This window comes from Macaca fascicularis, chromosome 7, assembly GCF_037993035.2.
Source record: "Macaca fascicularis isolate 582-1 chromosome 7, T2T-MFA8v1.1".
Taxonomy (NCBI): Eukaryota; Metazoa; Chordata; class Mammalia; order Primates; family Cercopithecidae; genus Macaca; species Macaca fascicularis.
In genome coordinates this window covers 135,505,160-135,624,575 of record NC_088381.1, presented here as the reverse complement: position 1 = coordinate 135,624,575, position 119,416 = coordinate 135,505,160, and the positions used below count along the sequence as shown (strand labels likewise).

The 119,416-nt window shown below is 42.5% G+C and overlaps 3 protein-coding genes across 5 annotated transcripts; 2 read left to right on the top strand and 1 right to left on the bottom strand.

The window, feature by feature from the left end:
- Positions 1 to 23,194: 23,194 nt before the first annotated feature.
- RDH11 (retinol dehydrogenase 11) lies at positions 23,195 to 42,742 on the top strand. 2 transcript variants are annotated; one of them, XM_005561572.5, is made up of 7 exons: positions 23,195 to 23,300; positions 26,015 to 26,133; positions 26,471 to 26,626; positions 27,781 to 27,885; positions 28,563 to 28,772; positions 34,050 to 34,239; positions 40,354 to 42,742. In XM_005561572.5, exons 1-7 carry the CDS (start codon positions 23,227 to 23,229, stop codon positions 40,454 to 40,456), a joined length of 957 nt encoding a protein of 318 aa, XP_005561629.1. In that variant the 5' UTR covers positions 23,195 to 23,226; the 3' UTR covers positions 40,457 to 42,742. The 2 variants fall into 2 exon arrangements, with proteins under 2 accessions (XP_005561629.1, XP_005561631.1); XM_005561574.5 differs by lacking the exon at positions 28,563 to 28,772.
- Positions 42,743 to 44,885: 2,143 nt separating this feature from the next.
- VTI1B (vesicle transport through interaction with t-SNAREs 1B) lies at positions 44,886 to 68,068 on the top strand. Of its 2 annotated transcripts, XM_045397564.2 has the most exons (6): positions 44,886 to 45,154; positions 57,001 to 57,059; positions 59,557 to 59,748; positions 62,899 to 63,072; positions 65,657 to 65,718; positions 67,739 to 68,068. In XM_045397564.2, the coding sequence occupies exons 1-6, from the start codon at positions 45,040 to 45,042 to the stop codon at positions 67,833 to 67,835; spliced, it is 699 nt and encodes a 232-aa protein (XP_045253499.2). In that variant the 5' UTR covers positions 44,886 to 45,039; the 3' UTR covers positions 67,836 to 68,068. The 2 variants fall into 2 exon arrangements, with proteins under 2 accessions (XP_045253499.2, XP_005561627.2); XM_005561570.4 differs by lacking the exon at positions 65,657 to 65,718.
- Positions 67,512 to 102,144, bottom strand: ARG2 (arginase 2). Its single transcript, XM_045397563.2, has 8 exons — positions 101,976 to 102,144; positions 101,115 to 101,187; positions 77,184 to 77,361; positions 73,405 to 73,564; positions 72,443 to 72,537; positions 72,156 to 72,260; positions 71,040 to 71,176; positions 67,512 to 68,502 (listed from the first exon to the last, which is right to left on the bottom strand). Exons 1-8 carry the CDS (start codon positions 102,084 to 102,086, stop codon positions 68,297 to 68,299), a joined length of 1,065 nt encoding a protein of 354 aa, XP_045253498.1. The 5' UTR covers positions 102,087 to 102,144; the 3' UTR covers positions 67,512 to 68,296.
- Between the last annotated feature and the right edge of the window lie 17,272 nt (positions 102,145 to 119,416).

The following is a 119,416-nucleotide window of genomic DNA, read 5'->3' as shown; positions in this document are numbered from 1 at the left end:
CACCTTTGAGAAGGATCCTCCTCTAGTCTCACCATGAGTGAATCACAGGTCAAGTTCCCAGATCAGCCATCCTCCCAGGGCTGACACTGAGGCAGGGATGTGTGGAGATCACATGCTATGAAGCAGAGCTGGGAAGCTGCTTGCTGATTTGACCTTTGGTCATAAATCATCTAGCAGCTCATACTGTACTGGTCTCCTGGTTATCCCTGTCATGGATACTCTGCTAAGAATGGAGCCTTTTACAAACTAGAGTGAGAGGGCAAACTGTAAGCCTCTCTTTCTCTTCCTTCTTTCCTCCTTCTCCTTTTCCCTATTTTTCAAATCACATATTTTGGAAGCCAGATGAGACAGGTGGAAGATGACAGATTCCATCTTTCTACTGCAACCCCTGCCTGACTTCCCTAAGGAGCTTGTACAGCACCGCAGTTATTTCCATTTCCAGCCATGAGGAACTTGCTGCCTCTTCCCATGCCCTGACCCTAAACAGCAAACCAAAATGGAAGCACTTTTTTCTGTATATTTTTAAACCAATAATAATGGCTTATTGTTCCTTTTTCTTGATTTTAAAAGCTGAAATAAACACACTGTCTTTCTCAAAGAAAAATAATTTTTGCTGCTGGTATGTAACTTTCATTGATTTTTCCCCCTATGGATCAGCAACCCTTACTCTTAACTCACAGCACGCACTATTGATATTAAAAAATTATATATAGAGAGACACGGTCTCACTATGATGCCCATGCTGGTCTTGAACTCCTGGGCTCATGTGATCCTTCCACCTTGGTCTCTCAAAGTGCTGGGATTACAGGAAGGAACCACCATGCCCAGTCTATTGACATTTTGAGCCTGATAATTCTTTCCCGTGAGTGGCTGTTCTGTGTAAAGGAGGATGTTTAGCAGCATCCCTGGCCTTTACCCACTAAGATGCCTGGAGCACTACTATCCCCTTGTAACAATCAAAAATGTCTCCAGGCATTGCCAACTGTCCACTATGGGGCAAAATCACCCCCATTTGGGAACCACTGCCCTCCAGAATGTAAGCCTACAGGATAACCCTGTTGTATGTAGTATTGAAAAGGATTAGAGCACAGTAACGTTTTACTTAGTATCCCATGCCTTTCACTCAGCTGTAGCCAAGCTAACCTGCTTACTGTCCACAGCAAGTTATTAATATCCTCTCAGGGCCTGGGATGCTGGCCATCTACTAATCCTTTTGTCCTTCGAAACTTTACCTTCTCCCAGCTTAATTCTGTTTACCTCTAATCACTCCATTAGTCTACAATGCCTGGGATCTGCGTCCACATAGACTTCAAAAACACACCTCCACTGAGTGGCTTTCTGAGACGATGGAAATGTTCTATCTCTCAACAGGCGTTTGGGTTACATGAGTCTATGCCTTTGTCAAAACAGCAAATATATACCGAAGACTTGTGCAGCTCACTGTATATAAATTTTACATCCAAAGGAAAAAAAGCTAAATACATATTGAACTCTAGTTAATGAATAATATATACACATACTGAATTTCTTAAAGGGGAAGGGTACTGATGTCTGTAATTTACTTTGAAGTACAGTAATAAAATAGATTGATAGAAGGAAGTAAAGCAGGTGTTTCACTATATTTGTTTTATATATGTGATAAAACTGGTATAGTAAAATGTTAATGTAGAATCTGGATAATGGATATATGGATGTTTATTGTAAACTTCTTTTTTTTTTTTTTTTTTTTTTTTGAGATGGAGTCTCACTCTGTCACCAAGGCTGAGAGTGCAGTGGTGTGATATCTGCTCGCTGCAAACTCCGCCTCCCAGGCTCAAGCAATTCTCCTGCCTCAGCCTCCTGAATAGCTGGACCCACAGGTGCCCACCACTGCACCTGGCTACTTTTTGTATTTTCAGTAGAGATAGGGTTTCACCATGTTAACCAGGCTGGTCTTGAATTCCTGGCCTCAAGTGATACGCTGGCCTCAGCCTCCCAAAGTGCTGAGATTACAAGTGTGAGCCACCACGCTCAGCCTGTAAAATTCTTGAAACTATTATACATGTTTGAAAATGTTCAGATTAAAATGTAATGGAAGTACACATGCAGACACACACACAAACACATGTGTATGCACACGCTCCCTGTCATGGAAAATCAAGAAGCACAACATTTCAAAATGAAAATTTGTTATAAATTGCCATATTCACTTTTTTAAAAACTTTCTAACATAAATGGAATTTGTTTTCAGGTGAAGAAATCTTTTATTTTGTTTAAGGTCCAACTTAAATGTCTCCTCTCTGCAGCTTTCACCCATCCTAATCAATCATCCACTTTTCTTGCTCCCATACACTATATTTGCCTTTTCTGTACAGCAGTCACAATGGTTTGACTTATAACTTAGTTAGGCAACTTCTTTTTTCCTTTTTTTTTTTTTTTTTTTGAGACGGAGTCTCGCTCTGTCGCCCAGGCTAGAGTGCTGTGGCGTGATCTCGGCTCACTGCAAGCTCTGCCTCCCGGGTTCACGCCATTCTCCTGCCTCAGTCTCCAGAGCAGCTGGGACTACAGGCACCCACCACCACACCTGGCTAATTTTTTTTATATTTTTAGTAGAGACGAGGTTTCACTGTGTTAGCCAGGATGGTCTCGATCTCCTGACCTCGTGATCTGCCTGCCTGGCCTCCCTAAGTGCTGGGATTACAGGCGTAAGCCATTGCGCCTGGCCTCTAGGCAACTTCTTATCTCACCAGCTCAGGGACAGAAATAAGGTCTACATTTGTGTTCCCCCAGCACATGGAACCAAGGTTTGCACAAAGCAGATATGCAATAAATAGTGGTGAATATGGTTGAGTTTACAGTAATCTCTCCCTGGTTATGAGATTCTAAGATATCCTAATTTAATTATTTGCAACTTTGTGAATATTGCAAAATTTGGATTCCAATAGAAGTGAATGGTGAGTCACTCCTTCAGAAGATACTTAGAAAAAAAACAAACTGGCATTGGGAACTGAAATAAAGTAGAAATGAAGCTAAGGGACTTTTGCAATTAAACGTTGGGAAATTTTTTTAAATAAAAGAGGGCCGATAAGCCCAGGCCTTACACCTGCACTGTGGTGAGGTGCTCAGGATGGCAGAAGCAAAGCTGTGCAAAGCTTCTGCCAACTCAAGGGCTTACAGCAATCAGTGAAGTCATAGGCATCCAACATCAGGACCAGGACAGATAAAGAAAACAAAGCCTCTTAGACAAAATGTTTTACTAGCTTGTGTTTGGAGTAAACCAAATAATATAGAGAATCATTTAAAGAATACTCACCATGACTTACTGCCCAGCTTATGAAATAAAACATCATCAGAAGTAGATCTGGATATTGTAGGGCCTGAAGTCTATCCGATTTAGGGGGCTCTTTTCTTTAGTTGTTTTTTTGTTTTTTTGTTTTTACAGCTATTATGCTATGAATTCGCAGGGAACAGGTCCCAGCAACTTAGGCTTCTTTCCATTGGTTCTTACAAAGTGAGCTTCACAAAGTGGAGAAGGCTGGCACTTCAGGTACTTTTCTCTTTTGCTTCCTTCTTTTTCTGATCCTTTTCCTTTACATGTTTTGTGATACCCTACCTTGTTTTGACCTGAATTGACTCTCCCTTAACTAAGAGAGCCAGACAGACTGCATCTTGGTTCCTTCACTCGCAGCCCCTTGCCCACCCTTCTTCCTCTAGGACTTAATTTGTGCGAGCTGACTCCCAGCACATCCAAGAATGCAATTAACTGATAAGATACTGTGGCAAGCTATATCCGCAGTTCCCAGGAATTCGCCTGGTTGATAGTACCCTAAGCCCCCGCATTTGTGTCCGGTTGATAGCACCCAAAGCCCCGCATCTATCACCTTGTGATAGATTTAAAGCCACTGCACCTGGAACTGTTTGCTTACCTGTAACCATTTATCCTTTTAACTTTTTGCCCACTTTACTTCTGTAAGATCGTTTTAACTAGACTCCCCCCCTCCCCTTTCTAAACCAAAGTATAAAAGAAAATCTAGCCCCTTCTTCGGGGCTGAGAGAATTTTGAGCACTAGCCGTCTCTCGGTCGCCAGCTAATAAAGGACTCCTGAATTCGTCTCAGAGTGTGACATTTCTCTACAACTCGCTTGGTTACAACAGTTTCAGGAAGCTATCTTGGCTCTTAGACTGCTTAATATGCTCAATAAAACATTAATTCTCTCAGCAAGAATCTTGCCTTTAACTTGTTTGTGTCCAACAATGCCAACAGCATGCTGGGGAACACCGTTGATAGGCTCTTCCAGTTTTGCCTTGGTAACATGTGTGGGGCATTCAGTGAATGCCTTGAGTTGGCAGAAGCTTTGCACAGCTTTGCCCCTGCCATCCTGACCACCTCACCACAGTGTAGGTGTAAGGCCTGGGCTTATTGGCCCTCTTTTATTTAAAAAAAATTCCCTAAAATTTAATTTCAAAAATCCCTTAGCTTCTTTTCAACTTTATATCCTATTTCAGTCCCCAATGCCATGGTAACATGTGTGGGGCATTTTTGAACAGTTCCCATTCCCTTGATGTCTACAACATAACCTTTCTTGTAGATTTGCATGGATGTGGCCAAAGGAACAACTCCATGTTTTCTAAAAGGCCTAGAGACCATATATTGGTGTCCCTCCTCTTTCCCTGAGTGTTTGTTGTTTTGGAGAATTACCGAAGATGGCAGTTCCTTTTGAAAGGCTAGGGAGCTCTTTTTAATAAAAAGAATATAAAACTATGAATAAATATTAGGTACAAAAATAAAACAAGGCTGGGCACAGAGGCTCACACCTATAATCCCAGCATTTTGGGAGACCGAGGCAGGAGGACTGATTGAGGCAAAGAGTTTGAGACCAAGAGCAACATAATCAGATCTCGTCTCTACTAAAAAAAGTGGGAAAAAAATTAACTGGGCATGGTGTGCACTCCTACAGTCCCTGCTACTTGAGAGGCTGAGGCAGGAGGAGAGGTTGAGCTCTGAAGGTGGAGACTGCAGAGAGCTGTGATCACACCACTGCACTCCAGCCTGGGAGATGGAGCGAGATCCTGTTTCAAAGTAAAGCAAGAGGTTAATTACAAGAGAAAAGTAAATAGGAAATTATGATTTTTAAAAATCTAATAGTTGCTACTGTGAAAGGAAAACATTTGGGCTTCCCAAATCACCAAACTAAAGGGAAAATTCAAGCCAGGAACTGTTTAGGGCAAACCTGCTTCGCATTCTATTCAAAGTCATCCCTGGGCCGGGCGCGGTGGCTCAAGCCTGTAATCCCAGCACTTTGGGAGGCCGAGACGGGCGGATCACTAGGTCAGGAGATCGAGACCATCCTGGCGAACACGGTGAAACCCCGTCTCTACTAAAAAAATACAAAAAACTAGCCGGGCGAGGTGGCGGGCGCCTGTAGTCCCAGCTACTCGGGAGGCTGAGGCAGGAGAATGGCGTAAACCCGGGGGGCGGAGCTTGCAGTGAGCTGAGATCCGGCCACTGCACTCCAGCCCGGGTGCCAGACTCCGTCTCAAAAAAAAAAAACCAAAAAAAAACAAAGTCATTCCTCTGCTCACTAAGATAAATGCATATCTGATTGCCTCTTTGAAAAGGCTAGACAGAAACTCAAAATAATGCAGCTGATTTTCTCTCACCTACCTGTGACTTGGAAGCCCCCTCTCTGCTTTGAGTTGTCCCGGCTTTCCGGACCAAACCGATGTTCATTTTACATATATTGATTGATGTCTCATGTCTCCCTAGAATGTATAAAACCAAACTGTGCTCTGACCACCTTGGACACACGTCGTCAGGACCTCCCCAGGCTGTATCTTGGGTATGCACCCTCACCCTTGGCAAAATAAACTTTCCAAATTAACTGAAACCTTTCTCAAATTTTCTGGGTTTACATTTAGGTAACCACAAAGGGATTCTGAATGCAGATGCCCCTGACCTTTGACAAATGTCCTATGGGTGCCTGGTACCAGCACGAGCTAACTTTATGTCTCAAACCAACAGGACAATTTGCTGAGGTCTGGGAATATCCCCTCCAGAGAATCCCTCATGTCCCAAAATTTGGTCAAGATCTGAAGTTTATTTTGCTGTACAACTTCTCTTTTTTTTTTTTTTTGGAATTTTACTTGCTTTCAATAAGAAAGGCAAGTTTTTCTGCTTCCATGATGATGGAAGGCAGGTAACCCCTTCATGGGGTTTGAGCTCACTTCCAATAACGAAGAGGAGGTTGTTGTTGTTGTTTTTTCTGCTTCTAGGATGATAGACAGCCATCTTCAGCTTGAGACCCACCTCTAGGTAAGTAGCTGAATTGGGGTTTTGTCTTGGCTAAAGTTAACAATCAGCTGGTCTTAATTTCTCCTTACCATTAGAGTGCTCAGTAATCATATAAGTTGTGCGATCTTTTGTTTTGCTTAACTGGTTTTTGTTGTTTGTTTCTGTTTTTGTTGTTGTTTCAGTCTTTTTCCCCTTGGGTTTGATCAACTCTACCCAACTTGATCAAATCCAGAGGAAAGTTCCAAATTATGGGGAATAAGGCCTCTGAAGTGGTTAAATTCCCACACACAAAAAAAGGTGGTGTGGTTTGGGAGAAAAATGGCCAGCAAAAGAAAAAAAACAATAGAGAAGGGAACATTTTTTTATTTTGACTACTAAAGGGGCTTTATTTACATAACTAGGCCACCTTTTTGCTAGCCAGGCCAACTGAAAGCAATGGCTATCACCCCACCCTGAAGTTCAATAGCTAAAGTTTTGCCTTCTTTTTTCCCTACCACACAACAGCCTAAGTTTGGCTCCTAAATCAAACCCTTTCTGGTTTGATATTTGGTACGTCTGAAATAGCAGCAATTTGTCCTAGATGAAATATAGTAATGAGATTTTAAAAGATTTTTTAAAAGGAGCTCAATGGTTAAAAGTCAGCTTAATTAAAAGTTAACATCCAAGATGTGTTTGTATTTAAAAAGCCTTCATGTTTTTGTTTTTGTTTTCTTTTCTCTCCCAGGACTTTCTCCTTTTTTTTTTTTTTTTTTTTTTTTTTGCAAAAGTGTTCTTCTTCTCAGTTGACTGAATCTGTTTTCTTCATTAATAGCTATTGCAACAGAGGGCACTCTGGAATTTTTAAGGAAGACTGTAGTTTAGACACTTAGAAATGTCTTTATTAAAAAACAAAAACAAAGCAAACAAACAAACAAACAAAAAACCATTTTAAGTGCACTACAAAAGCATCACATGATTTAACCTCGAAATAATTCTCCCTTTTTGGAGACCCAGGATTCAGTGTGGGCTCCTCTCAGAGCTCAGAGATCCAGTTAAAAGACAGGTAGTCCCAGGCCAGGTGCGGTGGTTCATGCCTGTAATCCCAGCACTTTGGGAGGCCAAGGTGTGTGGACCACATGAGGTTAGGAGTTCAAAACCAGCCTGGCCAACATGATGAAACCCTGTCTCTACTAAAAATACAAAAATTAGCTGGGCATGGTGGCACATGTCTGTAATCCCAGCTACTCAGGAGGCTGAGGCATGACAATCACTTGAACCTGGGAGAAGGAGGTTGCAGTGAGCCTAGATTGCAGCATTGCACTCCAGCCTGAGCAACAAGAGCAAAACTCCATCTCAAAAAAAAAAAAAAAAAAAAAAAAAAAAAAAAAAAAAGATAGGTAGTCCTTATCTAAATAAAATTTATCTCTGTATATAATCTTATGATAGTTTTCTATATTTTTATGTTTGATTTGACATCCATCTTTAATATCCCTATAGCACCATCAGACTTTTTCTCTTTGTATCTAATGGTGTACATTTTGCTATTTGATTTTTCAGCTGAGTTGTTTCCTTTAATATGAAAATTTAAGGCTATTTAGCTGACAACTGCCTAGGGTTGTAAAACAGGTTATCAAGAATCTGAAAGTCTAAGACAGGAAAGAGAAAATGTCTTTATGAATCTATAAGATGTACTTCTATCGGCATGACTAATATGTCAATGCATTTATGTGTTGTGTACACAATGTTTCACTACTGAAAATATATAAAAGAGTTCTAATTAGCTGGCTTAAAGAAAAATAAAAGCACTTAAATAATCAAATACTTTATCAGAAAAAGGAAGACTAGTCAAAAGCTTTTTCAAGTTTATGTAACTTAAGTAAAATATTTAATATATAATCTAGCTTTAAAATTATTGGTAAAGTAATATTAGAAATGTCTTAAGAATTGCCAGCATACATTTTTGTTTGCATTTATTAATCAAGCAATTTCATACTTATCCCTGCCAAATACTATAAGATGTCAAACTTTGGCATAGGGATTACAAAACTATAAACCCAGACCAAAACAGAATGATCTCTGCTTGTGTAATCTTTAATAAATAAGACATTGATATTAGTTTAATAAAAATAGCTACATCTTAAATTTAGTAAGATTACCATAACTTTAATTTTGTGGCTTTAGGCAGTCTAGTCCACAGGAAGTAAGGTTTGTTATCATCTTTGTTTCAAAGCTAAACTATAAACTAAGTTCCTCCCAAAGTTTATTTGGCCTATGCCCAGGAATGAATAAGGACAGCTTGAAAGTTAAAAGCAAGATGGGGTCAGTTAAGTTAAATCTTTTTCACTGTCTCAGTTATAATTTTGCAATGGTGGTTCCATAACTTTAAATGATGACTATCACAGTTTTCATAAATAATCTAGGTAAACAATTAAAATAATTAGGTAAATGTAATAGAATAAATACTTGTAGACACATTCATCATAATTTAGAATCTAAAGTTATATTAAATTAAATAATAGATATTTCATTATTTGGGTATTTTCCAATCAAAATATATTTGTAGGAAAACATTCTTTCTAAAAAAAATTGTGTCCTTTAAAAAAAGTGAAGAATTTTTGTCTAATTCAAAGCTTATTTAAAGACCATGTATAAAACAAGGTAAAAGGAACCAGGAAATAAAAGAAATGTAAAGAAAGTTATAAAAATAAAGAGGTTTTTTTTTTTGGTAAGAAAGTTTAGAGAGAAATAATTTCATATGAAAAAGAATATTGTATGGTAAATTTAGTCCTAGAGTAAAATGACTGGTTATTTAAGAAGGAGTGATGTTCAGGACAAACTGGAAAGTCCAAGCATGTCACAAACGGTCTATGTAAGTCACCATAAGAGGATTTATAAAACAAACAAAACCAAAAACTTTTATATGATCAAGTTGTCATATTAAGTTTGGTTTGCTTAGAAAAAAGATTAAAACTTTTTTTTAATTAAGTTTATTACATCCGTGTATCTCTCTTGTGAACCCATAAAATCTCAGACAGGTCTCAGTTAATTTAGAAAGGTTATTTTGCCAAGGTTGAGGACACACCTGTGACACAGCCTTAGGAAGTCCTGATGACATGTGCCCAAAGTGGTCAGGGCATTGCTTGGTTTTATACATTTAGGGAGACATGAGACATCTATCAATATATGTAAGAAGTACATTGGTTCACTCTGGAAAGGTGGAACAACTTAAAACAAAGGCAGGAAGACTCAAAGTGGGGAGGGAGCATCCAGGTCACAAATAGGTGATAAACAAACTATTACATTCTTTTGAGTTTCTGATTAGCCTTTCCAAAGGAGGCAAATGTATCTGTCTCAGTGAGCAGAGGAGTGACTTTGAACAGAATGGAAGGCAGGTTTGCCCTAAGCAGTTTCCAGCTTGAGATTTCCTTAGTGATTTTGGGGGCCCAAGGTATTTTCCTTTCATACTCTTTATGCTCTTTTAAAGTACTTGTGACACTGAGTTACAGGGCTTTGACACCTTGGCCTAAAAAGGACCCCAAGTCCTGCTAATTTTTTAAACACTGACAGCCATTAAAGCCCAATCTTCGGGCCCGTTCGAAGATGCCAATCAAAATAAACTGCATTCCTGAAACACAGGACCAGAAATTAAAGCTATTAAACTCCTCAAGGCCCAGGGACTATCATGGAAGAGATGGGCATGTGAGATTGTGAGGGCCAATTTTAAGAGATAAAATAAGTTATGTTTCTCTACGTTAGTCATTAATGTCAAAGGCATACTGATGCAAGACCAGCATACAGGCCTCTATGTCAGATTAACAAGGTTTTCTTGAAGCATTAACCAACTCCTAAAGGTTATAAAGGTTATGAAAGGCTTATGAAAGTTATATCTTATGGTCAAGATTAGAATGTTATAGATTGTTTATAAAATTTTAAGAAATGAATTTAATTGACTTCATGCTGTTCTTATTAGGGCTTATTGTTTGGAAAATTAAGTCTCCTCTCTCAAAGAATGAAGGTTTTCACCTTTTTTTTTTTGGAAATCCTTGAGTTAAATGAATAACTTATTTCACAATGGCCTATTAATTCTATTTTGTTATTTCAAGTGTTTTAAACCTTTGATATTTGACAAACTTTCCAAAATCAAATGATAAATTATGTCTTTTTCTGACCTAATTAATCCTTTAAGATATTGTTGGACCTGGCACAGTGGCTCACGCCTGTAATCCCAGCACTTTGGGAGGCCAAAGCTGGGGGATCACGAGGTCAAAAGATTGAGACCATCCTGGCCAACATGGTGAAACCCAGTCTTTACTAAAAATACGAAAATTAGCTGGGTGTAGTGGCGTGTGCCTGTAGTCCCAGCTACTTGTGAGGCTGAGGCAGGAGAATCACTTGAACCCGAGGGGAAGAGGTTGCTGTGAGCCAAGATTGTGCCACTGCACTCCAGCCTGGTGATGGAATGAGATTCCACCTCAAAAAAAAAAAAAAAAAAAAAAAAAAAAAACCAAAAAAAAAAAAAAATATATATATATATATATATAAATATTATTAACAGGTTCCCTAGAGTCCAAAAATGACATATTTGGCTTATTTGGTATAAAAATTATACAGGAAGCAGAGTCAAATATGAAATGGTGTTTGGTTTTCTTTGGGCTGTATTTGTATAAATATGTTACTGGTGTGTGTTCCAAAATCATGGGAAACTCCTATAATTCTGATATGACTTAGTGTATATTATCAGTAATAATTATAACTGTCATGTTAAATTATCTTATGCCACAGAGATAACAAATTTCCTTGTCAATTGTTTCTTTATGGCTACCCTAAAACCTTTCATCATCCACAGACAACTGTCTTGTTTTGGTCCTCATTAGAAGGTGGTTTTATAATCAGCTATAGAACTCTAACAGGTGTTCTTAAATGCAGGTTTCTGATAACTTTGGAGATTGTGACCTTAGAATAGAGGAAAAAACTTTCAGGACTCTCATGGAGAGCTGAAGTGTTCAAAAATATCAAGCAGAACAGGAGTTAACTGTGTAAACTAAACTGATAGAAGACTAAAGTAATCTTTTTAACTTTTTGCTTAAAACGTTGCTGATGCTTTGTTTTTCAGAGTCAAGAAAACTTTTCTTTTAAGCTATTTACAGCTTTTAGCAATTGAGTAAAGTATACTCCCATGAACAAAACTTGGAGCATATTTGTTTCTCTCTGCATAATTTCCCCAGAATTTGGAAACTATTTGTGAGTATTTTTACTTATAACAATACAGTTATTTACATAAGTGCAGTCAGAATTTGTTTTCATTTGTAACAGGACAAAATTGGAGAAAACGGTTATTTTATTAAGACTTTGACTGGAATGGTGTGATTCCCTTGGAATCAAACTTGACTTAGGGAGCCAAGATAGCCCCTTGGAAAAACTGGCCTCTTCACCTTTATCTACACAGCCCCTGTACAGGGTTCCTGACCTGTGGTAGGTAAAGAACGTCATTTTCTGAAAGGCCCAGGAGCCCCAAGTTTACCTTGGAACCTCAAGAGGAGAGGTTAACTCAATTCATAGGTATTTGATGGCACAAATCAAGGGCTGGGCTCAGTTTTAAAGAAGTCTTATCTAAGATTCTTTCTACAGAACACAGTTTCATCAAAGCCAAATTTAAAAGCCTATGTAAAAAATAATTATTCTTACCAGCCTGGCCAACATGGTGAAATCCCATCTGTACTAAAAATACAGAAATTAGCTGGGTGTGAAAGCACATACCTGTAATCCCAGCTACTTGGGAGTCTGAGGCAGGAGAATCACTTGAACTCAGGAGGCAGAAGTTGCAGTGAGACGATATCACGCCACTGCAGTCCAGCCTGGGCATCAGAGTGAGGCTCCATCTCAAAAAAAAAAAAAAAAAGTATATATATATATATGTATATGTGTGTGTATATATATATATATATATGTGTGTGTGTGTGTGTGTGTGTATATATATTCTTGCTTCACTGTATACAAATAATTAGGCCAAGTATAATAAAGCAAAAAAGACATACCATAATTTGTCTTTAGTAAAGATGGGAAACTAGAGAGAGAAAAAATTGTTTCAAAAAGTATAGTACACCTATCGTTAGATTTTAGTCTTGCCTAATGTTTTGCAATTTTTATTGTTTTCTACAGTTTGGACTGAATTCTAATTTTTCTTGGCTACTAGTCTTCAAAATAATGTTTTCAATTTTTTTCCTTCTTTTTTCCCCATTTTTCCTATTTTGGAGTCACTAACAACTAAGTTGTGCTTTTGTAAAGCTCTGTAAACTGAAGCTAGACAACTTAAACTTCAGAAGAAAATAACAGCAACCTATTTACATACATAAACCACTTTCATACCTGACTACTGATGTATGGACTACAGAGTAATGGCCTATATCAATTTTCCAGGATTTTTCTTTTGTTTACTGTTGTTTTTATCCCTTCCTCCCCCTAATTTCTCTTCATAGGACATGAGACATCACAACCTTCTAAAAGTGAGCTTTCCTAATAACTTAGAACCTACCTGTCTAGGAAAAAAACATCCTAACCATGAGAGATCAGACAAAAGCTGGGACCAGAGACTCATTTTCTTCTAAAATGCTTTCTCCAGAAAATTTTTTTAAAGGATGGAGAAAATGTAAAAGGAAAAGGAAAAGATCTTGGTCCCCCAAAATCACTAAGCTAAAGGGAAATTCAAGCTAGGAACTGTTTAGGGCAAACATGCCTCGCATTCTGTTCAAAGTCGTCCCTCTGCTCACTGAGATAAATGCATATCTGATTGCCTCCTTTGAAAAGGCTAAACAGAAACTCAAAAGAATGCAGCTGTTTGTGTCTCACCTTCCTGCGACCTGGAAGCCTCCTCCCCACTTCAAGTTGTCCCGCCTTTCCAGACCAAACCGATGTTCATTTTACATATGTTGATTGATGTCTCATGTCTCCCTAGAATGTATAAAACCAAACTGTGCATGTGTAAAACCAAACTGTGCTCTGACCACCTTGGACATATGTTGTCAGGACCTCTGAAGGTTGTGTCATGGGGGCACATCCTCAACCTTGCCAAAATAAACTTTGTAAATTAACTGAGACCTGTCACAAATTTTCTGGGTTCACACTACAAATATCACAAAATTCAGAAAATGACATCATATTTTTATTTTATTTTTAAAATTAGAGACATGTATTGCTATGTTGCCCAGGCTGGAGTGCAGTGGTTGTTCATAGGCACTATCTTGCGACTGATCAGCACCTGTATTTTGACTTGCTCTGTTTCTGACCTGGGCCAGTTCTCTCCTCCTTAGGTAACCTGGTGGTCCCCTGCTCCCAGGAGGTCACTATATTGATACTGAACTTAATGTGAACAGCTGATTGGCACAACACACTACAAGCCCAGAGCGTCTAGGCTAAAGGGATCCTTCCACCTCATCCTCCCAAGTTACTGGAACTATAGGCACATGCCACTGCACCTGGCTATATCTTTATTAATTAACTGCTTGACACACTTAATGATATTTTTTCTTATATTTTTGGCTGCATAGTTTTTGAGGGCCTCTTCCTATAAAAATTATTTTTTAAATATAATTTTCTGTAGTGAAAATTAAAAAAGATAAAAAGATAATTCAGCCTTTCCTCTATCATGGCTGATCAAATGTGTTTTTTAAAACATCTTATTTTGAAACATTACAAAAAGCTGCAAAAATAATACAAAAAATTCCCGCATACTTTTCACTCAGCTTCTCCAAATGTCAACATTTTAAATAACCTTAGAACAATGATCAAAACCAGGAAATTAACATTGGTACAACACCACTAACTAAACTAATGGCTTTATTCTAATTTCACCAGTTTTCTCACTAATGTCCTATTTCTGGTCCAAGATTGAATTCAGGACCCCACATTGCATTTAACTGTGATAACCTGCAGGTCACGTTTGGCAGTCTTCCAAATTAGCCCACCTGGGGCAAGTCTTATGATTCATGGCTTACATCCCATTTCTGAGTAAAGAATCTTATGATGAGTCTCTCAAATCTTATTAAGAGTTCCTCAAACTGTTGATGTACACATTAATATGTAACCTATGGACACTGAAAAGGACACTTATTTGTTTCTGAATCATGAAGTGTTACTGATTGTCTTAAACATGGACATTTGAACTTGTATGTTGTCATCTGTAGCCAATGATTGTAACCTCTGTATTGTGCCCTTCAATGAAAAAGGGCAACTCCAGTATGAAGAGTCCCCCTCCCTTCTCCTAAACTTTCTTATAAAATCATTCCAACTTGTAACAACAAACTTTGGAATACACCCAGCTTTATTAGTGTGTCTTCCCACATTGATCCTCACATTTGGCTTCCAATAAACCTTTATCAATTTATTTCTGCCTCAGCAGCCTTAATTTCCATCAACAAAATGGCATAACTGACAGGATTTCAGAGTGACCTCGCTGGACTACCTAGACCTGCTTCCAACCTTCGTGCATGTGCCAGCACAAAATGCATTGTGTTGCTGGACTTCGACGCCCCTGCTGAGTGCTACAGATGACTTCCTCCTGAAATCAATGAAGTTCCTGTCTTAGTTGAAGTTCTGGTTTATTAAAGGTGGTTTCCTCCTTGGCTACGTGGTACAATGACTGTCTCAGAACAAGAGCTGCTGCTATGAATTCAAGATAAGGGTTTTTGTTAAATTCTAGGGCAGGGTAAAATAGAAGCTCTGTAAATTGTTTCCCTGGTGATTTGGGGTGAGATCTTTCCTTAGCTTTTTCCTCTTCCAGTCTCATGAGGGCACTCTTACTCCACTCCATAACTTGTCTCACACAAAGCTTAGATGGGAAGTGCCCTCTAAGACACCTGCTGAGTTTTATGTATAATACTTACCATCTTTCCACTTGCGAGTGCCTAGATAAGTAGTAGATCCACCTAATCCAGGATGGTTATAAGCCGCAGTAGCCAAAATGGAGCTGTTCTGAAAATGCCTAAGATAATTTGTTTGCACACACAATTGAAAAAAAGTTGGTTTTAGATCCAGACAAATTGAATGGAAGATTTACTTCCAATAACACCTACAAGCTTCTAAAAAAATTATTTTAAAAATGCCTCAATTCAAGAGGTAAAAAGATATGTGAAACGATTTGTGAATTTTAATGATTTAGGAGGCTTTCTCCTTCTTGCCTCCAGCTGCTCCTCCTCCTTCAACCGCTGTGATCTGAACTCAGCGCTTTCTGTTTGTTCTCCTGGCTCCCATACACCTCTTGGGCAGAGATTTTTAGAATTTCACAATACACATGTTTCCTTCCCTCAAAAGGCAGAAATATATTTAAATTTAAAACAAGGGGAACAACCAAAACAACTGCAGAATGAGAATAGAGCTACTGAGATCATAAAAATACGAATCCAACATTTTTTTTCTAAACCGAGAGATTAATATTTAAAAAATGAGATTCTCAAACATTAAGACATGCCAGGCCAAGCACGGTGGCTCACGCCTGTAATCCCAGCACTTTGGGATGCTGAGGTGGGAAAAACGCTTGAGTCTAGGAGTTCGAGACCAGCCTGGGCAACATGGCAAAACCCCATCTCTACCCAAAAAATGCAAAAATTAGCCAGGCACGGTGGTATGCACCTGTAGTCCCAGCTATTAGGGAGGCTCAGGTGGGAGGATCACTTGAGACCAGGAGGGAGAGGTTGCAATGAGCTGCGATCATGCCACTGCACTCCAGCCTGGGCAACAGGGTGAGACTCTGTCTCAGAAAAATAAAAAAAGACATACTGGGTTTTCTGAGACTCCAGCTAGATACATATTATGGCCCAATGTTGTGCACATCTTAAAATAATATACAGATTAGAACTCAAGTGGTCCACCCAGAACTATAGAGCTAACATGTAGGATCTTCTAAGTTCTCTGTCTACCTCTATATATTTTTTCTGCCTACTTTGAAACTACTGACTTTCCTACTTGTGTTGAGATAAAGCTCACTGTTTGTAGTATTACTAACTTAAGAAGACTTAGAAATTTTGTTTTTCTTATACAATTCAGCCAGTTCGAGCTAAAATGTTAATATTAAAAATCTAACTCTAAACGTATTTGAAACTGAATAAAAGGATAAAAGATTTTTAAAATAAAACTGCCATCACACTACCCAAAAACTTTGGCTTACAGCCTTCATTAGATTACCTATTGGGACAAATGAAATTTAGCCATGTGGACTAACAGGTTCCAATTTTTTCCAGAAATACTTCAGATCCAACCATCTTTTATAAACTGGTGAGTTTGTATTACTATCTCATGACTAAAATTCTAAAATGAAAGCTATAAGGGCCAGGTGAAGTGACTCATGCCAGCAGTCCCAGCACTTTGGGAGGCCAAGGTAGGAGGATCACTTGGGCCCAGGAGCTCAAGACCAGCCCTGGCAATACAGTGAGACTCTGACTCTACAAAAAAAAATTTTTTTTTAAGTTAGCTGGGCTTGGTGGCATGCATGTGTAGTCCCAGGCACTCAGGAGGCTGTGGTGGGAGGATCACTTGAGCCTGGGAGGTCAAGGCTGCAGTGAGCCATGGTCACACCACTGCTCTCTACCTTGGGCAACAGAGTGAGACCCTGTTTCAAAAAACAAATAAAAAAATAAGGTATAGGATTTCTATTTGTGCATATATATATGTGTGTTTAGATGTGTTTACATATATACATGTAGTATGTTATATGTTGTATCTACATGATACCCAATTGACTTATAAATAAATGAGCACTCATAAATTAGTAAGCCCAAAGGTTTTCCAAGTTCACATGACTTAAGTGATTCTTTAATAAATAAACTGGCTTTAAAATTATTAGTAAAATAAATATTAAATGTGTGATTTTTGATAAGTAAGACTAATTTAATATTGTTGGTTTAAGAAATACAGCTAAACCTTCTAAGTTATCCACAAAATACCCATATATTTAACTTTAAAGTTCTTGCTTAGGTGAATATCTGACATTCACAGGCTATAAAAATGGTTAATAGAAAAAAACTTTAAAAACTGAGCACAGGTCAGGCATGGTGGCTCACATGTGTAATCCTAGCACTTTGGGAGGCTAAGGTGGGAGAATCACTTGAGCTCAGGAGTTTGAGACCAGCCTGGGCAACATAATGAGATCTCATCTCCATTGAAAAATATATATATATTAAATTTTTTTAAAAGCTGGACACAGTTGTTCATGCCTGTTATCCTAATGCTTTGGGAGGCCAAGGCAGGTGGATCATTTGAGACCAGGAGTTCAAAACCAGCCTAAGCAACATAGTGAGACACTGTCTCTACAACATAGTGAGACACTGTCTCTACAAAAAATTTGAAAATTAGTATGGCCTGGTGGCACTTGCCTGTAGTCCTAGCCACTCAGGAAGCTGAGGAGGGAGGATTGCTTGTGCCCAGGAGTTGAGGTTATGATGAGCTGATCATGCCACTGCATGATAATAATTTATTACATGGTAAATTATTTTCCTAAAGCAAAATGACTGGTTAATTATAAAAGAGAAAGTGTAGGACAAGACAAAAGTTCAAACACATCATAAATAGTCTATAGAAATCATAATAGGCCTGGCGCAGTGGCTCATGCCTGTAATCCCAGCACTTTGGGAGGCCGAGACAGGCAGATCACAAGGTCAGGAGTTCAAGAACAGCATGGCCAAAATGGTGAAACCTCATCTCCACTAAAAACACAAAAAGTAGCCGGGCGTGGTGGCACATGCCCGTAGTCCCAGCTACTCAGGAGGCTGAGGCAGGAGAATCGCTTCAATCCAGAAGGTGGAGGTTGCAGTGAGCCAAGATAGTACCACTGCACTCCAGCCTGGGCAACAGAGACTCCGTCTCAAATAATAATAATAATAATAATAATAATAAAATAATAATAAAGTTCTTTAACATTTTTAAAAATTTGTATGTGATTAAGTTGGCTATAATCAAAAAGGAGTTATAAGTGTTTCTAAAGATTGAGATTTTGGCCCTCTACGTTAAAATAACACTGTCTTAAAGTATAAATTTGCTCCTAGTGAATTATAAGAGGTTTTGATTTTATATTCTACAACCTATTTCTTTTCTAAAACTTCTCAAATTTATATCTCAAAAAATTCTACTTGTGCTATACCTCGCTGCACATGATTCCCAAGTCATGAGTCACTGTTGTTCGTTCTTTATACCCCTAAAAATAGACATCTTTTTCTTGGTTGAAATGATAGTCCTCTCCTTCAAACTTTTTGCCAACTTCTGTAATCTTTGGGTTTTTCTTTTTTCTTTTTTCTTGAGATGAAATTTTGCTTTTGTCACCCAGGCTGGAGTGCAGTGGCATGATCTCGGCTCACTGCAACCTCTGCCTCCCAGGTCTGGAACAAAACCATTTTCCTCTGATATAACTTGATTCTGTAGTCTTGGCTTTTCTCAATACATCTAAATGATTCCCTATAACCAGGGGACTTTTGATGCTGTTACTAAGATATATTTATTGTCTTGCTTAAGATACAAGTTTCCTTGTTTACTTTCCTCAAAAATATAGTGTATGTTCATAACCCTGGACACACTCTTCCTGTATTTTAATTAAATCCAAGTATTCTTTTTTTTTTCTTGCTCTGTCTTCAGGCTGGAGTACAGTGGCACCATCTCAGCTCACTGCGACCTCCACCTCCCGGGTTCAAGCGATTCTCCTGCCTCAGCCTCCCAAGTAGCTGGGACTACAGGTGCATGCCACCAGCCCAGCTTTTTGTACTTTTAGTACAGACAGGGTTTCACCATGTTGGCCAAGATAGTCTTGATCTCTTGATCTCATGATCTGCTTACCTCAGCCTCCCAAAGTGCTGGGATTACAGGCATGAGTCACTGTGCCCAGCCTAAATCCAAGTATTCTTTTCATTGAGTTTGTCTTCCAGGTTATCTAAATAGAGTTCCAATAAAGCAAAACAATCATATTACAAAAGTTTTTTCTTTACTTTTTAGTAACTAGCCTAAAACTTTTCTAAATGTTTTATCAAGGTAATTCCTGTGACTTACTGTTTTTTGATTACTTTAAAAAAAAAAAGCTTTAAAAAGGTGAAGATTTTTTACATACACATAACTTTCTTTCTCTCTCTCTCTTTCGTTTTTTTTTTTTTCTTTTTTTTTTTTGAGATAGGGTCTTGCTCTGTCTTCCAGGCAGGAGTGCAATGGCACAATCACAGCTCACTGCAGCCTCAACCTGGTGGGCTCAAGAAATCCTCCCACCTGAGCTTCCGGAGTAGCTGGGATCAAAGGCACACACCAGGACACTGCCTATTTTTTAAAAATTTTTTTTGTTAATTTATTTATTTTTTAAATTTTTGGTCGAGACAGGGTCTCATTAGGTTGCCCAGGGTGGTCTTGAACTTCTGGGCTCAAGTGATCCTCCCGCCTCGGCCTTCTAGTATTGGGATTACAGGGATGAGCCACCACATCCAGCCTTCTATGGGTTTTTTTTTTTTTGGTTTTTTTGTTTTTTTTTTTTTTCCTGAGACGGAATCTCGCTCTTGTTGCCCAGGCTGTAGTGAAATGGCATGATCTCAGCTCACTGAAACCTCCGCCTCCCAGGTTCAAGCGATTCTCCTGCCTCAGCCTCCCAAGTAGCTGGGATTACAGGTGTCTGCCACCATGCCTAGCTAATTTTTTTGTATTTTCAGTAGAGGTGGGGTTTCACCATGTTGGGCAGGCTGGTCTCAAACTCCTGACCTCAAGTGATCCATCCACCTAGGCCTCCCAAAGTGCTGGGGTTACACGCGTGAGCCACCGTGCCTGGCCCTTTTTATCTTTTTAAGAGTTCTCTTTTCTTCTCACTAGCACACAGGTTGGCAAACCATGACCCACAGACCAAATCCAGCCTACTGTTTGTTTTTGTAAATAGAGTGTCATTGGAACAGAGTAACATTTGAACAGTAAACACAATAACATTTGAACACATTTGTTCAAATATTATCTATGGCTGCTTTCGCATTTACAACAGCAGGGTTGAGTAGCTGCAAATCCTCCTCAGAGCATAAAATATTTTTCTTTTCAGGAGAAGTATAACAACACCTATACTATCCAGTTCCTCATTATTCCAATCCCATTATGGTTAATAATTTTTTTATGTTAAACTTTCCCTCTTCAAATTATTATGTAGTTTCTCTCTTCCGATTGAACCCTGTCTGATACATCTCCAACCTCTCTGGCTGTTTTCTCAGTCAATTTTTGGGCTCCCCTCCCTCTACCCATTTCATAATGTTAGAGTTCCTCAAGGCTCTCCTCTGCTTTTAGACAGGTTTTTGCTCTGCCACCCAGGCTGGAGTGCAGTGGCACAATTCTAGCTCACTGCAGCCTCCAACTCCTGGCTCAAACAATCCTCCCACCTCAGCCTCCGAAAGAGCTGGGACTACAGATGCGTACCAGCATCCCTGGCTAATTTTTTAGTAAAGATAATCAATGGTTTTTAATCTGGGTTCCATTAATGGCTCCAATGTGTCTATAACTTAGCTGAAATTATATGCAAATTTTATATGCCTATGCAAATACACATAAGTATGGGGAGAAATTTCCAGCTTCATCTTTTGGCAGAATAGCTCAATAGTTAAGGGCACAATAGACCCTGCATACAACTTGGAGGACAAAAGTGACTGCATCTGGGATGCTAATCTGCAATGTTGACTTCTGATTAGCCCCAGTCCTGTGAATATCTCCTGATTCCTACTTTATTTACTGTCCCTAGTGTAAGAACATGTCAACCTTGATGTTACTGCACAGCTTATTATCTATTACACTGTAGCATTCTTTTTTTTTTTTTTTTTTTTGAGACGGAGTCTAGCTCTGTCGCCCAGACTGGAGTGCAATGGCGCGATCTCGGCTCACTGCAAGCTCCGCCTCCCGGGTTCACGCCATTCTCCTGCCTCAGCCTCCGGAGTAGCTGGGACTACAGGCGCCCGCCACCACGCCCGGCTAATTTCTTTTTGTATTTTTAGTAGAGACGGGGTTTCACCGTGTTAGCCAGGATGGTCTCGATCTCCTGACCTCGTGATCCGCCCGCCGCGGCCTCCCAAAGTGCTGGGATTACAGGCTTGAGCCACCGAGCCCGGCCTACACTGTAGCATTCTTGCCTGTTCTGGAGGGCTACCTTTAATTGTCTTGCACAGAGCAGTTTGACTCTTTCCCTACAGTATATAAACTCTGAGTGTGGAACTTACGTGTGCAGAAATCTGCCACCCAAGACCACACTTCTGTCTGTAAATTCCCCCAGTAAAACACCCTTATGAAGAAACTGGATTTGTCTGCCTCATCCTTTGGTGTCTTGGCTCCTCTGGCATTTGGGGACCACTTTGCATACAGGGCCCTCTCATGGAACACTACCTGCTTCAGTTTGAATCCCAGCTCTGCCTCTTTGACCTAGGCTAGCTTACATAACCTCACTGTGCCTCAGTTTTCTTGTCCGTAAAAAGGGAAAAATATAGTACCTACCTCATAGAATTGTTATGGGAATTAAGACAGTTAATATATATAAAGCATTGGGACAGGGCCTGGCCATAATAAACACCATGTAAGCACTGGCTATTATTGCCATTTCTGGCACTCTCCCTTCTCCCTAGACGGTTTTCTGTTGCTCTAGTGCACCCTGCTCTCTCTGTGAGCCCTCAGGTGGGTTCTTTCCTCTGCACAGCACACTCTTGTCTGTGTTGCTTGCCCACTAACTTTCCTCTGGCCTCCGCTCAAATGTTATTTCCTCAAATAAGCCTCTCCTGATTTAGAGCTCCTCTCCCTGCTAGAAGCTCCCAGAGCTTTCTCTAATTCCCCTCATAACCCTCACCACGATTTATATATAGTGATCACCTATTTAAGGTCTGCCCTGACAGTCCATGAACTCTGGGCAGGCAGAGATTTTGTGTTCCTGGCTCCCTGCTGGACCTCAGCACAGTGCCTAGTACACTATAGGAATGCCATAAATGTTTGTCAATTGCAAGAATGAATGAATAAGGAACAAAACAAATGAAAGGCTTTTATAAAGTTATAAAACCCAATACAAATATTAGGTAACACAATAATGAGAATGTGTGACAAAATGTGATGATTGCTAATCAAATGTTAAATTGGTAAGAATTACTATTGTGTGAAGGAAACCCTCTTCTCTCCAATTTGCTATAAAATATATTAGTTCATTGGAACATGTGTCTTTTAACCAAATGGAAATTATGCAAAAGGACCAGAAAATATTACTGGGTACAATTAAGGAATCACAGACAGATATTGATTGGTTAAAACACCCTCCACATTCACCCCGAGGAAATAGGCCTCAGATGAAAGAAACAGTTAAACAGGGAACCTATTTATTCACAGAGAACATATTCATGGTCTTCATTCAAGACAGGATTAAATACTTTCACGAGTTGGCAAAAACAACTGTGCCAATGAAGACACAATAAAGTGATTCTCCTGGGAATGTCTTCAAGGACTTACTGCTTCCTCTCCACTGGAAAAAGGAATCCTCGAGGAGGAAGCGTTTACATTCCCCCACCTTCCCAACTGTCAGAATCCGATCACTCCTCTCCTGTCTAATCCGCCTTTCATTTCCCAGACGTCCACATCTGATCTCCAGGAGAAACAGTGCGGTAACTGCCTAACCAGGATTGGGGAAAACTGAACCAGGGACTGGACTTGGGTCTGGGGAGATAGAGGACTGCAGAGATTTCACAAACACCGCGGGTGGCCATAAGGGAGAGCCGGGTGAATGATCCCACAGGCCCTAGGCCCTAGATGGTTGGGGATTAGCGATGTGTAATTCAACTTCTGCCAGCATCGGCCGCAGCGTTCCCTCGTAGCCCGCCAGAGGCTGCCAAGCTCTGGACTACATTTCCCAGAAGGTCTGCTCCCCGGGCTGTCGCAATTTGAATTGGGGCGTGTCTAGAAAGAGAAACCACAGTCGGCGAGCGCCGCTGGGGCATCCTGTTCTGGTGCCGCTGCAGCCGGCAGAGATGGTTGAGCTCCTGCTCCTGCTGTTGCTCCTCCTTCTGCCCTTCCTTCTGTATATGGCTGCGCCCCAAATCAGGTCTGTGCAAATGTATTGCCTTCTCTTGCGAATTCTTGTTGGGGGCGGCAGGGAAACATAGAATCCCCACCAAAGCTTTCTTGGAAAACGCCTCTGGTGGGGGGGCTCCAAGATGGCGGGGCCCAGAGTTCGGTGGGTTGGTGGCGAGGTCCAGCTGTCCTGGATGCCAGGAGGAGAGCCGAGAGCCCAGGCGGTGAAAAGGGGCGGCACTCCGGGGCACCCTGCTTTTCCCTGGCCCGTTTTTCTTTTGTCTAAGCACCCCCTGATTCTGGCTCCAGGGAATCCCGAGGGTAAGGCTACCTCAAACTCTTGAGTTTCGGACCCCTCAATGGGATATGGCCCCACGCTGTTTTCCCCTTAATTCCCACGCCTTGAACCAGCCTTCGAGGTACAAAGGAGCGATTCCACATTTCGCCCTCTGAAACTGATAGCAATCGTAACATCTGCGGCCCCATCCTTGCTCTCTCGTTGCTGTTAGAATCGCTCGTTCTGTGGGCGGATTTTGTAAAGGAGAAAAGTGAAAAGGAAGAGGGTTTGGTTATGAGGTCTTATCCTGCCTTGCGAGTAGGAGCACGGGGGATCTGAGTTAGGAGCTAGGGTACTGCGGCGGTGAGGGCTGGGAGAATGGTGGAAAGGTATTGACCAGGTGATAGATCAATCAGCCCAAGGCTGGCCAAGTGCCCCAGTGAATCAGCAGCGGGCTGTAATACCGGCAGCCTGCTTATTGGTTCTAAGTAAGTCACCAGTGGTGACGGACCAGTTACTGAATAGACGCACTCCTTATCCAGGTGGGGCGGTCTTCGTCCCAGTGGAACTTGAAGGCAGGCCAGATCACAGCCATTTCTTACCACGGTCACCTACTTTCCTTCTTTTATTTTTATTTTCTCTTCCCTCTCTGGCGCCCCTCTTACAGTTATATATTTTCTCCCTTCTGAACACTCAGTTCTCCCACCTCTAGGCACACGTGGTTGCTCACACGCAGATGAAATCACTGCTTTTTATCTTTTTTTCACTACAAGATCCTCTTATCCACATAGAATCTCAATGAAAAGTTGAACCAGAACTGAAAATAGTGCTCATACCCCAGTGGGATTTTTCTGAAAAAAAAAAAAAATTATACTCCAGGAGCTGTATTCCCAACTCAGCGGGGTTATGGGAATCGGGCCAGAGCTGGACTTTTATAGTTGTCTCTTTCATTCCTGCTGGTTAAGGAGAAGAAAGAGCTAAGTACAGGTCCTACTAAGTTGTCACTCCTGGAACTACAGTAAGGGGATGTGGGAAACAGCCTGGAGGCTTGTTCTCTGAGGAGGGAGGTGATGGATTGTGGGGACCATGAATTAATCTGCCTCCCTGTGGCATTTTGCACTAAGCAGGTAGCTTCAATGGCTAAGAGTATGTACCTTGCAATTCCAACTTCAATGAAAAAGGCTGAGGTGCTCTTTGTTTTTGAGACGGAGTCTTGCTCTGTCACCCAGGCTGGAGTGCAGTGACGCGGTCTTGGCTCACTGCAAGCTCCTCCTCCTGGGTTCAAGCCATTCTCCTGCCTCAGCCTCCCCAGCAGCTGGGACTACAGGCGCATGCCGCCACGCCCAGCTAATTTTTTTGTACTTTTTTTTTTTTTTTTTTTAGTAGAGACTGGGTTTCACCGTGTTAGCCAGGATGGTCTCGATATCCTGACCTCGTGATCCGCCCGCCTCGGCCTCCAAAATGCCCTTTAAGAATGCATCTCCTGGTCAACAGATTGTTTTAACCAGAGTCCCAAAATTGCCAAGAAGAGAATAGGCCAGTCTGAGAACCGCCAATCCATGTTTGTGCATTCGTTCATTTGGAAAAGGCAGTATAGTACAGTGCTTAGAAGTAAGGACTCTAGGCCGGGCTCAGCACTTTGGGAGGCCAAGGCGGGTGGATCACCTGAGGTCAGAAGTTCGAGACCAGCCTGGCCAGCGTAGTGAAACCCCGTCTCTACTAAAAATACAAAAATTAGCTGGGTGTGGTGGCGCCTGGGGGCCGGGGAGCGGGGGTGAGGCATGAGAATCTTGAACCTGGGAGGTGGAGGTTGCAGTGAGCCAAGATCATGCCATTGCCCAGCCTGGGCAACAAGAGCAAAACTCTGTCTCAAAAAAAAAAAAAAAAAAAGAAAAAGAAAGAAACAAGGACTCTGATTAGACAAAGCAAGACTTGAATCCCAGCTCCCCTTTGTACATACATAATCTTCTCTTTAAGTGTGTGTGTGCATGTGTGGGTGGTTTTTTTTTCTTGTTTATTGTGTACCAGAGTCACAAGCTTTCATAGTTTTAACTTTTTGTATTGGATTAGCCATTTCTCAAGGCCATAAAATGCCAGTTGTGGACAGATTGACCTACAGAAACTTGTTATTTCTTCATCTGGGCTGAATCTTGTGATTTCCTAAGTCACAAGTGCCTTAGGGAGAGCTCAAACCAAAGGTGCCTGGCTAATCAGATATTCATCCAGTTCTTGTGTTGCAGGGAACAGCTGTAAGCTTTGCCCTTGTAATAGAATCACTTTTGTCTTTGAGCAAAAGCAGAAAACTTTTGTCATCTTTCCTCCAAGTTTCCTTAAACCTTTAAAAGGACAACAGTGGAAAGAACTAAAGCAAACCTCAGCCAGAAGACACAGGGAGTTGCAGGAACCTACTGGCTGAGACAGGAGACAGGAGAATGAAGAATTGATGAGCTCTCCTTCTCTGTCTGCAGGAAAATGCTGTCCAGTGGGGTGTGTACATCAACTGTTCAGCTTCCTGGGAAAGTAGTTGTGGTCACTGGAGCTAATACAGGTATCGGGAAGGAGACAGCCAAAGAACTGGCTCAGAGAGGCAAGTTCACCTGCTTTCAATTCCCTATTACTGCTGCTTTACCCCTCACAGTAATGATGATTCATTCTCATTGTTTCTTCCCAGTTTTGGAATTCAAGAATACCTAAGGGTTCCACTGATTTGCTGATCTGAAACTAGTACTATGCTCTACATATAATTAATGAGTATTATTAATGAGTATTATTAATTTTTCTTTAACTATTTGCTAATTAGATACCTCTGTTGTGAAGAAAGGGTAAAAATGTGTGTTTTTAAAAAATATTGGAAATAACATCAGATTTATAATGCCAGCTCAAAAACAGAGCTGACCGTTTCTCTTTCATATGTTGGCTGACAGGAGCTCGAGTATATTTAGCTTGCCGGGATGTGGAAAAGGGGGAGTTGGTGGCCAAAGACATCCAGACCACGACAGGGAACCAGCAGGTGTTGGTGCGGAAACTGGACCTGTCTGATACTAAGTCTATTCGAGCTTTTGCTAAGGGCTTCTTAGCCGGTAAGTGTAGAACTAGAGAGACTATGTTGTGGGTCTTGAGATCAACATGGCAGATTTAACTAAAAGGAAAAGGTCCCTCTCCCTCATGGAAGTAGTGGATAAAATGTAGCCAAAAACTTTTGTAGCTGAACTCATAGTCACTGGGACACGATTTATGTCAAAGGGGTATCTTCCAGAGGCAGAAACAAAAAAGGAATTCAAAACGTCATAGCAGTGAGCAAGAGCTGAAGCCAGAAATCTCATTGGAGTCTCAGCATTCAGTATGGGCTTTTAGGGTCTGAGGTCTAAATACCTATACGGGCCTTTGAGAGCTGGAGCTGTGTTTGAGGTTCTACACAAGGTTGAGATTCACAAAGGGCCATCTGGTCCATAGTATAGAGGCTAATAAAAACCCTGGCCACCAGCTCAGGGACATGACATCTCTTTAGGACATAGATGGATAAAGAGTCATCGGCAAAAAATTAGAACCCCAAGCTGGCATCATCTGTGGGGTCTGAATTCATACCACCAAATGATATGAGAATATTTATGGGTTTGATTTGTGTGTGTGTGTGTAATAATCTATGGGAAATTAACATAAAAACCTGTAGTGTGTCATCAAAAGCAAATCCAAGAGCACTCTATAGGCATATCCCCTCATAGCCCAGGGATCTAGGCCTCCAAGGAAAAAACTCACTGGTGTGAACTCATAAATGACAAACCACATGAGGAAATGAACCATGAGAGAGAATTGGAAGATGCAATAAAGAGGTGAAGCCAGTATTTATTTCTTTGGGGACCTGAATACCAGGGCAGAGGTACATAGAGAATCTTCTTTTATCTCTTGCTTTGGAATCTTTCCATTCAGCTTGGGAAGTCTTTTTATTGGGAGAGGTGGATGAAACAATTCCCCAAAGCAGTGAGTAAGTAGCTCCCGAACTACAAAGATCGAGAAGGTCATTTGGTAGTATAAAATGGAATTTTGCCCCATAGTAAAAGTAGGTGGGATTCAACTAGTCTTAAAATGAAAAACAATAGAAAATAAGTATGAAGGGAAAATGGAGGGAAGATTGAAGTCCTGCATCCTCACTTTCAAAGCCTGAGCATGAGGCAGCTTTCTAAGATGTAGTAGCTTTGGCTAACCACTTCCGCGCTCCATTGTCTTGTCCCTGTAGAGGAAAAGCACCTCCACATTTTGATCAACAATGCAGGAGTGATGATGTGTCCCTACTCGAAGACAGCAGATGGCTTTGAGATGCACATAGGAGTCAACCACTTGGGTAAGAAATCTGGCCTTATCACAAAGCTAGAGACAACCAAAATTCTCTTTGGGAAACTTAGGGGTCAGACTGAGCCTTCTTGTGATGTGACTGAACCTACCTGACAGCTGAGGAATACCTGAGGGCTGCTCCAGGTTCTGCCCACTTTTTAATCTGTGATTTAGATTCAGTTTGCTTTGGCGCATTTTTTAACAGCCTAATTGGTTTAGGGTACTGTCTTGCTTTCTTAGTAGTGATCCTTGTGGCCATCATCAGGTATAGGTCATCTGCTCTTTTTTTGTAGAGACAGGGTCTTGCTATGTTGCCCAGGCTGGTCTTAAACTCCTCACCTCAGGCACCTTCCTGCCTCAGCCTCCTTAGGTGCTGAGATTGCAGGTGTGAGCCACTGCACCCAGCCGACCAGCTCTTAAGAATGAGATTAACCAAAGTAGGAATGAGCTGGGACTTCATATTCACGTAGTCTAGACCTATCTCGCTCATATAAGGATGCCTCATGTCTTTGGCTGTTGTTATTTCCCTAAACCTTCACTGAACTTGTTTTCTAGTTGATAATGAAAAGTTGGAGGGAAAGATCTTATTTCTGAATTATCTGCCTTCCATAGCTGAGGCCTGCTTACCATGACTCCTGTCATTCCCACATGGCCCTGAACTTCATTAATTCTAGTATTTCTCAACAGGTCACTTCCTCCTGACCCATCTGCTGCTAGAGAAACTAAAGGAATCAGCCCCATCACGGATAGTAAATGTGTCTTCCCTTGCACATCACCTGGGAAGGATCCACTTCCATAACCTACAGGGCGAGAAATTCTACAATGCAGGCCTGGCCTACTGTCATAGCAAGCTAGCCAACATCCTATTCACCCAGGAACTGGCCCGGAGGCTAAAAGGTGGGCCTGGAGGAAATGAATGTGGAGACATGAGTCAGAGAGAGGCAGGTAAAAGCCACAGGAATGGAAACTGTTTCCAGAGCCCATCACTTGGAGAGGACCTGCTTCCATGGCTATAATTGGGTATAGTTTTAGTAAGTAGTCTACAACTGAATATTGAAGGTGGCTAGCTGGGACAGTGGACTCTGACTTTGAGTCTGAAGACCTGGCTTTACCACTTATTAGCTGTGTGATCTATAGCAAGTTACTTAACTTTTTTTTTTTTTTTTGAGATGGTGTCTCGCTCTGTCACCTGGGCTACAGTGCAATGGAGTGATCTCGGCTTATTGCAAGCTCTGCCTCCCAGGCTCACGCCATTCTCCTGCCTCAGCCTCCCCAGCAGCTGGGACTACAGGCTCACGCCACCACGCCTGGCTAATATTTTGTATTTTTAGTAGAGACGGGGTTTCGCTGTGTTAGCCAGGATGGTCTCGATCTCCTGACCTCGTGAGCTGCTCACCTCAGCCTCTGAAAGTGCTGGGATTACAGGTGTGAGCCACTACGCCTGGCCTTTTTTTTTTGTTTTTTTTTTTTTTTGAGACGGAGTCTTGCTCTGTCACCCATGCTGGAGTGCAATGGCGCAATCTCGGCTCACTGCCAACCTCTGCCTCCCAGGTTCAAGCGATTCTCCTGCCTCAGCCTCCTGAGTAGCTGAGACTATAGGTGCGTGCCACCACGCCTGGCTAATCTTTGTATTTTTAGTAGAGACAGGGTTTCACCATGTTGGTCAGGCTAGTCTTGAACTCCTGACCTCAGGTGATCCACCCACCTCAGTCTCCCAAAGTGCTGGGATTACAGGTGTGAGCCACCACACCTGGCCATTACTTAACTTTTAGGACTTCCTTCTTCATATGTAAATGGGACTACTTCACAATTTATTGTCATAATTAATTCAGGCTTCATAAGCAAGTCAAGATTTTTTACTCATAGTGAGACTGAGTAGGAGGGAAGGACCTGAACTGGCACTAGATAAAGGCAGTAGACTAAAACAGGTACTGGAAATATGGAGGAGGAGGGTCTTCCTTGCAAAGGGTCAAATAAGAGGGAAATACATACTTGAGAAGGGGAGTTTCCAGTAACAAATACACAGAGGTCCTTAGCACTGTCTACTCTGGATTTCTAATAAAGAGAAAGGAAATCGAGGGTGAACTGTGCTAAGAATTGAGGCGGGCAGAATGCAGGCTCAAGGAATCAGGCACAGTTGCTCTATGGTTGGAACAGGATCATCCTACCAAATGAACATCTGTGAGATGGGAAGGAAGCTGGTGGTTAGCTCAGTCCTTATGCCCAGTCTGTGCCCAGGGCATGACATCTTTTATCAATTTATGATAGATGAGGGTAACTGGATGGCAAAAACTATCCAAAGAGTTTTTCAGGGAGCCTCAGTGACCTGGAGGTGTAAAGATGGGTCCAGTGGTGAGAATTCACAATATGTGAATGAGGTAACTCTGATCGTTGTGAGGATTCAGTGGAAAATCTTTATGGTGCAGTAAAAGAACCCTGGTTTGACAGAGGATTCATTCATTCAGCCATTCAGCAGACATGTATTCAGTGCCCATGCTGTTCCATGCACTGGGTTAGGGGACAGGGGATGAGTTGGTGAACAAGATAGGTATAGTCTCTTCTTTGGTTTGGTTTACATCTAATGGGGGAGAAAGACAATTAGCAAGTCTTTATACAAACTGTTAAATGTAGAATCAGCCTAGTAATGCATGAATAATTCTCATTGTAAAAAGTTCAAATAAGGCCAGGCACAGTGGCTCACACCTTTAATCTCAGGCACTTTAGGAGGCCAAAACCAGAGGATTACTTGAGACCAGGAGTTCAAGATCAGCCTGGGCAAAATAGTGAGACCTCATCTCTACCAAAAAAAAAAAAAAGTTCAAAGCATATGGAAGTATGTAGAATTAAAGGTGAAAAACCCCCTTCATTCCCCTCTTCCCTGCTCTTCTCCCTTCACGTGACCATTGTCAATAGCTTGTATGCCCCTTTCCAATAATTATCCAATGCATTTGCATATGTATGTATCATGCACAAGGAACTGAAACTCCAACACAGTATCTTGGAGATCTTTCCATTTAGTACATATGGATTTACCCCATTCATTGTATTGGCTGTGTTGTATTTCGTAGTATAGATGTGCCTTAGTGTATTTATGCCTTTCTTTAACAACATCTGGACTGTTTCCTTTTTGTTGTGGCTGTTTAATTATAATTGTGATAGATGTTATAAAGGAGAAGTACCAGGACTTATAATGGATTTTAGTGGGGGCCTGGGGGGGACCTTATTCAGTCTGAGGGTTCAGGGAAGACTTTTCTGAAGAAGTGAGTTGCATGCTGAGCCCCGAAGGATGATTAGAAATTAAAGGGATTAGAGGTACTGATAGAATGTGGAGGCTGAGGACGGGTGCCATGGCTCATGCCTGTAATCCTGGCAGTTTGGGAGGCCGAGGCAGGTGGATCACCTGAGCTCAGGAGTTCGAGACGAGCCTGGCCAACTTGGTGAAACCCCCGTCTCTACTAAAAATACAAAGATTAGCCGGGTATGGTGGCAGGCACCTGTAATCCTAGCTACTGGAGAGGCTGAGGCAGGAGAATTGCCTGAACCTGGGACAGAGTTTGCAGTGAGCCAAGATCACGCCATTGCACTCCAGCCTGGGCAGCAAGAGTAAAACTCTGTCTCAAAAAAAAAAAAAAAAAAAAAAAAGGAGGGGGGGCCAGACGCGGAGGCTCACACTTGTAATCCCAGCAGATCACCTGAGGTCAGGGGTTCAAGAGCAGCCTGACCAACATGGAGAACTCCGTCTCTACTAAAAATACAAAATTAGCCAGGCATGGTGGCGCATGCCTGTAGTCCCAGCTACTCAGGAGGCTGAGGCAGGGGAATCTCTTGAACCTGGGAGGCAGAGGTTGCGGTGAGCTGAGATCGCGCCATTGCACTCTAGCCTGGGCAACAAGAGCAAAACTCCATCTGAAAAAAAAATAAGAATGTGGAGGCTGAGAAACGTTCCAGGCAGAAGGAACAGATTGTACAAAGGTCCAGGCTCAGTTTGAGAAAGGTTACCATCGGTAGGCTGTAGAAAGCAAGAGTAATAAAGATCTGAGCTGAGACTGAGGTAGGTAGAGGCCAAACCCTTAGAGGCCACAATAAGGATTTTCATGTTTATTCTAAGAGCAATGGGAAACCTTTAAAATTAAAGCCTTTTCAAAATGGGGGCAAGAGGGGTTGCAGCCGTTGATTTCATCAGCAGAGGCGAGAAATGAGGGTAGTTTGGACTAGATGGTGGAGATGGAGGGTAGTAGAAGCTTCTGAGAGATATTTGGGGTGGGAGAGCTTGTTGACTGGAGATGCATGCTTTAGGCGAGCATTCATCAAGAACCCTTTTGCCTGATTGGGCATGTCAGGAACACTGCAAGAACTGGGTTTGGCTTTAAAAGTAGAAATCTGGGACCTCTGAGTCTGCATTACTATGGGTCATCTAGGGAGATGTCGAGTAGGCAGTTGGGAATAATGCACGTCCACAGGGCTCTGTCTGCAGCTGTCAGTCCACAAAGACCCGAAAAATTCTGTTTCTTCGTAAGCTCTACACCAAAACTCATTTGGCAGCAAAACATTTCCTGTACTAGGGAGATTAGATAATAGGCAGTGTATGTATACATTTCATATTACCTTTCTACAATCAGAAAAAAATTGAAGTATGTCTGGCCCCAGCATTTTCAATAAAGGATTGGGGACCTGAAATAGCATGTCATTTAGCACTTACCATGCATCAGGCACTTTTTTTTTTTTTTTTTTTTTTTGCGACGAAGTCTCACTCTGTCACCCAGGCTGGAGGGGCAGTGGCATGACCTCGGCTCACTGCAACCTCTGCCTCCTCGGTTCAAGTCATTCTCCTGCCTCAGCCTCCCGAGTAGCTGGGATTACAGGTGCACGCCACCATGCCCGGCTAATTTTTGTATTTTAGTAGAGATTGGGTTTCACTGTGTTGCCCAGGCTGGTCTATAACTCCTGAGCTCAGGCAATACACCTGCCTTAGCCTCCCAAAATGCTAGGCTTATAGGCATGAGCCACCACATCCAGCTGCATCAGGCACTCTTCTAAGATCTTTAACATATACGAACTCATTTCATCCTCAGAACAACCCTGTGAGGTGTAGGTATTATGATTATTCCCATTTTAGAGATGAAGAAATGAGTCACAAAAGGGAACTTGCCCAATATCTAATGAGTGGAGCCAGGATTTGAAACTGGGCAGTCTGTCTACAAAGTCCATGCCCATAACCACCACACTGTGTTGACTCCCAGTATGTCTGTAGTTCAGGAGCAGTTTGAACTGTGGACAAAATGTGAGCACCGTAGAATTATGGAGAGTGAGTCTGGTGAGCCACAAGAACTCCAACATTTAATTTTTGCATAGAAGATGATGAACTGGTCCAGAAAACTGAGACAGAGCAGCCAGAAAGTTTAGGAAAACCAGAAGTGGTGTAGGCTTATGGAAGCCAATGAAAAAGAAGACTTTAAGAAGGGGATGGGCGCCTGTAATCCCAGCATTTTGGGAGGCCGAGGTGGGCAGATCACTTAAAGTCAGGAGTTTGAGACCAGCCTGGCCAACATGATGAAATCCCGTCTCCACTAAAAATACAAAAATTAGCCTGGCATGGTGGCCCATGCCTGTAGTCCCAGCTACTCTGGAGGCTGAGGCAGCAGAATCACTCGAAACTGGAAGGCAGAGGTTGCAGAGCTAAGATCGTGCCACTGCACTCCAGCCTGGGCAACAGAGCGAGACTGTCTCAAAAAAAAGAAGGGGATGGGGTGGGCATGGTGGCTCATGCCTGTGATCCTAATACTTTGGGAAGCCAAGGTGGGAAGATTGTTTGAGGCCAGGAGTTCAAGACCAGACTGGTCAACATAGGGAGACCCCATCTCTAAAAAAGAAGGGGAAAAAAAGAAGGGGGTGGTCAACAGTGTTAAGTGCTGCTGAGAGGATGAGTCTTGGCTTTGCTGATTCCTGACAGGGAAGTTTCCAGTCACAAATACACAGAGGTCCTTAGCACTGTCTACAGCCTTCTTAAATCTGTGAGATAGAAGTATAAATTACTGTGAGCAATACTTCTGATGTCACCATGGGCAAAAGAGTCCATATGTGAAAGTCACATGTTTATTTACATCCTTTTCTGTTTCGGGCCATTCTGCAAAATCAAGTCCTGTCTTCCTCTCTCTTCTTGGCACCCCCAACCAGGCTCTGGCGTTACGACGTATTCTGTACACCCTGGCACAGTCCAATCTGAACTGGTTCGGCACTCATCTTTCATGAGATGGATGTGGTGGCTTTTCTCCTTTTTCATCAAGACTCCTCAGCAGGGAGCCCAGACCAGCCTGCACTGTGCCTTAACAGAAGGTCTTGAGATTCTAAGTGGGAATCATTTCAGGTATGCATGTTATCTCTTTCTTTTTTTTTTTTTTTTTTTTTTTTTTTTTTTTTTTTTTTGAGACGGAGTCTCGCTCTGTCGCCCAGGCTGGAGTGCAGTGGCCGGGTCTCAGCTCACTGCAAGCTCCGCCTCCCGGGTTCACGCCATTCTCCTGCCTCAGCCTCCGGAGTAGCTGGGACTACAGGCGCCCGCCACCTCGCCCGGCTAGTTTTTTGTATTTTTAGTAGAGACGGGGTTTCACCATGTTAGCCAGGGTTATCTCTTTCTGAAGATGAGATTTTATTGCTCAAAGGAGATATTTGGGTTTGTCTGGGTATACCCTTTTTTAAAAGTACATTGTCTAATATACCTTTTGTCTTTTAACTGTAGAGTTTTTACCTTTTAATAGGGGAATCTGACTCCTTTTTTTGTAATAATTGCTACATTTGATTTTACTTATGCCATCTTTTATACTGAAAATTATACATTGTTTGTTTTCTTCCTGTCTTTGTTATGTCAGTCCAGTCATCTTTATTCTATTTTGGATTCCTAATTCTATTGTTTTACATTAAAAAGAATTTTTAAAAAAATTGAGGCCGGGCACAGTGGCTCATGCCTGTAATCCCAGCACTTTAGGAGGCCAAGGTGGGCGGATCACCTGAGGTCGGGCGAAACTCTGCCTCAAAAAAATAAAAAAAAGAATTTGAATATGTATTTCTCTATTGTCTTCAGGATTGAAATACTACCTATGGACTCCCCTCTCAAATAAGCAAAGACATTTAAAATGATTTAAATGTAGAGAATTTTGAGTATAACACAGGGGTAGATAAAATAGTGCACTGAACCTGCATATAATGGAGACTCAGCTACCATTAACCCATGACCAGTTCTGCCCTATCCCCATTCTCTATCCCTTTCCATATTTTTCTTCTCCCATATTATTTTGAAGCAAATCCCAGGCTCACACAAGATCAAAATTTTAACATGTTTTTACCTCTACTTCAGGTTATTGTTGAAATGACCTGAAATTTTAGGAAAGTAGCTAAAAGTAGCTTTAAGATTGGAAAGAAAGGCAGACAGATTATGAGAGGCCTATAATGCCGGCCTTGTGGAGGAGCCCCAGAGTTGTTTCAGTAGAGAGACATAATCTGGTCTGTGCTTTAGAAACTTTGTTTCATGAATGAATAATTAACCTAGTGAGAGAGAGAGTTCCAGAAAGTTGGGATGAAAGGAATGGTAATGTGAAAGAGGCCCTGAAGCAGCAGAATTTTTATCACTGGATGATTAATAAATGAGGGGATGAGAGAGGCTTTGCTAACCTCAATTTCAAGCCTGACTGAGGTTGATGATGACATTAACTAAGACAGCAGACATGGAAAAGTAATGTGTGGAACTTCTGGTTCCTGGATTCCAAAGCAGTGGAAAGGGACTTTGTCTAGCTTAAGCAAGAAGGAAATTTATTAAACTATTAGTAGGGAGAGGAGGGACCCCTAGGTTGAAAGGGAAGACTGAAGAGCCAGGCTAAGAAGAGTCAGAGTGGCAGTCAGCTAGCCAGGGCATTGCTGCTAGGGTGAGTGAATGCCAGCTGTCTTTAGTCTTTAGGTTTTATTGCTTATCATCGACTCTCTAGGGAGGAAGCATTGGCTCTCCTTCTTCCCATCCCTTCATTTTTACTCTTTTGATTAGAGGCAGACAGGGACTTTATTAATGCTCTTTTCAAACTATATTGAGGGGAAAAGGTAATTCTGCAGAAGGAAATCAGGTAGCTATTGCCAAAAGAAAGTAGAATGTTCAGCCAAAGAGTAACAGTTGTCCACTGTGTAATAAACCTGGCTCTGTACATGTTGTGTGTGTGTTATCTATAAGGCATGCAAGTAGAAATGTATAGCAGATAGTTGGAAATGTGGTTCTGAAGTACAAGAAGATAGATTTATATAGTACACTGGATTGATTTTCCAAGAATGACTGGATTCTTCTTCCCTGGAGATTTTAAGAAAAAAATAATAATAATAACCCTTTATCTTAGCTTTGACCGAGTGGTTTAAAGAAAGTCAGCTCTAAATCCATAACTTACTATTGAACTGACTTTTGAAGAACCTTTCCTTTGCTATGGATTCTTAATTCATTTTGAAGATCCAACATCAGCGATGTAGACCACCATCAAGAAATGATCATAAAAGTCTGTTTTGATTGAAGCCTTAAGATTTTTGCACTGGCTCTTCTTTCTGCCTGCAACCGCTAGTCTGCTTTATGTCTCTAAGAATTTGCCTTTACTGGACATTTCATATAAATGGAATCATATGATATGTGGCCTTTTGTGACTGACTTCTTTTACTTAGCTTAATGTTATCAAGGTTCACCCATGCCAAAGCATGTGTCAGTAGCTCATTTCTTTTTATTGCTGCGTAACATTTCATTATATAGATTTGCCACATCTTATTTATTCATTCATCGGGTGATGGGCATTGGGTTTGCACCTTTTAGCTATTTGAATACTGCTGTGACAATTTGTGTAGAAATTTTTTTGTGGACATTTCTCTTGGGTACATAGAAGTGGAGTTTCTGGGTTATATGGTAACTCTGTGTTTAACTGCTGAGGAACTGCCAAACTTTTCCAAAGTGACTGCCCCATTTTACATTCCCACCAGCAGTGTATGAGTGTTCTAATTTCTTCACATCCTTAACAACACTTGTTATTGTCTCTCCTTTTGAGTTTAGCCATCCTAGTGAGTATGAAGGAATATTTTGTTTTTATTTTCATTTCATTTTCCTACTAATGATGTTGAACATTTTTTCATGTGCTTTTTGGTTCATTTGTTTCTTTGTTGGGGAAATGTCTATTCAAGTCCTTTGCCCATTTTTAAGTTTGATAATTGCCTTTTTATTGCTGAGTTGCAAGAGTTCTTAATAGTCTAGATACAAGTTCCTTGTCAGATATATAATTTGCAAATATTCTTTCATTCTGTGGGTTGTCTTTTAACTTTCTTAATGGTGTCTTTTGAAATGTAAAACTTGTAAATTTTGATGAAGTCTAGTTTATCTATTTTTTGTCACTTGTGTAGTCGTAGCTAAGAAATCATTGCCTTACCCAAGGTCACAAAGATTTACTACTGTCTTTAGTAAAGACAGTTTTCTGTTACTATAACAGAATACCACAGACTGGGTAATTTCTTTTTTTCTTTTTAATTTTATTTTTTGATTTTATTATTTTTTTACTTTTATTTTTTATTATACTTTAAGTTCTAGGGTATATGTGCACAACGTGCAGGTTTGTTACATATCTATACATATGCCATGTTGGTGTGCTGCACCCATTAACTCGTCATTTATTTATTTATTTATTTATTTATTTATTTTTGAGACAGAGTCTCGCTCTGTCGCCCAGGCTGGAGTGCAGTGGCGCAATCTCGGCTCACTGCAAGCTCCGCCTCCCGGGTTCACGCCATTCTCCTGCCTCAGCCTCCTGAGTAGCTGGGACTACAGGCGCCCGCCACCGCGCCCGGCTAATTTTTTGTATTTTTAGTAGAAACGGGGTTTCACCGTGGTCTCGATCTCCTGACCTTGTGATCCGCCCGCCTCGGCCTCCCAAAGTGCTGGGATTACAGGCGTGAGCCACCGCGCCCGGCCAACTCGTCATTTATATTAGTTATCTCTCCCGATGCTATCCCTCCCCACTTCCCCTTCCCCACAATAGGCACCGGTGTGTGATGTTCCCCTTCCTGTGTCCAAGTGATCTCATTGTTCAATTCCCACCTATGAGTGAGAACATGTGGTGTTTGGTTTTCTGTTCTTGCAATAGTCTGCGGAGAATGATGATTTCCAGCTGCATCCATGTCCCTACAAAGGACACGAACTCATCCTTTTTTATGGCTGCATAGTATTCTATGGTGTATATGTGCCACATTTGCTTAATCCAGTCTGTCACTGATGGACATTTGGGTTGATTCCAAGTCTTTACTATTGTGAATAATGCCGCAATAAACATACGTCTGCGTGTGTCTTTATAGCGGCATGATTTATAATCCTTTAGGTATATCCCCAGTAATGGGATGACTGGGTCAAATGGTATTTCTAGTTCTAAATCCTTGAGGAATCGCCACACTGTTTTCCACAATGGTTGAACTATTTTACAGTCCCACCAACAGTGTAAAATTGTTCCTATTTCTCCACATCCTCTCCAGCACCTGTTGTTTCCTGACTTTTTAATAATTGCCATTCTAACTGGTGTGAGATGGTATCTCATTGTGGTTTTGATTTGCATTTCTCTGATGGCCAGTGATGATGAGCATTTTTTCATGTGTCTGTTGGCTGTATAAATGTTTTCTTTTGAGAAGTGTTTGTTCATATCCTTTGCCCACTTTTTGATGGGGTTATTTTTTTCTTGTAAATTTGTTTGAGTTCTTTGTAGGTTCTGGATATTAGCCCTTTGTCAGATGAGTAGATTGCAAAAATTTTCTCCCATTCTGTAGGTTGCGTGTTCACTCTGATGGTAGTTTCTTTTGCTGTGCAGAAGCTCTTTATTTTATTTAGATCCCATTTGTCAATTTTGGCTTTTGTTGCCATTGCTTTTGGTGTTCTAAACATGAAGTCCTTGCCCATGCCTATGTCCTGAATCGTATTACCTAGGTTTTCTTCTAGGGTTTTTATGGTTTTAGGTCTAACATTTAAGTCTCTAATCCATCTTGAATTAATTTTTGTTGCTTCCTTACATGACTTTAAAGATTGTAATCCATTCACTCAATCATTTTTTTTAAACTTTGATTGAATGCTTACCAGATGTATACCACATCCAGAGAATACAAAAATGAGTAAGAATTGTCCTTAAGAAAATTTTCTGCATCAGAATTATAGGCTGGGCGCGGTGGCTCACACCTGTAATCTCAGCACTTTGGGAGGCCGAGGAAGGTGTATCACTTGAGGTCAGGAGTTTTGAGACAAGCCTGGCCAACATGGCAAAACCCTGTCTCTACTAAAAATACAAAAATTAGCCAGTCATGGTGGCAGGCGCCTATAATCCCGGCTACTCCGGAGGCTAAGGCAGGAGAATCACTCAGACCTGGGAGGCAGAGGTTGCAGTGAGCTGAGATCGCACCACTGCACTCCAGCCTGGGTGACAGAGTGACTCCGTCTCCAAAAAAAATAAAAGAAAAACAAACTTGGAATTAATTACAGCAATGAAGAGAGGGTATATATATGAAACACTTTGCTATGATTTGAATGTGTCCCTCAAGGTTCATATGTTGGAAACTTAAGCCTCAGTACAACAGTGTAGAGAGGCAGGGCCTTTAAGAGGTAAATTAGGTCACAAGGGCAGACCTCATGAATGGATTAATGCCATTCTCTCTGGAATGGGTTCATTATTGTGGGAGTGGTTCCTTACTAAAGGATGACTTGGGTCCCCTTCCCTCTCTTGCCCATGTGATGCCTTCCATCTTGTTATGACACAGCAAGAAGGCCTTCATCAGATGCCAGCCCCTTGATCTTGGTCTCAGCTTCCATAATCATAAGCCACTTTCTGTAAGCTCATTATAGTTCCCCAGTCTGTCATATTCTGTTACAGCACCACAAAACGGACCCAGACACCTGGTACCTTGGTTTTACCATTTCTTTTCTGCTGTCGCGTTTTCCTTTTGTTGTTTTTGAAGCTGGCTTTACTTCTCATATGAGTTTACAAACAGTATAACTTCAGGTAGTCCAGAAATCAGCTTTTTTTTTTTTTTAACTACTCCAAGCATCTCTGACCAATGTGAATAGCAGGATCTCAGCTATATGACATTGTCCAAGGCCCTGTAGAATGGGCCCTGTGGAGTTACTTGAAGAAGATAGATATACATGGGTATCAGGCAGGCACTGATATTAAATTATATAAATAGGGGAATATAAAGACCAGATGTATGCATTATATATCAAACAAAGCATTCTGATGAGAGGTGGTCTAGCGAGGAGATCTAAAATGGGAATTACATTTTGTCTGGCTAAGGACTAGAGGATAAAGAGATAGGACAAACACTGGCCCTGTGAAGTACATGGAGAACATGTGATCCCTGGTTGTTTTTATGTCATATTCCTTATCCCTGGCAGATGGCAGACTTCATTCTTAACACTGTGCTTCATACCTCTCTCTTTACCTTCCAGTGACTGTCATGTGACATGGGTCTCTGCCCAAGCTCGTAATGAGACAATAGCAAGGCGGCTGTGGGACGTCAGCTGTGACCTGCTGGGCCTCCCAATGGACTAACAGGCAGTGGCAGTTGGACCCAAGAGAAGACTGCGGCAGACTACACAGTACTTCTTGTCAAAATGATTCTCCTTCAAGGTTTCCAAAACCTTTAGCACAAAGAGAGCAAAATGTCTATCATGTCCAGATTTACTTTGCTTCTGTTACTGCCAGAGTTACTAGAGATATCATAATAGGATAAGAAGACCCTCATATGACCTGCATAGCTCGTATTCTCCTTCTGAAAGAAACTACTACCTAGGAGAATCTAAACTATAGCAGGGATGATTTATACGAATTTGAACTAGCTTTTCTATTCACAATTCAGTTTCTCCCAACCAACCAGTCTTCACTTCAAAAGGGCCACACTGCAACCTCAGCTAAACTCCATGAGCTCAGGAGTAGGGCTTGACCAGGCATGGTGGATCACCGGAGGTCAGTAGTTCAAGACCAGCCTGGCCAACATGGTGAAACCCCACCTCTGCTAAAAATACAAAATTAGCTGGGCATGGTGGCACACACCTGTAATCCCAGCTACTCAGGAGGCTGAGGCAGGAGAATCGCTCAAACCCAAAGGGTGTAAAGTAAGCTGAGATTGCATCACTGCACTGCAGCCTGGGCAGCAGAGCAAAACTTTGTCTCAGGAAAAAAAAAAAAAAAGAGCAGGGCTTGACCCTCACCTCTTTAACTGTCATGCACCAGCTTCTGGATTCTTTCAGGAGATTCTTAACTGAAGCTGGATTATGGCATGGTCTTATCTCTGACAACCTAAAGCCACTGCTGTTAAGATGCTTTCTCATGTCTAAACCACAGAACGGCTTCCTTTTCTAAGAAGTTTGTGAGGTTTGGGGAATGGCAGAAATGTAGAGGAAGGCAGAAATTATAATCAAGTTCAAACTGTCATTTTCCTGTTTCTTGAACCAGGAAATAGATAAGGAAAGGAGCACTCTGAAAAGTCAGGCCACTGGACTCCAGTTAGTGACCCCAGGCCCATGGAAGACTCCTTTTTTGTGCCTTAGTTTCTCTTAGAAAATGAGAAGAAAGGCTTTTTGGTCATCGTCATTGTGTGTATCTTTGTGTGTCTTCTTGTTTATGTATACTAAGGGAGTATTTTCACAAAGTTCAAAACAGCCACAATAATCAGAGATGGAGCAAACCAATGCCATCCAGTCTTTATGCAAATGAAACACTGCAAAGGGAAGCAGATTCTGTATATGTAACTACCCACCAAGAGCACATGGGTAGCAGGGAAGAAGTAAAAATAAAGAAGGAGAATACTGGAAGATAATGCATGAAATGAAGGGACTAGTTAAGGATTAAGAAAATAGCAGAAGACATTAAATATACTAACATAGCTATGGAAGAATTGAGGGCGAGCATCCAAGACTGATGAGGTCTTAAGAAAAACCAGTGTAGCAAAAAAAAAAAAAAAAAAATCCTAAAAACGAAAAGAAAAAACCCAATTCTTTTATTCAGAAAAATTATCTTAGGGACTGATATTGGTAATTATGGTCAATTTAATAATCTTTTGGGGCATTTCCTTACATTGTCTTGACAAGACTAAAATGTCTATGTGCCAAAATTCTGTATTTTATTTGGAGACTTTTTTTTTTTTTTTTTTGAGACAGAGTCTCGCTCTGTCGCCCAGGCTGGAGTGCAGTGGCCGGATCTCAGCTCACTGCAAGCTCCGCCTCCCGGGTTTAGGCCATTCTCCTGCCTCAGCCTCCCGAGTAGCTGGGACTACAGGCGCCCGCCACCTCGCCCGACTAGTTTTTTGTATTTTTTAGTAGAGACGGGGTTTCACGGGGTTAGCCAGGATGGTCTCGATCTCCTGACCTCGTGACCCGCCCATCTCGGCCTCCCAAAGTGCTGGGATTACAGGCTTGAGCCACTGTGCCTGGCTGGAGACTCTTTATCAAAAGTAATGCCAGAGGAAGTCTGAGGAATTAGTAGTGTTCCCATCACTTGTTTAGAGTGTGCTATTCTAAAAGATTTTGATTTCCTGGAATGACAATTATATTTTAACTTTGGTGGGGGAAAGAATTATAGGACCACAGTCTTCACTTCTGATATTTGTAAATTAATATTTTATTGAACTTGTTTTGACCATTAAGCTATATGTTTAGAAATGGTCATTTTATGGAAACATTAGAAAAATTCTAATAGTGCAGAATAAATTAATTAATGTTTTACTTAATTTATATTGAACTGTCAATGACAAATAAAAATGTTTTGATTATTTTTTGTTTTCATTTACCAGAATAAAAACTAAGAATTAAAAGTTTAATTACAGTCAAAAGAAGAAAACACTGTTCATTATTATGGTTATGCAATGATTTCTCATTCTAAAGAATAATTTGTCCCAGAGTCTAGCTACAGTGCAATCTCAATCCACATGCTATTAATTTAGGTTGTGTGATAATCTGATTATTCATTCACCATTTCCTACTTAACATTTTTTGACACTCTTCACAGATACTTTTCCCACATTTCTTGATCATCCCGGGCCATTCTTTTTTCTTTTTTCTTTTCTTTTTTATTAGAGACAGGGTCTTGCTTTGTTGCCCAGGCTGGCCTCAAACTCTGAGCTCAAACAGTCGTCCCACCTCGGCCTCCCAAAGTGCTGGGGTACAGGTGTGAGCCATGGCGCCCGGCCCCAGGCTATTAATCTTTTTTTTGCACCTGCCCCTTATTTCTGTACTGTGACAAGTCCCAGCATTGTGTTGTGGGACTTACACAGTATACTGACAGTTACCTCAGACTTGGTCACGTCTGTGCTCAGTGCATATTAAGAGCTCAACCAAAGCGTGCTGAATCAACAGCCAATGAACTTGATCTAATAAAAATGAGGGCCCAGGAGATATAAATTAGCAAAGCATTTTCTCCTGAGCATTCATACATCTTTTAATATTTGTAGGCAGTTTAAAATTGAGCTCCCAAGCAAACATTTGAGAACAGACACCTTGAGCAAACCGTGAAATCGGTGAAAATAAGAATTTATTTTAATTTTTTTGAGATAGGATCTTGCTTTGTCACCCAGGCTGGAGTGCAGTGGCATGATCTCAGCTCACTGCAACCACTACCTCCCGGGTTCAGGTGATTCTCCTGCCTTAGCCTCCCGAGTAGCTGGGATTTACAGGCGCCCACCACCACGCTCGGCTAATTTTTGTGATTTTAGCAGAGATGGGGGTTTCACCGTGTTGGCTAGGCTGGTCTCGAACTCCTGACTTAAAGTAATCCGCCCGCGTCGGCCTCCCAAAGTGCTGGGATAATGCTTGAGCCACCATGCCCAACCTGAAGACCGGCATTTATACCCATGGAGTGCAGGAAAGGACCTTGTAATTGTTAACAAGTGACACTTAGTGGCAGATGAGACCTAATGAAGCCAGGCCCACCTTCCACACCAGATTATAAATTCCCCCGGAGCAGAGAGTAAATGTTTTATTCACCAACATGCCCAGATCCCTCGCAATGCCTACGCTTGACAAACACCTGTTGTGAACAAGTGCACGAGGCAGCCTAGCAGCTAGAGTATTTCGAGGTCATCCTAACTGGGTTCCACTTTTGAATTTTTGTTTTTTGGGTTCGTTTGGAGACAAGGTCACCCTCCACTTGGGAGCAAAGTCTCCCAAGCTGGAGTGCAGTGGTGGGAACTCTGCAATCTCAACCTTGTGGACTCAAGTAATCCTCCTGCTTCAGCCTCCGGGGTAGCTGGGGCCAAAAGTGCGCGCCACCTTGCCCGGCTCCTATTTTGGGTTTCCGGTAGTGCTCTCGCTATTGTGACCAGGCTGGTCTCGAACTACTGGGTTCAAGCAATCCTCCCACCTCGGCCTCCCAAAGTACTGGGATTACAGACGTGAGCCACTCGCCCGGCCGAGTTCCACTTCTGAAAGCTTGGGGAGCCGCTGGGCCTTCCAGGAAAAGTGCTCCACCTCCCGACTGCAGGCAGAGCCCCCGGCCCGGCTCTTTCCAGGGCCTAAAGCTAACATTCGGTCAAAACGCGAAATGCGGAATTCGGGTCAGGGTGGCAAAGCAAAGCGCGATGACAGTGAGGACGACGTCTAGACGCAAACACACATCAAATCGGGCCGAAGCCCGCTGTCGCCTCGCGGGCTAAACCTGGCACCCCGGGCAACGCGCGACTCCGGCACCAGACGCTCTCCGAGTCAAACTACATCCCCCGGCGTGCACTGCAGCGCCCGCCCCTGGCCGGCCGGCGGGGCCCAGGAGGAAGGCGGCCGAGCTGCCCGTCCCGCAGGTCCCCTAGGGCCCTTTCTCTGCGGCCTTTCCCCACCCCGGACCGGGCACTTCTCGGGCTCTGCGACTACCATTCGCCCCGCTCGCTCCCTCAGGAGTCGCCTAGGCCGCGCAGTCTGCTGCCTTCCCGTCAGGCCTTCGCGCCGGCGCTCCCGCAATCACGGGCTAGAGAGGGTGGGCGTTCCGGCTCGGGAGGACCCTTCTGCGGCCCCGGAAGAGCCTCGTCCTGGGCAGCGGTGGTGCGGCGGTCGCCGTTATGGCCACGGGACTGGGCGGCTGACCGCCGGGCTAGGAGAGGGCCCAGAGCCCCGAATCTGGGTGGCCGCTGCTCGAGCGCGTCCTGCGCCATGGCCGCCTCCGCCGCCTCCTCGGAGCATTTCGAGAAGCTGCACGAGATCTTCCGCGGCCTCCATGAAGACCTACAAGGGGTGCCCGAGCGGCTGCTGGGGACTGCTGGGACCGGTGAGGCGCGGGTGGGCCACGCCGTGGGGAGCGCGGCCCCGCGCGCTTTGGAATTTTCCCCCACCTTCCTCCCAGACCCGGGCCCGCGTCTCCTTCCTCCGCGTCCTCAGACACGCCCCCTAGGGCTGGCTGGGTCGCAACCCCGGGTCTCCCTGCCACTGAGAGTGAATTGGGGACGCGCCCAGGGACGCGGGGTTCAGTTCCCTGGGTTCCTTCTATGGCCTTCCACATTTTCTCGTTTTTTTCCACTGCGGCAAACAGAGCAGAGGGGCTTTTACATCTGCGGTCCTGTAATGTAGCGTGGGTTTCTTTCGTAGCTGTTTTTGTTTGTTTTATGCATTTAGAAGCACTAGTCTCAAGACAGGTCTAGTTTTCACCAGACTGACAGAGGATCTGTAGCACAGAAAAAGGGTTAAAAACCCAAAAGAGTCATAATTTGGGGCGTTGGTATATACCTGTTATTGGAGGGTAGAGAGCTGGCCTTTAAAACCTTATGGTGGCGTTTAGATGTGGTCTTGTTTTGAACGTTTTTACTGCTGCGACTATTTACTACCCCTTCATTTCATGGTTCAGGTTGCTACAAGTTTTGTCTGGAGGAGCTAGAGTTTTCCGGCCCTAGATCCATAGGAAGACCTGCTATATATAGTTCTTGGCCTCCGGATATGTAGAACTTGATGGCAAGGACAAAACTTTGTTTTATTGCTTTTATTTAAGGATCAGAGCTTGAGTGTTTGCTCAACGAATTACTCAAGGTCATAGGAATTGAATGACTCTGGTGAGAATGAAATGCATGTATTTAATATATATTTATTGTGAGGCTGCTGTGTGCCAGGCACTGTTCTAGGTGCTGGTGAATATTGCAAATTACAGTGAAAAAGACATGCACGTCCCCATTCTAGTGGGTAGGTGATAAACAATATATAACTATTAAGCGGCAGTGTTAAAGAATACAGGAAAATAAGAGTAAAGGAATAGGGGATGGGACTTCAGTTTTATTTTATTATTATTATTATTATTTTTGAGACAGAGTCTTACTCTGTCATCCAGTCTGGAGTGCAGTGGTACGATCTCGGCTCACTGCAGCCTCCACTTCCCAGATTGAAGCAATTCTCCTGCCTCAGCCTCTGGAGTAACTGGGATTACAGTTGCGCCACCACCCCTGGCTAATTTTTTTTGTATTTTTAGTAGAGACGGGGTTTCACCATGTTGGCCAGGTTGGTCTCTAACTCCTGACCTCAAGCGATCCGCTTTCCTCGGGACTTCAGTTTTAAATAGGGCGGTTGTGAAAGTCCTCTGTGAGGAGATGGCATTTGAACTGAGACTTGAATGAAGAGAGGGAGTAAACCAGAAATCTGGGAGAAGTGAGTGTCAGAAGGAGGGAATAGCACTGCAAATGCCCTTAAGCGGAAATGAGCTTGGTGTGTTCAACGAAGAGCAGGAAGTTCCATGTGTTTGGGATGAAGTGAGCAAAGGAGAGAGGTAGGCAGGGCCAGATCATGTAGGGCCTTGTGGACCATGGTGAAAGACTTGTGCCTTTTTCTAAATATGATGGGATGCAGTTAAAATATATTGTGCAGAACCATTGTGGGATCTGATTTATGTGATTGAAAAGTTGACTGCAGGCAGGGCACGGTGACTCACACCTGTAATTCCAGTGCTTGGGGAAGCAGAGGCGGGCAGATCACTTGAGGTCAGGAGTTCAAGACCAGCCTGGCCAACATAGTGAAACCCTATCTCTACTAAAAATACAAAAATTAGCCAGGCATGGTGTCAGTTGCCTGTAGTCCCAGCTACTCAGGAAGCTGAGGCAGGAGAATTGCTTGAACCCAGGAGGCAGAGGTTGCAGTGAGCCGAGATCCTGCCGCTGCACTCTAGTCTGGGCAACAGAGCAAGACTCTGTCTCAGAAAAAAAAAAAAAAGGAAAAGACTGCAGGCTAGGCGTGGTGGCTCACACCTGTAATCCCAGCACTTGGGGAAGCTGAGTTAGGATTATTGCTGTATTGAATGATTTTGAGACCAGCCTGGGCAACGTGGTGAAACGCCATCTCTACAAAAAATACAAAAATTAGCCAGGCATTGTGGTGCGTTCCTGTAGTCCCAGCTCCTGGGGAGGCTGAAGTGGGAGGATCACTTGCGCCCTGGAGCTGGAGGTTGCAGTGAGCCAAGATCGCACCACTGCACTCTAACCTGGATGACAGAGCAAGACTCTGTCTAAAAAAAAAAAAAAAGTAGACTGCATTTTCAACCTGGCACTGAGTTAATTTTTGCATTGCCCATTTCTATAAGGCTAAATAATGCAAAAGAACATTGCTTGAAAAATAGAAAATTGAATTCATTATTACTATGGTTTGAATGTCCCCTCTAAAACTTATGTTGAAATTTATTTGCCATTTTAATCGTGTTAAGAGGTGGGACCCATAAGAAATGATTAGACGATGAGGGCTCCATCCTCAGGGATTGGATTGTTATCCTGAGAGTGGGTTGGTTGCTGAGAGAGTGGGTTAGTTCAGCCCTCTCCTGCTTGCCTGCTCTCTTGATCTGTTGCTCTTCCACCTTCTGCCATAGGGTGACACATGGGTAGCAAGAAGGCCCTTGAAAGAATCAGGCCCCTCAGCCTTGGGCTTCCCAGCCTCCGGAACTCTGAGAAATACATTTCTTTTCTTTATAAATTACCCAGACTCAGCTATTCTGTTATAGCAACATAAAGCTAAGATAGTTACATTCACGTTTGTTGTCTCCCCAGCCTTTTTCTCCATCCTGCAAAGAGGACAGTCGGAAATATGTGATTTTTTTTTTTTTTTTTTGAGACAGAGTCTTGCTCTGTCACCCAGGCGGTGATACAATCTCAGCTCACTGCAACCTCCACCTCCTGGGTTCAAGCGATTGTCATGCCTCAGCCTCCCAAGTAGCTGGGATTACAGGCGCATGCTGCCACACCCAGCTAATTTTTGTATTTTTAGTAGGCATGGGGTTTCACCATGTTGGCCAGGCTGGTCTCAAACGCCTGACCTCAAGTGATCCACCCGCTTCAGCCTCCCAAAGTGCTGAGATTACAGGCGTGAGCCACTGTGCTCAGCAGAAATAGGTGAATTTCTACCCAACCACAAAATATTCTAAGTTGCTGGCAACAGACATAGTTGTAAATAAAGTATATACATATCCCTAGAATTGTAATAAGAAGTCCAGCAACTTTACCTCTTATTCACTGCCTCGTTCACACTGCTCAATAAATATTTGTTGAATAAATTGAATTTATCTAAGCAAACACATGGTGCCTCATCTCTGAATCCGTCTTTTTCTAGTTCAGAGACCACATCATAAAGTTTTCAGCACTTTAATGCCCATCATGAATTATTAGGCACAGCATAATGTACATAATACAGCCCTTGCATGTAGCTTATGCTGTGTAATTGAATTAAGTTATTTTTCAATAAACACTGAGAATTATTATGTATCAGCCACTGTCTGGGTCCTGAAGACTTCCAGAGTACTTACCTTAAAAAGAAACAAACGGCCGGGCACAGTGGCTCATGCCTGTAATCCCATCACTTTGGGAGGCCTAGGCGGGCGCATCACAAGGTCAAGAGATAGAGACCATCCTGGTAAACATGGTGGAACCTTGTCTCTACTCAAAATACAAAAATTAGCTAGGTGTGGTGACATGCGCCTGTAGTCCCAGCTACTCAGGAGGCTGAGGCAGGAGAATTAACTGAACCCAGGAGGTGGAGATTACAGCCAACAGAGCGAGACTCCATCTCAAAAAAAAAAAGTAAACAAACTTACAACAAAGTGTGTGATTAATTCTAAAATAAAGTTCTCAGAGACCATAAAAAAGGCTGGACTTGAGCATGGGGAAGAGAGGGGAAGCTTCAAAAAACTTCAAACTGAATATAACGGGTTAAATGGGAGTTTGCTAAACAGGGGAAATGCAAAGAGGCAACACAGGAGTTAAAAAATGGAATACCCCTAACTCTGGAGCTTAGAATGTATATGGGAAAGTAGTAGTAGATGGGGCAGGTGAAACAGCCAGATTGTGAGGGGATCTTAGTGTGACATTGAGACGTTTGGACTTGATATGGAAAGTCAGTAAAGGACTTAAAGCAGTTGATTGATGTGGATTTTCTTTTAGAAGGAGGGCATTAATGGCTAGACAGAGGATGAGAGAGATCTCAAGAATCTGGGTATAGGGGACTGTGTTAAGAGCCTTTTGGGCAGTTGCCTTGGTAACACAGGAATTTGTTTGACACAGGGTCTCACTCCTGTCTCCTGTCATCCAGGCTGGAGTGCAGTGGCACCATCACTGCTCACTGCAGCCTTGGCTTCCCAAGCTCAAGTGATCCTCCCACCTCAGCCTCCTGGGTAGCTGGGGCCGCAGGCGCATGCCCCTAGGCCTGGCTAATTTTTTGTAATTTTAGTAAGGGTCTCCCATGTTGTCCAGGCTGTTGTCGAGTTCCTGGGCTTAATTAAGATCCACCCACCTCAGCGTCTTAAAGTGCTGGGGTTACAGGTGTGAGCTACAGTGCCCAGCCCAAGAGGTGGTTTTGAGGCAGAAATTAGGAAGAAAGATTCCAGGGTGTCTGCATTTTTTCACTTGGTCAACTGGGTGAACGATGAACTTAAATAAGAAACATAAGAGGAGAGGCAGAGTTTGGGTTGTGGATGAGAATATCAAAGGTACCTGCAGAACAGAGATCATGACATAATATATGTCCATTCTAGCCTCACAGAGTATTTCTTCATGGGTGCAGCACACCAACATGGCACATGTATACATATGTAACAAACCTGCACGTTGTGCACATGTACCCTAGAACTTAAAGTATAATAAAAAATAAAAATAAATAAATAAATAAATAAAATAAAACATGGGGGCCAGGTGTGGTGGCTCATGCCTGTAATCCCAATATTCTGGTGTGGTGGCTCGTGCCTGTATTCCCAATATTTTGGGAGGCCGAGGCAGGAGGATTGCATGAGGCCAAGAGTTGGAGACCAGCCTTGGCAACATGGTGAGACCTATCTCTACAAAAAAATATATATATATATTAGCTGAGTGTGGTGCTGCTCACCTGTAGTCCCAGCTGCTCAGGAGGCTGAGGCAGGAGGATCACTTGAGTCTAGGAGTTTGAAGTTTTAGTGAGCTGTCATCACATCATTGCACTCTAGCCTGGGTGACAGAGCAAGACTTTGTCTCTAAAATTAATAATAAAACATTTATGAAGAAATATGTGAATTGAGAGGCCATATAGTATAATATTTAACAGCAAGAATTCAAGAGCCAGATTGCCTGAGTTTAAATCCACCTTTTAGTAGCAGTGTGACCTTGGACAGGTTACTTTAACCCAATTAGTTTTCCCTGAAAAATGGGGATAAATTTTAGTGTCTACTTCACAGGGTTTTTGTGAGGAGTAAATGAGTTAATATATGTAAAGTCCTTAGAATACTGCTAATATAGATAATAGAACTACTAGCCGTGTTATTTAAATGAAAACTAAGAATACCAGCCCTGTATACAACTACTCTTACCTTTTTCTTTTTTTTTCCAGAGCACTTATTTTCTGACGTATTAGACACTTAGTACATTTATGATATTTACAGTATATTGTTTGTCTTCCTTTCACTAGGACAGTGGTTTCATTGTGGTCCATGAACCAGCAGCATCAGCATCATCTGGGAACTTGTTAGAAATGCAAATTCTTGGGCCCAACCCCAGACCTATTGAATCAGAAACTTTTAACAAGCAGTGTGTTTTCACAGCCCTCCAGGGGGGTTCTGATGAAGGCCAAGTGTGAAAGCCACTGAGCTAGAATATAAGCTCAATATTATGTCTTTTTTTCACTGTGTTTCCTAAGAACCAGATGCCTAGCACAGACTAGGTGCTCCATAGGTATCTGTTGGATGATGGAATATGTGAGTAGTGTGAATTGTTGGAAAGAAAATATTAATACATGATTGTGATTTGTTTCTATTCTACTGTTGTCCACATTTTCATTACTTTAAAAATGGGTATATTCTACCTATTAAAACAACAAAAACAGTATTTCTCCAAAGTACAGTCTCCATTCACTTTCTGCCTTTGAAGGATATTAGAGACAATGTGTCCTATTTTAGGAAGTTTTTGTGGCAGTGACTGTCCATTACCACATACAATAATTATTAATCCATTTAATATCTCATTAAGTACATATGGCCATAATTTCTAGTCTTGGTTTTACAATCTCTGAAGAGTTCTCTCCAATTACTTTGGAGTACTATAATGTGCTATAATTTCTTAATCTAATCAATAATGTTAAATGCCTGTGGTCATGGTTTCTAGTTTTGTTTTTGTCATACCTGAAGACGTCTCTCCATATGTCTTAATGGGTATCATAAAAATATTCAAAGTTTTCCATTTTAAATCATTTAGATCAGTATGTATAACACAAGACCCTATTATTTTTGGAGCCAGAAAAAATAATCACTATGGAGTACTGTAGTCAGCTGACCGATAAACACTAATTACTTATAGACTGTAGAATTTCAACTATTCTAACTCCTCAAATTTTCTACTGAATTTTGTGTTTGTTCTTAGGTTTTTGTAAGTATTTACTTTCAGAAACAATGGTGGTTCCTATTTATTGAGCCCTTATATTTAGCACTTGCTAAGTGAATGTTATGTGTATTATTTCTTTTAACCCTTTCAAACAACCCTTATGAGGTCAGTAGTCTTATAGTCCCTATTTGCAGATGAGAAAACAGGTTGGTTGAGAGGAATCTGTTGCTTTTAACTCCTGCATGGTGTGGGATCTAGTCAACTGTCAAGGTATAGAAATAAAGGGTGTAAGTCCTCCATTTTGCCACAGTGAGGCGCCAAAAGCAAAGTAACCACATATTTATGAGCTGGTGAAACTGAAGTTATTTCCACAACTTTAAAGGGCCAAGATTAGGCATTATTGGACTGGAAATTCAAACCCCCATAAGGAAGAGAGGCTGCTCACCTTGGTCAGACATTAAGGTAGGCTTTCTGTAGTTCTGTTTTTCAGAGCTGTCTGTTTCTATTTTACTCCATGTCAGCATCCACCCAGTTTCCCAAAGGAGACAGAGTTGGTCCCAGAGAGTCCCTCACATGTGACTGATTTGGGCAGGCTTGTGGGGTGGGGGATAATGGTATTTGAAGTGGTTCTTTCTTGCTCATGGTGCACATTCTTCCCAGGATGCCACCTTGCTGTTTGTAGTTGATTGTGACATCAATTCTAACTCCCTAAAAAGAGGAAGAGGTGTTTTGTTTTTTAAGCAAATTTTTTCCAGTTGTTAAAGGCTATACCCTGGGCGCACAAAAATGCCCCTCAGTTGTGTACCGTATACAGTTGTTTACTGTACAGAAAAGCCTTGGACTGGGAGTCAGCAGACTTGCACTCCAGAACTAGTGCTGCCGTACATTTGCTGTTCCGACGACTGGGGAGGCACTCCGTTTCTCCAGGGTCTAGTGTCCTCAGTGGTAAAGGCAGGAAGTTAGACTAGATGATCGCTGAGGTACATCCTAGTTCTAGCATTCATTGGTTTCATAATTCTGAGCCTGAAGAATTTTTGAAAAGCAGCTGTCGATCCCTCTCAGTTGGGTAGAGATCAGCTTCTTGAATAATCTGCCTCCCTGGCTTTATTATCACAAGAAATGATTTCAAAGGCTTCTGTTTTGTTTTGTTTTAAATCTTAGAAGTCCAGAAAGGATCTCATAAATGTAGTGAAGTTCCAAGGCTTTTCTGTACAGTAAACAACTGTATACGGTACACAACTGAGGGGCATTTTGTTTTAAAAAAGTATGTTAAGTTATAGAGCACTCATAAGAGGAAAGTGTTTTATGAAATCAGGTAGGAAACGGAATATTCCAGCACACAGAAGTTAGTGAAAGGAGAGAGGTTCTGTGGTCTTCTTCTCCCCCTTTCATTTATGTAGTTACTTTCCTGGAATCATTCTAGAATTTGCCTCTTGAGAATGCAGATTTTCATACCCATTAACAAAGGAAGAATAAAGGAGGAGACTTTATGACTAAACACAGTTGTAGAAAAATCTAGGAAAGGAACGAGCTAGGAAGGGAATGTACGTATGTGTACAGTACTGCTTCCTACTGTCTGGCTTGGATCAGGAGTGAGCATGCCTGAATTTGGAGATGCGCGGACTCAGAACAGTGATGATGCTCAGCACTTTTGGGACAGCTTATTACAAAGTGATATAATACTGCTCCGTGGAAGTAGCCGTTTTTGACTGAAGGTATTATTTCAGTACTGGTAGCTAAGAACACAACCCCCTCACAGATAGTAATAGCTGCTTTGGTGCTCATTTCAGTTACATCATAGATGGTCAAGAGTCATACTGTTTGCCGTGGTGAACCTTCCCCTACTTTTTTTTTTTTAAAACAACAAACAGAGCCATGGGTTTTGTGAGTAATATGGAGAAAAATGTCTGGAGTATCTTGTGTATATTAAGGGGGTGTCACACAACAATGAATGAGACGTAGTAAAGAGTGTGTTGTCATTTGCGCTTTCAGGCAGTAGCCGTATCTAAGGAGGTTTATAGTTCTAGGATCTATGGCACAGTAAAAATGACAAAATAAATTTATGTGTTTCAGAGGAACTTGGTCTCAAGTTGAGATTATAGAACATATGCATCTAAAATGATTTATGGTCACTTAAAAAGTAGGATACATGGACAGGTGTGGTGGCTCACACCTGTAATCCCAACACTTTGGGAGGCTGAGGTTGAGGATTGCCTGAGTCCAGGAGTCAAGACTAGCTTCGGCAACTTGTGAGGTTGCCATGAGATAGTGAGGCCCCATCTCTATCAAAAAAAAATTAGCTGGGTGTGGTGACTTGCACCTGTAGTCTCAGTTACTTGGGAGGATGAGGCAGGAGAATTGCTTGAGCAGGTGGGAGGATTGCTTCAGTCTGGGAGGTCGAGGCTGCAGTGAGCCGTAATCATGCCACTGCACTCCAGCCTGAGTGAAACTGTCTCAAAAAAAAAAAAAAAAAAAAAAAAAAAGATACAACTGACATTAGATGCTGTTGTGGTTAACAAAATGTAAATCCATATAAAGCATTATAGTGACATTACATCTTATGTAGGATTGGATTCAAAAGTCGGGGCTTGACCAGGTACAGTAGCTCACGCCTGTTATCCCAGCACTTTGGGAGGCAGAGGTGGGTGGACCACATGAGGCCAGACTGGCCAACATGGTGGAACCCCCTCTCTACCAAAAGAATAGAAAAATTAGCTGGGTGTGGTGGCACACTCCTGTAATCCCACCACTCAGGAGGCTGAGGCACGAGAATCACTTGAACCCGGCTGTTGGAGGTTGCAGTGAGCTGAGATGATGCCACTGCAGTCCAGCCTGGGCAACAGAGTGAGGCACAGTCTGAAAAAAAAGTCAGGTCTTAAGATGAAAATCAGAGTAGACAAATCATCTAAGAAAATCTCAGGACAGCAACTGAATACCCACAGGCTATTTCTTCATAAGCCCAGCTCATCTGTTCTCTTTGCAGTGGAATGGCCGAGGTGGATGGATCACTTGAGGTCAGGAGTTTGAGATCAACCTGGCTAACATGGCGAAACCCTGTCTTTACTAAAAATACAAAAAAATTAGCCAGGCATGGTGGTGGGCGCCTGTAACCCCAGCTGCTCGGGAGGCTGAGGCAAGAGAATTGCTTGAACCTGGGAGGCGGAGGTTGCAGTGAACCGAGACCAAGCCACTGCATTCCTGTCTGGGCGACAGAGTGAGACTCTGTCTCCAGGAAAAAAAAAAAAAAAAAAAAAAAAAAAGGTTGCTCTTTAGTTAGTGGAAGTGCTGCTGGCTTGTGTTTAGGCGTCACATTGAAAAATACATAGCTGTAAAAGACCATATCCCCATACATGCTACAGCATAGATGAACCTTGACTTTATGCTAAGTGAAATAAGCTACACACAAAGGACAAATACTGTATGATTCCACTTAACAGTGTACCTGGAGTAGTGAAATTCATGGAATGGGGAGATGTTTAATGGGTATGGAATTTCAGTTTGAGATGATAAACAAGTTCTGGAGAACAGTTAGTTGTGATGGCTCCACAACGGTGTGAATGTACCTAGCCACTAAGCTATACACTTACAAATGGTCAAAATGGCAAATTTTATGTTACATGTATTTTGCCACAATTTAAAAAAGAAACAAAGACTATATCCCTAGACTATGAAGGTACTTCCAAAAGACGAGTTCAAAAAGTCGGAGGTTGCAGTGAGCCGAGATCACCTCACTGCACTCCACTCTGTCTTGAAAAAAACAAACAAACATTGTAAACGATGGTAACTTTGTGGTGATAAGTAGATTATGTGTAGATTTCCAGGGAGAACATTCATTTGGATGTATAAATTGTTTTTAAAAAATCAAGCTCCTCATAAACAGAGTTAATTTTTGCTTGTTAGATATGAAGGGATGACCTACTTCCTCATTTTATAGTCAGTGAAGGAGGAGGTGCAGTCCCAAAGAAATGAAGGAAATTATCCAAGTTTACATGCTGAGTCGGGCCTGAACCTGGCACCAGAACCTCACCTCCCTGACTAACCAGGAAAGGCATTTGTATGCCTTTGCCCCATACAAATGTTTACCAGGTGACAGCATTCTGGTACCACCTTCATAATTTTTGCCATCCAAGTATCATTATTATGTCACTTACATTTTCTTTTTTTTTTTTTTTTTGAGGTGGAGTCTCGCTCTGTAGCCCAGGCTGGAGTGCAGTGGCACAATCTTGGCTCACTGCAAGCTCCGCCTCCCAGCTTCATGCCATTTTCCTGCCTCAGCCTCCCGAGTAGCTGGGACTACAAGCGCCCACCACCACACCTGGCTAATTTCTTGTATTTTTTAGTAGAGATGGGGTTTCACTGTGTTAGCCAGGATGGTCTTAATCTCCTGACCTCATGATCTGCCCACCTCGGCCTCCCAAAATGCTGGGATTACAGGCGTGAGCCACTGTGCCTGGCCTTGTCACTTACATTTTCTTTGTGTCAACTTATTTCATGTAAAATACATTTATTTAAAACAATGTTATTTAAAAATGAAACTTGCTATCATATTTTTAGATGGAAAACCTGTAGTATAAGTGATCAGAAAATACAATGAAGACAATACTGTTTTAGTTAGATGTTGTTGTTTTGAAGCTGAAGCCTGTTCTATTTTTGTTCAAAGGGGAGATTAGTAATTTTTAGGTATTAAAGATACAGTTAACCAAAGGGATGGAATGGGAAAGGCTGAAAGGAGAATGAATAACGTCTTGTTGTTTGAGTCATTACCAGTGCCACACCCAGAGAAAAACAAGCACCATACCAGGCAGTCTCCCAGCAAGCAGATTGGATAGAATTTTTAATTTGTTTTGCAGAAAAGTAGTAGATACGAGTTAACATAGAAGTGCTTCACTGTGGGAGTGAAGTTAGGGGGTTTCAGAGAGTCACTATTGATAAACATTCTTTTTTTTTTTTGAGACGGAGTCTCACTTTGTCGCCCAGGCTGGAGTGCAGTGGCGCAATCTCGGCTCACTGCAACCTCCACCTCCTGGGTTCAAGCATTTCTCTACCTCCGTCTTCCAAGTAGCTGGGATTACAGGTGCCTGCCACCATGCCCGGCTAATTTTTGTATGGTTAGTAGAGACGGGGTTTCACCAGGTTGGCCAGGCTGGTCTTGAATTCCTGACCTCGTGATCCACCTGCCTTGGCCTCCCAAAGTGCTGGGATTACAGGCATGAGCTACCAAGCCCTACCATAGGAAGCTTATTCTAAGCAGAGGGAATGTCCTTTACAAATGTGTGGAAATAGTAATAAGCATTTGAAACTTATCTATCTTTTCTAGAAGAGAAGAAGAAGTTGATCAGGGATTTTGATGAAAAGCAACAGGAAGCAAATGAAACGGTGAGAACAAGGAACAAATTTTGTTTCTTCTACCTGGTGTTGGTCTTTTCCAGAAGTAATGCTATGAACTGATCACAGATTAACTGTTCCTGTCCATTGATCTTGATTTTGACTATTTCTTACTAAATGAAGCCAGTTGATGGGGATGGTTGTTGAGGGGGTTTGACAAACACAAATGGGTAAAGCCTGAAGACGCTTGTGAAATATGACTCTTTGGTAATATATTGCTGATGTGAGTAGTGAGGGCATTCTCATACTTTTACCCAAGCGGTCTTTTAAAATCTGTTGTTTCTTTTGCTTGTTTGTGTTTTTGAGACGGAGTCTTGCTCTGTCGCCCAGGCTGTAGTGCAGTGGGCAATGTCGGCTCACTGCAAGCTCCACCTCCTGGGTTCACGCCGTTCTCCTGCCTCTGCCTCCCGAATAGCTGGGACTACAGGCAGGCACCACCACATCCTACTGATTTTTTGTATTTTTAGTAGAGACAGGGTTGCACCGTGTTAGCCAGGATGGTCTCGATCTCCTACCTCATGATCTGCCCGCCTCGGCCTCCCAGAGTGCTGGGATTACAAGGCATGAGCCACTGTGCCCAGCCTAAAATCTGTTTTTAAGAGCTGGCCATTAAGATAGGTTACTGGTCAGTGTGGTGGCTTACGCTTGTAATTCCAACACTTTGAAATGCCAAGGTGGGAGGATCACTTGAGGCCAGAAGTTCAAGACCAGCTCGGGCAACCTAGGGAGACCCCCCCATCTCTACCATAAAAAAAAATTACCGAGGTGTGGTGGTGCATGCCTCCGGACCCAGCTACTCAGGAGGCTGAGGTGGGAGGATCACTTCAGCCTGGTAGGTCAAGCATGTGGTTAGCCACAATTGCACCACCGCAGTCCGGTCTGGGTGGCAGAGCAAGACCCTGCCTCAAAAAAAAAAAAATTACTGTTCTTTCTTAAACTTACTGTCACAGAAAATGTAGTTTAGAGGTAATTCTAACCATGTCCCTTTCTGCCTTAAAAGACAACATAGTAGCTGGACTTGGTACCTCAGGCAAGACATGCATGAGTCTCAGTTGGCACCCAAAGTTTGTCAGAAGTTGGTTCAGTTTACTGAACAGTTTAATAACTGCTTCTCTTCACCTGTGGCTTTTCTTTTTTTTTCGCTCCAGCCCTATGGAAGCAAGAGTTCTTTGACTCCATCTCATTATACTCTAGCTTCAGCAAACCCATTAAGATTGGGGCCAAAATTCTGGTCCCTGCTAGTACTCTGCAGAAATAATTGCCCCTGTATTTGCTACCCCAGAGCAGATAAAGAAAAAAATTCTCTTTTGGCCAGCGAACTTCCTTCTTGCTTGTTCAGTTTCCCAGTTATCACAGTGAAGTTCTGAGAAGGAAGCACATCTGCATCCTTTTCTCTGTTTTGCATCTGTTTTAAGAAAGACCAGGCCACCAGACTGTAGAAACTATCTTCTTCCTAATGGGGGTACTAGGAGCTTTTCTTAATACCTATGTGCAGCTGGGCATATCCATGATACCTGTTTGTAGCCATTCTCCTGTTTCAGTTAATACCTTGGTAGCATTTTTAAAATCTTCTAGCTACTACTGATTTGTTTGATGCTGAGATACTTGTTTTCTCCAAACTCAACAAAAGTAATAATCCTAGTCTGACCATTCCAGGCAGATGAAAATAATTTAGGGCCTCTTGTGAACATGTCCAGGTGTTATATTTTACTTATCCCAGAAAAATAGAAGTCTGATTCCCCTAAAGCACCCTGCTCTAGAGTAGGCCCCTGGTTGTCTCTAGACAAACTTAATTGATTTTCAGAAAGAGGAGCAGGAGAAGGGAAGAACCCTGATGCCAGACCCCTATCACTTTTAGTACGGTAGACTTCAAAGCACTTTTTGATGGCAGTGTTCAATCATACCAGGCTAAAAACTTGGTATATTGAAGAGAGCTGAGAGAATTTGAAGATTTTGAACACTGACTCCTTTTCTGTTTAATTTTTTTTTTTTTTTAAATAGAGATGCGGTCTTGCTATGTTGCCCAGACTGTGCTCAAATGATCCTCCTGCCTCGGCTTCCCAAAGTGCTGGGATTACAGGTGTGAGCCACTGTGCCTGGCCCGGACTCCTTCTTTTTGTGTAATCTTGAGCAGGTTTCTTTAAGTTTTTTATATGAAATGGAGCATTTCCTACCTTATTGACTTGTTGTGAGGATTAAATGGAGAATGTATATAAAAATGTTTAGTAAGCTATAAAGTACTTCCTGTTTTTCCATTCATTCATTCAGTTCATATATTTTGAAGGCCTGCTCTGTGCTTCCTAGACAGTATGCCAGGCATTCAGAATGAGAGGAACATGCCAGACATGGTCCCTGCCTCATGGAGCATATGGTTATTTGCTTGGTGTAGTCCAAATAAATAAGTAGTTTGATTAGTCCAAACTAGGCATATTTCCAAATGAGTGCGGGAAGAACCAGGCTATCCACTCACTACTTTCTGCCTTCCCAGCTGGCAGAGATGGAGGAGGAACTTCGTTACGCACCCCTGTCTTTCCGTAACCCCATGATGTCTAAGCTTCGAAACTACCGGAAGGACCTTGCTAAACTCCATCGGGAGGTGAGAAGCACACCTTTGACAGCCACACCTGGAGGCCGAGGAGACATGAAATATGGCATATATGCTCCAGAGAATGAGCATATGGTAAGTTTTAGCTGTTGTTGTTGTTTTTTTTTTTCCTTAAGGGCCTATATTGTTGGGGTATTTCATGTTATCAATGTACACTAGACTCTTGTTTCATTTTTTTCACCCTTATCCTCTTTTTTGCATCCAGGTCCTGTTATCCCCTTGGTATCTGCTCTATTTAATGCAGGCCTTTTGAACCATATGCATATTTAGATTTATTTTTATCCTTAATATAATACAGTCTTACAATAAAAAAAAAACAGTGCTTTGTATGTAGTAGTATATAAGTGTTACCTATTCTTATTATCTGGATTCTGTATTCTGACCCATTGATCTAATTTCTTTTCTCTTGATCTTTTTTATTCTTTCATATAAATTTTAGAATCACTTTCTCAAGTATGCCTGGAAAATTCAGTTAGGTTTCTAATTTATCAGAATATTGTTACACAATCAATCCAAGCTTTCCTTTACCTTAATGTCAAGATGGCCCAACAACTGAGATACAGTAACCAATGCAGGACGCTTTTCGAGAAGGAACTTTCTTTTTTTTTTTTTTTTTTTTTGAGATGGAGTCTGGCTCTGTCGCCCGGGCTGGAGTGCAGTGGCCGGATCTCAGCTCACTGCAAGCTCCGCCCCCCGGGTTCCCGCCATTCTCCTGACTCAGCCTCCCGAGTAGCTGGGACTACAGGCGCTGCCACCACGCCCGGCTAGTTTTTTGTATTTTTTTTTAGTAGAGACGGGGTTTCACCGTGTTCGCCAGGATGGTCTCGATCTCCTAACCTCGTGATCCGCCCGTCTCGGCCTCCCAAAGTGCTGGGATTACAGGCTTGAGCCACCGCGCCCGGCCGCCGAGAAGGAACTTTCTATCTTTTTATTCTGTGGTAATGGAAAGTAAGCCAGACTGCCTGTTTGGCTTTCAGGATTCTGATTTATAAAATTGGACTAATTGAACATCTGTATTCTGAAACCATCTAGAGCAGCTGGATTCTTAAAGGAATAAAACGTCTGAAAGATTAAATGTGCTGCATTTGGTCTGTCTTCCACAAACACAACACAAAGTAGAAATTCTCTGGCAAGTAGCATGGCAGAGAAATAGAAAGGGGCCTACCAGTTCAGACTGAACAGAGGTAGAAAGGCTCATACTCCAATTTTAAACAAATCCTGTTTCACGATGCATCCTGATTATAGTTTAAGAGACATTCAGAATGATATTGGCTTGACATGGCTGATGCCAAAACTAGACCGCTTGAGAATGAAGTATTTAAAATTTTCAAATGGATGCCCGAGGGATCACTACAGACTAGAAGCTGACAGAAGATCACTTAAAGGGAGACTGGAAAAAGGCAGGCAGGTGGAGCTGGTGAAAGTGGGAATTGTAAAAGTGACTTTAGTCATGTTGCCAAAGTTGGGGAGGAAGTCCAAACAATTTTGCCTTAAAATTATGAGTTTCAGAAATTATTAAAACATAATTTAGGTATCCATGCCTTCAGTAAAATTATTGTTCCAAATCTGTCTGAAGTTCATTTATGTGATCTGATCTTTTCTTGGTCATTTTTTAGCCTACTCAGTTGAAAATCTGCATCTTTCATTTTGAAAACCTTTTTCCTTCTTCCTTTGTGCTAACCTAACTGATTTTATTTGAACCTCATTCAGTGGTTTCCTCATCTGCTGGTCTGTATGCCATTTATTAAGTCAAAATGCTACAGAGCGCGGGGCATGGTGGCTTATGCCTGTAATCCTAGCACTTTGGGAGGCCAAGGCCGGTGGATCACCTGAGATCAGGAGTTCAAGACCAGCCTGGCCAACATGGTGAAACCCTGTCTCTACTAAAAATACAAAAATTAGCTGGGCGTGTTGGCAGCTGCCTGTAATCCCAGCTACTCGGGAGGCTGAGGCAGCAGAATTGCTTGTACCGAGGAGGCAGAGGCTGCAGTGAGCTGAGATCGTGCCACTGTACTCTAGCCTGGGCGACAGAGCGAGACTCCGTCTCAAAAAAAAAAAAAAAACAAAAACAAAAGGGAAAAAAGAAAATGCTTCTTGCTACTTCTGCTCTGGGAGCCAATCTTTTGGCTTCTTGGTCCTGCCAGTGGTCACCTGCTCTGTAATAGGCCTCTGTGAGCTGGGTTCCTTTTGAGTCTGTGTGTGCGCGTGCGTGTGTGTGTGTGCACGCGCGCTTTGAACAGCTAAGAACTTGGAGCTGCCTCCATTTCTGTCAGTGGTTGTTAATTCTGGCCTGACAAGGCTACTTTTGTCTTCATGCTGTCTGTGTTTAGGATTACAGGTGGGGTAAAACTTCGGTGGGGATTTAGAAAATTAGGGCAGTTGAGAAATTAGGGCAGATGGGGAAGCTTGCTCAAGCCCCAGATACTAATTTCCCTGAGACCAAATCACCCCCAGTGTGGCAGCCTCAAGGCTTTTTGTTTGACCTTAGGTGAAGTTCTTTTTGGGGCTCACCAAGAGGGTAACCACATACGTTTTTTCCAGAATGTGGTAGTGTCTCAGACTTCTACAAAATTTCTTTAGATGCTGAAAAGAAGAATTGTAGTCATCTAGGCAATACCACCCCGAACCTGCCTGATCTCAGAAGCTAAGCGAGTCAGGCCTGGTTAGTACTTGGATGGGAGACCACCTGGAAATACCAGGTGCTGGAGGCTTAAAACAAAGAACAGAATAGCTTGTTCATGGTCCTTCAGTTCTCAGTACCAGTCAAGTGGGAATCTTCAGTGAATTAACCTTTTTCTAGGGCTGCGGAGTTTAGTTGGTTTGCTCATAGCACTATCAAAGTTACAGGCTATATGCATTAATCAGGTAGCTCCCACATCTGGGCTGCCACCTTTCAGAAGTTGATAGTCCAGGAGACACATGAACCAGTTCAGATTCATCACAAACACAGGGAAAGTGCTCCAGTATTTTTAATCCATCTTTCCTTGCCTCACATAAGTGTAAAAGACAGTGGAGTGGGGGTATTGTGATCCTATTGATTCATTTCAGGTTCTGCTTTAGTCTGTGACCTTGAAAAGAATCATTAGCTTCTTTGGTTCTGTCTTAAAAGGAATGAAAATTATTGCTCACTGTATGCTTTCTAACATGGGGAAGGTCATGAGGAATATGCTGGCAATGAATTTATTATGGAAAAAGTCTAACATTTCTCTTCCATACTCCTTTCAGAATCGGCTACAGTCTCAAAGGGCAATGCTTCTGCAAGGCACTGAAAGCCTGAACCGGGCCACCCAAAGTATTGAACGCTCTCATCGGATTGCCACGGAGACCGACCAAATTGGCTCAGAAATCATAGAAGAGCTGGGGGAACAACGAGACCAGTTAGAACGCACCAAGAGTAGAGTAAGTCTGGGCAGACAGGGAAAGGGGCAAGTATGGGGAAATTAGGGGGCCACTGCACCTGGAAACCATACTAAGACCAAAAGCTACAGCAGTTCTGTATTCAGGGAATAGTCTTTTTTAAGTTCATATGCTTTTCTCAATTTTTATTTATTAATTTTTTTATTACTTATTTATTTTGAGATAGCGTCTCACTGTGTCACCCAGACTGGAGTGCAGTGGCGTGATCTCCACTCACTGCAACCGCCACATCCTGGGTTCAAGCGATTCTCTTGCCTCAGCCTCCTGAATAGCTGGGATTGCAGGCATGTGCCACCACACGTAGCTAATTTTTGTATTTTTAGTAGAGACGGGGTTTCGCCATGTTGGCCAGGCTGATCTCGAACTCCTAACCTCAGGTGATCCATCCGCTCTGGCCTCCCAAAGTGCTAGGATTACAGGCATGAGCCACTGTGCCTGGCCGCTTTGCTCAATTTTTAGTTTGCTTGGCCAAGAGATCTCCCTTAGAAGCAATTTTACCCCTAAGAATTAGACATCATTGGAAATTTTTGCTTCAGTGAAGGGAAAAAAAGATGGAAGAAACCTGATTTCTACACTTATAAGATTACAGGAATTAATAAGGATAAAGTGGCTGTATTCTCTCTTTGGCAAGAGAAATAATACGTCAAAAGGCACTTAAGGATTCAAAGCTTCCAATCAGATTTTAATTTTTTACACATCTAATAGAGTATTCTGCTATTCTTATGAAAACATCATCTACTTATACCCTGTCATTTAGAGCCAAGGCTATTTTCTAGATTTCGTAAAATAGTACCACAGTTTATAGATTTATAAATTATGCTTCAATCCTGGACTATAACCCTTTACTATTATCTAAGTAAAAGTAAAAAAAAAAAAAAAAAAAAAAGTAATAGGGAAAAAAAATCTCTAAGGATTATCCAGTAAGGTAAACTGGATCATTGTGGAAAGAAAACAAATATTTAACACCAAATGATGACTATATCAGGGACCTCTAGTCTACTGTCACTCTGAGAGCCTCAGAAAAATAACTCATTTATTTTTTCCTTTCCATAAATGAGTTAACCTATGTATGAATTTTTTAGTTTTTTAGAGACAGGGTCTTGCTCTGTCACCCAAGCTGGAGTGCAGCAGTGCAATTAGAACTTACTATAGCTTCAAACTCCAGGGCTCAAGTGATCCTCATGTGTAGCTGGGACTGCAGGCATGTGCTACTGTGCCTGGCTAATTGTTTTAATTTTTTGTGAAAACGGGGTTTCACTATGTTGCCAAAGTTGCTCTCGAACTCCTGGGCTCGAGCAATCATTCCACCTTGGCCTCCCAAAGCGCTAGGATTACAGGCATGAGCCACTGTGCCCGACTGGAATTTTTAAATTAGTACAATTTGCCAATTGAATGCTGTATTCTTAATAGCAGAAGGCAAATCAATTTGAAAAACATACTGTGGCCAAGATTTGGACAGGAAAATACTAGCTCAGTGTGAAGATTTGAGTAGATTTTCTTAGTAGCTACAATTCTCCATTAAGTCAGAGTAGTGCCTGCCCTCTTCAGTGAAAATTCACAATAAAGTACTACATTCAAGGAAAGCTATGGAGAATGTAACTTGCTTTCAGATTGTGTGGGTTTTGGTTTTTGAACATACCAGGTAGATTGGTTGAATTTAAAAGCCCAGGAGGCCAGGCTCACACCTGTAATTTTAGCACTTTGGGAGGCTGAGGTGGGAGGATGGCTTGAGCCTAGGAGTTTGAAACCAGCCTGGGCAACATAGTGAGATCTCATCTCTACTAAAAATAAAAAAAAGTAGCAGGGTATGGTGGCATGCACCTGTGATCCCACCTTACTTGGGGACAGGTGGGGGTATTGCTTGAGCCTGGGAAGTCAAGGCTGTAGTGAGCTGCGATTGCAGCACTGCACTCCAGCCTGAGTGACGGAGCGAGACCCTGTTTCAAAGAAATAAAAGCCACGGAATGAGCTGAGAGGTCAGCTTACCAAGGCCACTGGGGAATGGGAACAGATGGCAGGTAGCCATCTGCTGGAGGTGAAATATCCTCCAGCTGTCCAGATTAGTAGCAGGCAGTTGAAAGTTACATGGAGGTTCTTTTCACAATTCAATGCAACTGTCTCTTAAGAGGGTAAAGAAAAAAGATAACCAGATCCCAAAAGTAGTAACAGGCCAGCCTACAAAAACAAATGCCAACTCAAGAGGCTGTCCTGGAATTTGGCTGATGAAATTCAAATCTTTAGTTGCTCTAGGTCACTGGCTGTCCAGTCTGCTGGCTACACTTGAAGCCTTCCCTTTTGGAGTACCCACGGTAGAAGATTAGCTCAGTCTCAGGAGTCCATCCCCAGTAGCAACCTAGGAAGACGATTCCTAAGCCTACTTGATGAGTACTAAAATATCTTGTCCTTTCCAGGTTCTACTTACACTCGAAGGCCATCATTTAAATTGGCTTGATTTCTTGGAATTTTTCAACATATATTCCTTAATGCCTAGTGTTAATCTAGGGATATTCAGTTGTACAGAGTATACTTTTTAAAGAGGGAAATAATCACTATTTTCTCTTCTCAGCTGGTAAACACAAGTGAAAACTTGAGCAAAAGTCGAAAGATTCTCCGTTCAATGTCCAGAAAGTAAGTTTTATTAAAGTCATGAAATTTCTCTTAACTCAATGGCTTTCAACCAAAAAGCTTAAAATAGTGACTTACGAAGGTCCTAATAAAGCACCTCAGCAGCTGACGATAGTCCCCATATACTCAGTACCACCCAACAGAACAGAATAAATACACTAAGGAATATGGTCTTGGATCATTAAATAGCTCAGGATAAAATCATTTGTTAAAAGTATATACTGCTTTGACTTGGAGCAGTGAAAAATTTCTCCACTGAAAAGATATTTAATCACAGCTAATGTTCTTTAGAGAAGGCAACACATGGGAATAACAGCTTCCTATTCCTTGAAATATATTTGTATAATCTCGGCCGGGCACGGTGGTTCACACCTGTAATCCCAGAACCTTGGGAGGCCGAAGCGGGCAGATCACAAGGTCAGGAGTTCAAGACCAGCCTGGCCAAGATGGTGAAACCCGTCTCTATTAAAAATACAAAAAAATTAGCTGGGCATGGGGACGGGCACCTGTAATCCCAGCTACTCAGGAGGCTGAGACAGAGAATTGCTTGAACCCAGGAGGCGGAGGTTGCAGTGAGCCAAGATGGCACCCCTGCACTCCAGCCTGGGGGACAAAGCGAGACTCCGTCTCAAAAAAAGAAAAAAAAAAAAAGAAATATATTTGTAAAATCTTGATTAGAAAGCAGTTTTCACCTGCATAGTACTTGCTTTTGGCTCTGCTTGCCCTTCATGGGAGTCAGCTCCTTTTCTGGAAGTTCTGTCTTGTAGGGAAGAAGTAGACTTTTAAAAATAAAATCCTTGGGGAGTTGTCAGGGTTGGTGGGCAGTAACTGAGCCAAGATGCTGCAGAATCTGCTGGCACTGTCAGGTTGCCCAGAGGACCATGAGCGTTGCTTCACGCAGGCATTTTGAAAATAAAGGTCTAGAAAACACAAGCTGTTTCAGGAGAAGAACAGAATTCCAGTGCATCTAAAGGGTGGTGGAGCTGATGACCTCCTGTATAGAGCCACCGTGGTTCTCAATTAGTGAAACAGCATATGCCATGCATCAGCTGACTGTGGTTTCATTTCCCAAGAAACAGGATTATCTTCAGTCATCACAGCAGTGACTTGATTCAGTTTCATTCAGCTCTCTATGGACTCCTAGTCTGATAAATAACTAAGTCCTTCTTTGAGGATCAAACTTTGAATTGTACTAATTGCCACCAATAAAGTAGTCTTTATCAAAAATAAAAACCAAAATCGTTGAGTGCTAACAGACAAATCCAGGGCAGAAATATTGCCACTGAGGTTGAAGTTGGGGGTAAGAGGGTATTGTACGTGACCTTGGACACAGGTGGCCTAGCATGAAACAAAACTACAACCCACTCATGGAACTAGCAGGAGGGGTGGGATTTTCCTACAGTGATAAATTCCTTGTGGAACAGGGAGAAACCTAGAGTGAACATGAGAACTAGAGGTTGGATTCTTTGTGTAAACAACAGATAGTAAAATTTTTAAGCTCCTATAGTACCTTTATAACATATCCATTTGGGTTGATATAGTAAAATTTTTAAGCTCCTATACTACCTTTATAACATATCCATTTGGGTTGATAGGAGAGCAAAGGGAAAAACAGGGCAGAGGGAAGAAGTTTCCAAGGGATTGAAAGGTATTACCCAGGCTTCTAGTTACTTATCCTAGGGCTGGACCCATCCTGAGCTGGATGTATATATGATTACTTTTTCTAGCTAACCCCTCTTTCTAGAAAAGCTATTTTTAAAGGAAGTAACTACCATTTGAACACATTTCAGAATCCATTTTTATGCTTTGGTTTTTATTGTCTCAGTTTAACATTTCTGTGAGGTAGACAGTATTATCCCTAAATGACAGCTAAAGAACCTTATGAGTATTTCCTGGTAAGTGGCTGTGTGATCAAACAAACAGCCTCAGAGTATCCAGCTGTGGTTCCAGGTCTAACCCCAAAATGTTTAGAAGGAAGGTTATCCAAACTTCTGACTACTCTCCACTTTGCTTCTCTTTGTAGAGTGACAACCAACAAGCTGCTGCTTTCCATTATCATCTTACTGGAGCTCGCCATCCTGGGAGGCCTGGTTTACTACAAATTCTTTCGCAGCCATTGAACTTCTATAGGGAAGGGTTTGTGGACCAGAACTTTGACCTTGTGAATGCATGATGTTAGGGATGTGGATGGAATAAGCATATTGCTGCTGTGGGCTAACAGTTCAGGGATGCACTGTGTAGCCAAACTGTGGGAGGAGGGAGGAAAGATGGAAAACCACTTAAATGTGAAGGAACAGCAACAAGACCAGTATGATATACCAAGGTAATAAATGCTGTTTATGATTTCTTTAAATTTACATAGTACTGTAGCATATTAATACCCTGTGAACTGCAAAAAGCCAAATACATTTACAGTAGTATTGGTCACCAAAATAGAGGGGAAACTTTACAATTGTGAGAATGTGTAAATGTTCTCATTAAGGCAGTATTGACCCAGACAACCATTTTGTATCTGTCTGTCCCCTCAATGCCTCATAATTCTGGAATGCCCGTTGTGAAACATGTCAGTGCACAGTATATCCTAAATTCTCACACGTGCTTGATTTTCTGATTCATCTGGTGAACTGGGAGTAGGAAGTTGGCCATAGACAATATGCCCTCCTTCTCTTGTCTGACCAAAACTTGAAGCAATCACATCCACTGCCAGGTTAGCTGTAGTCTTCGCCTCTTCCTCTGAGGTGGCCAACTGAGGATTGACTTCAACAAGATCCAGTGCTGACAGCAACCCTGGAGGAACAAAGTGTGACAAAACCTCAAATTCCCTTGCTGCTACTCTCAGTGAGGGTCATCCCACTGGGACAGGGAGAACAAGCCAAGGTAAAAACAAGAGTCCGTTTTGTAGTAGAAAATACCTATTTTCAGGAAGCCCCTTGCACCTCATCCTCTTGGCCGTGAATTTAAGTTAAAACACTGTTATGCTACAGTAGATTAAAAGAAACCTTTAAGATAACGAAATAAACCATCTTTGTTCAACTAACATAATAGGCATAATTGTCAGGCCTTCTGGAAAAGGAAAAGGCTTGGTGTTGGGTGGGGGAGGTTTTCATCCTGCTTGTTGGCAAAATGTATGCCATCTCCAGTATGACTAGGAACCTTCCAGATGCCTGCCTGGAAATGAATCAAGTATGAAGGCAGAGGAAATCTCCCACTTTGACTAGCTAAACTCCATTCCCACTTTTGAACTCTAATGTATTATCTTCATCTGTTAGAGCACCACACCATATGCCCTGAAATGTAGTTATTACTGCAAGCCTCATTCTCATCCCTGCAGGCCTGAGCTCTGGAGGCAGGTTCCACATCTAACACATCTTTTGTCTCCCAGCAGACTGACCCAGTATCTTGTACTTGATCAAGAGAAGATTCAGCCATATGTTAGTTATTTTATTTGGACTCCAGTTACCTTCTGTTAAGGTTTGAGAACTTCTGTCAAAGTTCTCAGTATTGTTCCTTTGGCCTGGAGCAAGTGGAAGGGAAGCTTAAACCAGAAGAACCTATCCAGACCTGCTAACATGCTTACCCTTCTAAATGCCTCATTGCTCTGTAGAAATTAACTTTTTAGTTGGTTATTCTGGATGAAGCATGATCTGAACAAGCTAGTATTCAGGAATACAAGTATCTGAGAATATTTAGGGTGGCCATAAAGTCTGGAAACACAGGCGAATGTACCTGATGGTTTATTGATATTACACTATAGTACATGATGTGCTCAATGCCATATGTCCATTCAGCATCTTCCCTTATTAGCAATGTGTAGTTGAGTGTATGGTGCCAAACTGCAACCAACAGGTGTATTACTGTAGCATTTCCATCATTTCCTGCACATGGACCTGTGGTTCCTGATTTGTCTCTTGATTTCCACTGACTAAACCTGCACCTTTAGCATATCCCAGAAGTGGGAATCAAGGTTTGCAGTATTAGAAATACATACATGATTTATGTTTCCAGACTATTGCCACCCTTTAAATTAAGCAAACTGCTTTAGGTATCTAGTTGACAGCATTATAACAGTGCAGTGGCACAGTCATGGCTCACTGCAGACTCAACCTCCCAAGTAGTTGGGACACCTGGCTAATTTTTGGTAGAAACAGGGTCTCACTATGTTGCCCAGGCTGGTCTTGAACCCCTGGGGTCAAGTAATCCTCCTGCCTTGGCCTCCCAGAGTACTGGGATTATAGGTATGAACCATTGTGCCTAGCCCCATGAGTGTCTTTTGGAGTAAAATATTGTAGCATGGGAACAAAGAGACAAGCCATGGCCGCTGCCACGTATAAGTGCTAGAGGTTATAACCCCTGCTCTAAAGTGGTGTTTTTAGGAAGCAAAGCAGAGAATTGAACTCCCAGGTTCTCTGACCAATAACCTAAGGACCACTGGCAACATCTAAGATTGCAGATCTGAGAATCAGATACTACCTGCCTTTCTATACTGCCTAAGGTTCTAGCAGGCTGTGGCACTAAGGAGACCATTTCTCAATGTCAGTTTCTATCCCATCTAGTCAATGGTTCTCTATAGCCCCGAACCTTTCAATCTGGGGTCTCTATCCATACCGTAGTTCCATCAGATGGTTACTGAAGCAGTATGATTTGGTAGTTCTTTAAATTTTGGAATGAAAGGTCATTTGAAGTAGCTTTAAAACCAGAAGCTTTCTGACAGAAATGGAAACTGTTTGCAAACAAGTATGAGTTTTGGAAAAGTAGCCAGTCTTGTAGCCAGTCTTGATAACGTAGAATTCATCTTAGTACTCTTTCCATCAGTCATTCTCATCTAACTGTATCCCCCTTATTGGAGATCCTATCAGGCTCTAGTACAAGACCTACCCTACATAAAGGACCCAAGATATTGTCCAATTTGCAGATTTCTTCAAGAGATCAGCTTTAACTCCAAATTCACAACTCCCAATGAACCAACCTCTTAGAGTGCAATTTACAGTCTTGGTCTTGCCTTCTTATCTTAATCTGTCTTTAGATAACTCAGACACAAAGAACTGCATCAGTTTGACAATTTATTCTGGTATTTAATGTTTAAATTATTAACAATTAATTTTTTACTCCTTATTACCTTAGTGTAATTTGGCAAGAGCCATGTCCAAGCATGACTCTAAAGTAGTCCTTTTTATTAGCATGGCCATATAATTTTTAGCTACAAAAGTTCAAGCAAAAACAAACTCTGCAATGATGTGGAATATCAGAAAAGATCCTTTGCAGGCAAGAGACTCCAGCATATTTACCTATTTTGTTAACAGGCTGCAGACCTGGTTGCTACATACCTGTATTGTGTATTTCCTCAGCAATATACATGCCTTCTCGATAGGTTAGTCCCCCTACAACAGGAGTTCCTGTGGCTGGAGCCAGTGTAGGGTCAAATGCATCAATATCAAAACTCAGATGGATTGGTCTTTGTCTCCTAGAAAGGAAGAGAATAAAATAATACTTAACTGGTTGTGCTTAGACACTCATCCTTCTCATGGTTGCAACTCCTTGATTTTGTTGCTATTAGTCCTGGTACTTTGTTAATAAAGCTATTAATACATTTCCAGGCTTTCTATTCTTGGAAGTTACTGAGATTGGCAATATTAACTTCCTACCTACCACTTCATGATACTGCCATTTGTTCTGCATGCCTCAGACAGACTAACTCTCATGTATGTTTCTGCCTTACCCTGGGTATTAGAACCTCTTACACTAATAACTGTCAATAGAGGGATTTCTTCATTTCTAGATGAGATTGGGCTCTGATACAGTCTAATTTAAATTGGCTTGATGTAGGTTATGGCTGCTGTTATTCTCTGAACCTAACAGCAGCTGAAGTGAACTCTAATTTTAGGTCTGCAGTTTTAATATCTTCCATTTCTAACTTCATTATAGCCCCAGTATCCAAAGGCTGAAGCTAACAACTAAGTTTCTTAACAGCTTACGAAATGACATACTACCAGATAACAGTTCCGACATTAATAACCCAGAAGTAAATAGTTGGTATTGGGAAAATGCTCTTAAAACTACTGTTTGATTAGTATTCATCTGCCATCTTTCTACACTGCCAAGATTTGCTTAACATAAAACTCATATGAAACAGTCGTGAGACTGGGAAGAATGGGACAGTTGAAACAATAAATGCTTGTCATCTCAGAAGATAAGCATTAAAGATGGAGATCAAGAAAAATTCCTGAGACAGAAGATCTAGGCAATGATTTAGAGGAAGCCTCCTCCCAAAAACCCCAGAGGAAGAATATGACCTGTGTTTCATATTTTACCTTTCTGAGCTATTTAAAATTATGTGTATGTTTTTGCTTTTTATTTTAAAAGTAAAGCTGCTGTTCTCAAGAAACAGGCTAAAGTGTGTTGCCCACTGGGGGTTTGCCCTGACATCAGTTACAGTTACTTACTTGCCAATCAGCAGATCAAATGTTTGTTCCATGACCTTCTGGATACCAAGTCGATCAATGTCTCTCATGGAAAAATACTGGATATCATAGTTCTTTAAAATAAAACTGTGATGAGATATAAAGGAAGGAGTCCTTAGTTTAAAGAGCATTTTAAATAAATGCATATTTGGGGGAGGGGGTGGGTTTGTTATAGTGACCTACAATAGACCAAGTCGAGCATCAGCCTTTCAAATGGAACATAATTGGCTAGGACGGGCCCTAAACTTCAGCCAAATGCATCAACTTACTGTTCAGGGGGGTCCACGTCTCTTAGACCAATATACACAATACTTGGGGAAGAGATACAAGGTTTGATCCAGGAAAATCCTGGTAGTTGTGGTACCTATGAAAGGGAGGAATGGACAGGATTAATCAAGAATTCTTGGTCTCACCAAGATCATCACCATGTGCCTCCTGGGTATGCAATCTACTTTCTTCTGCCACCCACAGGGTAAGTTTAGAGCAACACAGGACATACTCCTCGGGGAAGGAGAAGTGATGAAAGGTGGAAATGTTTCAGAAGGGCAGCTGAGGAACAGTAGTGCTTTCTCACGAAGAATAAAATCTCTAAGGTTGTCTTGGTTTCTCATTAACTTACCTAGTAGCTGGAATACTGCTGATTAGCCCTTTTCTATCCCATTGCACATTACTGACTTATTTACAGATTGGTTCTTGAAGCATAACCTGGTTGCCATCTCAAGTTGGCCAGCAGCCGACACAGGACTTCTGCCCAATGAATAATCTTTGTAGTGTCCTGGTTTGACTTGGTCTCTCACTGAGGGGAGGGATATACAGAGTCTAGTCTATGCCTAACAGGGACTCCCATAGCTTCTGAGCTGCTCAGGAAAATGTTACCCAGAGGTCATCATGGTTTTATTTGTCTTCTAGAACAGTGTGTCTGAGAATATGGCCTGGGAGCCTCTAACCAAGAAGTCCTCAGGCTGTGGGTATACCAGTTGCTATAGTTACTATCCCTCCTTGCTTTCTTACAAGGTTATGAGCCCCCCCCCCCCCCCCCAAAGAACAGGGACTATGTCCTAGTCTTTATACCCCTAGCATCTGGCAGACTGCCTGGTCCATAATAGTGATGAACAAATGAAGGAGTGGTAATCCACACTCAACCCCACCCTTCACACAATCTTACTGAACTAGACCAACCCCAGCAAAACCCTGCAAGCATTCACCTTTCTTTCCATTTTGGCCCACTGACCTTGTCCTGTAGTTCTCTGAGGAGAAATGAAACTGGCTGTCCATGGAGATTTCCTGATGAAGTGGTAAGGGGTGTGTTGATGTCAGCATGGGCATCAACCCAGACAACGCAAAGGTCTGGGCAGTGTCGGGCATGGCCGCTAATGGTACCAATTGCCAGGCTGCAAAGAACAAATATAATCTTGAAGGCCCTCTGCTTGGCAAACATGACCAATAACAAATGTCCTCAGCCAAAACAACTTATACTCTCTCCACAGGGCAAAGCCAGGGCCTAGACGGAGGCTGGGTTTGGGTGAAGCAAGACCTGTAGTTGTAGTTCCCAAAGATTAACCTTGAGTGATTTAGACAGGAAGAAATATAAAGCCCTAGAGATTCCAAGCTGGTGACTGGCTACCCTGCAGTGTGACAGATGTCACTGCTGTCCGCAAATCCACGTAATTTTATCCATTAGCCCTGGCTCAAAAAAGTACCTCAAATATTTGTTCAATGAATGAAATCAAGTTAAGCCAGACAAGATGGTGTACACCTGTAATCTTAGCTACTCAGAGAGCTGAGGTGAGAGGATCACATGAGCCCAGGAGTTCAAGACCAGCCTGGGCAACATAGTGACACCGTGTCTCCAAAAGTGAAAAAAAAGAAAATAAATCAGCCGGGCGCGGTGGCTCAAGCCTGTAATCCCAGCACTTTGGGAGGCTGAGACGGGCGGATCACGAGGTCAGGAGATCGAGACCATCCTGGCTAACATGGTGAAACCCCGTCTCTACTAAAAAATACAAAAAACTAGCCGGGCGAGGTGGCGGGCGCCTGTAGTCCTAGCTACTCGGGAGGCTGAGGCAGGAGAATGGCGTGAACCTGGGAGGCGGAGCTTGCAGTGAGCTGAGATCTGGCCACTGCACTCCAGCCCGGGCGACAGAACCGAGACTCCGTCTCAAAAAAAAAAAAAAAAAAGAAAAAAAAAAGAAAATAAATCTTGGTAAATGATATGGTCTATAGGTAACAACTCACCAAACTCTGAAAGAAAAGCTCTTGGAGACATTAACAGGGTAAACCAATTAAATACCTCATTTAGACCACTAAATCTACCTGCTTCCTAAGTAAAAAATCACTAAGTAAAAAGGTTTATTGCATGTTACCTTATATATATAAGCATGGCATTCAATTTTTTTTTTTTTTTTGAGACAGAGTCTCGCTGTGTTGCCCAGGCTGGAGTGCAGTGGCATAATCTCATCTCACTACAACCTCCACCTCCTGGGTTCAAGCTATTTTCCTGCCTCAGCCTCCCGAGTAACTGGGATTACAGGCACATGCTACCGCACCTGGCTCATTTTTTGTATTTTTAGTAGAGATGGGGTTTCAACATGTTGGCCAGGCTGGTCTTGAACTCCTGACCTCAAGTGATCCACCCAGCTCAGCCTCCCAAAGTGCTAGGATTACAGGCTTGAGCCACCATGCCCGGCCTCAAATATTCTTAAAGTGTTTTTCTGTTTTTGCTTTTCCTTGTCCTTGGGCTCTGCTTAAATTAGCCAACTGTCCTGTCTCAATTCTAAGAATACACCTGATGAAATAAATGTGGGAGAGCTTCCCAGTAACCAAGGAATTTGACATACATGGGAAATGCAGCTTAAGCATCTTAGGACTTCAACCATCCTTGGTCAATATAGCATGAGACAACTATTCTAGGCTCCATGTCCCACACTGGTTGGGTCTTTTGAGGAATAGCATGGTCTAGTGAAAAGGCAGTGGATTAAGTCAGAATACTAGAGTTTTAGTCCAGGAAGAGCTGTGTGACTGAAGACAAAGCATCTAATTTCTTCAGACTTCAGTTTCCTTTTCTATGAGATAGGGATAATAATAATACTTGACCTGTGTAAATCAGAGTTGCTTTGATGATTAAGGTAGTAATATATGTTATGCCACATAAAAGGAGCAGTGACCTAAAAATGCCTCTTCTTGAAAATGTTCAACATCTGTTCAAGTTACGCACTTATCCCTTCCTCTCTAGAATTTCAGATTGCCTAGGTTTTAACATTGAGCCGGTAATCAGTAACATGGCTGCAATACAGATAGCCACAAGAAAAGAAAACAAGATCTCTGGTAATCACACTGATAGGGGTCCCCAAACAGTGAGACTTGACCAGAAGTCAGACGAGAAGACAGACTAAATTTCCAGAGACCACACTGAGAAAGGAGGCAGGAAACTTGCCGACTGGTTACTTTAATTGAATGGCCTTGTCATCTCAGTAGAGAACCGGGGTGTGACCATTTTCTTCAACCTGAGTCTTTTTTTTTTTTTTTTCATCCCAAGGAGGAATCTACCTGCTTCACCAGATGTAACAAAGATTTCATTTCTGTTCAGTGATCTGAAAAGCTCTCTCAGCACCTCAGGGAAAATAATCACCGGAAGAGTCACACTGGATTTGAATTCCAGCTGTATTTCCTGGTTCTAGACCTTGCATAAGTTTTCTCTCTTTCTTAATTTGTTTATTTTTAAGAGAACTGATCTCACTGTGTTGCCCAGACTGGCCTCAAACTCCTGGGCTCAAGCGATCCTCCCACCTCAGCCTCCTGAGTAGCTGGGCCTGCAGGCATGCACCACTGTGCCCATCTTGGATAAGTTCTCATATGTCTGTCCCTACATGCTTCCAGCAGTAAATGATAAAACCGTATCTACCACATAGCATTGTTAGCAGGATGAACTGAGAATATATATGGAGTGCTCAATACTCCTAGTACTTCAGTGCCTTTTTCCTACCAAAGACCTTCATTGCTTAGTTCAAATCACATTCCCTTGTGAAATCTATTTTAGTCCAGATTGATCTCTTTCTCCTTTGAAATTCTGTAGAATTCAATATTGTTGTTTTATTCCATGTATATTTATTTCATCTAGGCCTTAATATATCACAAATTTCCTACAATCTGTAGCACTGCTGAGAAAATATCAGAACAGTGCTCAATCAAGTACATGCTGATTCAGGAGGAGACAGGATCAAAGGACTGACTGCATGAGTCACTAGGGTGCATATTGTGGAGGCAGAAAATGTATGCATGGCTGGGCACAATGGCTCACGCCTGTAATCCCAGCACTTTGGAAGGCCTTGGTGGAAGGATCGCTTGAGCTCAGGAGTTCAAGACCAGTCTGGGCAACATGGCCAAACCCCCTCTCCACAAGAAATACAAAAATGAGCCAGGCATGGTGGTGTGCACCTGTAGTCCCAGCTACTTGGGAGGCTGAGGTAGGAAGATGACTTGAGCACAGGAGGTGGAGGTTGCAGTGAGCCGAGATCATGCCACTGTACTCCAGCCTGGGAGACAGAGCCAGACCCTGTCTCAAAAAGAAAGAAAGAAAGAAAGAAAATGTAGTAACATGCCAAAGGGGATTTCTAACAGTTCTGTTAGCAGAAATGCTAACAAAAACTCTCAAATTCAGCCTATCAATGGACCTTTCTAATTCTCCAAAGTCAAAAGATAGTGTCTCAAGAAAGCTTCCCAGGAGACAAACATGTAACACAGTGCCTAGGAACCTTGCCTAGGCAGTTGAACCTCTGAACTTGCTGTGTCTGAATGTACTTTTCTTACTATACAATGTGTCATACAAAGAAAGCCACAGTGCCCCTTCAGCAGCTCAGGATCTTAGGCATTTAAATGCTGTTTATTTTAATATCTACCCTAAAAATTCTGTAGAGTATTTTTCTCCAGATAAGGAAACAGGTAAAGAAGCTAAGTGATGAGCCCAAAGCACCATGTAATCCAGCCCCTCACCACCCCTGGCTCCCGGCTTACCTGTGGTCTCCTCCCAGTGTGACACAGCTGTAGCCATCTGACACAGCTCTGCTAACCACCTCAGCCAGTTCCTGGTTGGCAAGACCCACTGAGCGTGGATTCACTATCAGGTTGTTGTAGAGATCATCTTTGGGGACTGGAGTAAAACTCAAATCTCCAAAGTCTTTTAGGTGGCAGCCTGGAAACAAATGAGGGATGGCAAGATGAATTTTCTGTGCTATCTCCAACTCTTACTAGCCTGGGCCACAATGATAATATGTGACAAAGTACACATCATAATCATTTTGTCACAGCAAAATTTAAAATGTCAAATGACTGTGGGAAGATTATCTTGATCCTATTATGAATAGTTTTGCAGATGTTGGAAACTGGAACTAAGAGATGTCAATTGACTTAACCCAACAATAAAAAAATGGTTAACAGTTAGACCTCAGATATTCCAGAGTGATAGAGTAGAAGTAAAATATCAAAAAGAACCAACAATTTTAAAGAAAATTAAGAACCAACAATTTTAAAGGAAATTAAGTACTATTAAGTTAGCAAAAATACACAGAGATTCTCATTTTTTTTTTTTAAACTTTCTTTTTGTAGAAATGAGGTCTTGCTATGTTACCCAAGCTGGTTTCGAACTTCTGACCTCAACTGATCCTCCCACCTCAAACTCCCAAAGTGCTGGGATTATGGGCATGAGCCACCATGCCTAGCCAAGAAATTAACATTTTACAATCTTTTATAAATCAAAAGCCAATCTGAAACATCCTAAAAGAAATATCTAACATTTATTGATTATTTCCAAGATCCCAGGCATTGTTCTAACTGCTCAACATATATTCTTATTTAAGACTCAGAACAATTCTGTGAGGCAACTAAAATGTGCTTATTCTGTGGATGAGGAAACTGAAGCCAAAGAGAAGTAACCACCCAAGTTACACAGCTGTTAAGTGCCAGAATCAGGATCCGAATCTAGGCCATCCGGCTCCAGAGTTTGCACAGGTTGAGTACCCGTTATCCAAAGGCTTGGGACCAGAAGTGTTTTAGACTTTTTGTTTTATTTTTTCAGATTTTGGAATATTTGCATTATGTATATTGAGAAATCTTAGGGATGGAACTCAAGTCTAAACACAAAACTTGGGTTTCATACACACTTTATACACATAACCTGAAGGTAATTTTATATAATATTTTAAATCATTTTGTGCATGAAACAAAGTTTGTGCACACTGAACCATCAGAAAACAAAGGTGTCACTATCACAGCCACCCATGTGGACAATCTGATTGTTTGGCATCACCATCTTCCTGACTGTGAATTTATATGCTACTGATAGGCAGTAATTTTCTTGCTTTTTCACACATAGGTACTTAACAGCAGAAAATATGGCATACCATTAATACAGTGTGTTCAGGGTAACTTGTAATGTCATATTGGTGCTCAAAAAGTCTCAGATTTTGGAAGACTTCCGATTTTGGATTTCTGTATTAGGGATGCTCAACCTCTATCCTTTACTATGCAATTTGTCTCCTAAGGAATTCCTCATGAGTCCAGCACTTTAAGAACTAGTGCTATATTCTCACAGCTTTGAATATTTTCCCACCTAAGTTGGATGCTACATTTAGGGTGAGAACTAAATAATCTGACTCCATCAAACAGGGATCTGAACTATCAGAGAACAGAACATTGACATAGATTGTATTCTTAGGGTCCCAGTATTGGTGGGGAAGGGGCAGTAACAAGGTAGACATGGCATATCTTAATATTGGCAGAGATTTGTGTTAAAGGTTTGGATTAAGAGCAGCATAGACTCGTCATGAATTTAAATTATAATTTTGAGCTTTACCTCTTGAACCCAAACTCGATCCAAAGCCAAAAATCTGAGGAAATATAAAAATAAAAAATGACCATAACAAAAACCCATGAGGCCAACCAAGGAATTGCTACCAAGAGATATTGGAAACAAGACAGAAAACTTTATCCTATTCTTTTTTTCCTCCCCAGCCCTTGTGTCACCCAGACCTATTCTTAAAGGTAAGATACACCTACAGCAAGAATTCTGTATTTATCTTTTGGCCATTACACTTTAAGGAATAGTCGTATAAAAGGCCCTGACCTGGAGAAGATCCAGACAACTAGATAAAAAGGTAGTGGGGGCAGGGGTAGGAGGAGAAAAATATGACAACAGGCCAAAGACATTGTGAACCAAGAGAAAAATGTGAACCAAATAAAACATCTATAAAAATCTTCTATTAAAAAAAAGACAAAGCCGGGCGCGGTGGCTCAAGCCTGTAATCCCAGCACTTTGGGAGGCCGAGATGGGCGGATCACGAGGTCAGGAGATCGAGACCATCCTGGCTAACACGGTGAAACCCCATCTCTACTAAAAAATACAAAAAACTAGCCGGGCGAGGTGGCGGGCGCCTGTAGTCCCAGCTACTCGGGAGGCTGAGCCAGGAGAATGGTGGGAACCCGGGAGGCGGAGCTTGCAGTGAGCTGAGATCCGGCCACAGCACTCCAGCCTGAGCGACAGAGCGAGACTCCGTCTCAAAAAAAAAAAAAAAAAAAAAAAGACAAAAAGGTATGAGTAAAGTCATTATGGACTTCACCAAATCTCAAAATATGGAGAAGATACTTTAGACTTAAGAGAATGAAAGTTTTAATTAACCTTCAAGTCAATATCAAGTCTTTACTCTGTTGACAACTCAATCCTGGACTGCACAGACTTTTTGTTTTGTTTTGTTTTTGAGACAGGGTCTTGCACTGTTACCCAGGCTGGAGTGCAGTGGCACAATCTTGGCTCACTGCAACCTCTACCTCCCGGGTTCAAGCAATTCTCCTGCCTCAGCCTCCTGAGTAGCTGGGATTACAGGTGTGTGCCACCATGCCCGGTAAATTTGTTTTTGTATTTTTAGTAGAGACAGGGTTTTGCCATGTTGGCCAGACTGGTCTCGAACTTCTGACCTCAAGTGATCCGCCTGCCTCAGCCTTCCAAAGTGCTGGGATTACAGGCATGAGCCACCGCGCCCAGCCTACTGCACAGATCTTGAACAATTCCTGGATGTTTCTACTTTCACCTCCATGTTTATCTCAGCACTCTCCTTAAATCACATCAACCATTAGGTTCTTATTAGATGTAAGACACCAGGGTATGCCTGCTGATTTATAGTATTAGGTGTACAATTATAACAGATTTATACTCTTTATAAATTTATATTTTGGTCATTGCACTTTAAGGAATAGTCATATAAAAGGCCCCAAACTGGAGTTAAATAATATTAACTAACTTTTCAGAACTATTTGCCAAGTGCTTTCATTCAATCCTCATATGACCAAGAAGAAACACAGGGGAATTAAAGTGCTCAATCCAGTGGATATGTCACAGAACTTGGGGACTACCCAAGTCCAATCATGCAAACCAGGATGTAGACTCAGATAAACGTGAGAGAAAACAGTACTCACTTGTATTAGAAAAAAGCTGCACAAAGCCTAAAAAATGAACCTAAAGAGAATTTGGCAATCTTACAGCAATATTCCCCAGGAAGAGAGATTGAATTTCATAGGATTTTGGTCGCTAATTCAGGCCATCACTCTGCTCTCATTACAGGTGCTAGAAGGGTACTAACTTCTGTCGCGGGTTCATCAGATTAATTCCCAACCTGGGTAGTGGATTCTGTCAACATTGTCCGACTCCATTTACTCCGATGCCATCTTACCAAACAGCCTTCTGGCTATTCAGTTGGTTTCCTACATGCCTTAATATGGGCAAGAGCTTCTAGACAGTGGACGCTGGAAGGACTACTGCTTCACATAATTATGCATGGGCACTTAGGTTGATCCAGCACCATTAGCATGAGTCTGTGGGTCTGAAAGCCTGATGAGCTATGCACTCAGCAACCTTGTGTTTCTGCATCCACAAAGCTAAGGGCCAGCCCCCTCTAAAGGGATTAATACCTTGAAAGGCCCTGCCTGAGTGGCCTACCTTCCTGCTCCCAACTCTGCTCTTTTTTTGCCCCCCTAGAATATTCAGGAAGAACCAACTCTGCTCTATAATCTGCACAGTTTCAGTGCCACGTAAGGACTTGTGACAATGAGTCCTAAAGGAGTCAAAGGAAGTTCTCTGAGGATCAGGGGTGTCAAAGAAGAACTCCTATGACAAATAGTTTGTACTTGCACTGTTTTGCTTTCTTCCCCCTCCTTCCCTTACTGGCAATTGAAATTCTCTGTAAAATTGGATGATAACGTGTATAACAGAGGTCCCAAACCTACTCCCCAGGTTTTACTACTGTATCCTTTTAGACTTTAATCTTTTTTTTCCCCTTTTCTTGGATTATTAGTAGAGACAGGGTCTCACTGTGTTTTCCAGGCTGGTCTCCAACCCTGGGCTCAAGTAATTCTCCCATCATGACCTTCCACAGAGCTAGGATTACAGGTGTGAACCACCATGCCTGGCCTAGTTATAAGCATAATACATAATATTAAGTAAGGTTATTAGAGTAAATTAACTGCCATAGCAACTCCCCCCAAATAATGGCTGAAACACAGTTTATTTCTTGTTCGTTTAGCATCCAGGGTAGGTATTCCAGGTCAGCAGGAGGCTTTCCTGTATGCGGTAATTCAGAGACCTGGCTTATGGCTCCCATATCTAGGACTTTGCCATCTGTGTGGCTAAGTCTAGGTCTCTCCAGGTTCAAGGCAGCAGGAGAGAAAGAAAGCACTGAGAAAGCACACCTCCTCTTTTCAAGACTCTGGCCTGAAAGTGGCACATTACTCCTGCTCACTTTTGGCACTGGCCAGCAAATGCAGGTCTAGCTTATGTCCAGAAGAGAGTGAGAATGGATTTTGGTGGATAGCTAGCAATCTATGCCACAGTGAGTACTTTTTTATTCTACTGCCATAACCTTTAAGAACAAAATATGAAAGTTGCTCTAGGATTACAAATTTATGTTAAACTATTCTAATTACAGAACTGAATCAACAAATATATGCCAGCCTGATGTCACCTCTTAAGAGCTTTCTCCTCTAATGCCCACTGTGCCAATAGTATTGAGGTACCCAAAGGACTGGTAGAACAGAACCCTAGTTCTAGGATTATCTGAATCCTGGTTCTAGTATGTTGTTGTAGAAAACATGAATTGTGACCCATCTGCTACAGTTTTTTTTCTTAAGAGGAGTGAGGAGGCTGATGGGATGTTAACATTTTGTAAGAGCAGGATGAACTGGGTAATATTAAAGCTATTCTTTTTTTTTTTTTTTTTGGAGACAGAGTCTTGATTTGTCACTCGAGTAGGGTGGAGTGCAATGGTGCGATCTCAGCTCACTACACCCTCCGTCTCCCAGGTTCAAGGGGTTCTCCTGCCTCAGCCTCCCAAGTAGCTGGGATTACAGGCGTGCACCACCATGCCCAGCTAATTTTTGTATTTTTAGTAGAGACAAGGTTTCGCCATGTTGGTCAGGCTGGTCTTGAACTCCTGACCTCAAGTGATCCTCCCACCTCAGCCTCCCAAAGTGCTAGGATTACAGGCATGAGCCACCATGCCCAGCCTTAAAGCTATTTCTTTATCAGGGTGCTGTGGCAAATTCTTCTGGTTCATAGGTCATAAGAAATGGTCTCGCTAATTTTTCATGAAGCTTAGGGTAATGATGAAAAATGCAAACATTGTAATGTGTAAGGAATATGTGTCTGGCTGTTATGCCTGAGGGAACTTTCCCTTTCTCTAACTGTGCATCAAGTCAGCTCATCTGTAAGTCCAGGTCAGGTGAGACCTAGTGTTTCATTGCTGCTCTTTCTTCTCTTTTAAGAGGACATTGTAGGACAAGAGGAGCCTGAAACTTCAAGGAAGTTCTCATGTCAAACAGATTTGGAAGCAATGTGAAAGGCTCTCATTTTTCACTTACTGTTTATACACTGGCACAGCCTTGTAGGTTCTCTCCTGAGTGCTGGTAATAAAATCCACCGAGTACTACACTCTGATCTTTCAGGCCCCAGATGTTACCTTTGGCCTTGATAAACCTCTCCAGGCTCTATCAGAGTGGAACAAGAACACAAGTGCATCAACAGAATGATGCAACCAGGCGGTAAGGAAGAAATCAAAACAGCCTTACCTGACCTTAGCAGTATCTGTGAACAGCACTTCTATTTCAGGGCTAGTGAGTAAATCCCTGAAAGAAGCCAGAGACAGGAAATGGATAATAATTGTCTGCCTCTACACACCACATTGTGCTACACATTCTACAGATAGGTGCGCATTCTCGCATCCTCTGCTGGTATCACTATCCACACATTGCAGAGGAAGAATTTCAGCAAGGCTAAATAGCTCCAACTGTTTAACAGCAGCTGAATCACCCTTTGGTTAGAGACTCATATATAATTGATGAGTGAGGTTTATTTTTTATTTTATTTTATTTGACAGCATAAGACTATCCCATTCTCCTTACTGCTGTGACCCCTGTTGCTACCAGGGCTCTTAGCAAGTCAAGAGAGATGGGTTTCAAAGTGGGCTGACACACAGTAGGGTCTGCTGAGCCACAGGCAGCCCATTGGTAGAATAACAGACATGGAGAAAAGCTAGGGGCCTCTTAGTGTGCAGTTTTTCCAAATTGTTTCTACATATGAATAGGATAGAAATGTTTGTGACTTGTCAGGAATAACAAATCAGTGAAATCAGGAGAAAAACAAAGACTCTGCATCCTCACTTGGTGCTGAGAGGGTACTAATGGCTTTTAAAATTACAGACTCAAATATTATACATGGCAGATTTAGCCCCATGCAAAAGGAATTCTTGGAAATTAATTTAAAAATTTTTTTAAATTGTTCATTTTAGATGGAGTTTTGCTCTTTCACCCACGCTGGAGTGAACTGGCACGATCTTGGCTCACTGCAACCTCTACCCAACGGATCAAGCAATTCTCCTGCCTCAGCTTCCCAAGTAGCGGGGATTACAGGTGCCTGCCACCATGCCCGGCTAATTTTTGTATTTTCAGTAGAGACAGGTTTCACCATGTTGGCCAGGCTGGTCTGGAACTCCTGACCTCAGGTGATCCACCCGCCTTGGTGTCCTAAAGTGCAAGGATTATAGGTGTGAGCTGCCACGCCCAGCCGAATTCCTGGAATTTTAAAGGGATGCGACTGCTAATTGTTAGAACAAGGTTGTACCTGAAATACTAGCTTATTAAAAATAAAGTTGCAATGTTACTAGAAGTCCAAACTGAAGGGTGGGGAATGGGGGATGCCGGGGTTAATTCAGGCCATTTGAAGTAAGTAGAATTTCTATTATCCATAAAATGTAATTTGGGCAATAACCTTTGGAGAGACTGTTGTTTAGGTAAACTCATTTGGTTACTACCAATAAAATGCAGAGATCTGAATTTTATTTGGTGCATTTAACTCCCAAAGACTGTACAACCTCAAGAACCTTGTCTCTATTTTTTTTAGATGATCTTACTCTGTCACCCAGGCTGGAGTGCAGTAGCACAAACATGGCTCATTGCAGCCTCAACCTCTCAGGCTCAAGCAATTCTCACATATCAGCCTCCAGAGTAGCTGGGACTACAGGCATGCGCCACCACACCTGGCTAATTTGTATTTTTTTGTAGAGACAAGGTTTCTCCATGTTGCCCAGGCTGGTCTCAAACCCCTGGCCTCAGGCAATCCACCCGCCTCAGCCTCCCAAAGTGCTGGATTACAGGTGTGAGCCACTGTGCACCCAGCCAAAGAACCATGTGTCTTGAGATATCTGTCCCAGTTCATTTCTTCAGAGTTCCAGAGGAGACAGCTCCAACCAGCCCTTGTAACATCTCCTGCCTCCCTACTCTGCTCTCATGTTGCCTCCATGACAGATAGGTTTCTCAGAGGCAGTGAGGACCATGACTGAGAAAGACAGGGGCACAGATAATGGCACTGGGGACTCAAGGAAAGTGACTGTGGGGATCCAGGCCAGTCACTTTGGAACATATCCATCTAACATACACCAGCGTTAACCTCGAGAGCAAATGATACAAATATGGTGTTAATAGATGGCTTTGCATGAATGTGATCCTTGAGTTAAAATATATATATGAATACAAAATACACTTGAAAATTTAGTTCAAGATAGTAACTGAGATGATTTACAACACCAGTTATATGTTTCCTGCTAATTGGCTCTCCAGCTACATCTGTCCTTCTTGCCTAAGGAGAACAGATGCTGTCATCTTCTAATGATAGGCTTTGGAATGTACACCCCTCTGAGCACCTGTAGACCATGATGAGCCAGCTCAGGCTTTCTCAGACAGACTGTCAGCTGATGGCACCCTAGTACACCCTAGAACCCGGTTCCAGCACAGGCAGGGGTGGAGGTAAGAGGAGGATTGCTCTGGCTTCATGAAGTCACATAACCATATCCATTCAGAACGAGACTGTTGAGCTCCTCTGAGAAGACAAGACCTGCTATTATTAACATGTTGATAAAACTTCAGTCTTTCCAGTAGCTAACAAGAAGAAGAAATAGCAACAGTCCCCAGGAATAAAATACTGTTCTTTAGAGCATGTGATGTTTGAAAATTGTTTACACCTTGGTGCAGTGCTCTACACCTGTAATCCCAGCACTTTGGGAGGCTGATGCGGGTGGATCACTTGAGGTCAGGAGTTCGAGACCAGCCTGGCCAACATGGTGAAACCCTGTTTCTACTAAAAATATAAAAATTAGCTGGACATGGTAGCACATGCCTGTAGTCCCAGCTACTTGGGTGGCTAAGGTAGGAGAATCACTTGAACCCAGGAGGCAGAGATTGCAGCGAGGTGAGATCGCACCACTGCATTCCAGCCAGGGAGACAAAGTGAGACCCCATCTCAAAAAAAAAAAAAAAAAAAAAATAATAATAATAATGATTACACTCTGCCTTGTTCCAGAAAGAATTTTTAAAAAGACACATCAGGCTGGTGACTACAGCTTTGCAAATTACCAGTTTTGATGGGTAGCTCCCTGCCCCAGACCCTGGGCTAGCATCCTGGTGAGTCTGCCCAAGAAACCTCAAAGCAGCAGACTGCATTCCCTACTACTTTGGGCTGAAAGCACAGAATACTCAGACAGCCTCAGTTAGCCAAATGCTACACTGGATGCAAAGAAAAGAAGCCCTGCCATCTGCCCACTAACTTCCTAGGACAGTCCAGATCTCTAGTCAGGTTCAGTTTCTAAACCTGTCCTACCTCACATAGTGGTTTCAATGAGATAACAAGGAAAGACCTGACACATGCTAGAGATTACAGATTAGTTCAACTGGATGAGGCATCTTTGTGGTTTTTCTCCCCACCCTATCCTTTTCCTTTTTCTTGAAACTGATGGTGTAACCTAAGACTTCCCAAAATCTGTAATATTGCTATGTCATTTTAATAAAACAGTTTCTGGTGAGAAGTAGCAAACAGGCTGGCCGTGGTGGTTCACGCCTGTAATCCCAGCACTTTGGGGTCCAAGGCAGGAGGATTGCTTGAGGCCAGAGTTCAAGACCAGCCTGGGCAACATAGCAAGACCCCATCCCTACTAGAAAAAAAAAGAAGTGGCAACCAAAGCAGACCCACTGATTTCTCACTGGAACGGCTCTTAAAGAGTCCTGCTCTCACACATAGTTTGAATTTCCTGCATTCCCTATAAAAGAATATAAAGGCAAGGCCAAGTAAATCTTAGAACACCGCTTCTCTGAAATCCCTAACCACAATGCCACAACCTGCAGTGACTCAACTCTTGGGTCACACAGGAAGGTGTTTTCTACTTCTTTTTCTAGGCTGTGGTTCTCTTCTCTTGGCATAGAGGAGGGAGCCAGAAAGGGTCCATTTTTCTTCCCTTCAAAGCTGAGCATTACCACATATATTTATTCTCAATACTGGATTACAGGTGTGAGCCACCGTGCACCCAGCCAAAGAACCATGTGTCTTGAGATATCTGTCCCAGTTCATTTCTTCAGAGTTCCAGAGGAGACAGCTCCAACCAGCCCTTGTAACATCTCCTTCCTTCAAGGTTTGGTCATTAATAGAGAGGGATAAGTAAATGTATTCAAAGATTAAATTATTTAAGTCAACCACTGTAATCTCTTAGGTTCTGCCTCTGAATTGTACTAATTTGGATATTAAAATAACAATGCCACATCTGTCTAAACTAACTAGAGGTCAGCCTTACTTGAAGAAAGCAGTCATTATCTACTGCTGTCCCGGTTTAAAAATGTATCTCAAAAAAGGGAGCAATAACTCGTCATTACTACCTATTAGCGTTTTTGGTTTTGTTTTTTTTTTTTTGTTTTGGTTTTTTTTTGAGACAGGGTCTGGTTCTGTTGCCCAAACTGGAGTGCAGTGGTGTGATCTCAACTTACTGCAACCTCCGTCTCCTGGGCTCAAGCCTTCTTCCCACCTCAGCCTCCCAAGTAGCTGGGACTACAGAAGCGCACTACCACACCCAGCTAATTTTTTTTTTTTTTTTTTTTGGTAGAGATAGGGTTTTGCCATGCTACCCAGGCTGGTCTTGAACTCCTGGGCTTAAGTGATCCACCTACCTTGGCCTCCCAAAGTGCTGGGGTTACAGGTGTGAGCCATCACATCCGGCCCCTACTAGTATTTAGCTTGCAAGAGTTAAAGTTTGATATATGGCAGTTATCCTTTGAGTCATACATTTTTAAAAATCTGGGAGACCAGGTGGCTTCTAAGTAGCAGATCATTTTCAGAGAAACAAAATACTGGTTCAGGAAGACTCATCAAGGGTTGTGATGTGAATGAAGTTACAGGAGAAAGCTAAGATGCTTTGCTCCCTCTTTTCCTTCAACAAAAGTATACTGTGTGCCTAGCACTCCGCCAAATCCTAGGGATGCAGAAATAAGGTATGGTGCAGACTTCAAGGAGCTCACAGGCTGGTGAGATGTCAGGCAGAGAGAGTGGCAGCCCAGCCCAGTGCTAACTGCTATGAACCAGCTGTGCAAAGGGTGTGGCGGGAACAGAGATCCAGGAAGAGAAGGGTCAGGAGAACTTCTCAGAAGCAGCAATATCTGAGTCTGGAAGACATTAGCCAGGAATAAGAGAGGAGGAGGAAATGCTTACTGCAGAGGAGAGAATACCTTCAGCCCTATAGAAAAATGCACAATTCCTCTGAACCCAGAGTGCACCTAGAGGACTGCAAAGAGATGTGGCAGGAGGAGGGGGCAAGGCCCAGATCCTAAATGTGGTGGGGAACAACTATGGTTTCTAAGCCAGGAAGACAAATCAAATCTGCATTTTGGATCTAGTGCTCAGACAGCAGTGTAGAAAATGACCTGGAGAAGCAAAGTGCCACAGGAAGCTAAAGAAAGAAATGAGAGGGAACAGAGAGTCTAGCAATAGAGGGACATGGGAAGGGAGGGAGAAGATGGTAAGTTCAGTCTGGGATATATTGACATTGACATGTTAGAGACTATCCTGTTGAAAGTACATGGAGACAGGTTAATGGATAATTCTAGGCAATAGTCAGTGGCTCACAGCATCACTGAAATGTCACCTCTGATGAAGTATACATCATCATAGAACATGTCGTAGAACACAGGGCTCTAAACAGAGAAATTCTGCAGACAAATGACCTAGATTCTTCTACAAATAAACTGCAAAGAAGAAAAAAAAAAGAGAACCTATAAAGGTCTTAAAATATAAAGCAATATGGACCTTACTTGAATTCAACTCAAACTTAAATACAAAAAAAAAAAAAAAAAAAAGAAACCTAAAAAGTGTAACTTAATCAGGCAATGTGAATAATACTAATTAAAAATTAAGAGGCTTAATTCTCCCTGTTGAAAATAAAGAAAGAGACCTCCCTTCCTTTTATTTCATAATTTCTCTATGCTTTTCAAACTTATGTGAATCTTCACAATGACTAAATAGGCCTCTCACAAGTCTCACAACGCAGGAATGTTTCTTCAAGGACCCAGGGAGCCATGTCCTGGAGATGCACACATTTAGGGAGATAGTGCCTCAACCTCTCAGTTCCTACAAAAGGGTAAGAGCCTAACTCCCATGGGTACAGATGGTGAGCACCTTGCTCCAATTTGCAAAACCACCTCCTATGTTAAGATACGAGAAGTCTGTTTCCCTTCTGAGTGGCCATAATAAAGTTAGGATACACTGTGTGTGATAAAAGATGCTGTCCAGTCCATGAAACAAGATATCTGATTTACTCCAAAATGGTCTGGAGGTGGTGTAAAAAACATTGCCTCGTATTGGTGATGATGCTGGCTGATGGATATATCAAGTCAGTTATGTTACTATCTCTACTTTCATTATGTTTGAACACTTCCATAACAAAAAGTTAAAAAGATGAGCTGCATGGAAGACATCTGTATACAGGTTTGCAGTTAGGAGGAAAAATAAGTATTAGAGATACAGTTTTTGCTGGGCATAGTGGCTCATGCCTGTAATCCCAACACTTTGGGAGGCTGAGGCGGGAAGATTGCTTGCATCCAGGAGTTTGAGACCAACCTGAGGCAACACAGTGAGACCTCATATCTAAAACAAAAAGAAAAAAAGAAACAAAATTAGCTAGGCATGGAGGCACAAGCCTATGGTCCAAGCTACCTGGGACACTGAGGTGGGAGAATTACTTGAGCCCACAAGGTAGAGGCTGCAGTGAGCCAAGATGACACCACTGCATTCTGGCCTGGATGACAGAGCAAGACCCTGTCTCAAAAAATTTAAAAAAAAAAATAGAACTTTGGGTGGCATCAGCATACAGGTGACAGTAAAGCCATGGAAGCAAATTGCCAACCAAGACAGGATAAAGCAGGAGAATCAAGGACAGAATCCTGAGAACACCAACATGTAAGGAGTAGGTAGAAAAAGAGGATGTAGGCCAGATGCAGTGGCTCACACCCGTAATCCCAACGCTTTGGAAGGACCGAGGCAGGAGGATCACATGAGGTCAGGAGTTCAACACCAGCCTGGACAACATAGTGAGACCCTGTCTCTAAAAAAAATAAGTTAGCTGGTGTGGTGGCATGTGCCTGTAGTTCCAGCTACTTGGGAGGCTAAAGTGGGAGGATCGCTTGAGCCTGGGAGGTCGAGGCTGTAGTGAGCTGAGATTGTACCACTGTACTCCAGCGTGGGTGACAGAGTGAGACCCTGTCTCAAAAAAAAAAAAAAAAAAAAAAAAGAAAGGATTTACTAGAGGAATTTGAAAAGTTGAAGCCAAGAGAGAATAGTGTTGGTTTCAATAAAGAAAGCAAGATTAGTGGTGTAAATAAAGTGAATATTATACTGTTCATCTTATTAGGAAGTAGGTCAGATACTGCAGCAATACTAGGTTTACTGCAATGATGGCCTACGAAGCCACATTATAACAAGCTGAAATGTGAAAGGGCAATGAGAAAGCCAGGAAGTCGGCTCTGAAGAAAAACAAAATAACTGGACAACAGCTAGAGGGCTACCTAAGGTCAAGGGGGATGGTGGAGGGTAAGGGTTGCACAATTAATTACCAAAAGGACAGGTTAGGAGAGAAGAGCCATGACACGAGGTGAGAGGAGGGATAATGCTGGAGCAGGGACTGTCGGAGGGGAGGGGGTCTAGAGTATAGGTAGAGGCACTGCCGAGTGTTAGTTACCCAAAATTCATTCTTCCCTTTTTCCACAGAGAAAAGGCTTTTAGCTGGGAGCATAACCTCTTAGAATAGACTACATTCTACATGCTACATGGGGCGGGTGCAGAGGCTCACACTTGAGGCTGAGGAAGGTAGATCACAAGGTCAGGAGTTCAAGACCAGACCAGCCTGGCCAAGATAGTGGAACCCCATCTCTACTGAAAATACAAAAAATTAGCTGGGCGCAGTGGCAGGTGCCTGTAATCTCAGCTACTATGGAGGCTGAGGCAGAGAATTGCTTGAACCTGGGAGGTGGAGGTTGCAGTGAGCCGAGATCATGCCACTGCACTCCAGCCTGGGTGACAGAGTGAGACTCCGTCTAAAATAAATAAATCAATAAACAAACAAACAAACGAACAAACTACATTTACTAACCTCACTTGTAACTGGATGTGGTCATGTGAACTAGTTCTGGACAATAAGATAAGCAGAAGTGTCCCGCAGCAACTTCTTGGGAGGGGAAGAGAACTGCTGTTGCCCCTTTCTTTGTTCATTCTTCCATCCTGCTGCTGAGGCTACAGCCATCTGGCACCATTAGGCAGAGGCCTTGCCAGTAGCACCAGATAAGAATCTAGGTCTGAACTTAAAGGAACAGAACCGCAAAACCAGCTCTGGACTACTTTCCAAACTGTTTGAGAGTCAAATGAACTATTTTTCTTTCCACTGTTACTTTCGAGCCCTTACCATGGGCACTCTTATCTATGGTATCCATTTCAATGCCAAAAACTGCAATTATTTTTGCATCAACCTAAGACAGGAACTAGACTGTCATCCTCTAAGGAGGGTGTTAGAAAAGGTTCTGTCAATATAACTGATTTGGGGGATGACAGGGAGAAAGCTGAGAGAGTCCCTACCCAAGTTGGAAAAGCATGAGCTTGAGGATCATGAGATGGCTGTAGTGGGAAATGAGGGAAGGAAGACCCTGAGAATGAGGGCTCTTCAGAAGCTGGAGGTGAAGATCATACATTTAGGATGATTTTTTAAAGATTTTTGAAACTATTTATATTTTTGTTTTGCAAATGATCACTTTTAAGTGGACTTTCTGTAACAATGTATAACTCAAAAATTTGCCAAGTATCTATCTGAGCCACACAGATCCTTAGAAAGCTTTTCTGTGTAGTCTTCGTTAACACAAGTCTTTGCGAATGTTTCACTTTTACTGTAGGATCTTGAATACATTTCACAATAATGAAGCTATAAAGTTTTTATGCAGTGCATTCATTATAAACTATAAATAACATTTCTATTAAAAAGAAAGCTGGGTAGTTCAGTTTCTTTCTTTGTAATAAGAGCCAAGAAGACTGAGAAGTTGATTGGACAATCCAAAATTCGGGTTGCATATGGCAAGAAATGAGGTTCTTCACTCCTTCTCAACTCTACTACTGACCTTGGGAAAGTTTCTGAACCTCCTCAGGTCATACTTTGTTTTTTGGTTTTTTTCCTCTCTTTTTGACACCAGAGTACAGTGGTGCCATCTTGGCTCACTGCAACCTCTGCCTCCTGGATTCAAGCAATTCTCCTGCCTCAGCCTCCAGAGTAGCTGGGATTATAGGCACCCGCCACCACGCCCAGTTAATTTTTGTATTTTTAGTAGACACAGGGTTTCACCATGTTGGCCAGGTTGGTCTCAAGCTCCTGACCTCAGGTGATCCACCAGCCTCGGCCTCCCTAAGTGCTGGGATTACAGGCCTCATGAGTCACCACGCCCTGCCCCCATAGTTTCCTTTTTTTAAAAAAATTATCAGCATTTATTTACAGATCAAAACAATGCGCTGAATAACAAATTGAAGAGTTTTCAGATATACTGCATTATGTTCATATACAGCATTATGTTCCTAAGAAGCCAGAACTTCAAGTGACCTTCCTCGTTCTTAATATACATTCTATATTTAAATGTTTCTTCTTAAATTGTGATAATATACCTAAAATTAAGTTTAGTAGCATTAAGTACATTCATATTATTGTGTAACTAACCATTACTACCATCATCCATCTCCAGAACTCATCTTGCAAAACAAACTCTGTACCCATTAAGCAATGATTAACTCCCCATTTCCTTCTCCCACCAAGTCCTAGTAACTGCTATTCCACTTTGTTTTTATAAATTGGACTACTCTAAAAACTTCATATAAATGGAATCATGCTGTATTTGTTCTTTTGTACCTGGCTTATTTCACTTAGCATAATGTCCTCAAAGTTCACCCATATTGCAGCATATGTCAGGTTTCTTTGTTTTGTTTCTTAAACAGAGATGAGGCTTTATTCTGTTGTCCATGCTGCTGGACTGGAATGCAGTGGTATGATCACAGCTCACTGCAGCCTCAACCTCCTGGGCTCAAGCAATATTCCTGCCTCAGCCTCCAGAGTAGCTAGGACTACATGCATGCACCAGCACACCTGGCTTTTTGTGTGTGTGTGTGTGGAGATGGGGTCTCACTAAGTTGCCCAGGCTGGTCTCAAACTCCTGGACTCAAGCAATCGTCCCGCTTCAGCCTCCCAAAGTGCTGGGATTACAGGCATAAGCCACCCCACCCAGCCCTGCTTTTTAAAGACTGAATAATAGTCCATTATATGTATGTACCACATTTTGTTTCTCCATTCATCCATCAATGAACACTTGGGTTACTTCCACCTTTCGGCTATTGTTAATACTGCTGTGAACATGGGTACGCAACTACTTCAAGATCCTGCTTTCAGTCCTTTTGGGTACATACCCAGAAGTGGAATTGCTAAATCATATAGTAATTCTATTTTTAATTTTTAGAGGAGTTGCCATACTGTTTTCCATAGCAGCCCCATTTTATGTTCCTACCAATATTGTACAAGAGTTTCAATTTCTCCACATCTTCATCAACACTTCTTATTTTCTGTTTTGATAGTAGCCATCCTAATGGCTGAGGTGGTCAAAATTTGCTTTTTACAAATTTTGAAAATGGGATAATAGAAAATGCCTAGCACAGTGTCTAGAAGATGGTAAATGTTAAGTATCAAAAACTTTTGATAAGAGGTATTAAGTTAAATAAAAGGTATTAAGTTAAAATCTTTTCTGTCATAAATGGGAAATATACGACTACATTGAAATTTGCCAAATCCCAACAGTGTCTATTATAGATTTCCCTCTATGCAGGCACATCATTGAGTTTTCACTAAGGCATTAGCAAATTACTGATTATGTATTCACCTCCTGAAAGGAATCTGCAGCCGAGCACAGTGGTGCACATCTGTAATCCCAGCTACCCAGAAAGCTGAGACAGGAGGCTTGCTTGAGCCCAGAAGTTTGAGGCAGTAGTGTACTATGATTTTGTCTGGGAATAGCCCCTGCACTCCAGCCTGGGCAACATAGTGAGACCTATCTATAAAATAAAAGAATCTGCAATATAAAGGAGGCCCAGAAAATGAAAAGCTTGAACCCAAAGAAACAGGTCACTATTAGTGACATTCCGTGTGGGATTGGAGTGGGCCCTAAAGTGATGCCACTTATCAGCTCATGCCTCAGCTCCTATTCTTCTGCTACAGGTGGCCCATCCCCCAAGGGGACTGTGGCACAGATGAGGTCCAAAGCAGGTTTGGTCTTTGCTAGATCTCTAAAGGAAATATAAAGCCAATTTGCTAGACATTTACTTTTCCAAATACATATCAGAATGACTTTAGAAATCGAAGAACCCAGCACTTTACTAACCTTAAACAAACAAGCTCATTCCAATAATTTAGCTTCCAGTCACATATGCAGACCCTAGGCAAAGACTTTTTTGCGGGGAGTGGGACAGATGCTGTACTTTCATTTCTTCCTTGCTGTGGAAATAGACTCTTAAAAAATGTAGAGATGGGGTCTTGCTACATTGTCCAGGCTGATCTTAAACTCCTGGCCTCAAGTAATCTTCCCACCTTGGCCTCCCTAAGTGCTGGACTGACAGGCATGAGCTACTATGCCTTGACAATTGTTTAATAGAAGAGTGTGAATGGCGGAGGCAGAAGGTTTGGTGGATCATACAGCCCTACACTCTCTTCAGAAACATCACTGATATTTGCTGTTGAGTCAACCTAGCAACCAATTCTCACGGTTCAAAAGGCACCTCAGAGACGCCATTTTCATCTCTTTTCAATGCCCAAAACTAAAGCTTAAAAATATCCATATCTATCAACAGACATGATTTGTAGTGTGTCTTTATTGTATATTTCATAAAATATAAACACATAAAACTTACGTAACAGATAGTTGTAAACACCCTGTAGTTACTACCCAAGTCACAAAATAGATCAATATTAGCAATTCAGAAGTTTCATATATATATATCTCCTTACTGATCACAATTGCCTAGTTTTTTAATTATTGAGATATAATTCACATACCATAAAATTCATCCCTTTAGAATTTATAATTCAGTGCTTTCTAATATATTCAAGAAGTTGTGCAGCCATCGACACTATGTAATTCCACAACAGTTCCATCACCCTTCAAAAAGAAACCCATGCCCTTTAGCAGTCATTCCCAGCTCCTGGGAACCACTAATCTCCTTTCTGTCTCTATGGCTTTGCCTATTCTAGACAGTTCATATAAATGGAATCATATAATATGTGGCCTTCTGTGTCTGCCTTCTTTCACTTAGCATGTTTTCTAGGTTCATCCATGTTGTAGCATAAATTAGTACTTCATTCCATTTATGGCTGAATAATACTCCATTGTATGGATATGTCAAATTTTCCTCACCTATTCAATTAATGTACATTTGAGTTTCCACATGTTGACCATTATGAATAATGCTATAAATATTTGTATATAAGTTTTTGTGTGGCCAGGTGCAGTGGCTCATGCCTATAATCCCAGCACTTTGGGAGGCTGAGGCAGGTGGATCACTTGAGGCTAGGAGTTCGAGACCAACCTGGCCAATATGGCAAATATAAAAACACAAAAGTTAGCTGGGCATGGTGGCGCTCACCTGTGGTCCCAGGTACTCAGAAGGCTGAGGCCGAGATTGCACCACTGCACTCCAGCCTGGGTGAAAGGGCGAGAATTTGTCTTAAAAGAAGAGTTTGTGTGAATATGTGTTTTGAATTCTGTTAGGTATATACATAGGAATTGCTTGAGGATACAGTAACTATACATTTAACTTTGAGGGTCTGCCAAACTGTTTTCCAAAGTGGCTGCACAGTTTTACATTCACACCAGTAGTGTATGACAGGTCCAATCTTTTTACACCCTCACCAATACTTGGTATTGTCTGTCTTTTTTATCATAGCCATCCTAGTGGGTGTGAAATGTTATTTCCTTGTAGCTCCCACCCCTCCGAGACAGAGTCTCACTCTGTTGCCCAGGCTGGAATGCAGTGGTACGATCTCTGCTCACTGCAACCTCCACCTCCTGGGTTCAAGTGATTCTCTCGCCTCAGCCTCCTGAGTAGCTGGGACTACAGGCATGTGCCACCACATCCAGCTAATTTTTGTATTTTTTAGTAGAGATGGAGTTTCACCATGTTGATCAGGCTGGTCTCGAACTCCTGACCTCAAATGATCTGCCCACCTCAGCCTCCCAAAGTACTCGGATTACAGGTGTGAGCTGCCACGCCCGGCCATTGTAGTTTTTAATTTGCATTTCTGTAATGACTAATGTGTTTATTGCCCATTTGTATAAATTATTTGGAGAAGTGGCTAATTAAATCTATTGCTAATTTTTAAATTGGGTTGTCTTTTTACAGTTGTTATTTTATTTATGTTTGCTGAACACTACAATCCTACCAGGTATACAATTTGCAAATATTTTGCCCATTCTATGGGCAGTCTTTTTACCTTCTTTTCTTTTGTTTTCCATTACATTGATGAAGTCTTTCTACTTTCTTGATAGTGCTCTTCGAAACATAGATATATTTAATTTAGGTAAGTCCAATTTAATTTTTGTCATTTGTGATTTTGGTAGGATATCTAAGAAACCAACACCTGACCCAAGGTCACAAAAATCCAGTCCTATGTTCTCTAACAGTTATATGGTTTCAGCATTACATTTAGGACTTTGGTCCATTTTGAGTTAATTTTCATATATGGTGTGAGATAGGGATTTTTTTTTTTTTTTTTTTTTTTTTTTTTTTTTGGTATGTGGATATCCAGTTATCCCAGCACCATTTACTGAAGACTATTCTTTCCTTACTGATTTGTGTTGGTCAAATAAAGACAACCTTGTGAGTGGACAATTTTAGGAAACCACCAGACCAGTCAAATGGTAATTTTCTGGGGATGGTCTATGAGGAGTATTAACTCTGTTCTCCCTTTTCCAGTAACTGCCAGCCTCCTGGTTTCACTGTGATTGCAGGCTATTGGTTGTCCAGGCTACAGCTGATCTGGGAAAAGGCAGCATGGGAACAGGGCAAGTTAAAATGCCACAAATCTTAACGTTCTTACGGAGATTCAACATTTTTCCTGAATAAATGCTCCCCAGATTGCTGCAAGCCTTTGGTTAATTTCCAGAGTTCTGAAAAAGCTGATTCTGATCATTTTTGCCAGTGTTCTTGATATAATTTGGCTCTGTGTTCCCACCCAAATCTCATGTTGAATTGTAATCCCCAATGTTGGAGGTCTGGCCTGGTGGGAGGTGATTGGATCATGGGGGTTGTTTCTAATGGTTTAGCACCATCTCCCTAGTACTGTCTCATGATAGAGTTCTCATGAGATCCGGTTAAAAGTGTGTAGCACCTCCCTCTTCGCTCTCTTCCTCCTGGTCCCGCCATATAAGACGTGCTTGCTTCCCCCTTCACCTTCTGCCATGATTATAATTCTCCTAGGGCCTCCCCAGAAAAGAAGCCTGTACAGCCTGCAGAACCATGAGTCAATTAAACCTCTTTTCTTTTTAAATTACCCAGTCTCAGGTGTGTCTTTACAGAAGTACAAGAACAGACTAATACAGTTCTCATTCCTTTTTTGGAGGCCCTACACCACCATTTTCAATGGTGTCATTATACAGTATTTTAAAACAACACAGATTTCCCATTAAAATGCAAATTTCTCACTTTTCTTGAAAAACTGGAGAAAAGAGTACAAGGCCTACGCCTTCTCACATGGTAACAGGTGGCTAGAGTTCACAAATTACCATGGTTCTCAGAGCTAACCAAAATCAGGTGCAGATATACTGCTCCTCAGCCTTGCCAGAACAATGCCTTTTCATTTCTCTTCAGGCCCTCTTAAGCCCAGGAGTTCGGGACCAGTCTGGGCAACATAGTGAGACCCTGGCTCTATGAAAGAAAAAATAATTATTCAGGCATACTCGCATGTGTCTGTAGTCCCAGCTACTCAAGAGGCTAAAGTGGGAGGATCGCTTGAGTCCAGGAGGTTGAGACTGCAGTAGGCTGTGACTATGCCACTGCAGTCCAGCCTGAGTGACAGAGTGAGACCCTCTCTCAAAGAAAAATAAAAGATGGCTGGGAGCAGTGGCTCACTCCTGTAATCCCAGCACTTTGGGAAGCCTATATGGGCGGATCACCTGAGGTCAGGAATTCGAGACCAGCCTGGCCAACATGGTGAAACCCCGACTCTACTAAAAATACAAAATTTAGCCGGGCACAGTGGCACACACCTGTAATCCCAGCTACTCATTGAGGTTGAGGTTGAGGCAGGAGAATTGCTTGAACCCGGGAGGCAGAGGTTGCAGTGAGCCAAGATCGCACCACTGCACTCCAGCCTGGTGACACAGCGAGACTCCGTCTCAAAAAAATAAAAATAAAAAAAATAAAATAAAAGGAAAGGTTACCTAAGAGAACTATTGAGTGTCCTTAGTAAGCCCAAGGAAATAAAACAAGCCCAGGCACTAAGTCAAATACATTCATTTGAGAGAAAACAGGAAGTTTAACTCATGCTATGTTAACACCGGCAGCCTGTGACATCAGAGCAAAGGCAGGGAACAAAGGGATTGTGAAAGTTACCTTTCCATGAGTCTCTCCTTCGAAATTTGACCCATGCTGTTTATTTGAAAGTGCTCAAAACACTCAAGTTATTTTGGTACTGTTTAGGAATAGAGCAATTGAAATGTCTCTTGGTACTTTTCTCCAACATATTCCAGGAGATTAGCCAAATCCACATGCTAGAAATCTGCTGAGAGCCACAGTTTTATTTAATAGGCTATGAGATTCTATTTCAGACTGCTGGTGATACTGAGCTACCAATCAGCTACACAGTAAGGATATAATTGTACAATTAAATATATCTGAGAAAAAAGTCAAAGGGAAAGCCACATAAACTGAAACTTCACCACTACTTTAGGTTGGAGTTTAGAGAGGAAGCAGTAGGGGAGTAGTATTTGCAGGAGAATGGCTTCCCCTGCACTGGAGTGGAAAAATACCAAGAGCTGTGACAGGAAAGGAAGTCTACAAAGCATGAGTAAGAGAAGCTGCTACAAATGTGCCCTTCCCCCTCATTCAGCAGCCTCAGCTGATTATTATAGAGGTCTCCTCCAGAAGAGACTGAAACCGCTTCTTGTCAGGAGTCTCTTGTGGCAGAACCTACAGATGGTAGAGCAATTGGAGCAATGCTTGGCCAAGTTCAGATGGACTGCAGAGATGTCTCCAGGATTTAAAAATAGTGATAACCAGAGATTGTCATCTTCAGTGTAAAATTATTCTTTTAAAAAGGCAATGTGTACAAGCTATTTTAAGAGACAGTATGCTCATTTATAGGCAGGAATAAAAACCTCCTTCCATTAGGTAACTTGCGACACATTAAAAGAAGACTAAATCTTAGTAGTTTGTCTTTAATCTTCGGTGGTGAACTTGGAGAGTTATTAAAATGACTAAGAGAGGCCTTAGTAAAGAAGAAACTGCAATTGTTTAATAAAGAAATAAGGTCTGAGTATTGAATCCAAGTCACCATATCCATATGTAGGTGGAGGTAAATGAAGGACACCTGAACTCAAGGTGGTTTCAGTGACTTCATTATTCCTGTCTTTTGGAAGGAGATGACTTCACTTGGACTGGACTTATGACCAGCAGATAAGATTTCAGAGCAACAGTGGGGAGTTAACTTAGATTCTGTGTTATTATCTCCATAATCTCCGTGCTGCCTCACATTTTGCTCTTATATCACCGGAAAAGATATGTGAATGATCCAAACATAAACAGAGCAAATGGCCTTGAATGGAGGCTAGAAACATTTAGATTGGATATAAAGAAGAACCTTCCTGCCATAAATGTATTTATTTATTTGAGATGGAGTCTCACTCTGTTGCCCAGGCTAGAGTGCAGTGGCACAATTTTGGCTCACTGCAACCTTTGCCTCCCAGGTTCAAGCAATTCTTCTGTCTCAGGCTCCTGAGTAGCTGGGACTACAGGTGCATGCTACTATGCCTAATTTTTGTATTTTTAGTAGAGAAGGGATTTCACCATATTGGTCAGGCTGGTCTCGAACTCCTGACCTCAGGTGATCCACCCACCTCAGCCTCCCAAAGTGCTGGGATTACAGGCATGAACTACCGTGCCCTGCTTATAAAGGTATTCAAATTTGGTGCTGTTACTAAAAGAAGGGTTCTCCCTTACTATAGAAATGGCATTTATAGCTGGGCACAGTGGCTCACACCTATAATCCCAGCACTTTGGGAAGCTGAGGTGGGCGGATCACCTGAGATCAGGAGTTCAAGACCGGCCTGACCAACATGGTGAAACCCCATGTCTACTAAAAATACAAAAATGAGCCAGGTGTAGTGGCACACACCTGTAATTCCAGCTACTTGGGAGGAGAATCGCTTGAACCCAGAAGGTGGAGGTTGCAGTGAGCCAAGATTGCACCATTGCACTCCAGCCTAGGTGATGGAACAAGACTCCATGTCAAAAAAAAAAAAAAAAAAAAAAAAAGACAAAAAAGAACTCGGAAAACACAGATCTAAGCCTATTAGTTCTATAAGATCAATGAGTCTATAAGACCTATATTACTGTTTCCAGTAATAAAGATATTAACCCTAGAGAGGAAATAATTTGAAGACAGGAAACTGGTGAGACTGACAAATCATAAGCATCTCAAGATTGAGTTAGGAAAATGGAATTTTAAGGGGAAAGGTTGACTATGCAGTTGAAGCTGGAGTTAGTGTTCTTAGCATCACTTGCATTCACTGGCAGCTGTTCAGACCTTGCCTCACTCTACCACCTTGCCTTTCAACACACTCTTTATTGCACGAGGACTTTCCCTGATGACTCCTTGATAGATCTTAAGCTGTAGATGGAATCCAAAGGAGGATGCCGGATGTGGCAGACTGTTCCCAAACACAAAGCTGTGTGGTTCCTGGATGTCAGAGAAAAAGATTCTGAAATACTCTATTACTAGTCCTGCACTGATATCTAAAAATCTAACCACTTACCCAGACTGGAGAGCCTTTTCATCAAGCCAGCTTCTCTTATGGCAGCGGGACCATGCTCCACTCCTTTTCTTTTCTGTCAATCACAAAAATTACAGTTAGAGAAGATGACTGAAAAAACCACTTTGGTACACTTAGTTCCCAGCAGGTTCCTCTGAAAACCTGTGACAGCATCAGCCCTTCCATCTATGACTGTCCTTCTAACTCCATTGTTGGAATCACATCAGCTGCCCAAGCCAAGACGGGAGAGGCTGAGCCAGGTTAGGATCCGGGAACTAGGCGTGTGTGGGGCTGGCTGGGGCCAGAGACCGGGCTTCTAGAAGACTGAGCGCTCCCGACTGCAGGTTTCCTTCATTGAAGAGAACAAAACAGCTCCTCCCGGCCTCCCGCGCTGGAGAGGCCAGCTCCAATTTCCCTCCCAGTTAAATAAAGCTCATTCTGAGTGAATGGATCCAGAAGACTTAAATCCTCGGTCGCTCCCTTTAACCTCCTCCATCGATTCTCCACTGGGGATTCTGGCCAGTTTCGCCTCCTCCAGCCCCTCCAAGGAATCCTCCCTCTCATTCTCTCCCCTCCATCACCCCAAGCTGCATCCACCGTTTTCTCGGTCTTTCTGGGGAGGCCGCAGAAACTCGCCCTCATCCCAAACAGGGTGGCCTCCACCCCTCCCTCCCTCTCCATCCTCTGTCGGGGAAAGTCCCACACGCTCCCACGGTGCCCAATCGCGGGAACCCGCCAGCTCTTCCCCTCGCCTTTTCTCCCCATCCTCTCCTCGCCTCCCGGTCCCCCGCATCCCACCGCCGCCTTCTCCAGGTTCTGGGGGGCGGAGGATCCTGCCCGGCGGTGCCAGGTGCCAGTTCTCACCTGCCCTTGTGAGAACGGGGCTCCTATCACAGCCACAGAGTGGACGGATTTCTTCAGGATGGAATGCACTCGCTTCTGGAGGAGACGCGAGAGACTGCCCCTTAGGGACATGATCCGTGGCACTGAGAATCTCCAAAGCAAAGGCTCAGGGCGGCTGGAAGCCGGGAGTGAGCGCCACCGCCGGTCGCTGCGCCTACCTACTCGCTCCAGCCTCCGCCCCGCCCCGTGACGTCACCGCCACATTGTCCCCGCCCCGACCCCGCCGCCCGCGCCTCCAACCAGCCCCCGGCACACCTTCGCAGGCCCCGCCCACCGCTCTGCAGGGCTGGGACATGCCTTCGATGACGTCACCCCACGCTGGCCTGGGCTCTCCGGCCAGGGACATGCCCCTGCCTCTGACGCCAGAAGGCCAATATCCAGGTCTGGCCAGTAAGAGCGGTGACCAACAGGTGTGTCCCTTCGCGGGAGGCGGCCGGCCCCTGCCAGGTTCCTGAACTTGGCGGAACGCAGGAATCAACACGAATCTTCACGCCCGGCTGATGCTGACTCTACCGATGGGCTGGCTGGGTCGGGCCTGGTCTGACCAGACCCCACGTGAGTGCCCTGCCTAGTCAAAACCAGCATCCATCTTCGTTCTGTCTCAAAGCTCAACGCCCACGAAACACTCTTAGACTTTGGGCATCAGTGAAATTTAGATTCGGAGATATAATATAGATGAGAGCTCTCTGAGCCGGGCACGTTTATAAAGAGCCGTCTACCTTAGGTATTTTGAATGAAAGAGGTTAGGATTTACAAAGCAAATTACTTCTAAATGTTTTTAATTCTTTACCTGAATAACGAGAGCGCTGGTTATTAAAAAGTAAATATAGCAACGTATTTAGACTATTTCTAATTTTGGGGTAGGCTAAAGAGCTGAAAGTACTAAGTAACTACTTAGAGTTTTAACAACTAATAATAATTTAATAATACTCAGCATTCCAAGAACTTTACCCCTCCAATTCTATACCACAGGTTACTTTTTAAAGCGAAGAAGACAAGATCAAAGGTGTAAGTAATTTTCCCACAGCCACATGGCTTGTAAGTGGCAGAGCTGACTCCACATTCCAAGTTCTTAACCAACACACCATGGCATGCACGAATCTAGACATTATTTCTACCAAATTAATTCTTTACATAAACACCTGAAATTTATTTCAACTGATGTCAATTTACACACTGCTTTCCAAAATAGTTCAGAGGTCTCCATGGCAACACCATAACTCCAAAGGAGCTTTAGTACCTTAAGGCATTTTATTTTTAGAGGCTCTGTTGTGTACTGTGTCCCCCTGCTGGTTTAACAATGCTGTCTTTGAGGCCTTAGCAAAATAACTGCTGTAAGTCAGTGGTTCTAAAAGTGTGGTCCCAGACCAGCAGCATCAGCATCACCTGGATACAGCATCAAGAAGAAACCGGCTGCACACGGTGACTCACCCCTGTAATTCGAGCACTTTGGAAGGCCAAGGCAGAGGATCTGAGTTTGAGACCAGCCTGGGCAGCATAGTGAGATGCTGACTGTACTAGAGATTAAAAAAAAAAAAAAAAGCTGAGTGTGGTGGCATGTGCCTATGGCCCCAGCTACTCGGGAGGCTAAAGTGGGAGGATCTCTTGAGCCCAGGAAGTCGAGGCTTCAGTGAGCCATGATCACACCACTGTACCTCAGCCTGGGTGACAGAGTGACACCCTGTCTCAAAAACAAAAATAAATAAAAAGCAGCAAGAAACTTCTTGCTTCTGGAGCACCTGTTATGGGTCACCAGATACTTGTTAGAAGTGCAAATTCTTGGGCCCCACCCCCAAATGTACAGAATCAGTAACTCCAGGGGCAGGGCACCAGTAACCTATGTTTTAACAAGCCCTCCAGGAATGGGAGGGGGCGTGGTCAGGGATTCAGTCACAGATACATCATACTTGTTCAGTTCACTGAAATTATGTTGATACTTTTGTATTTCTTGCCCATCACCACATTCAACTTTTTCCCTTTTACTATGTTTTCTGAAGTTGATACTGGCACAGGTTGCCTCAGGGCTTCCTGTGCTACTGCAAAAACCTCTTGCTTCCACTGGGTGAGGTGGCTCACGCCTGTAATCCCAGCACTTTGGGAAGCCAAGGCGGGTGGATCACCTGAGGTTGGGAGTTTGAGACCAGCCTGGCCAGCATGGAGAAACCCCCGTCTCTACTAAAAATACAAAAAGCTGGGCGTGGTGGCAGGTGCCTGTAATCCCAAGTACTCAGGAGGCTGAGGCAAGAGAATCACTTGAACCTGGGAGGCGGAGGTTGCAGTGAGCTGAGATTCTGCCATTGCACTCCAGCCTGGGCAACAAGAGCGAAACTCTGTCTCAAAAACGAACAAACAAACAATAACAACAACACAAAACAAAAAAACCTCTTGCTTTTTGAGCATTTACTCTGGATCACCAGACTGACCTTTCCAAAGTGCTACTTTAATCCTGCATGTCATTTTCAGTGGTTTTCCACAACCTATAGTTTAGTCAGAGATAAATTACTAGTTCCACTTTATTATGCACTGGGAAAGTGAACAGGAGATTGTTATACAGGTTGAGCATCCTTAATCCAAAAATCTAAAATCCCAATCCAAATTTTCAGCACCTACATGATGACACAAGTGGAAAATCCCATACTGGACCTCATGTGACCAGTCCCAGTCAAAATGCAGTCAGTTTGGTCCGAAGGTAGTGAGTTACCTTAATAGATTGTTCACAGTCAGTTACAGATGGAACACCTTGTTCTATTTTTTCTCCCCTTCTCACTACTGCACTTGACTAGTCTTAAAAAAAAAGAAAGTAAAGAAAAAAGAAAGGGCCGGGCGCGGTGGCTCAAGCCTGTAATCCCAGCACTTTGGGAGGCCGAGACGGGCGGATCACGAGGTCAGGAGATCGAGACCATCCTGGCTAACACGGTGAAACCCCGTCTCTACTAAAATACAAAAAAAACTAGCCGGGCGAGGTGGCGGGCGCCTGTAGTCCCAGCTACTCGGGAGGCTGAGCCAGGAGAATGGCGTGAACCCGGGAGGCGGAGCTTGCAGTGAGCTGAGATCCGGCCACTGCACTCCAGCCTGGGCTACAGAGCCAGACTCCCTCTCAAAAAAAAAAAAAAAAAAAAAAAAAAGAAAGAAAAACAGAAAAGAAAAAAAAAGGCTGCGTGCAGTGGCTCATGCCTATGAGCCATGATTGCATCATTGCACTGCAGCCTGGGTGACAGAGCCAGACCCTGTCTCTAAAGAAAATAAAAACAGGGCCTGGCATGGTGGCTCACGCCTGTAATCCCAGCACTTTGGGAGGCCGAGGTGGGTGGATTGCCTGAGGTCAGGAGTTCGAGACCAGTCTGGCCAACATGGTGAAACCCCATCTCTACTAAAAACACAATAAAATTAGTCAGGCGTGGTGGCGTGTGCCTGTTATCCCAGCTACTTGGGAGGCTGAAGCAGGGGAATTGTTTGAACCAGGGAGGTAGATGTTGCAGTGAGCCAAGATAGCACCACTGCACTCCAGCCTGGGTGACAGAGTGAGGACCCTGTCTCAAAAGATAAATAAATAAAAATAAAAATGAAATAATGCAGTCAAAACTTTGTTTCATGAACAAAATTATTTAAAATATTTTATAAAAACACCTTCAGGATATGTGTATAAGGTGTATATGAACATAAGTTTCATGTTTAAAGTTGCATCCCATCCTATGATACCTCATTATGTATATGCAAATATTCAAAAAAAATCCAAATCTTTTTTCGGGCCATATGCGGAACAGAACAAGAAAAAGGCTGAAGGCGACCTCTTAGGTGCATTGGGATCCTTGAACTACTTTTTTGTCTCCCCTTTAGGAGGGATATATGTTTTAATTTCTCTTTCATAGCGGGCCTTGTCCGCCCTTGCCATAGCTTCAAATTGTCCTTTCTCTTTAGCAGACATGGTCTTCCACCTCTCTGAGCACTTCTTAGGAAACTCTGAGAAGTCGAGTGAAGCATCTAGGTGCTTCTTCTTATGCTCCTCCGGACAAGTTTGCACACAAAACACATATGATGGCATTTTGCCTCGGCTTCTTAAGATCTCCTTTGCCCATGTTTAGTCATTTTTCCTCAGCGAGGCACAGAGTCGCCCAGTGCCCATCTGGCTCTCACTTGCCCTGGCACTGTCTTTATGGAGCTCAATGTACTGCTTATAATTCATTTTTACAACCCCAAAGTTCATAAAACAGCAACTCAAAGCAAAACAAAAAACAAACCCCAAAGTTCCAAATGAATACCTCCTTTTATTTTCAAAATAGGCATTTAATTTAAAAATCTGTTTTTAAAAATAAAATTCTAAAGTCATAAAGAATGAGTTACATTTTAAAAATTTACTTTAAAACTTGTACCGTTAGTGCATCGCTCTAGGATCCCTCCTCAGGTTTAAACCAGTTTGCTCCATTTTTCTTCTTCCTCTGTAGGAAAATCTAGAGATTTGGCCTCTTTCCTTTAATTGCATGGCTGCCAAAACACACTCTATCCCTTAATAGGTTGCTGGGAGTTGTGGGGTGGGGAACTGTGAGGGAGTGGGAATAAGTAAGATGCAATTGTCAGGTTTGCTGATTTCTGTGGTATAAATACTTCCTATTTATGAGCTCCCATTGTGATGTCACTGAACATGGAGTTGGGAAGAGGTGCTCATTATACAATATTTCTACCATACAGATACAATCAACACAAAGAACCTCAAGGACATAAATAATAGGAAGACATAGTAAAATAATTAGGCAGTGATAAGTCTGGAGTCTATATTATCTTTGGTTTTAATATAATTTATGTAGTTAAATTATTACAGGCTGGAGTACAGAGGCACAATCACAGCTGACAGCAACCTTGACCTCCTGGACTCACGCAATCCTCCCACCTCAGCCTCCTGAGTAGCTGGGACTACAGGTGCACGCCACCATACCCAGCTAATTTCTTTCCTTTTTTTTTTTTTTTTTTGGAGAGATGGGGTTCTCATTATGCTGCCTAGACTGGTCTTAAACTCGTGGGCTCAAGCGATCCTCCTTGCCTCAGCCTCCCAAAGCTGAGATTACAGGCATGAGCCACCATACCCAGACTGTAATCTGATTGTTAATGAAGGTTGTGTTTGACAACTGGCTCACAAAATCCTAAAAATTGCAAGCTGCTAAGAGCAGGCTCTAGCACACCCTTGTTTACTGCAAATCCAAGAGGACTCACAGAAGGGTAAACTGCAAATTCTCAAAGGCAGTGTAGTGGCAGAAAAATGTGATAACTTTCCTCATCCATCATAAGGAACAGCCACCACTCCTATAGCAAACGACAGATTAACAAGAGAAAAGAACCAGGTGCAGTGGCTCATGCCTATAATGCTAGCACTTCGGGAGGCCAAGGCAGGAAGATTGCTTGAGCCAAGGAATTCAGGACCAGCCTGGACAACATAACAAGGCCCTGTCTCTACAAAAAATAAACAAAATTAGCTGGGTGTGGTGGTGTGCACCCGTAGATCCAGCTACTCAGGAAACAGGAGCCAGAAGGATCACTTGAGCCCAAGAGGTCGAGGCTGCAGTGAACTGTGATCATGCCACTGCACTCTAGCCTGGGTGACAGTGAGACTGTGTCTCAAAAAAAGAAAACAAAACCAAAAGAAAATTATAACAAATTTATTTCATCAAAGTTTTACATGACACTAGAGCCTTCAGAAATGAAGACCCATTATCCCCCAAAGCAGGGCACCACAGTGATTGAAAAGTGGTAGTGATTTATAGTTGTGGATGCTGCACTTGTGTGAGATGTTGATTCTGAACCTCTGGCAATCTTTGAATCTTATTGGTTAATATCGTTTTGGCAAATACAGACTGTAATGGTTACATGATGGCAGTGTTTATGGGCAACACAGGTGCACACCTGGCATTGATAACCCTGTTTCCCAAATACTCCCCAGATAAACTTCCTGCAGTAAGAGCAGTAGGTGGGCTGCCTCAGGTATGTGAGAATAATCTTGTTTCCATTGATCTGTTTTATTGGTGGGGAGGGGTTGGGTTTGGAGACAGGGTCTCATTCTGTCACTCAAGCTGGAGTGCAGTGGTACGATCATAGCTCACTGCAGCCTTGAACTCCTGGCTCAAGAAATCCTCCACCTCAGCCTTCCAAGTAGCTGGAAGCACAGGCATGCACCACCACTCCTGGCTAATTTTTATTTTAGAGACAGGATCTCACCATGTTGCTCAGGCTGGTCTTGAACTCCTGGTCTCAGATAATCCTCTCACCTCAGCCTCCTAAGTACCTGGGATTACAGGCTAGAGCCACCATGCCCTGCCCTATCAGGGTTATGACCACAGTTACTTTCCCCTCTGGCTGCAGATTCACCAAGCCTTGTAAGATGTTCAAGGTGTTGGCCATGCTGGCCGTGCACAGCCGCTCCCAGTGAAAAGAAAAAAAAAAAAAAAAAAAAGCTCAGAGCAATCTTTTGAATCTGTGCTCCTGTGTTGCAATCCTCAAGCTTGGTCCAAATAAATTCTCTAGTTACATTAATTTTGCCTCAGCTTCTTCCTTTTAGTCCACACTGGAATTGCTACCAGGGCAGCCCTAGAAATATAGCTGGGAAAGCTCATTATTTTCTTTCTTTTTTGAGACAGAGTCTCCCTCTGTCACCCAGGCGTGCAGTGGTGCGATCTCGGCTCCCTGTAACCTCCACCTCCTGGGTTCAAGAGATTCTTGTGCCTCAGCCTCCTGAGTAGCTGGGATTACAGGTGCACGCCACCACGGCTGGCTAATTTTTTGTATGTGTTTTTAGTAAGATGGTGGAGGGGGTGGTCTCACCACATTGGCCAGGCTGGTCTTGAACTCCTGGCCTCCAGTGATCTGCCTGCCTTGGCCTCCCAAAGTGCTGTGATTACAGGTGTGAACCACCGCACCCAGCCTATTTTCTTAAACCATAAACAGCTGTGAAAGCTCATTTTTTTTTCCTTAACAGTGTTTTTCTATTCTTTTTATCTGAAGGTACTTTGCTTAAAAGAACTCCAGATGGCCCGAGAAGCCACAGGAGCTTCAGAACCCTTCGTCAATTACCAGAGGAAGAAAAGGCTGGTGCAAAACTGGTGCCAACCAGAACTGGAAGCTCCTTGTTACCTTTAGATCATTAAGATATCATTATAATATCAAAATCCCACCCATAGAAGAAAATCCCCACCATTTTATGAACATGCATTGTATGAAGATGCATGTTGATGATCTTGGGCTCCCAGCACGTGTTTACATACCTCCCCTTCCCACATCTAACTCCATAAAATTCCCCAGTTTCCCATGGCTCTGGGAGAAGATGTCTTTAGAGCAGGGGTACCCAACCCCCGGGCCATTGACTGGTACTGGCCTGTGGCCTGTTAGGAACCAAGTTGCATAGCAGGAGGTGAGTAGCAGGTGGGCAAGCAAGCGAGTGAAGCTTCATCGGTATTTACAGCCACTCCCCATTGCTGGCATTACTGCCTGAGCTCCGCCTCCTGTCAGATCAGCAGCGGCATTAGATTCTCCTGGGAGCGTGGACCCTATTGTGAACTATGCATGTGAGGGATCTAGGTTGCACACTCCTTATGAGAATTTAATGCCTGATGATCTGTCACTGTCTCCCATCACCCACAGATGGGGCCATTTAGTTGCAGGAAAACAAGCTCAGGGCTCCCACTGATTCTACATTATGGTGAGTTGTATAATTATTTCATTATATATTGCAGTGTAATAATAATAGCAATAAAGTGCACAATAAATGTAATGCACTTAAATCATCCCAAAACCATCCCCCACACCCTGGTCTGTGGAAAAATTGTCTTCCATGAAACTGCTTCCTGCTGTCAAAAAGGTTGGAGAACATTGCTTTAGAGCAAGAGCTCTCTATTCATGGCCAGAAATAAAACCTGCTTGCCTTTTGTTTTTCCCATTGGTTGTTCTTTCTTTGCAGCTGACACAAAGTAGGGAAAGAACTCATTTTACCAGCGATAGAATTACAGGGTACATGTGGCCAGGTGCAGTGGCTCACGCCTGTATTCCCAGCACTTTGGGAGGCTGAGGCAGGCAGATCACCTGAGTTCAGGAGTTCGAGACCAGCCTGGCCAATATGGTGAAACCCCGTCTCTACTTAAAAAAAAAAAAAAAAAAATTAGCCAGATGTGGTGGCACATGCCTGTAGTCCCAGCTACTTGCGAGGCTGAGGCTGGAGAATCACTTGAACCTGGCTGGGAGGTGGAGGTTGCAATGAGCCAAGATGGCACCACTGCACTCCAGCCTGGGCGACAGTGTGAAACTCCATCTCAATAAATAAATAAATAAATAATTACAGGGTACATGTTTACATGAAGTGGTCATAGCCCAGGGGCATCTCATGGACGATGGCTGCCATCAGTGGCGTTAGTGTAGAGCTCCTCATTGTACATGGGTTTGTTGGTTTGGTGCTAGTGTGGTCCACATTCACCTCGTCCACACTCACCATCAGGTATGGCTCCAGCAGCTGGTGGCCCTTCATGAGCAAGTGGCACAGGTATCACAGTCTGACGGGTTCTTCTTGCCTGCTGCCCTGAAAAAAAAAAAAACATTGAGAACAGCAGAAGTTGTGGCAAAGAAAGAGTTTAATTAATAATTGCAGGGTCAAGCCAAGTGAGGAAAACAGGGAGAAATTTCTCAAATCTCTCTCTCCAAGAATTTGGAGGCTAGGGTTTTTTAAGGGTACTTTGGGAGGCAGGGAGCTGGGGAACTGAAACAATTGATTGATTGGGGATAGAATCACAGGGGTCTCTAAAACTGTCTTTGCACAGCTGAGTCAGTTCCCAGGAAGCGTGGGTGGTCTCAGGACCAGGCGGCCTCTCTTGATCTACTGAAATGCTAAACCTGAAAAGGATCTCCAAGACCAGGTCTTTAGGTTTCACAATAGTGAGGTCATCTATAGGAGTAGTTGAGGAAGTTATCAATCTTGAGCCCCCCATTATGTGACTTTGGGGCAGTAAGCAACTTACAGAAAACAGAGGGAGCAATAGCAGCTCATTCTTTAACTATGTTCAAGCCCCTACCACAGTTCTTCAGCAAAGTTCAAACCCCTACCATAATTGTAACCATGTCATATGAATGTGGCTTCAATCTCCAAACAAGGAGGGGGGTCAGTTCTCCTTGCCTCAAAGTTTAGCTATAAACTAAATTCCTCTTATAGTTATCTTGGTCTCTGCACTAGAATATACAAAAACAAAACAACAACAAAACCCCAAAACAATTTAGTTTGCAAGACTAGAAGCAAAATGGGGTCAGTCATGTTATATTTCATTACTTAAAATTCTGCAAAGGTGGTTTCTCAGGGAATGTGGATCCTTGAATAGCCATTCAACAGCATGGTGCTGGACCATAGGCTGGCGCCTCTGCCCCCGGCTGGCAACCCTCGAAACAACCACAGGAGTGGAGGCAGCCCTGGGGAAAAGCAGCATCCAAGCGGCCCTTGACTAGCCATTCTGCCTTCTCCGTTGGCCCTTCTTCTCCCCTCATTCCCTTCGTCCCTCCCAAGGTCGAAAGGAAGGGACCGGGCTCACTAGGGAAGCCTGTCCCTCTCAATCTCACAGCGCTTCCAGGGGCCTTGTTGGGACTCGCCCTTTCTCCAGGGCCAAGAAACTCCTCTACTCTGAAAGCTGGAGCTACCAGTCCCGTTAGTGCCAGCCCCTAGCGGATCCCCATCCCCTTCGCCTTTTCCTCCTCAAGAATATGTTTTGTTAAAATATTTGGCCTTTTGTCTTTGGTTCCTGAAACAACTCTAGAGCAATAAAGGTGAAAGGCTCTTGTTATTTATAATGAGCCCCTTTCAACCACACCTAAATTTATGTTAAGGCGGTGAGTTTTGTAATGTCCCTAGGTAACCACAGGATTAGGGGCTGGTTACCAGGAGAAGAAACCATGTGCTCAGGGGCTTGAAATTCATACCCCCACCCCGCCCCCAACACACACACACCTTCAGGAAGGCGAAGAGGGGCTGAAGGCTGAGTTGGCCACCAATGACCAGTAATTTAATCAATCAGACCTACACAATGAAGCCTCCATATATAAACCCGAAAGGACTGAGTTCAGCGGACTTCTACATATGGGGTACAGGGAAGGCAGTGCACCCCAACTCCATGGGACAAAAGCGCCTGAACTCAGGACCTTCCCAGACTTCCCTCTATGTATCTCTTCATCTGGCTATTCATTTGTATCCTTTAAAATACGCATTATAATAAACCAGTAAGCATAAGTAAAGTGTTTCCCTGAGTTCTGTGAGCCTTCATGAGCAGTGGCACAGGTGTCACAGCCTGACCGGTTCTTCTTGCCTGCTGCCCTGAAAAAAACCACTGAGAACAGCGGGAGTTGCAGCAAAGACAGAGTTTATAGGAAATTAACTGAACCCAAAAGGAGCCTTGTGGGAATGCCAATTAATAGCTGGTTGGTGGGAAGTTCCAGAAGCTTGGGCTTGCGATTGATATCTCAAGTCGGGGGTGCTTTTGTGGGACTGAACTGTCGACAAGTTCTGTAGGATCTGACGTGACTTCCAAGTGGACAGTGTCAGAATTGCTTGCTTGGTGTATGAGGAAAACCCCCCACACACTTGGTCACAGAAGTTTTCCGTGTTGTAAGAAACAACAGGAGAATGAAACTGTTTGTGTTTTGTTTTGTTGTTTTCTATTCCATGCTCTTGTAAAAAAAGTGCCCAGAGAGCTGCCTTGCCTCTTGTATCATGTGAGGACACAGCAAGAATGTGTCATCTGTGAAACGGGCTATCACCAGACACCAAATTTGCAGGCAACATGATCCTGGACTTCCCAGCCTCCAGGACTGTGACAAATAAATTTCTGAGGTTTCCTGTGAGGAAGTTTCCTGATTGGGAAAAGACTGAGACTTAGCACCAGAAAGTCCTAATTCAGCATCATTCAGTATCAAAAAACCCAGTAGAACCTTCCATATATTCCCACTGAAGCCCTAAACCTCCCTCCTTTTGTTTAAGGTGATATATACAGTTGTCCCTCTATATTAGTTGGGGATTGGTTCCAGGACCTCCCTCAGACACCAAAATCTACAGACGCTTAAGTTCCCGATATAAAATGGCATCGTGTTTGCATATAGCCTATGCAATCCTCCTGTGTACTTTAAATCATCTCTAGTCTACTTCTTATACCTAATACAATATACATTATATGTAAATAGCCATTATCCTGTATTGTTCAGGGAATGATGGCAAGAAAAAAGTCTACGCAAGTTCAGTACAGACATTATTTTTTTCTCTTTTTCTTTTTTATTTTCGAGACAGGGTCTCACCCAGGCTGGAGTGCATTGGCATGAACATGGCTCACTGCAGCCTTGTCATCCTGGGCTCAAGGGATCCTGCTGCCTCCACCTTCCGTGTAGCTGGGACAGTAGGCACGTGCCACAACACCCAGCTAATTTTTTTGATTTTTTGTAGAGACAGGGGTTTCACTTTGTTGCCCAGGCTGGTCTCAAACTCCTAGGCTCAAGCAATCCTCCTGTCTCAGCCTCCCAAAGTGCTGAGATTACAGGCGTGAGCCACCAAACCAGCTCTCTGAATATTTTCCACCCTTGGTTGGTTGAATTCATGGATGCAGAATCGACAAATACAAAGGATACCTTTATCTGGATACCTTTATCTCTGACTATTCAGAGTTACACTGTACTACACAACACCCCAGTAGGTAAATTAACGTTTTCTCCTATTAAAGTCTATTGTCAGTTAATTCACAGGCCTCTAACATTAGAGCCAAGGATGGCAGAGGGAAAGATTTCCTCCCAAGAGTGCTTAACTCTGGCAGCTCCCTAAAAATAACTTGGGAGCTTTTTAAAAATATTCATGTCCAGGTTGGGCGTGGTGGCTCACGCCTGTAATTCCAGCACTTTGGGAAGCAGAGGCGGGTGGATCACGAGGTCAAGAGATCAAGACTATCCTGGCCAACATGGTGAAACCCCGTCTCTACTAAAAATACAAACATTAGCTGGCCCTGGTGGCAGGCGGCTGTAGTCCTGGCTTCTTGGGAGGCTGAGGTAGGAGAATCTCTGGAACCTGGGAGGCGGAGGTTGCCGTGAGCCGATATCACGCCACTGCACTCCAGCCTGGTGACAGAGCGAGACTCCGTCTCAAAAAACAAAAACAAAAACAAACAAACAAAACTCATGTTCATGTTCTCCTTCCCTCACTGCCCATTCTGATTTAATTACCTGGGATGGACCCAGGTGTAGTAGTTTTTAAAAGCTCCCCAGCTGATTGTACTATGCAGCAGGGTAGAGAATCCAGTATTAAGAGTTACATCTTTCAGTACTTCTCAAATTTTAATGTCTAAGAGTATCACCTGAGAATTTTGCTAAAACTCAGATTCTGAGTCTATAGGTTTGGTGTGAGACCCAAGAATCTGCATTTCGAACAAGCACCGAGCCACTGCTGCTGGTTTACTGCCCACACTTTCAATATATCAGGGTTTTTAAAACTCAGAGCTCTTGGCCATGCAGGGTGGCTCACGCCTGTAATCCCAGCACTTTGGGAGGCCAAGGTGGGCAGATCACAAGATAACGAGGTCAAGAGATCGAGACCATCCTGGCAAAGATGGTGAAACCTCCGTCTCTACTAAAAAATACAACAAATTAGCTGGGTGTGGTGGTGCGTGCCTGTAGTCCCAGCTACTCGGGAGGCTGAGGCAGGAGAATCGCTTGAAACCGGAAGGCGGAGGTTGCAGTGAGCCAAGATCACACCACTGCACTCCAGCCTGAGCAACAAGAGCGAAACTCCATCTCAAAAACGACAACAACAAAAAACCAACAAAAACCAGAGAACCTTTCCTTTGAAATCTTCATTAAAAAATAGTTACATAAAGGTAACTTATTTCCAAGCCTACACAGTTGTGGCTTGATCAAAATCATGAAACTGAGCTGAGGCTGTTATAGTCTAATTGAACCTATTTGTAAAACCTATGCCCATCAAATTAGATCCATCTTTTATCTAAACTTTCTCACAAGCTTGGTTTAGTACATTCAAAAACCTTTAGTGCACAAGAACAAAAAGTATCCTGATATTACAAGGGAAGAGAAACAGTCCACATAAAAGCCAGGTGTGTTCCTAAAGTTGAAAATACTAAGCTCTACTGTTTTAGAAAGTCACAAGATGGAGATGTGACTTCATGAAAAACAACAATAACAACAACACTACTTTCTGCGCTATATCAGATTCTGCCAATAGATTTCTTTCTATGTTTCCTTTCTTCTATTTTTTTCCCATTGTCATTTGTCCTTACTTGTAACAATTACTAGCCATTTTCACTAGCTATTAGAACAACAGGGTGACAGTAAGCAAACTATGGTAGATTAATGTCGGGGAAAAATAAGTATTTTTTCATTGCTAGGTTAATGGCTGACAACAAAGCACACATCAACATGAGAAAAAGTATACAAGAAAACATATTAATCAGCTAGGTACAGTGGCTGACACCTGCAATCCCAGCACTTTAGGAGGCCGAGGCAGGCAGGTTGCTTGAGACTGACCTGGGTAACATGGTGAAACCTCGCCTCTATTAAAAATACAAAAATTAGCCTGACATGGTGGTGCGCACCTATAGTCCCAGCTACTGGGGAGGCTGAGGCAGGAGGATTACTTGAGCCCAGGAGGTGGAGGTTGCAGTGAGCCAAGATTGCGCCACTGCACTCCAGCCTGGGTAACACAGCGAGACTATGTATAAAAAAAATTAATATGAGAGAAGCATATAAATTTATTTAATACAAATTTTATATGACATAGGAGCTTTTGTAAAGAATACTTAGGTGGCAGGATTATGGATGTATTTTGTTTTATAAAATTTCAATTTGATGTTAGGTAAATACCAAACATACCTTACTAAAAAGAGAGTGGCAAGGCTGGGCACAATGGCTCATGTCTGTAAGCCCAGCACTTTGGGAGGCCAAGGTGGGAGAATACCTTGAGCCCAGGAATTTGAAGTTATAGTGAGCTGGTATTTGTGCCAATGGACTCTAGCCTGGGTGACAGAGTGAGATGCTGTCTCTAAAAATAAATAAATAAAAACGGAGAGGTAATAAAATTTTTAACGTACATCATTTATAAGAATATCAGAAAACATCAAATACCTACAAATGAAGTCTAATGAAAGATGTGCAAATAATTGTTAAGCATTGCTAAAAGAAATTAGAGAAGACTTCAATAAATGGAGAGATGCCAGGTTCATGGATTGGAACATGTGGCATAGTTAAGATGTCAATTCTCCCTTAAATTGACTAATAGATTCAGTACAATCCAAGCAAAATTTTTGGTGAAAATACAGAAGCCCTATAATAGCCAATACAATTTTGAAGGAAAGGTACAAAATGGAAAGACTTAACAGAATGAGAAATCAAGACCTACTGTAGAGCTACAGTAATTGAGACAGGTTGCTATTAGCATAAGGGAAGACAAAATAGAACAACAGAACATAATAGACGGTGTGGAAATAGATCGACAAATATGTGGTTGCCTATTTACAACAAAGGCACCATCACAACTGGGGGGAAAGGGTAGTCTTTTCAACACATGATGCTGGGAAGAAAAATTACCCTTAACCTCTACAAACAAAAATTAGTTCAAAATGGATCATTGGCTTAAATATGAAAGGTAATATAATTACGCTTCTAGGGAAAGAAAGATAGGCAAAGTTTTTTTTTTGTTTTTGTTTTTTCTTTGACACAGGGTCTTACTCTGTCACCCAGGCTGGAATGCAGTGGCTTGATCATAGCTTACTGCAGCCTCGACCCCCTAGGCTCAAGCAACCCTTCTGCCTGAGCCTCCCTAGTACCTAGTAGCTGGGCCACCATGCGCAGCTTTTTTTTTTTTTTTTGGTAGAGTCAGAGTCTCGCTATGTTGCCCAGCATGGTATGGAACTCCTGAGCTCAAACAATCTTCCTTGCTCAGCCTCTCAAAGTGCTGGGATTACAGGCATGAGCCACCATGCCCACAAGACAGGCAAAGCTTCCTAAACCAGACAAAATATTGTACACTAGCCATAAAAGACAAGACTGATAAATTGGACTTTATGAAAATTAAAACCTCTGTTCATCAAAAGACACCATTAGAGTATGGAAAAGTAAGTCACAGACTGTGTTTTACTGCTTGGAGGATATACCTCAATTTAAAAAATTTCCTTAAATGGACAGATGAGGAGACTTCCACTTCTGAAAGGTGGAACAGACATACCTTTGCCTATCCATCCCAGTAAGAAAGCTAAAACCCTTGTGCCTGTAATCCCAGCACTTTGAGAGGTCAAGGTGGGCAGATCACCTGAGGTCAGGAGTTTGAGACCAGCCTGACCAACATGGAGAAACCCCGTCCCTACTAAAAACAGAAAATTAGCTGGGCATGGTGGCGCATGCCTATAATCCCAGCTGCTTGGGAGGCTGAGCTTAGCAGGAGAATCGCTTGAACCTGAGATGCGGAGGCTGTGGTGAGCTGAGATTGTGCTTTTGCACTCCAGCCTGGGCAACAAGAGCAAAACTCCTTCTCAAACAAACAAACAAACAAAAAAACCCACAAAGTAGTAATAAGGATTTTAGTGACTGGGCACAGTGGTTCACGCTTGCAATCCCAGCGTTTTAGGAGGCCAAGGCAAGAGGAATGCTTGAACCCAGGCATTCAAGGTTACAATGAGTTATGATTATACCACTACACTCCAGCCTGAGTAACAGAGCAAGACCCTCTCTCTAAAAAGAAAAAGAATTTTAGAGATCTTGTATTACCACAGTATTTATTCCTAATAATTGAATATTTTTTTAAAATTAAGTACATTTGGCCTTTTTCTTTCTATGACTCTATAATTGTAAAACTTCTTGGCCTGCTGGGCATGGTGACTCATGCCTGTAATTCCAACTCTTTGGGAGGCTGAGGCCGAAGGATCAACTGAGCCCAGGAGTTTGAAAATAGCCTGGGAAACATAGTGAGATGCCATCTCTACAAAACATGCAAAAATTAGCCTGATGTGGTAAAGTGTGCCTATAGCCCTAGATACTTGGGGGGCTGAGGTGGGAGGATCTCTTGAGCCCAGGAAGTTGAGACTGTAGTGAGCCGTGACTGTACCACTGCAGCACTCAACTTTGGGTGACAGAGCAAGACCTTGTCTCAAAAAAAAAAAAAAAAAAAAAAAAAAAAAAAAAAAGAAAAAGAAAAAGAAAAAAAGAAAAAAAACCAGGAAGAAAGAAAAAGAAAAGAAACTTCTTAGCCTGTACAGGTACCTTTCGTATTGTAGACCCTCTGGAAGTCTGGTGAAACGAATGGACCCCTTATTATAATAATACTTGTAGTTATAAAATGTAGTTATAAAATGTATAACTACATAGGACTTCTAAGAAAATCAACTATATTAAAATATGGTTATCAAAATATTTTAAAAACGTGTTACAGTGATGTTTCTCTTTATTGACACATTAAATAATAATAGCTAGTGATGCCTTTAATAATTACTGCAATTCTGAAGTAGCAATGACTAGAAATGATATTTTGAAACAATTATTGTGAAAAGAAAGTATCTGTGATTTCTGTCAGTGACAAAAATCACAAGCTCTAATACTAGTTTGTTGCCTATATTAATAATCAAAAGAAATGTTAAATTTTAATTAGAAGTTAATGAAACTAAAACTGACACACTGATTCTATCCATGGAGCCCAAGTTAAGAACTCCAGGACTACAGGCTTCCCCAAAACATTAACAGTACTTATATCTGAGTGATGGAAATATGGGTGGTTTACATTTTTTTCTTTTCTGTATTTTTCAAATTTTCCACAATAAGCAAATATCACTTTTTAAATTATAAAACACATGATATATGCAATAGTAAAAGGGGTGATGTGGTTTGGCTCTGTGTGCCTACCCAAATCTCATGTCAAACTGTAACCTCCATGTGTTAGGGGAGGGACGCTCCACCATGCCCAGCTAATTTTTTTTTGTATTTTTAATAGAGATGGGGTTTCACCATGTTGGCTAGGCTGATCTTGAACTCCTGACCCAAGTGATCTGCCCTCCTCAGCCTCCCAAAGTGTGAGATTACAGTCATGAGCCACTACACGCAGCCCATCACCAGTGTTTTGACAGTCCACACAGCCAATCCTGGGTCACATCAGAAGTAAAAATGGAACCCATACACCACTATTATGCATGAGTTCAGTAATTTTATTATCAATTCCATCTCCATCTCCCGCTCCTACTTAATTCCCAGCCAGGTCTTGCCTGTCTACCACGGTCCAAGCAGTCATTTGGGAGACAGAACTCTCAGGCAGTGAAATCCAAACTCCGTACAAGACCCTCTTGGATCTGACCCCTACCTACCTCCCCCATTTCCAACTGTTTTCCTCACATATCAACCTTTCTGGCCTTTTGATTATTTCA

Coding starts and splice junctions, on each gene's coding strand:
- RDH11 (XM_005561572.5), top strand. CDS start 23,227: ATGGTTGAGCTCCTGCTCCTGCTGTTGCTCCTCCTTCTGCCCTTCCTT. Junction 28,773..34,049: donor ACTGGCCCGGAGGCTAAAAG/GTGGGCCTGGAG, acceptor ACCCCCAACCAG/GCTCTGGCGTTACGACGTAT. Junction 34,240..40,353: donor CTAAGTGGGAATCATTTCAG/GTATGCATGTTA, acceptor TTTACCTTCCAG/TGACTGTCATGTGACATGGG.
- VTI1B (XM_045397564.2), top strand. CDS start 45,040: ATGGCCGCCTCCGCCGCCTCCTCGGAGCATTTCGAGAAGCTGCACGAG. Junction 59,749..62,898: donor CTCCAGAGAATGAGCATATG/GTAAGTTTTAGC, acceptor TACTCCTTTCAG/AATCGGCTACAGTCTCAAAG. Junction 65,719..67,738: donor CTCCGTTCAATGTCCAGAAA/GTAAGTTTTATT, acceptor TTCTCTTTGTAG/AGTGACAACCAACAAGCTGC.
- ARG2 (XM_045397563.2), bottom strand. CDS start 102,086: ATGTCCCTAAGGGGCAGTCTCTCGCGTCTCCTCCAGAAGCGAGTGCAT. Junction 72,261..72,442: donor GACGTGGACCCCCCTGAACA/GTAAGTTGATGC, acceptor ATCTCATCACAG/TTTTATTTTAAAGAACTATG. Junction 71,177..72,155: donor TTTGATCTGCTGATTGGCAA/GTAAGTAACTGT, acceptor CTTCCTTTCTAG/GAGACAAAGACCAATCCATC.